Here is a 118,241-nt window from a genome sequence, read left to right as displayed (position 1 = left end):
TTTCTGCGGAGCTACTCCGCTCTCGACCAGATCCGCATTCCAAGGTGGATTGGCTCCGAACCAGCTGTAAGGGTCGAGCATCACGGATTTTGCGATGCGTCCGAAAAGGCGTACGGTGCGGCGATCTACGTACGCATCGAGACTGACCACCTGGTCAAGGTGCAGTTGCTTACCGCGAAAACACGAGTCGCACCCATTAAGACTGTATCGCTCCCCCGGTTAGAGCTGTGCGGCGCCGTGCTGCTGTCCGAAATGGCGACGGCTATCCTGCCAAATATGCCAAGCGCACCTACAACCTGTTACTTCTGGACAGATTCCGCTATAGTCCTGTCCTGGCTGAAAAAGCCTGCTTGCCACTGGACTACCTTCGTGGCCAACCGAGTGACCAGAATTTCGCAAGCCACCGGGGTCGAGAATTGGGGTCACGTTCCGTCCGCACAAAATCCCGCCGACCTCGCCAGCAGGGGCGTATCCTTACAGGAGCTCGTCGAGAACCAACTCTGGTGGCACGGACCAGCGTGGTTGCAAGGGCCCCGGCATCAATGGCCAGCCCAAGGCGGGGACGATCCCGTGATAACCTTCGAGCAACGTGCTCTGAAGGTTCATTTTGCACCGAGCCCATCCGAAGACTTCCTCGATCGGTTCTCCAATCTGGAGAGAGCCCTGCGAGTCCGTGCTTATGTCCTTCGCTTCACAGATCGCTGCCGGGAGCTGGTCACCGGACAAGAGGACCACCTTGCAAGCGAAGACATTACCGAAGCTGAGCGCACTCTTATCCTAGAGACTCAGCGCAGGGAATACTCCCAAGAGCATCACTGCCTAAGCGAGAAGCCAGTGCCAAGGTCAAGTTCTATCCTGAATTTGAACCCGTTCCTAGACAAACATGGGCTCATAAGAGCATGTGGCCGTATCGCAACTTCTACCTTTCTGAAGTACGACGAACGGCATCCCATTATTATGCCGTACCGCTGCCGGCTATCCCGCCTTCTCGCGCAATTCACCCACCGGATAACTCTTCATGGCGGGAACCAACTAATGGTGCGACTTATCCGATCCAAGTTCTGGATTCCCAAGGTTCAGAAACTCATGAAGGGGGTGGTAAACTCCTGCAAGGTATGCGTCATCCACAGACAGAAGTTGCAAGCCCAAATGATGGGTGATCTTCCTACGGAACGAACGTCCTTTTCCAGACCGTTCACGCACACCGGAATTGACTACGCGGGTCCCTTCGAAATACGGAATTACACAGGCAGAGCGTGCCTGATAACCAAGGGGTATGTGTGTGTGTTCGTGTGTTTTTCCACGAAGGCGATCCATTTGGAGCCCACGTCGGATCTCACGACCGAGAAATTTCTTGCAGCCTTCGCTCGTTTCGTCGCACGACGAGGGTGTCCGCAGCGCATTCACTCCGACAATGGCAAAACTTTCGTTGGTGCCGCCAAGATGCTTTCCCGTGACTTCCTAGAAGCATTCAAGGGCTCGATAACTGATGCGTACAGCCATCACCGGGTTTCGTGGCGTTTTATCCCACCAGGAGCTCCACACATGGGAGGTCTATGGGAAGCCGGGGTGAAGAGTTTCAAAACTCTCTTTTACAAAGCCACGTCCACTCGGAAGTACACTTTCGAAGAGCTTTCCACGCTTCTCGCAAAGATCGAAGCATGCCTTAATTCCAGGCCGCTCTCGCCGATGTCCGAAGATCCAACTGAGTTGCTGGCCCTTACTCCCGGGCACTTCCTTACCGGGGGACCCTTGATGTCCACGGCCGAACCCGAAATAAAGGGTGACCTTAAATCAATAATCAATCGATGGCAGCATTTAAAGGCGCTCACCCAACAGTTTTGCCAGCGGTGGAAAGAGGAATACCTCAAAGAGCTCCACAAGCGCACTAAGTGGCAGACGCCGACGCCAAACCTCCAGGTTGGGGATATGGTTGTCGTCAAAGAAGACAACCTGCCCTCCAATGAATGGCGGCTCGGGAGAGTCCAGTCCGTGTATCCCGGCGCTGACGACAGAGTCCGTGTGGTAGATATCCTTACTGCCCGCGGGGTCCTTAAAAGGCCTGTTGTATAGGTCGTTCTCCTCCCAGTAGAACGCCCTAGTTCCGTCCAACAATAACGCGAATGTACCTTCCAAAGCTCCAAGTTTCATTACTAATACTTCTTCGACCACTTTCCTTCCTCCTAGTTCATCGTATCCAGACATGGCCCCACGCTCACGCGCCAACCGCACCGGGGAGAGCCGGCATCCACGGGGTAGAGGCACCTACCGTTGCCGAGTCTGCTCAGGAATACACCCGCTACGGACCTGCCATGTGTTTCTGCGCCTGAGCCCTGAGAAGAGGCTCCGAGCCGTCCTGAGAAACAAATACTGCGCCAACTGCCTGGCGCACCAGCACTCCGGGAAGGACTGCCTCAGTGGCGGGCTGTGCGGGGTGTGTGGCAAGAACCACCACACGCTACTCCACATCTCCGCGCCTCGCTGTCCAGCCCGCTCAGCCTCGCGATTACAGTCGACAGCTACATCGGCCCACGCCGTCCTCGTCGGCCCGTCAGCCGACCGGTCGTAGGAACCGCGACCTCATCGTTTGCGAGTCCAGCGGCTCAAGCTGAGTGCCGTCCCCGTCACCCCGTGAACCGCCCCGTCGTAGGAACCCAGGCGCCCTCCGTAAGCTCCCTTCTACAACATAGGAGCCTCAATATCCTCCCGACGGAGCTGGTGGTCCTGGATACGGGCTCGAAGGATTTTGAAACGGGCGCGCTCATCGACCCATGCACGCCGGTGAGCTGCATTGACGACTCATTGGCCTCCGCCTTCACGATACCCTCTACGCGCGTCGGCAACGAGAAGGTGTGCACCGCGGTCATTCGTACCAAGACGGGCGACTTCCGACTGGAAGCCATCCTGAAGGTCGAGCCCCGTTTGCGCATCCGCACGCCGATCCGACCTTTGAGCGATACGATCCGGGCTCGATTTGACGACCTGAAGCTCGCAGATGCGCAATTCCATCGACCAGCCACCATCTCTCTGGTCTTAGGCGCCGACGTCTACCCGAAAGTGATCCCGGGTTCCTGGCACGCGAGGACGGCCTTCCTGTGGCCCAGAGCACGGTGTTCGGATGGATCGTATCCGGTGCATGCACACAGCCATAGACACCGATTGGGCTTTGCATCCTGCAGGGGGGGGGGGGGGGGGGGGGGAGGATGTTCAGGCCAGCAGCAGACGATTGCCGCGCACTGTGCCAACTTCGTGCGCTCCGGTTTGCAATTGCAATTGGTTTGTTGTTTTTTTTTTCCATGCTCAACGTTCCATCGGTTTTCGGTTTTATAAATAAAGAAAATAAATCTCTGCGTCTCCGTATTTAACTAATTATATTGCCAACAAAAATAAGACACGATCCATACATACGGCACCACATATATATTTATCTTACATATACATACATACGTACGAATTTTAAAATTATACATATTGCATATAAAACGGTCATCCACCGTTTTAACCGTTGTTTTACATCTCGCCAAAAGGTTGGGTCGTCAACCCAAACCACGGTACATAGCACTTACATCCATACGCACACACATACAAGCAGCAGCAGCGGTGCATTCGTTTCGTTTTTCCTTTCGCTTTCGCTTCTCCACCGTTTGCTTGCGCTGTTGTTGGTGGGAGAATATTTTTCGGTGCCGCGCTTGACAGTAACGGAACGCCAAGTGTAGCGCTACCCAGCACTTCGAGGGAATATTGTTTTCAACATTCGTTTGCAACCGACTCTATATAGGGGTACCTTGTGCATCCATATCATTGCTCATCCTTATTAGTCGCTCTTGGTTGGCCCTTTGTTTTTTATTTGATCGTAGTATTTTATATTTTTATATTCCGGCCGCGGTGCCCGACTTCTACTATATAAATACTCGCGATAAATCCCGCCAAGGCCACATAACCACGGTTCGTTGTTTTCAACTTCCACTTCTCCATTTCCGCTCACCTGCTTTGCGACTCTGATACGCGCTATCGCAAATCCATCAGCCAACCATGCCCACTGGTGAGAAGAAATCTCGCAAGAAGTTTAGGCGGGGGAGTTCGCTGAGTTTGACCCATCCACCCAGCTCCAACGGCTCAATCCCTACGCCCACAGCTTCCCTTCCGGCCCCAGCTGAGCGAGGTCCGACCACGTCCAGGGCTCACACACCACATGCCTTTGAGGCCTTGTTGCTCCCCTCGGTCGTCCCTCGCACGGTTCCGAGCACTATGGCCCAATCGGTCGTCAGTTCCGCACGGTCTAAGTTTGCCTTGGCTGCAAGCAGACTGACACTCTTCGACCAGAAGCTCAGCGCTCCAGATGCTAGCACACCTACCCGCTCGCTCTCCCAAGTCCATCGAGATCAACTCCGAAGCCTGTGGGCGAAGGTGGACGCGGAGTTCGAGACCTGTGTGGAGGCTATAACGGAAGTAGTAGGGGGCAGCTGACGTCCAGGGGATGTACGATGACTGCTACGCGGTCTACGCGCAATGCCTTGCCGAACTGAACGATCAGCTCGAACCCGCGACTGTCCCGATCTTGTCCATCACCAAGATGTATCGGCAGATTTGGGTAGATCCGAAGCACACCCCCTTCCAGCGAATTTTGTTTCGAGATACGCGACTATGAGTTGCAAACTGTCACCTTTGGAGTCAATTGTGCTCCCTTTCTCGCCATCCGGGTGTTGCAACAGCTTGCAGACGATGTCCAGTCCCGATTCCCAAGAGCCAGTCACATCATTCGGTCCTGTATGTATGTCGACGACGTCCTAGCGTGAGCAGACTCTCCCACTGAGGCTCAACTAGCTATCCGCGAGTTACAGGCCGCCCTGAGTTCTGCCGGGTTTCCACTGAGAAAATGGACGTCCAACCACAAGGATATCCTGACTACCATTCCGAATGACCATCTCCTTCACACCGACTTCCTTGAACTCGAGGCAGAACGCACAGCCAAGACTCTCGGAATTCGCTGGAAGGCGACAACAGACGATTTCTTCTTCGTTCCGCCAGAACTGGCATCTACGGCATCCAATACCAAGCGAGCGGTGCTTTCCCAGAGGGCAAGGTTGTTCGACCCTGCGGGCTGGTTGGCGCCTTTCATTGTCCGGTCAAAGATCTTCATGCAAGAGATCTGCTTGCAAGAAGTGGGATGGGACGAAGATCTTCCGACCGAGATGCGTCAGCGCTGGCAGAGTTTTCTGCGGAGCTACTCCGCTCTCGACCAGATCCGCATTCCAAGGTGGATTGGCTCCGAACCAGCTGTAAGGGTCGAGCATCACGGATTTTGCGATGCGTCCGAAAAGGCGTACGGTGCGGCGATCTACGTACGCATCGAGACTGACCACCTGGTCAAGGTGCAGTTGCTTACCGCGAAAACACGAGTCGCACCCATTAAGACTGTATCGCTCCCCCGGTTAGAGCTGTGCGGCGCCGTGCTGCTGTCCGAAATGGCGACGGCTATCCTGCCAAATATGCCAAGCGCACCTACAACCTGTTACTTCTGGACAGATTCCGCTATAGTCCTGTCCTGGCTGAAAAAGCCTGCTTGCCACTGGACTACCTTCGTGGCCAACCGAGTGACCAGAATTTCGCAAGCCACCGGGGTCGAGAATTGGGGTCACGTTCCGTCCGCACAAAATCCCGCCGACCTCGCCAGCAGGGGCGTATCCTTACAGGAGCTCGTCGAGAACCAACTCTGGTGGCACGGACCAGCGTGGTTGCAAGGGCCCCGGCATCAATGGCCAGCCCAAGGCGGGGACGATCCCGTGATAACCTTCGAGCAACGTGCTCTGAAGGTTCATTTTGCACCGAGCCCATCCGAAGACTTCCTCGATCGGTTCTCCAATCTGGAGAGAGCCCTGCGAGTCCGTGCTTATGTCCTTCGCTTCACAAATCGCTGCCGGGAGCTGGTCACCGGACAAGAGGACCACCTTGCAAGCGAAGACATTACCGAAGCTGAGCGCACTCTTATCCTAGAGACTCAGCGCAGGGAATACTCCCAAGAGCATCACTGCCTAAGCGAGAAGCGGCCAGTGCCAAGGTCAAGTTCTATCCTGAATTTGAACCCGTTCCTAGACAAACATGGGCTCATAAGAGCATGTGGCCGTATCGCAACTTCTACCTTTCTGAAGTACGACGAACGGCATCCCATTATTATGCCGTACCGCTGCCGGCTATCCCGCCTTCTCGCGCAATTCACCCACCGGATAACTCTTCATGGCGGGAACCAACTAATGGTGCGACTTATCCGATCCAAGTTCTGGATTCCCAAGGTTCAGAAACTCATGAAGGGGGTGGTAAACTCCTGCAAGGTATGCGTCATCCACAGACAGAAGTTGCAAGCCCAAATGATGGGTGATCTTCCTACGGAACGAACGTCCTTTTCCAGACCGTTCACGCACACCGGAATTGACTACGCGGGTCCCTTCGAAATACGGAATTACACAGGCAGAGCGTGCCTGATAACCAAGGGGTATGTGTGTGTGTTCGTGTGTTTTTCCACGAAGGCGATCCATTTGGAGCCCACGTCGGATCTCACGACCGAGAAATTTCTTGCAGCCTTCGCTCGTTTCGTCGCACGACGAGGGTGTCCGCAGCGCATTCACTCCGACAATGGCAAAACTTTCGTTGGTGCCGCCAAGGTGCTTTCCCGTGACTTCCTAGAAGCATTCAAGGGCTCGATAACTGATGCGTACAGCCATCACCGGGTTTCGTGGCGTTTTATCCCACCAGGAGCTCCACACATGGGAGGTCTATGGGAAGCCGGGGTGAAGAGTTTCAAAACTCTCTTTTACAAAGCCACGTCCACTCGGAAGTACACTTTCGAAGAGCTTTCCACGCTTCTCGCAAAGATCGAAGCATGCCTTAATTCCAGGCCGCTCTCGCCGATGTCCGAAGATCCAACTGAGTTGCTGGCCCTTACTCCCGGGCACTTCCTTACCGGGGGACCCTTGATGTCCACGGCCGAACCCGAAATAAAGGGTGACCTTAAATCAATAATCAATCGATGGCATCATTTAAAGGCGCTCACCCAACAGTTTTGCCAGCGGTGGAAAGAGGAATACCTCAAAGAGCTCCACAAGCGCACTAAGTGGCAGACGCCGACGCCAAACCTCCAGGTTGGGGATATGGTTGTCGTCAAAGAAGACAACCGGCCCTCCAATGAATGGCGGCTCGGGAGAGTCCAGTCCGTGTATCCCGGCGCTGACGACAGAGTCCGTGTGGTAGATATCCTTACTGCCCGCGGGGTCCTTAAAAGGCCTGTTGTAAAGGTCGTTCTCCTCCCAGTAGAACGCCCTAGTTCCGTCCAACAATAACGCGAATGTACCTTCCAAAGCTCCAAGTTTCATTACTAATACTTCTTCGACCACTTTCCTTCCTCCTAGTTCATCGTATCCAGACATGGCCCCACGCTCACGCGCCAACCGCACCGGGGAGAGCCGGCATCCACGGGGTAGAGGCACCTACCGTTGCCGAGTCTGCTCAGGAATACACCCGCTACGGACCTGCCATGTGTTTCTGCGCCTGAGCCCTGAGAAGAGGCTCCGAGCCGTCCTGAGAAACAAATACTGCGCCAACTGCCTGGCGCACCAGCACTCCGGGAAGGACTGCCTCAGTGGCGGGCTGTGCGGGGTGTGTGGCAAGAACCACCACACGCTACTCCACATCTCCGCGCCTCGCTGTCCAGCCCGCTCAGCCTCGCGATTACAGTCGACAGCTACATCGGCCCACGCCGTCCTCGTCGGCCCGTCAGCCGACCGGTCGTAGGAACCGCGACCTCATCGTTTGCGAGTCCAGCGGCTCAAGCTGAGTGCCGTCCCCGTCACCCCGTGAACCGCCCCGTCGTAGGACCCCCGGCGCCCTCCGTAAGCTCCCTTCTACAACATAGGAGCCTCAATATCCTCCCGACGGAGCTGGTGGTCCTGGATACGGGCTCGAAGGATTTTGAAACGGGCGCGCTCATCGACCCATGCACGCCGGTGAGCTGCATTGACGACTCATTGGCCTCCGCCTTCACGATACCCTCTACGCGCGTCGGCAACGAGAAGGTGTGCACCGCGGTCATTCGTACCAAGACGGGCGACTTCCGACTGGAAGCCATCCTGAAGGTCGAGCCCCGTTTGCGCATCCGCACGCCGATCCGACCTTTGAGCGATACGATCCGGGCTCGATTTGACGACCTGAAGCTCGCAGATGCGCAATTCCATCGACCAGCCACCATCTCTCTGGTCTTAGGCGCCGACGTCTACCCGAAAGTGATCCAACCCGGGTTCCTGGCACGCGAGGACGGCCTTCCTGTGGCCCAGAGCACGGTGTTCGGATGGATCGTATCCGGTGCATGCACACAGCCATAGACACCGATTGGGCTTTGCATCGTGCAGGGGGGGGGGGGGGGGGGGGGGGGGGGGGAGGATGTTCAGGCCAGCAGCAGACGATTGCCGCGCACTGTGCCAACTTCGTGCGCTCCGGTCTCAACTCGCTCTCGCGCGCTCGGAGCGGCGCTCGGGAGACTTTCCGACCCATGATCCACCCGGCGCTCAAGCCATCATGGAGCATAGATCGTAAGGCCTAGTTTTAGTTACGTTTCCCACCCCGCTACAAGCTGTCGTCGTGCACATACGCGCACCTACAGTCCACATACATATATACCGAAATACAAGGAACATATTTATTGGAACAACTCTGACTTCTTCTTTTGGATATTTTCCCACTCGTCGCTGGAAAGCCGCTCCGGTGATCCGCCCTCCTACAAACGTCCTACGTCGACTCAGTGTCGCTCCACGGTCGGATAGGCGGGAGGATGCGCAAAACGGGGGTTGCTCTTGAGGAATCTGTGGATGGCGCCGTGGTTCCTACGACGGGGCGGCTCGCGGGGATTCCTCAAGAGCAACCCCCGTTTTGCGCATCCTCCCGCCTATCCGACCGTGGAGCGACACTGAGTCGACGTCCTTGTCAAGTCCAGAGCGCCTTTTTTGGGATGAATCGGGTCCGGGGCGTACGCCCAGCCATAGGCCACCCCATTATACTTTGCAATCCTGCAAGGGGGGGGGGGGAGGATGTTCAGGCCAGCCGTAAACAATTTCCGCGCACTGTGCCAACTCCGTGCGCCCCGGTCCCAACTCGCTCTCGCGCGCTCGGAGGGGCGCTCGGATCCACAATCCACGATCCACACAGCGCTCACGGCAGAAAAAGCACCATAAGGCATAGAGTTAAGGAGTTACGATTTCACCCCCGCTTCAGACGGCCGATCTACCGCGCGACTGTCCAACCAAATACACACACATAGTTATATATATACCACTGAACATAACGGTTTTCATTTCTTATGACGGCTACAGCAATACGTCGTTTGTAGTTTTGTATATACATACATATATTGTTATGATCCGCCTCTTTGCCACCCTGGCCTATCGTTCCCAGCTAGCTCACGGGGAAGTCAGGGGTGTTTCCGAGCCGATAAGCCAGGGGACGGATTGAACAAAACAAAAACAAAAAAAAAACATACAAAAAAAACAAATCTAATTTATAGGACAGACTTGTCCTCGTTGGCCCTTTCGTCAGCGGGGATAGTTGGTTTCGTTATCCCTAGGAGGGTCCCACCCTTCCTTGAGCGCCACCTTTTGAATCCGCTCCCTTTTCATATTCAGGGTCCCGCTCTTCTTCTCGCTCTCGTCCCACCCAACTACCGTTTTCTATTCACTCATGACTCTTTTCAAATTTTCCATTTTATATCCATTATATTTTCTTATTTATCTTGAACATTATTAATTAATAATCTAGGTTTATATAAAGGAAACAAATACTAACACAAAAATACTAACAAAAAAAAATAAACCCTATTTCGGCCGAATTGGCAGCCCCCTTTGATAGAGGTTGTTGCTTCCTGATGCTTGCTGATGTTTACGTTTGATCGTGGTGTTTTTTTTATATGATCGTGATATATTGTTTAATTGTGGGTCGGACGGGTGTAGATGTGTGAAATGTGGTGATGTTATGTGATGTGTTATGAATGAGGGTATACCAGTTTTACGGCCTGGCCAGTACCGGGCTGCTGCTGCCGATGTCCTGATGTTGATGCCTGCCGCTGATGTCTTGGTGGGATCGTCGTCTCCACGATCACCAATTTTGTTTCCTTTTTTTTTCAGGGCACGTGCGGCCTCCACTATTCTCCACCGGAAACTCTCCATTTTTTTCTTCCTCGCCCCGTTTCCTTTTCTTCCACGCAACTCTGCCACTGCTTCCCAGGATCCACTATAGATGCCGCTGTCTCTTTCTTCTCCAGCCCTGATACCTATCGGCTCTCTCCAAAACCGCCCATAACACCACACTACCGTTTCCAGGATTACTCCGCCGAAACGGGAGTGCCAAGCAGGCGGGCTTTTTCAATTAAGGGGCCCCAAACGTAGGCCATCGCTCACACCCTGAGATTGAGAGTCTCTGGCTCCATCGACTGAGATAGCCGGGCCACTGCTTCAGATCCTTTGCGTGAAACACCCCAATACGTGAGCCTTGCAACTTCTCCAGCTCGTACTCTGTCCGACGAACTTGAAACTGCTGCTGGAGACCATATCTCAGATTCGGCCAGTCCGGCATTCCTACCGTCCGAACATGCATCCAGTACCAATCCCTTGCGTGGCCACTGACCAATGTGTGAAAGGCTTTCAACACCTCCGCCCACGGTACCTGGTACGACGTCTGTAGCTGCTCCACCCGGAATATGAATTCCGCCACGTGCATCCCCTTTGGATCGCCGTCGAAGCTAAGTCCCCATCTTCGTATCTGCACTTGCTCCTGCCTAGCCTCTCCGAAACTCGGTCGATTCCTGTTAGGGTTTGCTCCTGCGCCCATCCCGTTGAACAGCCACTCCTCCACGGGTCTCTGATCGGCTTGGGTCCTCTGATCGGCCTCCAATGTTCGGTTGTCCACGAACAAGTGCGTTGGATGTGCTTGCTGGTTCCCGGGTGCTTCCTGTTGACCTCCTCCCAGACTGGTTGCATTTGATCCCCGATTCCTTCCATTCGCATCACTCGCCGCTCGTTCGCTCCGCTTTTAACGAACCCACCACAGCGTTGATCTCTCGCATGAACTCTAGCATGTCCGCTTGCATTGACGATCTCAGCGCTTCTATTTGCTGCCCGAGCGACGCTCGGTAGGTCTCCTGTGCTTGGGCTAAGGCTGCGTTCACGGCTGAGCTTAACTCGGACGGTAACACCAGGTCCTTACGGGTTCGCTGTTGACCTCCTACCGCTCCGGCCTCTGGGTCCTCCTGGTACAACCCCGCATGTACGTTTTCCGCCACTTGCGACGGCCATTCCGGCCTACTGCCGGCTTTACCGTCCTGGGACCGAGTCGTCGGCATGTTGTACGGCTGGTACCTGCGCTGTGCCGCTGGGCTACGCCTTGTCTTTCCAGACCCTTTAAAAATCTCCGGGTCACTCATCAACCAATTTTCCTAACGTACTCCTTTCCTTCGTCTATTCCCTATTTACTTAACTATCTTGGTGATAAATAAATTGGATTGTTTATTATCTGACTACCCTACTCCACTAAACACCTAGTTCCTGGCTAATTAATCCTCAATACCTTCAATCGTAAGGAGAAAACAAATAAATAAATAGTGTAATAAATAAATAAGCGAATAATTAATTCAATGTCCATAACCAAATAAATAAATTTAAATACATAAATCGGTTAATTTGAATCAATAAATTGATAAATCTAAATATCCAAACTGATTCAATCAAATAAATAAACACCTACATCTACAATTAATCGCCTAATTAAATGCCACACTAAATAACTAAATACTTCCTCTCCCAAACAAAAACTCTTTTTCCGATGACTTGCCTAATGCCTACTTCTAAAATTGCTTCCAAACAATGCTAGCGAAAATCGTCAGTCCTCAACAAAAAAGATGATTTCCCTTTGGGTTTTCTTGCTTCGGCTTTCCAATAGTCTGCTAAATCACTAACAAAAAAAACATATAATTCCCAAACTGCTTCAGACAAAAAATTCACCTTTAATTTGTTTGGTGGGACGAGAGACAACTGCATTAATTGTTTTGCAGGTGAGCGGACCCCCTTTTTTTCCCCTTGCTATTTACCTTCGCTTACTTTTTCTAAGTGCCAACTCCCTTTGCTGTTTCCTCCCTCAGATCACCGTGGATCCCCCAGAATCGGACAACGACGTTAATGCCTCTGGACATAACCCGGACCACGACTCGACAGATCCTCCGGCACCTCTTCCTCTTTTCAGATCCAGACAGCGAGCTCCACGAGTCGGACAACGAGGCTACTACCACCTGGTAATACCTGGACCACAACTCGGGACACACACTTCCTTCCCTTCTACTTCCGATACATAACTACCATGTCCATTTTCCTCTCTTCTACTCCTCTCAGCGGCTACGACGGCTAGGATTTATTCCCGGCTCGCGGACCGGCTGAGTTTCGTTCTACCAGGGTTCCATTTTACACCGGGGCTTTAAGACTCGCGTTTAAAATCGATCCCTTCTATTACCATTGGGCGCCATTTGTTATGATCCGCCTCTTTGCCACCCTGGCCTATCGTTCCCAGCTAGCTCACGGGGAAGTCAGGGGTGTTTCCGACCCGATAAGCCAGGGGACGGATTGAACAAAACAAAAACAAAAAAAAAACATACAAAAAAAACAAATCTAATTTATAGGACAGACTTGTCCTCGTTGGCACTTTCGTCAGCGGGGATAGTTGGTTTCGTTATCCCTAGGAGGGTCCCACCCTTCCTTGAGCGCCACCTTTTGAATCCGCTCCCTTTTCATATTCAGGGTCCCGCTCTTCTTCTCGCTCTCGTCCCACCCAACTACCGTTTTCTATTCACTCATGACTCTTTTCAAATTTTCCATTTTATATCCATTATATTTTCTTATTTATCTTGAACATTATTAATTAATAATCTAGGTTTATATAAAGGAAACAAATACTAACACAAAAATACTAACAAAAAAAAATAAACCCTATTTCGGCCGAATTGGCAGCCCCCTTTGATAGAGGTTGTTGCTTCCTGATGCTTGCTGATGTTTACGTTTGATCGTGGTGTTTTTTTTATATGATCGTGATATATTGTTTAATTGTGGGTCGGACGGGTGTAGATGTGTGAAATGTGGTGATGTTATGTGATGTGTTATGAATGAGGGTACACCAGTTTTACGGCCTGGCCAGTACCGGGCTGCTGCTGCCGATGTCCTGATGTTGATGCCTGCCGCTGATGTCTTGGTGGGATCGTCGTCTCCACGATCACCAATTTTGTTTCCTTTTTTTTTCAGGGCACGTGCGGCCTCCACTATTCTCCACCGGAAACTCTCCATTTTTTTCTTCCTCGCCCCGTTTCCTTTTCTTCCAAGCAACTCTGCCACTGCTTCCCAGGATCCACTATAGATGCCGCTGTCTCTTTCTTCTCCAGCCCTGATACCTATCGGCTCTCTCCAAAACCGCCCATAACACCACACTACCGTTTCCAGGATTACTCCGCCGAAACGGGAGTGCCAAGCAGGCGGGCTTTTTCAATTAAGGGGCCCCAAACGTAGGCCATCGCCCACACCCTGAGATTGAGAGTCTCTGGCTCCATCGACTGAGATAGCCGGGCCACTGCTTCAGATCCTTTGCGTGAAACACCCCAATACGTGAGCCTTGCAACTTCTCCAGCTCGTACTCTGTCCGACGAACTTGAAACTGCTGCTGGAGACCATATCTCAGATTCGGCCAGTCCGGCATTCCTACCGTCCGAACATGCATCCAGTACCAATCCCTTGCGTGGCCACTGACCAATGTGTGAAAGGCTTTCAACACCTCCGCCCACGGTACCTGGTACGACGTCTGTAGCTGCTCCACCCGGAATATGAATTCCGCCACGTGCATCCCCTTTGGATCGCCGTCGAAGCTAAGTCCCCATCTTCGTATCTGCACTTGCTCCTGCCTAGCCTCTCCGAAACTCGGTCGATTCCTGTTAGGGTTTGCTCCTGCGCCCATCCCGTTGAACAGCCACTCCTCCACGGGTCTCTGATCGGCTTTTTTTTATATGATCGTGATATATTGTTTAATTGTGGGTCGGGTGGATGACGGTGGGTGTGTGTGAATCGTGTGTGTGTATTGCTGCTTTGAAGTCCAGATTCTTTCCCCGCGGGGGGGGGGGGGGGGGGGGGGGTGGCTGGTGTGTGGGGACAGAAACGTGTCTCCAGTCGGTGCTCCGCTGACGGTCCCTTGGTGCCGGTGCTCCGCTGACGGTTCTCGCACCAGTTTTCCGGCCTGGCCAGTACCGGGCTGCTGCTGCCGATGTCCGCCGCTTCCGCTGATGTTGATGCCTGCCGCTGATGTCTTGGTGGGATCGTCGTCTCCACGATCACCAATTTTGTTTCCTTTTTTTTCAGGGCACGTGCGGCCTCCACTATTCTCCACCGGAAACTCTCCTTTTATTTTCTTCCTCGCCCCGTTTCCTTTTCTCCCACGCAACTCTGCCACTGCTTCCCAGGATCCACTATAGATGCCGCTGTCTCTTTCTTCTCCAGCCCTGATACCTATCGGCTCTCTCCAAAACCGCCCATAACAATATATCGATCCTGATACCTATTCTTGGTCTCTGCAAGAAGACAATAAGCTTTAAAATATCGTTGAAATATTGAAAATAATATTAAATAATATTGGTTAATATAAAAATATATTGAAAATAAATTGTTTTTGCCTGGGATGACAAACATATTCACAATTCTATAACATCCATTTCCCCCAGGGTATGTGTGCATGGAATGGGACTCATTGTTCTGAACCGGTTGTGACGACTAATTCTTGGTTAATCTTTCTTCCGTCGAATATTCCCAGCTATATAGATCTCTTATTTTTGCCCAGATAATTTTATATGATTGCTGAAACAATTTTGATCAAGATTAACTATTTTTAAGTACTTGCATGTTTTTTTTTTGACAAAAACACGATTTCAACAAAAATGTTCAATAGTCGCAGGTTGTGACGTCAATGTTGCTGGTATTTGCAGACTCATTTGTTGTCACCCAGGGTATGTGCGTTTGTATACCCTATTTCGTGAATATTATATAAAGATACTGTTTTCCAAGCTGCTTTCAAATGTAATTAATAAAGGCCTGTTTTTAGATTGCATTTTTTTGGTCTATTCATGCATTTGATTAGATATTTGTATATAAAACCTGATCCCTGTAGCGATTCTTTGTCTCTGTAAGAAGACCACTAATTGCAAAATATCGTTTAAAATAGATACTGACTAGTTTCTGCATTAATTAGAGCATGGGATGAAACACATTTCCGCAATTCTATATCATCCATTTCCCCAGGGTATGTGTGCATGGAATTAGCAACATGTTTGTGTATGGAATGGGACTCATTTGTTGTGAACCGGTTATTGCAAAATCGAATATTTCAAGCTATATAGATGCCCACTTAGCTTTATCCCATAGATAAATGCATTTTCTACAAGATTGCTTCTTTAATTACCTCTATGTATTTTATTTTGACCAAAAAACGGTTTTCAAGTAAATGTTGCCGCAACAGTGTGTATGGAATGCGCAACATTGTGTATGGAATGGGACTGATTGTTGCATAAGCGAACTGCGGCTAATTCAAATTCGATTCAAAAAACGACCATGTCCTCATATTCTTTGTTCCGTTGAATAATACTATCTATATAGAATATTTAGCCATGCCCACTCAATTTTGTACGATTGATGAATCAATTCTATACATAATTGGCCTATTCGAAATACTTGCTTTTATTGGATTTCTATATAACATTGAAAATTAAATTAATAGATTGATGAAATTGACAAAAATACCATGGGAGCGCGGCGAAAACCAGTATTTCTACAGTATGACCCTCAGAACAGCACCGAAACATACCGTTGGATTTAAAAAATATACCGTAAATATGCTGTCGAATTCAAGTTCCATTATGCATATTCCTCGATTTTTATATTCCGTCGAATATTATTAGCTAGATGGATCTCTCAGCCATGCCCACATAATTTTATCCGATTAATGAATCAATTTTCTACTTGACTGTCTTATTTTAAATACTAGCTTTTATTGGATTTAAATTTTCAAAGCTGTATATACTCTCAATAATAATCGAGTTGATATCGATGCATCGGTACTTTTGGGCGATAAGTGAAACATATCGGCGTTTTATTTTAAAAATAATATTATAGACGAATGTGAATGAATTTCAAATGTCTGTCTTGTCATCGAGTTATGCATAATCATTACATTTTGCATTCCATACCTTATTTTCCAATATAAAATTCGGTAATATTTCTGATGCCCTGAATGCCACTGTGATATGGTATGTTTATAGACATCTGCAGTAAAGTCTAACCCTCAGATTGATTTTTTCTGATAGATTTGGGACATTAAATTGTACCTGTTAATTATACCTCGAGCGCTGGTAACTACCTGTGCTATATACGCGGAGAATGTGGTCTGGTTTTTGTGTTTTTGCGAAATTACGAACCATGGAAGTACGTCCAGCCAGACAGAGACCAAAGTAATAATGCCGTGCACATAGTGTCTGGCTCTAAGAATTGCTGGATTAAACTAAAGTTTTGGAAGGAACAACGGAAGAATAAAAGAAATGGTGGGCCCCACAATGATAACGATAAGGGCAATTAAAAAAACCGCAAGAGGATGATGCTCCTCTAGAATTTGTTTCTTGCCGCAGGTGTAACAAGAATGTTCGATTACTTTTGTTTGCAAACGCACACTTGAATTACAATACACAAATACAAAACAAACACTACACATTAATTCCGCACTATAACGTTCCAGTTTCCGTTTTTTCCATTTATTTTTGGGGTTTTTGTAAAAGTTAAAGTAGAATCAGCGATCTCACTGTGGGGAACGTTGGCAGCTTACTTCTTCTTGGACACACCCACAGTGCGACCGCGACGACCAGTTGTCTTGGTGTGCTGACCACGGACACGCAGGCCCCAGTAGTGACGCAGACCGCGATGGGAGCGGATCTTCTTCAAACGCTCCAAATCATCACGCAGCTTGGAGTCCAAATTGGAAGAAGTCAGCTGCCAGTACTTTCCATCGATAATGTCCTTCTGTCTGTTGAGGAACCAGTTGGGCACTTTGTACTGCAGAGGGTTGGTGATGATGGTGACAACCTTGTCGACCTAAAAGCGAAATTAAGAAAATTCTATTAGTTGGCGATCGAAAAGTCTACGGTGTTTGCTTACCTCCTCCTCAGTGCATTCACCGGCACGCTTGGTGAGATCCACATCGGCCTTCTTCAGCACAATGTTGGAGTAGCGACGACCCACACCCTTGATGGCGGTCATGGCAATACCAACTTTGCGCTTGCCATCAATGTTCGTATTCATGATACGAAGGATGTGCTGGAACTTCTCTGGGATAACGAGCGACTGCAAAAAACAAACGCAAAAGTTGCATTACACGAAACACAAACAAAGGAAACAGAAATTGGCAATGTCATTTTCGCAGCAAAATTTTTGCCCTTGTTAGGCTGTTTTAATGCAGCATAAACTTGTCATTGCATACTTCATGCTATGCACTGAACAATTTCACTTCAGCCTAATGGGTTTGTTCTTTGATGCACCGAGATATTGCAAATTTTTTCGACGACGCACCATTTTTGCCGTTTGCATGAGACAAATTCTCGAATTGAAAAGAAAGAGAAAGAAAACGGATGTCGTGTTGACGTTGGTTGCAGTGTGACCGCGGTATTCCGACAAAAATATAGGGTCTGACCATCAGAAATATACCAAAATATACCGTCTCATTATAAAAATATACTGTAAATATACTGACGAACTTAGCCCACTTCAGCCCCCTCAGGTAAATGGCTTTCCTCTAAACTTGAAAAAACACCACGATATCTTTCACCTGAACTGCGCTAAAATGAGTCAATTTTCATTATATTCGGTGGAATATACCCCTTTGGCTTATAATAGCTTAATCGATTTCCGTCAAGAATTGGAAACAACATTCCTCGATATTTGTTAATGTGTGTGTGTGTGTGTGTAGGAAGCTGGGTTGCATACGGTACATAATCCGTCTACAGTTTGGTCGTCGCAACTAGAACTTGAACCAGTTGGACTGCGGAGTGGGTATCCTACGGTGCGCAAGTGAGGATCTGAAGACACGGCGACAGCCTCTGATGATTGCGATGGAAGATGAGTGACAGGCAGCTATGGTACTGTTTCTGATACTGATTTTAATTGAACAAATGCATCTCCTTATATAGCTAGCAGTGGTACTCTTATTCTATGGGAAGGAACGCACAGGCTCCTTGTGAGTGTATTTTTAGATTGGGTACACTTACTCTGTGCGGGGGTTATATTTCAGTGCATTTACTTAGGTACTTGGCGGCAATAAAGTAGATAGTTTATTGCTTGATCCCTTTTGGGGGGTTCGAGTTTACAAGTTCTATTGTCTATTCTTAGTTGCTAATGTATTTTTCGTGTCGTCATATTCAGTTACATGAAATGACATGGACAATTTTATTTATGAGTATTTGTGTATTAGATTGAACTGTATATTCATTAAATACATGTCTGTGGCTGAACAATATTGATATTCCTTCGAATATTACTAGATGTATAGAACTTTCAACCATGCTTATAGTTTTAGTCAATTAATGAATCAATTTTCTACTTAACTGGGTTATTGTAACAACTTGCTTTTATTGGATTTCTATATACCTTTGAAAATGAAATTTAATAACTTGATGAAATTGACTAAATATACCATTGTATATCGATATAGCCCGACAAGCCCAGCCCTGGTTTTCGGTAAAGTGCCGTTATAATGTAAAGATGATAGCGCGACTAGCCCAGCCCTGGTTTTCTGTGAAGTGCCGTTATAAAGATGCCTGGAATGAATGGTAAATTAATATGATAATAAGTGCACTTATACAGTATGAAATATTTTAGCTCTCAACTGCGTTGGACAAAACGATTTGCTGTCCTTGCGCATCATTTGCACTATGGCGCGCAACCGAGAGTACAATGTGGAGGAACTGGACAAGTACGGGAACACGGCCTTGCTGAAGGCTTGCTATTTGGGGCGCTTCGAATGCGCTCGCACGCTTTTGGAGTTTGGAGCTAATATTTACGCGGTTAATTACTTTGGACAAAATGCATTAACCTTGGCCACCTACTCTGGAAATTATCCTTTAGTTCGTGAGCTACTGCAACGCCGTTCCTACAAGGATTAAAATCCTTTCTTTTTAATAGGTCTTGGCGTATACGATTTGCACGAAATGGTGGAAAAGGCTAAGAAGATAGATCAACAAATGCAGTCCTCTCAGCCCACCTTTATCCACCATCGCTTCCGCTAACTGCCTTTGAAAAACTTTAAGACCATAACAACAATACAATTATTATTATTCATGTCATTATTCATTATTTTTGGATATGCTTACTGCCTTATTTAATTTCTTCGATGGAGCCATTAGAGCTCGATTCATTGCCTCGGTTTGCAGGGCCATGCGGCGCCCTGCAAAAAAATATCAGGCAAATAGTACGATATTGTTAGTTTAAGAACTTGGGCAGATGTCGTGTCTTTCCACTCAACTTGTTGATGGGACACTGAAAGTCTCTTGGGCGCTTGCAGCAGTCGGCCTCATCGTGGATATTATCACATTTGTTGCAGGTGGTACCTTGTCGCTGCCCTCGGCTGACTGTCAGCAGAACTGATCCTCCGGGCAGTCAGAAGGCGGATATACAGTCGTTGCTCATGTCACTACTCCCGACACTTAAAATTATCTGGCCTGATACACGCCGTAGTTCTGCTTGTCGTTGCTCATGTCACTACTCCGGCCACTTCAAATTATCTGCCCGGATACACGCCGTAGTTCTGCTTGTCCTCCAGTAGCATCAGATGCTTGGGGCACGAGCAGACGTCGTAAGTACTGCGTGTCACACCCCTCTGGATATGCAGTTTTGGAAACAATTTGGGCGACTTTGAAGACACGTGTGACAGACGATGCAGCTCCGCGGAACAACACATATCGACAAGACCTTATCGATACTATCTGCGGCATTGTACATCCCTATCCCGCTCATTTTTGCCCGCCTGATCGATGTAATTTTTTGCAACACGTTCGTCATTCGATTTTAAGTCACTACTTCAGCCACATTATCCATATTGTGTTTTAAAATTGCACAGCAATTCCATCAGCAGCCAGTTCCCAATGAAGCCCATAGCACACACTACCCTATAGCACATTCGCATAAATTGCATTTCGTATTATTAAACTAGAGACATCATGTTCGAGGCACGTTTGGGACAAGCTACAATTCTGAAGAAGATTCTCGAGGCCACCTTCGACTGCAGCGATTCGGGGATTCAGGTAGTACATTGACACAAATAAACAATTTTCGGAGCAGCTGAACTAATTTTTCAACTCCCCCCCCACCCCAGCTGCACGCCATGGACAACTCTCATGTGTCTTTGGTGTCGCTGACGCTGCGATCCGATGGATTTGACAAGTTCCGCTGTGATCGCAATCTTTCAATGGGCATGAATCTGGGAAGCATGGCCAAAATTCTGAAGTGTGCCAACAACGAGGACAACGTGACGATGAAAGCGCAGGATAATGCGGACACAGTTACCATCATGTTCGAGTCGGCTAATCAGGAGAAGGTCTCCGACTATGAGATGAAACTAATGAATCTCGATCAGGAGCATTTGGGCATACCGGAAACGGACTTTTCTTGTGTAGTCCGTATGCCGGCCATGGAGTTTGCTCGCATTTGCCGTGACTTGTCCCAGTTCAGCGAATCGGTAGTCATTTGCTGTACCAAAGAAGGTGTCAAATTCTCGGCCAGCGGTGATGTGGGTACTGCCAACATTAAGCTGGCCCAAACTGGCAACGTGGATAAGGAGGAGGAGTCCGTCATCATTGAAATGCAGGAGCCAGTGACGCTTACATTCGCTTGTCGTTACCTGAATGCCTTCACAAAAGCCACTCCATTGTCCACCCAAGTGCAGCTGTCGATGTGCGCAGATGTGCCCCTGGTGGTGGAGTATGCAATCAAGGATCTGGGCCACATACGCTACTACCTGGCGCCCAAGATCGAAGACAACGAGACATAAGGCAGGAGTATACTGTCTCCTCTCATATTTATATCACTTAATGAATCATCCTCCCACGTACAAGCTCATACCTAACTTTTAAGAATCAGCGAAACCGCTTCTTTTGCTTAATAAAAACAAACCTGTAATAATTTCGAACAAAGTGTCTTGCACTCCTGCCTCTGGTTCTCAATTTGAGCCTAAAATTGCTAATATTTAATGGCAATAACCGTTTATTCGCATACATATATAACGCTGCACTGGGGTATTTTTTAGACAGAGATTACAAACGTATTTAAAGTCAAAGATAGATTTGTAAGGTTTCCCGGGGATAGGAAAAGAAAACCAAGCATATCTCCAGCATTTTTGAAATATATTTAAGTATAACGTGCTATCCATAGAGTAGAGTAGTGTATGCATGCACAAACTATTCGGGGATGTGAATGCATTGCTTATACATTTATATGCATCGTATCAGGCACATATTCGGTACGCTTTACATTAAATGACTCTTAGCGAGTTTGTGCCTGGAACATATTTTCTACATTGTACATACATATATGTAATAAATATTGCATGTTTACATGCTTCCAATACTTGAATAATTGGCTTGCTTATCCTAAAAGCCTTAACCTACGTATCTATATTCGTATATGTATAAAAAATAATACAAATCTGTGTCAAACCGTATAAAAAGTGTATAAAAAACGCTTGAGATTGCAGAAATAAAACATAAAGCAAGTAAAGTGCGTATAGCAAAGAATATCTTGTACTTTCCTCTAACAGATGTAATTGGTTGGAAATATCCACTGGTGGAGATCGACCGAATAACCTTTACGTGCGAATATCCACATCACTGGATCAAGTGGATTTATATTCAACTTATGAATCTATAGAAATTGCTCTATGGCTGGAGTGGTGGAATCCTCACTGTCAGCTGTTCTGTTCTTGTCACAATATCTGGGTTTTTATGTTACCTTGAGTAGTGCCTGCAATAATTTGATGCAGTGCTTGGACCCATCCATAGCCTCATTTGATAGCTAAGAAAGGAACACCATTAGTTTGTACATTTGGCAGATTGCAGTAGCTAGAAGGTGATAAATACCATAGTAAAATTTAGAAATCCATGCGGGAGACCCTTCAGTATTTCCAAGTTTACTTGGCATCCCAGCCGTTTAAGTTTTTTAGCAAACATGACGCAGTCATCAAGGCAGGGATCCATGTTCGGGGTCTGCACATAAAACCATAACATGCGAATTAATCATATACCATTATTTCGTGGTGTTAATTCTTTTGTAAACGTACGAGAATCTTCGTCTCTGGCAGTTGGGATAGCCAGTCGTCGGTATCCCAATAGGGCGATAAAAACGGATCCTTAGGCACGTCGAAGGCAAACTCTTCGCTGGGACTGCCGGCTATCAATGCGTCCATATTGCGAACATCCTGCGGGCTAAGAGCACTGCTGCCATGAATTTCGTAAGATTTTGCAGCGCGACAGGGTGTTCGTTAAATTGTTGACGGCCTCTTGCCACCGACCCTGCAGCGTATCTATCGCAATGAGGTCACGTCCTGTCTCTGCCAGTATGTTTTCGTCAGAAATAATCTTGCCTAGGCCGTTGGACTTCACTTGTGGTGCTGGAAGAGTTGTCTCCTCGGTCGCCTCCATGGTGGCCGTGTCAATGAGATATTTATCCAAAAACTGATCAATATAAGCTGCGGATTCGAGATCCTTGGGAGGGTCTGCTGAAATCTCAACAGGGTAATGGACAATGGGCTGCGAATCGTCTTCGAAAGACACGCACGAGCTGTTGTCACCCTCGCTGTTCGGCAAATCGGTTCGTTCCACTGCCTGGCTGTGGTACGAGACCGAGGCACTGGCAAAAGTATCACTGCTCTCGTCATCTTCATCGGTGTTTGCTTCCAGAGATGTTAGTGTACTCCTGGCCAATGAAGTACGCCGACTGGAAGTTGCACTTCCCAAGGATGATTTTGGAGCTTTGCGTATTTGGGCCTCCTCCTCCACATGCTTAGCATTCAGCTGCAAAGTTTCTTTGGCGGGGGCGGCATAGGCACGCAGACACCGCATCATGAAGCCAAAAGGTAGCAAGGGATCCATGAGGCACAGCAAACGTGCTGGACTCGGCACAAAACTAACGAGAGTCGGACAGTAGGCCAGAAACAATCCATCTGGGATACGCACACCCTGCTCAATGCATTTGAGAGCCACTCCGATGGAGAGATTCGCACCAGCGGAGTCACCAGCACACACAATTCGCTCAGCTGTCGTTCCCAGGTGCTCGGCATTCTTCAAGAGCCAACAGTACGCATAAAAGACTTCCTGAAGGGCACGCGGAAAGGGAGCCTCCGGTGCTAGACTGTAGTCCACCGAAAGTATGGGGCAGTCCAGAGCTACAGCCCAATCGCGAAGATAGAGCTCGTGAGATTTTGATGATTGGGCCACGAAGCCACCACCATGGCAGTGAAACAATATTGAACGACTGGGTGGAGTGGGCTTGTGCCAACCGCGATAGCGGCCTTCGCCTAGCATTCCAGAGCGTCGCTTGGCGCTGAGCAGCCGTACTGAAATGGGCAGACCCGGTCCCAGATGAGCACTGGGAACTGGTATGTCCACAAATTGTATGGCATTCTCATCGTTGCCTTGGTTTTGGTTTACATCGCTGCTGTTTTGCTGCTGCTGCTCACTCGCCTTAAAGTTCTTTCGTCGCGGTAACTGAAACGGCTCCGCCGGCAGCTCGATTAGCTGATTCACCTTAATGGAGGTGACCACGATGCTGGGCAATTTGTGCATTAGCTCCGACTCGGCCAGAAACCAGAAGGACTTGCAAAAGTCAATTTTTGCATTCTGCGAGATGTTGACAATACGCCGGGCTCGTAGCTCTGGGTTCATCAGGTACTTGCCACTGGTCCAAAGACTGTGCGTGGTTTTCACAATAGTCCCATCATCCGCCCGTGAGTAATAGGACTCGGAGTAGCTGGCCATGCTGATGCCCAGGAAGCGTAGAATACCACGTATGGAGTCGGAATCCCAAGCAACGTCCATAGAAACAATACTGATTGATGGTGTCGCCCAACTCGAAGAGCTGCTCCGCAGTGTGGCTGCCGCAAGCAAACAGATCTCCTGTATTGGCCGACCATTGCCATGGCCAAGTACATATCGAGGAAAGCAGCTGCGAGCAGGCCTCTACTTCCTTCATGTAGACCTTTTTCCGGAAAAACATAGTGTTGCGTGTGGCCAGCAGTTGCTTGCATATGTTGATGCCATGTGAGATGCATGCATTGGTTACGTACACGAAGCTGCGATACCCGTTCCCTGTTGTCTGCTCATCAAAGTCGTACTCATGGGCAAAGACCTCGATTTGCAGGACGAGTCGATTGGCAAGCACTATAAAATCCTGCCAGGCAATGTGGGCGGCATGCAAGCGTTGGCCAAATTCAGTGTGATCTTCGGTATATTGTCATATTGTATTACTCTTATAGTATTTATTGCGTGCTTTCGAAGCGTTTTCTCCCAGAACACCTACTGGCAGTACTGATGCTTCTATTATTTGGAAACCGTGAATTAAAACTTTATGAACTGTTGCCGACATCGGAAACCATGAGTACAAGGACATATATAGTGTAACTAGTTCTTGACAATATTTTTTAAATAGTTTTGCATCAATTGACAGCTGGCAGGAAATCGCAATTAAAATATTTTGAAAATATGTGATGAGAGACTCATCAAGACCTAAGATTTGAGCGAATAGCTTAGGTTTTGAAAAGGCTTTTCTTGCTGTGTTACCGTCGTTGGTGTTTCCACTTCCATTTTGTTTAGGCTTGTCGACATGTAGATCCATATTCCTCCACATCTTCTCCTGTATGAGCTTTTTCTTTTTCGCCATTTATTTTTTTCTATTTTCATCTCTAACTTGCCATTTTTCGAGTCCAGTTCTATAAGCAATTTTAAGAACAAACTCAAAAAATCGAATCAATGCGTGAAGTGGACTCATGCCATATTGTAATGTTCCACGTCTAGGCTTAAATTTCGGTGAATCCATATTTCCACTTTCCATGAAATCTTTTGGACTTGCTCCACAGATGGGACATAATTGGCAAGATTTAGTTTCAGTCAAAATGTTCAAAACTTTCCCGTCTAAAAGTGTCATATGCAGATTATATTTTACTGTTATGTTTCTTCCATTTATAAATGTGCAGACATATGAAGATAAATCTTTAATTTGATCGTCCAAATTTTTTTTTTCTTCGATAATATGGTCTTTAGTCTCTTTAACAAATTCAAGTTTGATTGGCCTACAAAATCTAATAGACTGAGGAGTACGATATAGCCACAATATATTTCCAATATCATCCATTAATTTGAGAGGAACCATTGTTGTCGCGAAAAGGGATTGGTCAAAAACCATTGGATCGCTGACAAAAAAGTTTTTTCTCCGTGCTTATTTTGTATGCCTTCAGTTCTTCGAAAATCCAACTCGAAAGTGCTGCGGCGTTTCGATTATTCTCAATGTAAATACTGAGCAGCTTTTCATAAGTGAACTCCACCTCACCTACAAATAAATTAAAATGCGCACACCGGCGCAAAATGGCGCAAAAACAAGTTTTAGGATTATTTTATACACAGCTTGCACTACAATATTACATAATTACTTTCTCGCACAATTGCGCACAAAATTAGTTATTGACCATAAGAGACGGGCACATTGGTTAAGTATTCTCTACCTTTGGACGACACAAATTAATACACACAAAAACATATTCAAAAACATGAGCACAAATTTGTTTAATATAATAACTCTACATACCCTGGCCTTTCTTTTCCATTACTTTGATTTCAGTTTTTGAACTTAGTTTCAATTTGGTAAGCTCGCAAAGTAAACAAACAGTTTCCCGCGTTTTTTACTATCGATTGCAGCTTATCAAACAGCTGACTTTAAAAAGTTGCAAAAAGGCCAAGGATGCATTAAAACAAAAAAGATTTTTAATTTTTTTTAAATTAATGTATATACTAATTAAATGTTAAATTAAAATTAAGTTTCATTGACATGCATTTTTTCGAATTAACGTCGAAAAATGGGGTCGCTGGCCCACAGTGCATTGTAAGGCAGCAAAACTGGGTGTTTTGCGTTGTATGGAAGTAGAGCTTCTTCAAGTCTACCACCAACTCGGATGAGCTCATCGTCTCCTAGGAAGGGAGATAACGATATGATCGAGCTCTTTCTATCCACAGTCTTATAGCGTTGGAACTGTTTTAACTCTGCTGTAAACTCGACTTGTTGTATGGTTCGCAGGATTATAGTGCGGGCGTGAGTCAGTTCTTCTGCGCAGAGCGTCGTGGTGTTCGCTCTGTTGGTTTTGTAGCAGAAGCGTAACATATATGCCACAATGCGTTGCAGCTTGTGAAACGAGTTGCTATGTCTGCAAGTATATAATTCATCCCCAAGTGCGCTAGGTGTGCTGGGTTCTATGTTGGGTGCCTTCGTCCAGTTGTCTCGAGATCCGTGCAGGAATAATGGTCCATATAACCACAGATTGTGATCTGCCAGTCTGCTTGCTGCGATTCCTCTCGACAGGACATCGGCTGCGTTGTTGGCCGATGACACGTGACGCCATTGTGACTGGTTTGTTAATGCCTGGATTTTGGCTATTCGATTTGCCACAAAGATATGGTATGTTGATGACGATGCGTTTATCCAGGATAACACAACGGTGGAATCACTCCAAAACCATCCTGAAACCGTGTTAATGTCCATGTGCAGATCCTGTCGGACTCGGTTTGTGGGCTCGGCACCGAGGACTGCAGCACAAAGTTCTAACCGTGGTAGCGATTGTTTGGCTGTCGGCGCCACACGTGATTTCGAACAGAGCAGTCTTACTGACACTTGGTTGTTTTTGTATGTAGCGCGTACATATACTGCTGCGCCATATGCTCGTTCTGATGCATCTACAAACGTATGGAGTTCTTGGGTAACTGGAATTTTACCATCGTAAATATGCCGGGGAATTTGCATTTTGTTCAATGTTTGTAAGTCGTCCCGGTATTCTTTCCATTGAATTTGGTGTTTCGTCATCCCAATCCAGTTTGAGCTCCCAAAGTTGTTGCAGTAAGATTTTTTCCTTTACTACCACCGGTGCAAAGAGTCCTAGTGGGTCAAAGATTTGGGCCAGTTCGGAACATACCACCCGTTTGGTGATGCGTGTAGCCTGACTTTTCTGTGTTCGTCCACACAATGTATCCTTCTTCGGCATCCAGATGAGACCCAGAGTTTTCACGCTGTAGTGCTCTAGTGTCTCTCCTAATTTTACATCGGTTACAATATCCTCTTTGGGGATTCCTTGGAGAAGTTGCTCATTGTTGGAGCACCACTTGCGCAATTTGAATCCGGACGGTAGCAATATCTTATTTAGTTCTTGTCGAACATGAATTGCCTCTGGAATCGTGTTTGCTCCAGTTAGACAGTCGTCAACATAGAAATCTGTTTTTAATGTTGTTGATCCTACTGGTAGTCTGTCTTTGTATTGTATTGCCAAATGATCCAGACATTTCGTTGCTAGGAACGGAGCAGCTGTTGTCCCATATGTTACTGTTTTTAGGCGATAGTACCTGATCTCTTCGGATGGATTGTTTCTCCAGACTATCATCTGATGGAATTGATCCTCCGGATTCATCCACACTTGCCGGTACATCTTTTCTATGTCCGCTGTGAATACGTACTTATGAATTCGAAATCGTCTCAGACTGGACATAAGTTCGCTCTGAACGGTGGGTCCAGCCTGCAGAATGTCGTTCAAAGATTTCCCGCTTGTTGATTTGCATGAGGCATCGAATACTACCCGAAGCTTTGTGGTGGTGCTCTCAGGTTTGAGTATACAATGATGTGGAATGGAGTAGTGCCTTTTGGGAACTTTTGATGCTGGCACAATCTTCATATGTCCTAGTCCTTCATACTCTTCCATGAAGGCAACATAACTCTTCGAAGTTTCTGTTGAGCTTCGCCGCTCCAACGCTAGGAATCTTTTTGTTGCGGTTTGCAACGACTCCCCCAGGGCTGAAGGGTGTTCGGAAAATGGGAGCTTTACAATAAAACTGTCCTTAGCTGCTGTTGATCTGGTAGCAGCAGCGAGTAGTAATGCTCGGCTCCGATTAGCATGTCGATTTTGCCTGGCTTATGGAAGTTTGTATCTGCCAGTGAGATCTTGCTTGGTATGTTTAAGCTATCTGAATCGAGTGCCTGAGCTGGTTGATCAGCTATTATCTGTGGTAATACGAAAGCTTCAATTCTTTGCGTAAAACCATTGTGAAGGGATTTCATGAGCACATTTACTCGTGCTCTGCTGGTCTTTGATTGACCTCCAATTCCTTCGATCCGTAATGTTGTGTCTTTTAGTTTGAGTGACAACATTGATGCCATTCGTTCAGAGATCAAGTTTATCTGTGATCCTGAATCTAGCAGTGCTCTGAAATTAGCAACCTGCCCGTTGTTGGCTTCTACTGCCACCTTTGCTGTGGCCAGAAGATTGTAACTATTGTTACTTGCTGCACCAACCGTCGGGCCTCTTGATTCTGTAGCTGCGCCTGATGCTGTTTCCAAATGTAGCATCGTGTTGTGCTTCTTGTCACACTTGAAGCAGTTTCGACCAGGGCATGCGTTTGTTTTGTGATTTGTTCTAAAACAATTAACGCACATTTTTTGTTTTTGTACCCAATTTAGTCGTTCTGATGGAGATTTGGAGCGAAATTCTTTGCATCCGTAGAGCCAATGGCTTGCCTTTTTGCAGAATGTGCATAAGGGTGCTCGCGTTCTCCCTGTGTTTGCTGATGCACATGCTGTGCCTTTTGGCTCTCTCCTTGATGCTGGTGGCTTCTTACTGGTTCCTAGAACCCGAATTCTTTGCTCCAAGAACTGAAGCATCGTATCCAGCGCCTGAATGTTCTTTGAGCTTCCCAATGATTGCTCATACAAGGCCTTATTTGTTACATCCAGTTTGTTTCTGATAATGGCAATCAATATCGGATCCCATGTAGATATATTGATGCCCAATCCCTTTAGTGATGCAAGGGATTCTATGGTTGTTATATACAACTCTTTTAATGACTTGGGATCGTCATTAATTGTTTGGTGATTGAGGAAGCGGTTCAGTACCGTGTTCGAAACATCTCTGGGATTGTTGTATGCGTCAACTAGTATTTCCCAAGCGGCTTCATAATTTTCTTCCTTTAGATCGATATGTCGAATCAATCTTTCTGCCTCGCCGGTAACGGTGGTTTTAAGATACCACATCTTTATCACCGTAGGCATGTTGGTCTCATGCACCATGCATGAGAACAGATCGAAGAACTGGGTCCATTTTAATAGATCCCCATCAAACTTTGGGATGCTGATGCGTGGAAGATGCACGTTATCCGTGTTTGGTGTGGCTGATTTTGTCAATGCTCTTTGGACCTTACTTTCCAGTGTTAGGTAGGATTCCATGTCATATCCTCCTTCCACTGGGTCCTCGTATTCCTCATGAATTGTGAAGTGGACTTCCTGCGCTTGAGTCCATAGTGATTTTATCAATCACTTGATGAGCGTCCTTCCGGCTCTGAAAGTTGTTCCAGATTGCGTTTAACGGACTCTACTATGGCCTTTTGTCGGCGACATAGTGAAAACAGTTTGCTGTAATCCTTCGAGGGCTGCTGGATCAGACCGCTTTCTTTGGGATCTACTGGAGGATTCTCATGCTTTTCTTTAAAGATGATTTGACGTTCCCCACGAGCACTAGACGTCTGTGATAGCTTATCCATGCATTCGGTAAAGATCGTAATGTGTTGCTTACATGTTGTACGTAAGTCTTCACGGAATTTTACGTATTCATCCGTTTTGTCTGTATTGTCGTTGCTCATGTCACTACTCCGGCCACTTCAAATTATCTGCCCGGGTACACGCCGTAGTTCTGCTTGTCCTCCAGTAGCATCAGATGCTTGGGGCACGAGCAGACGTCGTAAGTACTGCGTGTCACACCCCTCTGGATATGCAGTTTTGGGAACAATTTGGGCGACTTTGAAGACACGTGTGATTGCGCAGCACTTTCGCATCCGGTGTCCACACGGCCCGGATGTCGGTGAACTGCGACAGACGATGCAGCTCCACGGAACAACACCGTTGACAGTGATCCGTTCCACTCCGGTCTTGTCCTCCAGCCAGTACATAAATCTCCCCAAGGTGGCAATGGGGTGATGTTTTTCCGAGTCCCCGGTATCGTTGACGCCTACGGATTCACCCAGGATGCTAAAAGAGGCAACGTTTTAGGAATACAATTGTGCGAATGGTCACGGTAATGATGTTGGAGTAGGAGCAGGTCCAGAAGAGCAGCCGCCCAATGTTGTCGATTGGGCTATATGGGCTGGGCACCAGGGCTACTGAAATACAAGTAGGTTGGCAGCTCGATCATTAATGATCCTACATATCGACAAGACCTTATCGATACTATCTGCGGCATTGTACATCCCTATCCCGCTCATTTTTGCCCGCCTGATCGATGTAATTTTTTCAACACGTTCGTCATTCGATTTTAAGTCACTACTTCAGCCACATTATCCATATTGTGTTGTAAAATTGCACAGCAATTCCATCAGCAACCAGTTCCATATGAAGCCCATAGCACACACTACACTATAGCACATTCGCATAAATTGCATTTCGTATTATTAAACTAGAGACATCATGTTCGAGGCACGTTTGGGACAAGCTACAATTCTGAAGAAGATTCTCGAGGCCACCTTCGACTGCAGCGATTCGGGGATTCAGGAACATTGACACAAAAAAACAATTTTCGGAGCAGCTGAACTAATTTTTCAACTCCCACCCCACCCCAGCTGCAAGCCATGGACAACTCTCATGTGTCTTTGGTGTCGCTGACGCTGCGATCCGATGGATTTGACAAGTTCCGCTGTGATCGCAATCTTTCAATGGGCATGAATCTGGGAAGCATGGCCAAAATTCTGAAGTGTGCCAACAACGAGGACAACGTGACGATGAAAGCGCAGGATAATGCGGACACAGTTACCATCATGTTCGAGTCGGCTAATCAGGAGAAGGTCTCCGACTATGAGATGAAACTAATGAATCTCGATCAGGAGCATTTGGGCATACCGGAAACGGACTTTTCTTGTGTAGTCCGTATGCCGGCCATGGAGTTTGCTCGCATTTGCCGTGACTTGTCCCAGTTCAGCGAATCGGTAGTCATTTGCTGTACCAAAGATAGTAACAAATTCTCGGCCAGCGGTGATGTGGGTACTGCCAACATTAAGCTGGCCCAAACTGGCAACGTGGATAAGGAGGAGGAGTCCGTCACCATTGAAATGCAGGAGCCAGTGACGCTTACATTCGCTTGTCGTTACCTGAATGCCTTCACAAAAGCCACTCCATTGTCCACCCAAGTGCAGCTGTCGATGTGCGCAGATGTGCCCCTGGTGGTGGAGTATGCAATCAAGGATCTGGGCCACATACGCTACTACCTGGCGCCCAAGATCGAAGACAACGAGACATAAGGCAGGAGTATACTGTCTCCTCTCATATTTATATCACTTAATGAATCATCCTCCCACGTACAAGCTCATACCTAACTTTTAAGAATCAGCGAAACCGCTTCTTTTGCTTAATAAAAACAAACCTGTAATAATTTCGAACAAAGTGTTTTGTACTCCTGCCTCTGGTTCTCAATTTGAGCCTAAAATTGCTAATATTTAATGGCAATAACCGTTTATTCGCATACATATATAACGCTGCACTGGGGTATTGTTTAGACAGAGATTACAAACGTATTTAAAGTCAAAGATAGATTTGTAAGGTTTCCCGGGGGATAGGAAAAGAAAACCAAGCATATCTCCAGCATTTTTGAAATATATGTAAGTATAACGTGCTATCCATAGAGTAGAGTAGTGTATATAGTGTATGCATGCACAAACTATTCGGGGATGTGAATGCATTGCTTATACATTTATACGCATCGCATAAGGCACATATTCGGTACGCTTTACATTAAATGACTCTTAGCGAGTTTGTGCCTGGAACATATTTTGTACATTGTACATACATATATGTAATAAATATTGCATGTTTACATGCTTCCAATACTTGAATAATTGGCTTGCTTATCCTAAAAGCCTTAACCTACGTATCTATATTCGTATATGTATAAAAAATAATACAAATCTGTGTCAAACCGTATGAAAAGTGTATAAAAAACGCTTGAGATTGCAGAAATAAAACATAAAGCAAGTAAAGTGCGTATAGCAAAGAATATCTTGTACTTTCCTCTAACAGATGTAATTGGTTGGAAATATCCACTGGTGGAGATCGACCGAATAACCTTTACGTGCGAATATCCACATCACTGGATCAAGTGGATTTATATTCAACTTATGAATCTATAGAAATTGCTCTATGGCTGGAGTGGTGGAATCCTCACTGTCAGCTGTTCTGTTCTTGTCACAATATCTGGGTTTTTATGTTACCTTGAGTAGTGCCTGCAATAATTTGATGCAGTGCTTGGACCCATCCATAGCCTCATTTGATAGCTAAGAAAGGAACACCATTAGTTTGTACATTTGGCAGGTTGCAGTAGCTAGAAGGTGATAAATACCATAGTAAAATTTAGAAATCCATGCGGGAGACCCTTCAGTATTTCCAAGTTTACTTGGCGTCCCAGCCGTTTAAGTTTTTTAGCAAACATGACGCAGTCATCAAGGCAGGGATCCATGTTCGGGGTCTGCACATAAAATCATAACATGTGAATTAATCATATACCATTATTTCGTGGTGTTAATTCTTTTGTAAACGTACGAGAATCTTCGTCTCTGGCAGTTGGGATAGCCAGTCGTCGGTAGCCCAATAGGGCGATAAAAACGGATCCTTAGGCACGTCGAAGGCAAACTCTTCGCTGGGACTGCCGGCTATCAATGCGTCCATATTGCGAACATCCTGCGGGCTAAGAGCACTGCTGCCATGAATTTCGTAAGATTTTGTGCAGCGCGACAGGGTGTTCGTTAAATTGTTGACGGCTTCTTGCCACCGACCCTGCAGCGTATCTATCGCAATGAGGTCACGTCCTGTCTCTACCAGTATGTTTTCGTCAGAAATAATCTTGCCAAGGCCGTTGGACTTCACTTGTGGTGCTGGAAGAGTTGTCTCCTCGGTCGCCTCCATGGTGGCCGTGTCAATGAGATATTTATCCAAAAACTGATCAATATAAGCTGCGGATTCGAGATCCTTGGGAGGGTCTGCTGAAATCTCAACAGGGTAATGGACAATGGGCTGCGAATCGTCTTCGAAAGACACGCACGAGCTGTTGTCACCCTCGCTGTTCGGCAAATCGGTTCGTTCCACGGCCTGGCTGTGGTACGAGACCGAGGCACTGGCAAAAGTATCACTGCTCTCGTCATCTTTATCGGGGTTTGCTTCCAGAGATGTTAGTGTACTCCTGGCCAATGAAGTACGCCGACTGGAAGTTGCACTTCCCAAGGATGATTTTGGAGCTTTGCGTATTTGGGCCTCCTCCTCCACATGCTTAGCATTCAGCTGCAAAGTTTCTTTGGCGGGGGCGGCATAGGCACGCAGACACCGCATCATGAAGCCAAAAGGTAGCAAGGGATCCATGAGGCACAGCAAACGTGCTGGACTCGGCACAAAACTAACGAGAGTCGGACAGTAGGCCAGAAACAATCCATCTGAGATACGCACACCCTGCTCAATGCATTTGAGAGCCACTCCGATGGAGTCACCAGCTCACACAATTCGCTCAGCTGTCGTTCCCAGGTGCTGGGAACTTCAAGAGCTCTTCAAGAGCCAACAGTACGCATAAAAGACTTCCTGAAGGGCACGCGGAAAGGGAGCCTCCGGTGCTAGACTGTAGTCCACCGAAAGTATGGGGCAGTCCAGAGCTACAGCCCAATCGCGAAGATAGAGCTCGTGAGATTTTGATGATTGGGCCACGAAGCCACCACCATGGCAGTGAAACCATATTGAACGACTGGGTGGAATGGGCTTGTGCCAACCGCGATAGCGGCCTTCGCCTAGCATTCCAGAGCGTCGCTTGGCGCTGAGCAGCCGTACTGAAATGGGCAGACCCGGTCCCAGATGAGCACTGGGAACTGGTATGTCCACAAATTGTATGGCATTCTCATCGTTGCCTTGGTTTTGGTTTACATCGCTGCTGTTTTGCTGCTGCTGCTCACTCGCCTTAAAGTTCTTTCGTCGCGGTAACTGAAACGGCTCCGCCGGCAGCTCGATTAGCCGATTCACCTTAAATGAGGTGCCCACGATGCTGGGCAATTTGTGCATTAGCTCCGACTCGGCCAGAAACCAGAAGGACTTGCAAAAGTCAATTTTTGCATTCTGCGAGATGTTGACAATACGCCGGGCTCGTAGCTCTGGGTTCATCAGGTACTTGCCACTGGTCCAAAGACTGTGCGTGGTTTTCACAATAGTCCCATCATCCGCCCGTGAGTAATAGGACTCGGAGTAGCTGGCCATGCTGATGCCCAGGAAGCGTAGAATACCACGTATGGAGTCGGAATCCCAAGCAACGTCCATAGAAACAATACTGATTGATGGTGTCGCCCAACTCGAAGAGCTGCTCCGCAGTGTGGCTGCCGCAAGCAAACAGATCTCCTGTATTGGCCGACCATTGCCGCAGTATGAGGAGATACTGCAGGCAAGTACATATCGAGGAAAGCAGCTGCGAGCAGGCCTCTACTTCCTTCATGTAGACCTTTTTCCGGAAAAACATAGTGTTGCATGTGGCCAGCAGTTGCTTGCATATGTTGATGCCATGTGAGATGCATGCATTGGTTACGTACACGAAGCTGCGATACCCGTTCCCTGGTGTCTGCTCATCAAAGTCGTACTCATGGGCAAAGACCTAGATTTGCAGGACGAGTCGATTGGCAAGCACTATAAAATCCTGCCAGGCAATGTGGGCGGCATGCAAGCGTTGGCCAAATTCAGTGTGATCTTCGGTATATTGTCATATTGTATTACTCTTATAGTATTTATTCCGTGCTTCCGAAGCGTTTTCCCCAAGAACACCTACTGGCAGTACTGATGCTTCTATTATTTGGAAACCGTGAATTAAAACTTTATGAACTGTTGCCGACATCGGAAACCATGAGTACAAGGACATATATAGTGTAACTATTTCTAGACAATATTTTTTAAAGAGTTTTGCATCAATTGACAGCTGGCAGGAAATCGCAATTAAAATATTTTGAAAATATGTGATGAGAGACTCATCAAGACCTAAGATTTGAGCGAATAGCTTAGGTTTTGAAAAGGCTTTTCTTGCTGTGTTACCGTCGTTTGTGTTTTCCCTTCCATTTTGTTTAGGCTTGTCGACATGTAGAGCCATATTCCTCCACATCTTATCCTGTATGAGCTTTTTCTTTTTCGCCATTTCTTTTTTTCCATTTTCATCTCTAACTTGCCATTTTTCGAGTCCAGTTCTATAAGCAATTTTAAGAACAAACTCAAAAAATCGAATCAATGCGTGAAGTGGACTAATGCCATATTGTAATGTTCCACGTCTAGGCTTAAATTTCGGTGAATCCATATTTCCACTTTCCATGAAATCTTTTGGACTTGCTCCACAGATGGGACATAATTGGCAAGATTTAGTTTCAGTCAAAATGTTCAAAACTTTCCCGTCTAAAAGTGTCATATGCAGATTATATTTTACTGTTATGTTTCTTCCATTTATAAATGTGCAGACATATGAAGATAAATCTTTAATTTGATCGTCCAAATTTTTTTTTTCTTCGATAATATGGTCTTTAGTCTCTTTAACAAATTCAAGTTTGATTGGCCTACAAAATCTAATAGACTGAGGAGTACGATATAGCCACAATATATTTCCAATATCATCCATTAATTTGAGAGGAACCATTGTTGTCGCGAAAAGGGATTGGTCAAAAACCATTGGATCGCTGACAAAAAAGTTTTTTCTCCGTGCTTATTTTGTATGCCTTCAGTTCTTCGAAAATCCAACTCGAAAGTGCTGCGGCGTTTCGATTATTCTCAATGTAAATACTGAGCAGCTTTTCATAAGTGAACTCCACCTCACCTACAAATAAATTAAAATGCGCACACCGGCGCAAAATGGCGCAAAAACAAGTTTTAGGATTATTTTATACACAGCTTGCACTACAATATTACATAATTACTTTCTCGCACAATTGCGCACAAAATTAGTTATTGACCATAAGAGACGGGCACATTGGTTAAGTATTCTCTACCTTTGGACGACACAAATTAATACACACAAAAACATATTCAAAAACATGAGCACAAATTTGTTTAATATAATAACTCTACATACCCTGGCCTTTCTTTTCCATTACTTTGATTTCAGTTTTTGAACTTAGTTTCAATTTGGTAAGCTCGCAAAGTAAACAAACAGTTTCCCGCGTTTTTTACTATCGATTGCAGCTTATCAAACAGCTGACTTTAAAAAGTTGCAAAAAGGCCAAGGATGCATTAAAACAAAAAAGATTTTTAATTTTTTTTAAATTAATGTATATACTAATTAAATGTTAAATTAAAATTAAGTTTCATTGACATGCATTTTTTCGAATTAACGTCGAAAAATGGGGTCGCTGGCCCACAGTGCATTGTAAGGCAGCAAAACTGGGTGTTTTGCGTTGTATGGAAGTAGAGCTTCTTCAAGTCTACCACCAACTCGGATGAGCTCATCGTCTCCTAGGAAGGGAGATAACGATATGATCGAGCTCTTTCTATCCACAGTCTTATAGCGTTGGAACTGTTTTAACTCTGCTGTAAACTCGACTTGTTGTATGGTTCGCAGGATTATAGTGCGGGCGTGAGTCAGTTCTTCTGCGCAGAGCGTCGTGGTGTTCGCTCTGTTGGTTTTGTAGCAGAAGCGTAACATATATGCCACAATGCGTTGCAGTTTGTGAAACGAGTTGCTATGTCTGCAAGTATATAAGATCCGTGCAGGAATAATGGTCCATATAACCACAGATTGTGATCTGCCAGTCTGCTTGCTGCGATTCCTCTCGACAGGACATCGGCTGCGTTGTTGGCCGATGACACGTGACGCCATTGTGACTGGTTTGTTAATGCCTGGATTTTGGCTATTCGATTTGCCACAAAGGTATGGTATGTTGATGACGATGCGTTTATCCAGGATAACACAACGGTGGAATCACTCCAAAACCATCCTGAAACCGTGTTAATGTCCATGTGCAGATCCTGTCGGACTCGGTTTGTGAGCTCGGCACCGAGGACTGCAGCACAAAGTTCTAACCGTGGTAGCGATTGTTTGGCTGTCGGCGCCACACGTGATTTCGAACAGAGCAGTCTTACTGACACTTGGTTGTTTTTGTATGTAGCGCGTACATATACTGCTGCGCCATATGCTCGTTCTGATGCATCTACAAACGTATGGAGTTCTTGGGTAACTGGAATTTTACCATCGTAGATATGCCGGGGAATTTGCATTTTGTTCAATGTTTGTAAGTCGTCCCGGTATTCTTTCCATTCAATTTGGTGTTTCGTCATCCCAATCCAGTTTGAGCTCCCAAAGTTGTTGCATGAAGATTTTTGCCTTTACTACCACCGGTGCAAAGAGTCCTAGTGGGTCAAAGATTTGGGCCAGTTCGGAACATACCACCCGTTTGGTGATGCGTGTAGCCTGACTTTTCTGTGTTCGTCCACACAATGTATCCTTCTTCGGCATCCAGATGAGACCCAGAGTTTTCACGCTGTAGTGCTCTAGTGTCTCTCCTAATTTTACATCGGTTACAATATCCTCTTTGGGGATTCCTTGGAGAAGTTGCTCATTGTTGGAGCACCACTTGCGCAATTTGAATCCGGACGGTAGCAATATCTTATTTAGTTCTTGTCGAACATGAATTGCCTCTGGAATCGTGTTTGCTCCAGTTAGACAGTCGTCAACATAGAAATCTGTTTTTAATGTTGTTGATCCTACTGGTAGTCTGTCTTTGTATTGTATTGCCAAATGATCCAGACATTTCGTTGCTAGGAACGGAGCAGCTGTTGTCCCATATGTTACTGTTTTTAGGCGATAGTACCTGATCTCTTCGGATGGATTGTTTCTCCAGACTATCATCTGATGGAATTGATCCTCCGGATTCATCCACACTTGCCGGTACATCTTTTCTATGTCCGCTGTGAATACGTACTTATGAATTCGAAATCGTAGCAGAATGGACATAAGTTCGCTCTGAACGGTGGGTCCAGCCTGCAGAATGTCGTTCAAAGATTTCCCGCTTGTTGATTTGCATGAGGCATCGAATACTACCCGAAGCTTTGTGGTGGTGCTCTCAGGTTTGAGTATACAATGATGTGGAATGGAGTAGTGCCTTTTGGGAACTTTTGATGCTGGCACAATCTTCATATGTCCTAGTCCTTCATACTCTTCCATGAAGGCCACATAACTCTTCCAAGTTTCTGTTGAGCTTCGCCGCTCCAACGCTAGGAATCTTTTTGTTGCGGTTTGCAACGACTCCCCCAGGGCTGAAGGGTGTTCGGAAAATGGGAGCTTTACAATAAAACTGTCCTTAGCTGCTGTTGATCTGGTAGCAGCAGCGAGTAGTAATGCTCGGCTCCGATTAGCATGTCGATTTTGCCTGGCTTATGGAAGTTTGTATCTGCCAGTGAGATCTTGCTTGGTATGTTTAAGCTATCTGAATCGAGTGCCTGAGCTGGTTGATCAGCTATTATCTGTGGTAATACGAAAGCTTCAATTCTTTGCGTAAAACCATTGTGAAGGGATTTCATGAGCACATTTACTCGTGCTCTGCTGGTCTTTGATTGACTTCCAATTCCTTCGATCCGTAATGTTGTGTCTTTTAGTTTGAGTGACAACATTGATGCCATTCGTTCAGAGATCAAGTTTATCTGTGATCCTGAATCTAGCAGTGCTCTGAAATTAGCAACCTGCCCGTTGTTGGCTTCTACTGCCACCTTTGCTGTGGCCAGAAGATTGTAACTATTGTTACTTGCTGCACCAACCGTCGGGCCTCTTGATTCTGTAGCTGCGCCTGATGCTGTTTCCAAATGTAGCATCGTGTTGTGCTTCTTGTCACACTTGAAGCAGTTTCGACCAGGGCATGCGTTTGTTTTGTGATTTATTCTAAAACAATTAACGCACATTTTTTGTTTTTGTACCCAATTTAGTCGTTCTGATGGAGATTTGGTGCGAAATTCTTCGCATCCGTAGAGCCAATGGCTTGCCTTTTTGCAGAATGTGCATAAGGGTGCTCGCGTTCTCCCTGTGTTTGCTGATGCACATGTCGTGCCTTTTGGCTCTATCCTTGATGCTGGTGGCTTCTTACTGGTTCCTAGAACCCGAGTTCTTTGCTCCAAGAACTGAAGCATCGTATCCAGCGCCTGAATGTTCTTTGAGCTTCCCAATGATTGCTCATACAAGGCCTTATTTGTTACATCCAGTTTGTTTCTGATAATGGCAATCAATATCGGATCCCATGTAGATATATTGATGCCCAATCCCTTTAGTGATGCAAGGGATTCTATGGTTGTTATATACAACTCTTTTAATGACTTGGGATCGTCATTAATTGTTTGGTGATTGAGGAAGCGGTTCAGTACCGTGTTCGAAACATCTCTGGGATTGTTGTATGCGTCAACTAGTATTTCCCAAGCGGCTTCATAATTTTCTTCCTTTAGATCGATATGTCGAATCAATCTTTCTGCCTCGCCGGTAACGGTGGTTTTAAGATACCACATCTTTATCACCGTAGGCATGTTGGTCTCATGCACCATGCATGAGAACAGATCGAAGAACTGGGTCCATTTTAATAGATCCCCATCAAACTTTGGGATGCTGATGCGTGGAAGATGCACGTTATCCGTGTTTGGTGTGGCTGATTTTGTCAATGCTCTTTGGACCTTACTTTCCAGTGTTAAGTAGGATTCCATGTCATATCCTCCTTCCACTGGGTCCTCGTATTCCTCATGAATTGTGAAGTGGACTTCCTGCGCTTGAGTCCATAGTGATTTTATCAATCACTTGATGTGCGTCCTTCCAGCTCTGAAGTTGTTCCAGATTGCGTTTAACGGACTCTACTATGGCCTTTTATCGGCGACATAGTGAAAACAGTTTGCTGTAATCCTTCGAGGGCTGCTGGATCAGACCGCTTTCTTTGGGATCTACTGGAGGATTCTCATGCTTTTCTTTAAAGATGATTTGACGTTCCCCACGAGCACTAGACGTCTGTGATAGCTTATCCATGCATTCGGTAAAGATCGTAATGTGTTGCTTACATGTTGTACGTAAGTCTTCACGGAATTTTACGTATTCATCCGTTTTGTCTGTATCGCGAAGTTTGGAGTCGTTTTTGTTGAAGCGATTCCACGCATATCCAAGTGCTGATATTTTGGCTTGAAAATAAGAGGCCGTTTGCTTTCGTTCTTGGGAATCTTTTTTAAAGTTCCGAATGCACCTCGATATTTCCTCACTAATCTCTTGCTGCACATCCATTGCCATTGTAGCGGCAGCTTCTGCCTCCATATGTGTATCCATTCTATCTGTTTGTACTTATTACTTTTGACCCGTTGGGAGTGTTTTATTTGTTTTGCAGCTGGAATCGCAACCGTTGTTGGTCAGAAAGGTAATAGTACAGGTGATGTGTTGGATGGAGGGATTTGTGCTGTTTCCAATTTATGGAACGCACGGAACAACAAAAATTGATTACCTTGGTGGTAATCGAATTCTATAGCTGTTTTTCTGTTGGCTGATAACCTGAATATGTCAGATTTGCCAAAGTGATACTTATTGGTAGGAGATGCTACCGTAAGTGTATGGCCTGATGCCAAATTTTTATTGAAGATGTCCTGTTGACTGCTTCAATCTGATGTCCAGATCGAATCCTTTCACTGTAGCTTGTTAGACAGTTTGAAAGGATGACCAAGGTCGGGGTCACCAAATGTTAATGTGTGTGTGTGTGTGTAGGAAGCTGGGTTGCATACGGTACATAAACCGTCTACAGTTTGGTCGTCGCAACTAGAAATTGAACCAGTTGGACTGCGGAGTGGGTATCCTACGGTGCGCAAGTGAGGATCTGAAGACACGGCGACAGCCTCTGATGATTGCGATGGAAGATGAGTGACAGGCAGCTATGGTACTTTTTCTGATACTGATTTTTATTGAACAAATGCATCTCCTTATATAGCTAGCAGTGGTACTCTTATTCTATGGGAAGGAACGCACAGGCTCCTTGTGAGTGTATTTTTAGATTGGGTACACTTACTCTGTGCGGGGGTTATATTTCAGTGCATTTACTTAGGTACTTGGCGGCAATAAAGTAGATAGTTTATTGCTTGATCCCTTTTGGTGGGTTCGAGTTTACAAGTGCTATTGTCTATTCTTAGTTGCTAATGTATTTTTCGTGTCGTCATATTCAGTTACATGAAATGACATGGACAATTTTATTTATGAGTATTTGTGTATTAGAGAACTGTATATTCCTAATATTCATTAAATACATGTCTGTGGCTGAACAATATTGATATTCCTTCGAATATTACTAGCTGTATAGAACTTTCAACCATGCTTATAGTTTTAGTCAATTAATGAATCAATTTTCTACTTAACTGGCTTATTGTAACCACTTGCTTTTATTGGATTTCTATATACCTTTGAAAATGAAATTTAATAGCTTGATGAAATTGACTAAATATACCATTGTATATCGATATAGCCCGACAAGCCCAGCCCTGGTTTTCGGTAAAGTGCCGTTATAATGTAAAGATGATAGCGCGACTAGCCCAGCCCTGGTTTTCTGTGAAGTGCCGTTATAAAGATGCCTAGAATGAATGGTAAATTAATATGATAATAAGTGCACTTATACAGTATGAAATATTTTAGCTCTCAACTGCGTTGGACAAAACGATTTGGTGTCCTTGCGCATCATTTGCACTATGGCGCGCAACCGAGAGTACAATGTGGAAGAACTGGACAAGTACGGGAACACGGCCTTGCTGAAGGCTTGCTATTTGGGGCGCTTCGAATGCGCTCGCACGCTTTTGGAGTTTGGAGCTAATATTTACGCGGTTAATTACTTTGGACAAAATGCATTAACCTTGGCCACCTACTCTGGAAATTATCCTTTAGTTCGTGAGCTACTGCAACGCCGTTCCTACAAGGATTTTAATCTGTCTTCGCTTATTCCCGCCTCTTGTGTAGCTGCAATGCAAAGCCATGTCGATATTGAATACTTTATGAAAGTGGATTCAAGTGGTGCGCACGATCAGACGGTGCACGATAAGTTCATAGCATATACATTTGTATATATTCGCTCATATGCTTTCTTTTTAATAGGTCTTGGCGTATACGATTTGCACGAAATGGTGGAAAAGGCTAAGAAGATAGATCAACAAATGCAGTCCTCTCAGCCCACCTTTATCCACCATCGCTTCCGCTAACTGCCTTTAAAAAACTTTAAGACCATAACAACAATACAATTATTATTATTCATGTCATTATTCATTATTTTTGGATATGCTTACTGCCTTATTTAATTTCTTCGATGGAGCCATTAGAGCTCGATTCATTGCCTCGGTTTGCAGGGCCATGCGCCGCCCTGCAAAAAAATATCAGGCAAATAGTACGATATTGTTAGTTTAAGAACTTGGGCAGATGTCGTGTCTTTCCACTCAACTTGTTGATGGGACACTGAAAGTCTCTTGGGCGCTTGCAGCAGTCGGCCTCATACTGGATATTATCACATTTGTTGCAGGTGGTACCTTGTCGCTGCCCTCGGCTGACTGTCAGCAGAACTGATCCTCCGGGCAGTCAGAAGGCGGATATACAGTCGTTGCTCATGTCACTACTCCCGACACTTAAAATTATCTGGCCTGATACACGCCGTAGTTCTGCTTGTCGTTGCTCATGTCACTACTCCGGCCACTTCAAATTATCTGCCCGGATACACGCCGTAGTTCTGCTTGTCCTCCAGTAGCATCAGATGCTTGGGGCACGAGCAGACGTCGTAAGTACTGCATGTCACACCCCTCTGGATATGCAGTTTTGGAAACAATTTGGGCGACTTTGAAGACACGTGTGATTGCGCAGCACTTTCGCATCCGGTGTCCACACGGCCCGGATGTCGGTGAACTGCGACAGACGATGCAGCTACACGGAACAACACCGTTGACAGTGATCCGTTCCACTCCGGTCTTGTCCTCCAGCCAGTACATAAATCTCCCCAAGGTGGCAATGGGGTGATGTTTTTCCGAGTCCCCGGTATCGTTGACGCCTACGGATTCACCCAGGATGCTAAAAGAGGCAACGTTTTAGGAATACAATTGTGCGAATGGTCACGGTAATGATGTTGGAGTAGGAGCAGGTCCAGAAGAGCAGCCGCCCAATGATGTCGATTGGGCTATATGGGCTGGGCACCAGGGCTACTGAAATACAAGTAGGTTGGCAGCTCGATCATTAATGATCCTACATATCGACAAGACCTTATCGATACTATCTGCGGCATTGTACATCCCTATCCCGCTCATTTTTGCCCGCCTGATCGATGTAATTTTTTGCAAAACGTTCGTCATTCGATTTTAAGTCACTGCTTCAGCCACATTATCCATATTGTGTTGTAAAATTGCACAGCAATTCCATCAGCAAACCAGTTCCATATAAAGCCCATAGCACACACTACACTATAGCACATTCGCATAAATTGCAAGTCGTATTATTAAACTAGAGACATCATGTTCGAGGCACGTTTGGGACAAGCTACAATTCTGAAGAAGATTCTCGACGCCATCAAGGATTTGCTTAACGAGGCCACCTTCGACTGCAGCGATTCGGGGATTCAGGTACATTGACACAAAAAAACAATTTTCGGAGCAGCTGAACTAATTTTTCAACTCCCACCCCACCCCAGCTGCAAGCCATGGACAACTCTCATGTGTCTTTGGTGTCGCTGACGCTGCGATCCGATGGATTTGACAAGTTCCGCTGTGATCGCAATCTTTCAATGGGCATGAATCTGGGAAGCATGGCCAAAATTCTGAAGTGTGCCAACAACGAGGACAACGTGACGATGAAAGCGCAGGATAATGCGGACACAGTTACCATCATGTTCGAGTCGGCTAATCAGGAGAAGGTCTCCGACTATGAGATGAAACTAATGAATCTCGATCAGGAGCATTTGGGCATACCGGAAACGGGCTTTTCTTGTGTAGTCCGTATGCCGGCCATGGAGTTTGCTCGCATTTGCCGTGACTTGTCCCAGCTCAGCGAATCGGTAGTCATTTGCTGTACCAAAGAAGGTGTCAAATTCTCGGCCAGCGGTGATGTGGGTACTGCCAACATTAAGCTGTCCCAAATTGGCAACGTGGATAAGGAGGAGGAGTCCGTCACCATTGAAATGCAGGAGCCAGTGACGCTTACATTCGCTTGTCGTTACCTGAATGCCTTCACAAAAGCCACTCCATTGTCCACCCAAGTGCAGCTGTCGATGTGCCCCTGGTGGTGGAGTATGCAATCAAGGATCTGGGCCACATACGCTACTACCTGGCGCCCAAGATCGAAGACAACGAGACAGAAGGCAGGAGTATACTGTCTCCTCTCATATTTATATCACTTAATGAATCATCCTCCCACGTACAAGCTCATACCTAACTTTTAAGAATCAGCGAAACCGCTTCTTTTGCTTAATAAAAACAAACCTGTAATAATTTCGAACAAAGTGTTTTGTACTCCTGCCTCTGGTTCTCAATTTGAGCCTAAAATTGCTAATATTTAATGGCAATAACCGTTTATTCGCATACATATATAACGCTGCACTGGGGTATTGTTTAGACAGAGATTACAAACGTATTTAAAGTCAAAGATAGATTTGTAAGGTTTCCCGGGGATAGGAAAAGAAAACCAAGCATATCTCCAGCATTTTTGAAATATATGTAAGTATAACATGCTATCCATAGAGTAGAGTAGTGTATATAGTGTATGCATGCACAAACTATTCGGGGATGTGAATGCATTGCTTATACATTTATATGCATCGTATCAGGCACATATTCGGTACGCTTTACATTAAATGACTCTTAGGCGAGTTTGTGCCTGGAACATATTTTCTACATTGTACATACATATATGTAATAAATATTGCATGTTTACATGCTTCCAATACTTGAATAATTGGCTTGCTTATCCTAAAAGCCTTAACCTACGTATCTATATTCGTATATGTATAAAAAATAATACAAATCTGTGTCAAACCGTATAAAAAGTGTATAAAAAACGCTTGAGATTGCAGAAATAAAACATAAAGCAAGTAAAGTGCGTATAGCAAAGAATATCTTGTACTTTCCTCTAACAGATGTAATTGGTTGGAAATATCCACTGGTGGAGATCGACCGAATAACCTTTACGTGCGAATATCCACATCACGGGATCAAGTGGATTTATATTCAACTTATGAATCTATAGAAATTGCTCTATGGCTGGAGTGGTGGAATCCTCACTGTCAGCTGTTCTGTTCTTGTCACAATATCTGGGTTTTTATGTTACCTTGAGTAGTGCCTGCAATAATTTGATGCAGTGCTTGGACCCATCCATAGCCTCATTTGATAGCTAAGAAAGGAACACCATTAGTTTGTACATTTGGCAGGTTGCAGTAGCTAGAAGGTGATAAATACCATAGTAAAATTTAGAAATCCATGCGGGAGACCCTTCAGTATTTCCAAGTTTACTTGGCGTCCCAGCCGTTTAAGTTTTTTAGCAAACATGACGCAGTCATCAAGGCAGGGATCCATGTTCGGGGTCTGCACATAAAATCATAACATGTGAATTAATCATATACCATTATTTCGTGGTGTTAATTCTTTTGTAAACGTACGAGAATCTTCGTCTCTGGCAGTTGGGATAGCCAGTCGTCGGTAGCCCAATAGGGCGATAAAAACGGATCCTTAGGCACGTCGAAGGCAAACTCTTCGCTGGGACTGCCGGCTATCAATGCGTCCATATTGCGAACATCCTGCGGGATAAGAGCACTGCTGCCATGAATTTCGTAAGATTTTGTGCAGCGCGACAGGGTGTTCGTTAAATTGTTGACGGCTTCTTGCCACCGACCCTGCAGCGTATCTATCGCAATGAGGTCACGTCCTGTCTCTACCAGTATGTTTTCGTCAGAAATAATCTTGCCAAGGCCGTTGGACTTCACTTGTGGTGCTGGAAGAGTTGTCTCCTCGGTCGCCTCCATGGTGGCCGTGTCAATGAGATATTTATCCAAAAACTGATCAATATAAGCGGCGGATTCGAGATCCTTGGGAGGGTCTGCTGAAATCTCAACAGGGTAATGGACAATGGGCTGCGAATCGTCTTCGAAAGACACGCACGAGCTGCTGTCACCCTCGCTGTTCGGCAAATCGGTTCGTTCCACGGCCTGGCTGTGGTACGAGGCCGAGGCACTGGCAAAAGTATCACTGCTCTCGTCATCTTCATCGGGGTTTGCTTCCAGAGATGTTAGTGTACTCCTGGCCAATGAAGTACGCCGACTGGAAGTTGCACTTCCCAAGGATGATGTTGGAGCTTTGCGTATTTGGGCCTCCTCCTCCACATGCTTAGCATTCAGCTGCAAAGTTTCTTTGGCGGGGCGGCATAGGCACGCAGACACCGCATCATGAAGCCAAAAGGTAGCAAGGGATCCATGAGGCACAGCAAACGTGCTGGACTCGGCACAAAACTAACGAGAGTCGGACAGTAGGCCAGAAACAATCCATCTGGGATACGCACACCCTGCTCAATGCATTTGAGAGCCACTCCGATGGAGAGATTCGCACCAGCGGAGTCACCAGCTCACACAATTCTCTCAGCTGTCGTTCATAGGTGCTCGGCATTCTTCAAGAGCCAACAGTACGCATAAAAGACTTCCTGAAGGGCACGCGGAAAGGGAGCCTCCGGTGCTAGACTGTAGTCCACCGAAAGTATGGGGCAGTCCAGAGCTCCACCCCAATCGCGAAGATAGAGCTCGTGAGATTTTGATGATTGGGCTCGTAGCTCTGGGTTCATCAGGTACTTGCCACTGGTCCAAAGACTGTGCGTGGTTTCCACAATAGTCCCATCATCCGCCCGTGAGTAATAGGACTCGGAGTAGCTGGCCATGCTGATGCCCAGGAAGCGTAGAATACCACGTATGGAGTCGGAATCCCAAGCAACGTCCATAGAAACAATACTGATTGATGGTGTCGCCCAACTGGAAGAGCTGCTCCGCAGTGTGGCTGCCGCAAGCAAACAGATCTCCTGTATTGGCCGACCATTGCCGCAGTATGAGGAGATACTGCAGGCAAGTACATATCGAGGAAAGCAGCTGCGAGCAGGCCTCTACTTCCTTCATGTAGACCTTTTTCCGGAAAAACATAGTGTTGCGTGTGGCCAGCAGTTGCTTGCGTATGTTGATGCCATGTGAGATGCATGCATTGGTTACGTACACGAAGCTGCGATACCCGTTCCCTGGTGTCTGCTCATCAAAGTCGTACTCATGGGCAAAGACCTCGATTTGCAGGACGAGTCGATTGGCAAGCACTATAAAATCCTGCCAGGCAATGTGGGCGGCATGCAAGCGTTGGCCAAATTCAGTGTGATCTTCGGTATATTGTCATATTGTATTACTCTTATAGTATTTATTGCGTGCTTCCGAAGCGTTTTCTCCAAGAACACCTACTGGCAGTACTGATGCTTCTATTATTTGGAAACCGTGAATTAAAACTTTATGAACTGTTGCCGACATCGGAAACCATGAGTACAAGGACATATAAAGTGTAACTATTTCTTGACAATATTTTTTAAATAGTTTTGCATCAATTGACAACAAAATATTTTGAAAATATGTGATGAGAGACTCATCAAGACCTAAGATTTGAGCGAATAGCTTAGGTTTTGAAAAGGCTTTTCTTGCTGTGTTACCGTCGTTGGTGTTTCCACTTCCATTTTGTTTAGGCTTGTCGACATGTAGAGCCATATTCCTCCACATCTTCTCCTGTATGAGCTTTTTCTTTTTCGCCATTTCTTTTTTTCCATTTTCATCTCTAACTTGCCATTTTTCGAGTCCAGTTCTATAAGCAATTTTAAGAACAAACTCAAAAAATCGAATCAATGCGTGAAGTGGACTAATGCCATATTGTAATGTTCCACGTCTAGGCTTAAATTTCGGTGAATCCATATTTCCACTTTCCATGAAATCTTTTGGACTTGCTCCACAGATGGGACATAATTGGCAAGATTTAGTTTCAGTCAAAATGTTCAAAACTTTCCCGTCTAAAAGTGTCATATGCAGATTATATTTTACTGTTATGTTTCTTCCATTTATAAATGTGCAGACATATGAAGATAAATCTTTAATTTGATCGTCCAAATTTTTTTTTTCTTCGATAATATGGTCTTTAGTCTCTTTAACAAATTCAAGTTTGATTGGCCTACAAAATCTAATAGACTGAGGAGTACGATATAGCCACAATATATTTCCAATATCATCCATTAATTTGAGAGGAACCATTGTTGTCGCGAAAAGGGATTGGTCAAAAACCATTGGATCGCTGACAAAAAAGTTTTTTCTCCGTGCTTATTTTGTATGCCTTCAGTTCTTCGAAAATCCAACTCGAAAGTGCTGCGGCGTTTCGATTATTCTCAATGTAAATACTGAGCAGCTTTTCATAAGTGAACTCCACCTCACCTACAAATAAATTAAAATGCGCACACCGGCGCAAAATGGCGCAAAAACAAGTTTTAGGATTATTTTATACACAGCTTGCACTACAATATTACATAATTACTTTCTCGCACAATTGCGCACAAAATTAGTTATTGACCATAAGAGACGGGCACATTGGTTAAGTATTCTCTACCTTTGGACGACACAAATTAATACACACAAAAACATATTCAAAAACATGAGCACAAATTTGTTTAATATAATAACTCTACATACCCTGGCCTTTCTTTTCCATTACTTTGATTTCAGTTTTTGAACTTAGTTTCAATTTGGTAAGCTCTCAAAGTAAACAAACAGTTTCCCGCGTTTTTTACTATCGATTGCAGCTTATCAAACAGCTGACTTTAAAAAGTTGCAAAAAGGCCAAGGATGCATTAAAACAAAAAAGATTTTTAATTTTTTTTAAATTAATGTATATACTAATTAAATGTTAAATTAAAATTAAGTTTCATTGTAAGGCAGCAAAACTGGGTGTTTTGCGTTGTATGGAAGTAGAGCTTCTTCAAGTCTACCACCAACTCGGATGAGCTCATCGTCTGCTAGGAAGGGAGATAACGATATGATCGAGCTCTTTCTATCCACAGTCTTATAGCGTTGGAACTGTTTTAACTCTGCTGTAAACTCGACTTGTTGTATGGTTCGCAGGATTATAGTGCGGGCGTGAGTCAGTTCTTCTGCGCAGAGCGTCGTGGTGTTCGCTCTGTTGGTTTTGTAGCAGAAGCGTAACATATATGCCACAATGCGTTGCAGTTTGTGAAACGAGTTGCTATGTCTGCAAGTATATAATTCATCCCCAAGTGCGCTAGGTGTGCTGGGTTTTATGTTGGGTGCCTTCGTCCAGTTGTCTCGAGATCCGTGCAGGAATAATGGTCCATATAACCACAGATTGTGATCTGCCAGTCTGCTTGCTGCGATTCCTCTCGACAGGACATCGGCTGCGTTGTTGGCCGATGACACGTGACGCCATTGTGACTGGTTTGTTAATGCCTGGATTTTGGCTATTCGATTTGCCACAAAGGTATGGTATGTTGATGACGATGCGTTTATCCAGGATAACACAACGGTGGAATCACTCCAAAACCATCCTGAAACCGTGTTAATGTCCATGTGCAGATCCTGTCGGACTCGGTTTGTGAGCTCGGCACCGAGGACTGCAGCACAAAGTTCTAACCGTGGTAGCGATTGTTTGGCTGTCGGCGCCACACGTGATTTCGAACAGAGCAGTCTTACTGACACTTGGTTGTTTTTGTATGTAGCGTGTACATATACTGCTGCGCCATATGCTCGTTCTGATGCATCTACAAACGTATGGAATTCTTGGGTAACTGGAATTTTACCATCGTAGATATGCCGGGGAATTTGCATTTTGTTCAATGTTTGTAAGTCGTCCCGGTATTCTTTCCATTCAATTTGGTGTTTCGTCATCCCAATCCAGTTTGAGCTCCCAAAGTTGTTGCATTAAGATTTTTTCCTTTACTACCACCGGTGCAAAGAGTCCTAGTGGGTCAAAGATTTGGGCCAGTTCGGAACATACCACCCGTTTGGTGATGCGTGTAGCCTGACTTTTCTGTGTTCGTCCACACAATGTATCCTTCTTCGGCATCCAGATGAGACCCAGAGTTTTCACGCTGTAGTGCTCTAGTGTCTCTCCTAATTTTACATCGGTTACAATATCCTCTTTGGGGATTCCTTGGAGAAGTTGCTCATTGTTGGAGCACCACTTGCGCAATTTGAATCCGGAAGGTAGCAATATCTTATTTAGTTCTTGTCGAACATGAATTGCCTCTGGAATCGTGTTTGCTCCAGTTAGACAGTCGTCAACATAGAAATCTGTTTTTAATGTTGTTGATCCTACTGGTAGTCTGTCTTTGTATTGTATTGCCAAATGATCCAGACATTTCGTTGCTAGGAACGGAGCAGCTGTTGTCCCATATGTTACTGTTTTCAGGCGATAGTACCTGATCTATTCGGATGGATTGTTTCTCCAGACTATCATCTGATGGAATTGATCCTCCGGATTCATCCACACTTGCCGGTACATCTTTTCTATGTCCGCTGTGAATACGTACTTATGAATTCCAAATCGTAGCAGAATGGACATAAGTTCGCTCTGAACGGTGGGTCCAGCCTGCAGAATGTCGTTCAAAGATTTCCCGCTTGTTGATTTGCATGAGGCATCGAATACTACCCGAAGCTTTGTGGTGGTGCTCTCAGGTTTGAGTACACAATGATGTGGAATGAATTAGTGCCTTTTGGGAACTTTTGATGCTGGCACAATCTTCATATGTCCTAGTCCTTCATACTCTTCCATGAAGGCCACATAGCTCTTCCAAGTTTCTGTTGAGCTTCGCCGCTCCAACGCTAGGAATCTTTTTGTTGCGGTTTCCAACGACTCCCCCAGGGCTGAAGGGTGTTCGGAAAATGGGAGCTTTACAATAAAACTGTCCTTAGCTGCTGTTGATCTGGTAGCAGCAGCGAGTAGTAATGCTCGGCTCCGATTAGCATGTCGATTTTGCCTGGCTTATGGAAGTTTGTATCTGCCAGTGAGATCTTGCTTGGTATGTTTAAGCTATCTGAATCGAGTGCCTGAGCTGGTTGATCAGCTATTATCTGTGGTAATACGAAAGCTTCAATTCTTTGCGTAAAACCATTGTGAAGGGATTTCATGAGCACATTTACTCGTGCTCTGCTGGTCTTTGATTGACCTCCAATTCCTTCGATCCGTAATGTTGTGTCTTTTAGTTTGAGTGACAACATTGATGCCATTCGTTCAGAGATCAAGTTTATCTGTGATCCTGAATCTAGCAGTGCTCTGAAATTAGCAACCTGCCCGTTGTTGGCTTCTACTGCCACCTTTGCTGTGGCCAGAAGATTGTAACTATTGTTACTTGCTGCACCAACCGTCGGGCCTCTTGATTCTGTAGCTGCGCCTGATGCTGTTTCCAAATGTAGCATCGTGTTGTGCTTCTTGTCACACTTGAAGCAGTTTCGACCAGGGCATGCGTTTGTTTTGTGATTTGTTCTAAAACAATTAACGCACATTTTTTGTTTTTGTACCCAATTTAGTCGTTCTGATGGAGATTTGGAGCGAAATTCTTTGCATCCGTAGAGCCAATGGCTTGCCTTTTTGCAGAATGTGCATAAGGGTGCTCGCGTTCTCCCTGTGTTTGCTGATGCACATGCTGTGCCTTTTGGCTCTCTCCTTGATGCTGGTGGCTTCTTACTGGTTCCTAGAACCCGAATTCTTTGCTCCAAGAACTGAAGCATCGTATCCAGCGCCTGAATGTTCTTTGAGCTTCCCAATGATTGCTCATACAAGGCCTTATTTGTTACATCCAGTTTGTTTCTGATAATGGCAATCAATATCGGATCCCATGTAGATATATTGATGCCCAATCCCTTTAGTGATGCAAGGGATTCTATGGTTGTTATATACAACTCTTTTAATGACTTGGGATCGTCATTAATTGTTTGGTGATTGAGGAAGCGGTTCAGTACCGTGTTCGAAACATCTCTGGGATTGTTGTATGCGTCAACTAGTATTTCCCAAGCGGCTTCATAATTTTCTTCCTTTAGATCGATATGTCGAATCAATCTTTCTGCCTCGCCGGTAACGGTGGTTTTAAGATACCACATCTTTATCACCGTAGGCATGTTGGTCTCATGCACCATGCATGAGAACAGATCGAAGAACTGGGTCCATTTTAATAGATCCCCATCAAACTTTGGGATGCTGATGCGTGGAAGATGCACGTTATCCGTGTTTGGTGTGGCTGATTTTGTCAATGCTCTTTGGACCTTACTTTCCAGTGTTAGGTAGGATTCCATGTCATATCCTCCTTCCACTGGGTCCTCGTATTCCTCATGAATTGTGAAGTGGACTTCCTGCGCTTGAGTCCATAGTGATTTTATCAATCACTTGATGAGCGTCCTTCCGGCTCTGAAAGTTGTTCCAGATTGCGTTTAACGGACTCTACTATGGCCTTTTGTCGGCGACATAGTGAAAACAGTTTGCTGTAATCCTTCGAGGGCTGCTGGATCAGACCGCTTTCTTTGGGATCTACTGGAGGATTCTCATGCTTTTCTTTAAAGATGATTTGACGTTCCCCACGAGCACTAGACGTCTGTGATAGCTTATCCATGCATTCGGTAAAGATCGTAATGTGTTGCTTACATGTTGTACGTAAGTCTTCACGGAATTTTACGTATTCATCCGTTTTGTCTGTATTGTCGTTGCTCATGTCACTACTCCGGCCACTTCAAATTATCTGCCCGGGTACACGCCGTAGTTCTGCTTGTCCTCCAGTAGCATCAGATGCTTGGGGCACGAGCAGACGTCGTAAGTACTGCGTGTCACACCCCTCTGGATATGCAGTTTTGGGAACAATTTGGGCGACTTTGAAGACACGTGTGATTGCGCAGCACTTTCGCATCCGGTGTCCACACGGCCCGGATGTCGGTGAACTGCGACAGACGATGCAGCTCCACGGAACAACACCGTTGACAGTGATCCGTTCCACTCCGGTCTTGTCCTCCAGCCAGTACATAAATCTCCCCAAGGTGGCAATGGGGTGATGTTTTTCCGAGTCCCCGGTATCGTTGACGCCTACGGATTCACCCAGGATGCTAAAAGAGGCAACGTTTTAGGAATACAATTGTGCGAATGGTCACGGTAATGATGTTGGAGTAGGAGCAGGTCCAGAAGAGCAGCCGCCCAATGTTGTCGATTGGGCTATATGGGCTGGGCACCAGGGCTACTGAAATACAAGTAGGTTGGCAGCTCGATCATTAATGATCCTACATATCGACAAGACCTTATCGATACTATCTGCGGCATTGTACATCCCTATCCCGCTCATTTTTGCCCGCCTGATCGATGTAATTTTTTGCAACACGTTCGTCATTCGATTTTAAGTCACTGCTTCAGCCACATTATCCATATTGTGTTGTAAAATTGCACAGCAATTCCATCAGCAACCAGTTCCATATGAAGCCCATAGCACACACTACACTATAGCACATTCGCATAAATTGCATTTCGTATTATTAAACTAGAGACATCATGTTCGAGGCACGTTTGGGACAAGCTACAATTCCGAAGAAGATTCTCGACGCCATCAAGGATTTGCTTAACGAGGCCACCTTCGACTGCAGCGATTCGGGGATTCAGGTACATTGACACAAAAAAACAATTTTCGGAGCAGCTGAACTAATTTTTCAACTCCCACCCCACCCCAGCTGCAAGCCATGGACAACTCTCATGTGTCTTTGGTGTCGCTGACGCTGCGATCCGATGGATTTGACAAGTTCCGCTGTGATCGCAATCTTTCAATGGGCATGAATCTGGGAAGCATGGCCAAAATTCTGAAGTGTGCCAACAACGAGGATAACGTGACGATGAAAGCGCAGGATAATGCGGACACAGTTACCATCATGTTCGAGTCGGCTAATCAGGAGAAGGTCTCCGACTATGAGATGAAACTAATGAATCTCGATCAGGAGCATTTGGGCATACCGGAAACGGACTTTTCTTGTGTAGTCCGTATGCCGGCCATGGAGTTTGCTCGCATTTGCCGTGACTTGGCCCAGTTCAGCGAATCGGTAGTCATTTGCTGTACCAAAGAAGGTGTCAAATTCTCGGCCAGCGGTGATGTGGGTACTGCCAACATTAAGCTGGCCCAAACTGGCAACGTGGATAAGGAGGAGGACTCCGTCACCATTGAAATGCAGGAGCCAGTGACGCTTACATTCGCTTGTCGTTACCTGAATGCCTTCACAAAAGCCACTCCATTGTCCACCCAAGTGCAGCTGTCGATGTGCGCAGATGTGCCCCTGGTGGTGGAGTATGCAATCAAGGATCTGGGCCACATACGCTACTACCTGGCGCCCAAGATCGAAGACAACGAGACATAAGGCAGGAGTATACTGTCTCCTCTCATATTTATATCACTTAATGAATCATCCTCCCACGTACAAGCTCATACCTAACTTTTAAGAATCAGCGAAACCGCTTCTTTTGCTTAATAAAAACAAACCTGTAATAATTTCGAACAAAGTGTTTTGTACTCCTGCCTCTGGTTCTCAATTTGAGCCTAAAATTGCTAATATTTAATGGCAATAACCGTTTATTCGCATACATATATAACGCTGCACTGGGGTATTGTTTAGACAGAGATTACAAACGTATTTAAAGTCAAAGATAGATTTGTAAGGTTTCCCGGGGGATAGGAAAAGAAAACCAAGCATATCTCCAGCATTTTTGAAATATATGTAAGTATAACGTGCTATCCATAGAGTATAGCTGTTTATATAGTGTATGCATGCACAAACTATTCGGGGATGTGAATGCATTGCTTATACATTTATATGCATCGTATCAGGCACATATTCGGTACGCTTTACATTAAATGACTCTTAGCGAGTTTGTGCCTGGAACATATTTTGTACATTGTACATACATATATGTAATAAATATTGCATGTTTACATGCTTCCAATACTTGAATAATTGGCTTGCTTATCCTAAAAGCCTTAACCTACGTATCTATATTCGTATATGTATAAAAAATAATACAAATCTGTGTCAAACCGTATGAAAAGTGTATAAAAAACGCTTGAGATTGCAGAAATAAAACATAAAGCAAGTAAAGTGCGTATAGCAAAGAATATCTTGTACTTTCCTCTAACAGATGTAATTGGTTGGAAATATCCACTGGTGGAGATCGACCGAATAACCTTTACGTGCGAATATCCACATCACTGGATCAAGTGGATTTATATTCAACTTATGAATCTATAGAAATTGCTCTATGGCTGGAGTGGTGGAATCCTCACTGTCAGCTGTTCTGTTCTTGTCACAATATCTGGGTTTTTATGTTACCTTGAGTAGTGCCTGCAATAATTTGATGCAGTGCTTGGACCCATCCATAGCCTCATTTGATAGCTAAGAAAGGAACACCATTAGTTTGTACATTTGGCAGGTTGCAGTAGCCAGAAGCAAATAAATACCATAGTAAAATTTAGAAATCCATGCGGGAGACCCTTCAGTATTTCCAAGTTTACTTGGCGTCCCAGCCGTTTAAGTTTTTTAGCAAACATGACGCAGTCATCAAGGCAGGGATCCATGTTCGGGGTCTGCACATAAAATCATAACATGTGAATTAATCATATACCATTATTTCGTGGTGTTAATTCTTTTGTAAACGTACGAGAATCTTCGTCTCTGGCAGTTGGGATAGCCAGTCGTCGGTAGCCCAATAGGGCGATAAAAACGGATCCTTAGGCACGTCGAAGGCAAACTCTTCGCTGGGACTGCCGGCTATCAATGCGTCCATATTGCGAACATCCTGCGGGCTAAGAGCACTGCGGCCATGAATTTCGTAAGATTTTGTGCAGCGCGACAGGGTGTTCGTTAAATTGTTGACGGCTTCTTGCCACCGACCCTGCAGCGTATCTATCGCAATGAGGTCACGTCCTGTCTCTACCAGTATGTTTTCGTCAGAAATAATCTTGCCAAGGCCGTTGGACTTCACTTGTGGTGCTGGAAGAGTTGTCTCCTCGGTCGCCTCCATGGTGGCCGTGTCAATGAGATATTTATCCAAAAACTGATCAATATAAGCTGCGGATTCGAGATCCTTGGGAGGGTCTGCTGAAATCTCAACAGGGTAATGGACAATGGGCTGCGAATCGTCTTAGAAAGACACGCACGAGCTGTTGTCACCCTCGCTGTTCGGCAAATCGGTTCGTTCCACGGCCTGGCTGTGGTACGAGGCCGAGGCACTGGCAAAAGTATCACTGCTCTCGTCATCTTCATCGGGGTTTGCTTCCAGAGATGTTAGTGTACTCCTGGCCAATGAAGTACGCCGACTGGAAGTTGCACTTCCCAAGGATGATGTTGGAGCTTTGCGTATGTGGGCCTCCTCCTCCACATGCTTAGCTGAATGCCAAAGTTTCTTTGGCGGGGGCGGCATAGGCACGCAGACACCGCATCATGAAGCCAAAAGGTAGCAAGGGATCCATGAGGCACAGCAAACGTGCTGGACTCGGCACAAAACTAACGAGAGTCGGACAGTAGGCCAGAAACAATCCATCTGGGATACGCACACCCTGCTCAATGCATTTGAGAGCCACTCCGATGGAGTCACCAGCTCACACAATTCGCTCAGCTGTCGTTCCCAGGTGCTCGGCATTCTTCAAGAGCCAACAGTACGCATAAAAGACTTCCTGAAGGGCACGCGGAAAGGGAGCCTCCGGTGCTAGACTGTAGTCCACCGAAAGTATGGGGCAGTCCAGAGCTACAGCCCAATCGCGAAGATAGAGCTCGTGAGAATTTGATGATTGGGCCACGAAGCCACCACCATGGCAGTGAAACAATATTGAACGACTGGGTGGAGTGGGCTTGTGCCAACCGCGATAGCGGCCTTCGCCTAGCATTCCAGAGCGTCGCTTGGCGCTGAGCAGCCGTACTGAAATGGGCAGACCCGGTCCCAGATGAGCACTGGGAACTGGTAGGTCCACAAATTGTATGGCATTCTCATCGTTGCCTTGGTTTTGGTTTACATCGCTGCTCTTTTGCTGCTGCTGCTCACTCGCCTTAAAGTTCTTTCGTCGCGGTAACTGAAACGGCTCCGCCGGCAGCTCGATTAGCCGATTCACCTTAATGGAGGTGACCACGATGCTGGGCAATTTGTGCATTAGCTCCGACTCGGCCAGAAACCAGAAGGACTTGCAAAAGTCAATTTTTGCATTCTGCGAGATGTTGACAATACGCCGGGCTCGTAGCTCTGGGTTCATCAGGTACTTGCCACTGGTCCAAAGACTGTGCGTGGTTTTCACAATAGTCCCATCATCCGCCCGTGAGTAATAGGACTCGGAGTAGCTGGCCATGCTGATGCCCAGGAAGCGTAGAATACCACGTATGGAGTCGGAATCCCAAGCAACGTCCATAGAAACAATACTGATTGATGGTGTCGCCCAACTCGAAGAGCTGCTCCGCAGTGTGGCTGCCGCAAGCAAACAGATCTCCTGTATTGGCCGACCATTGCCGCAGTATGAGGAGATACTGCAGGCAAGTACATATCGAGGAAAGCAGCTGCGAGCAGGCCTATACTTCCTTCATGTAGACCTTTTTCCGGAAAATCATAGTGTTGCGTGTGGCCAGCAGTTGCTTGCATATGTTGATGCCATGTGAGATGCATGCATTGGTTACGTACACGAAGCTGCGATACCCGTTCCCTGTTGTCTGCTCATCAAAGTCGTACTCATGGGCAAAGACCTCGATTTGCAGGACGAGTCGATTGGCAAGCACTATAAAATCCTGCCAGGCAATGTGGGCGGCATGCAAGCGTTGGCCAAATTCAGTGTGATCTTCGGTACGAAGTCTGCAGTTCGGCGGGTACGTCTGATAGAGGTTGTGTCGGTTTTGGCGCCTCTTTCCCATTGACATGGTTTATTTTATCCACTTCGTGCGCCAGTTTCAGATTGTCGTCAAATTGTGCATTCAATTTGTGGCTGGCCAGCTCGGCAGACGCCGCGTCAATCATTGTGCACTGTCGAAGGAAAATAAGCTTTATTAGCTACATTTAATCATATAGATAATCGATACTGCTTCGATTACTATCATTTACTACCGGACAAAGGCTTAGAGGAAGCAACAGAATATGATTGAACTGTATCGGTTTGGCCGAAGGTCGTTGGCCAGTATCCACTGACGTTAATTAGGAATGGGCTACATATGAAGTCACCATTGCGTCTGGCGGATTATAGTACTTTGACCCGATATAAGGATTAGAAAGGCATCTTGTTCTCAGCAAGAGCATTGAAAACTTTCACTTGGTAACTACGCACTTCACAAACCCACACTTTAATTGTTGCCCTTTGTCTGTATTTGATGTTTCATGGACCAATACACTTACAGATTATGTGCTCTCGTTGTTTCCAGCCTATTTCATTTTTAATTTGTGTACCTAATCGGTTTATAACTATTGTTAATCTGATTTTGTTACAAGACTACCCAGCACCAAATTAACCGACTTGCAGTCCAGCAGTCCCCCCAGAAATATACCAAAATATACCGTCTTGTCTTAAAATATACCTACATTTCCAGTTCTATTATATGTACATCTTACTCATTTTTGATATTCCGTCGAATTATACTAGCTAGATAGATCTCTCAGCCCTGTCCACATCATTTTATCCAATTAATGAATCTATTTTCTACTTGACTGGTTTATTTTAAATACTTGCTTTTACTGTATTTTGACTCAAACAAGGTTTACAAAAAAAGTTCAACAAACAAACAATGTAGTTCATAAGTAGCAAGTCTGTAGTTGGCGTGTAGTTACCATGTAAAAAAAATGAATGTATGAAATGGTTTTTGCTATTTTGTAAGCAATGCAATAAAGATTGTTCCAGTCCCACCTGAACGATAGGTGGCCAGGGCTGAGGGCGACGCGCCATCTAGCGGAAGTCCAGGGAGGCTCGATGGTGTATGGGGACATCGGGGGGAGCTGGAGCCGTACTGGGGATATAAGAAAGAGAATAGGATTAGTTATATGTATTAGTAAGGGGTAAAAGGGATAAATAGGAGTGAAAATATTAGAAAACGTGGATTGGATTATGGAAATCGTGGAGCGTGGACGGAAGAGTAACGTCGAAATTTGAAATTTTGTGCTTAAAACAGAAAGTTTGAAGTGAGTACAGAAAAAGCGGGCGAGAAAATAGGTTGTAATGCAGAAAATTTTACTCACAGCCGGCAAGGAATATAGCCACCAGAACCGGGCCGGAAGGCTTCCTGGAGAGGAACACTGGAGTTCGAGAAAGTCGACTGCAGAGAAGAACACTGTCCAACGTGAACCTGAGTTAGTTCGTTCCAGTTGCGCGTGTGTGAGCCAAGTAGCGTGTGACGTGTGAAGGGGGAGGGTGAAAGAGGACGATTTAGCTGCCAGGGCGATTCTAGCCACACCGCACGATCGTTGCATCGCCTTCCAGTGCGTGCCACACGTTTGGTCTCATTCACCACGTAAAAGCCCGAAACCCTATTCACACACACACACGCGCACACGTATACACGCAGTGTGTAAGCGAGGGAAAGGGCCGAGGTGTACGAGCTATCTCGCAGGGAGACCCACAATCCTCCCACCGGAGTCGAGAGAGAATCACCCAGGCACGAGACCGTCAGGAGGTGGCAGATGAAGTGGGATTCCTCGACTAAAGGACGCTGGACCCACCAGCTGATTCCGGATATCAAGCTGTGGTTGGAGAGGAAGCACGGACAGGTGGACTTCCACCTCACTCAGATGCTGAGCGGCCACGGATGCTTCAGATCGTACCTGAAGCGGTTTGGACACGAAACGGAGGACTGGTGCCCATCATGTGGTCGAGGTATCGTGGAGGACGCTCACCACGTCTTCTTTGAATGCCACAGCTTCGAGTACGAGAGGCGCCAGCTAGAGGATGAGCTAGCCACCAGCATTAGCGTCGGAGGGATCGTGCCGCTCATGGTAGCGAATCCCAAGGCGTGGGATGCCACCACTAGGTTCGCCGCCACTATAATGCGGGAACTACGGAGAGCGGAGAGGGAAAGGAAGGTGTCGGAGGAGTAAGGAGGAACGGCTGTGCGAAGCAATGCTTTGCGGCCGTACCGCATAGCTACGCCCCATTACCCCACCAACAAACCACAGTCCCAGACCCCCACAACTAGTTGCTAACCCTATATAAGAACTAGTATTAAAGCATAATAAAAGTAAAGAATACAAAAAAAACGAGGGGGAACGTTGTGAGTTGCTGCGGACACCGCAACTCTACGGTTATACCCGATACTAAGTCAGTATGGCTCTCCTCCGGCAGACGCCGCTAATATTAAACGACACGACAAAGAGTGCGTGCGAGAGAGACAGAAAATCAGTCTGATCGTGACGTCGGGCGCTGATTTGTTCCTATTGGCTATAAAAATGATCTGATCTGATCCAGATTCAGCAATCTGATAGATATGGTCATTATCTATGATTCTGCGTTTTTATACCCGATACTCAAAATGAGTATTGGGGAATATTAGATGTGTGGTAAAAGTGGATGTGTGTAACGTCCAGAAGGAATCGTTTCCGACCCCATAAAGTATATATATTCTTGATCAGCATCAATAGCCGAGTCGATTGAGCCCTGTCTGTCTGTCCGTCCGTCTGTCCGTCTGTCCGTCCCCTTCAGCGCCTAGTGCTCAAAGACTATAAGAGCTAGAGCAACGATGTTTTGGATCCAGACTTCTGTGATATGTCACTGCTACAAAAATATTTCAAAACTTCGCCCCGCCCACTTCCGCTTCCACAAAGGACGAAAATCTTTGGCATCCACAATTTTAAAGATATGAGAAATGAACGTTGTGTTTGGTCACAGGTAGGGCGGGCGCGCGAAGTGATAACACCCAAGCTTCACCCACTTGATAGCCGTCTGTTTATGATTTTCTTTGTCTGTAGGTTGTTGTTAGTTTTGATGTTCCGAGAAGTAGTATGTCTCCTTTTTGTCTACATTTGGCGGGTAAGGGGAACTACCCAGCCCTGGGGTCGACAGCTAGCCGGCATTGCCCCCTGGGAAACAAGCCAAGTGTAACAAGATGAGTACTTAAAGTTAACCAGGCTTACAGGAAATTGATTTTATAATCGGAATGAGTTCAGAGTTGAGGGTCTTAGCTAGCCAGTAATATTCAGCCGAATATGAAAAACAAGGAATATGATGCAACTTCAATACAAATAATTCGTCAGTATATTTACGGTATATTTTTTAAATGAGACGGTATATTTTGGTATAATTCTGAGGGTCGACAGTACAAATTTCGCAAAAATCTTTTTGTTTATAATAAATGCGAATGGAAAGGAATGCTTGAAGTTGGATCAGATAAAAACGGATCATGAGTGTCAGCATTGTGAAATACTTTGGAAGCCAGCTCGGAAAATGTGGATACTGCACAGGCATTAACTGCAGCAAATCCAATGGTAAGAACAGAAGACCGGACCAGGTGCAATGACTCAATTTGTTGTTGCTTTTAAAGGTATGCATGCATATCGCTTGGACTGCCAAGACTACCAAAATCTCATTGATCGGGGCTGGCGCAGATGCGGGAACTACTGCTATAAGCTAAAGAACAAGGAGTCCTGTTGCCCCTGTTTTACCATCAAATGTGATGCATTGGCCTTCAAGCTGACGAAGTCCAACAAGCGAATACTTAGACGTATGAATCGATTTTTGCGTGATGGCAAACGTGACCCGGTCGAGCAGGCGGCACGCGCAGGAAATGAGGATGACGTAACTGCTAGTGTGGATGCACTTGCCAGCGAGCCGCAGCCTCAAATGCCAGATAAGAGACCAGCTGCTATCAATGTGGAACAGGCTGTGTCACTCGCAAATGCTCAAAAATCAAAAGCAAAGCCGGCCAGAGCTGCACAGGTGCCATTAAACCAATCGCCATCGCAGGGATCCAACAAATGTGGGTATCCTTTCACTGATCTGCATAAATCGAGTTTCTAATATCCTCTTCAATAGCTGCGGCGGTGATATCAAATAAGCCGTGCAAGAAAGCCAAGCAGATGCGCTTGGAACGCTGGCAGGCTAAGTTGGGTGATACCGCACAGCAATCATCACAGAAAGCATTCACGCAGGAGAAGAGTTTAACTGACTTTTTATCGGCAACCAGCGAAACAAACAAGCATCATCTGAAGGTGAGTACATTCATAAAATATTTATTTGCAGAACTTAGCCTGGTTAGCGTGAATTTTCTATTTTTGTGCTATGTATTGTTTGTTTAGTTCGTGTCTGACCCTGAGTATTAGTCTCCCTATATGTAGACACACTGTGTTTGTGCTGTTTGTGTTCTTGCAGATCGTTTTGGTCGATTCCTCAGACACACAGCGTACGTGTGCCGATGAGGTACTAGCACTGTACCGAAAATATCAAGTAATCATACACAATGATAATCCTGCACGGCTCACCCTAGCTAGTATGCAGCGGTTTTTGATCAAATCTCCCCTTAAGGTAATTATATATATATGAAAAATCTATCCGCAGTTGAGTTTGGTACACGTCTATAGCGAGGAATTTAAACGGACTCTACCCGAGAGCTATGCGCTGTACAGAAAGTATCAAATAGGGATACACAATGATCCGCCCAAGGATCGGAGTGCCTACCAGGATCATCTGCAGGTGTCGCCCATGAAGGTTGCTATACAATAAATGATTTTAAATAACCCTCATATATTTATTAATATATTAAACTTTAGTTTACTTTGATTTACTTCATTGTAGAACGAAAAGCCAGATGATGGGCCCGAAATGGGCTATGGATCGTTCCATCAGCAGTATTGGCTCGATGAAAAGCTGATTGCCGTGGGCGTTATTGATATCTTGCCTGGGTCGGTTAGCTCCGTGTACTTCTTCTACGATCCAGACTACAGTTTTCTCTCTCTGGGAACATATGGCTCGCTGAGGTAGATATTCCCGAAAATTATTTAAAACGATGAAGTACTAATTCACTTCGTGTGGTTGTTTTTGTAGGGAAATCGATTTCGTACAGACGATTGCTGCCACTACGCCTGCTCTCAAATATTACTATATGGGCTTTTACATACACTCCTGTCCGAAGATGCGCTACAAAGGAAAGCTGTCTGCCTCATATTTGCTCTGCCCAGAGACTTACGTGTGGATACTCCTCACCGACGGTAGGTCTCATGCTACCATCCCATCCCTCTCGGCACTGATAACTAACGACAATTGCATTCAGTCATTCGTTCTAAGCTAGATAAAAACAAGTATCAACGCCTAAATGAAGATGCAGCTGCTAGAGATGTAAACGAGTTCTTACTTGAGCATTTAGATGAAGTACTGCTTCTGCTCGATGCCACAACCTGCATGCAGTATAAGAATTATGTTCAGGTACTGCTCTTCTCATTGTAAATCCTCTACAAGCCAGCTCTTGTTATCGAATGATTTGCTGTCATCTTTTTCACAGATTACTGGCACTGATAGCGATCGCGTCGAGATTATTGAATACAGCGAGCTAGTGGGAAAAGTATGTGCGCATCGCATGCTTTATGTTAACATGGCCTGAGAGCCACTTTTATTTGTTAATCTGTTATCTATCCATTTATAAATCAAAATTTATCAGTCAAAATGCCTCTTACTATTATTTCTGCTTAAAAACTAAAGGAAATTGTTAATTAATATGTTCTAAGACATGCCAAGATATATGATATGTATTCAAAGTGAATCTTCATGTGAAAATCGATCTAATAAACATGGAATTCATTAGGAAATTTTATATCTTTGCGTTGCTTCAACTAAAATATTCCTGACAACTTTGGTAAGCGTCGGAAAATTAACAGATCTTATCAGAACTCATCTTTTTCGCTTATCTGAAACCAGCAGCTAAATGCATCAATTGAGTTTTATGGGCTGGCAACATCCAAAACCCTCGGATGGTACAAGACAAGTGGATAGCCCGAGGAGATAATATTTATTTTATGGCACACACACATCCACACCATGAGATAGGCGGCCAGGAAGCTAAAGATCGCAATAAAGCTTCATCTTTGGGAAAAGTTAATTATTTGGCAGACACTACACTTCATTCAGAACGAATCGGGTTCATTGTCGACTGGAACAGTTCCTCTGCAGCCTAGAAATAAAGTTATCAATAAAAAATAAATTCGTGCTAATAAAGTGACTTCTTTGCGCTTCTCTGGCTTTTTGCTGGCATTTGTCAAGTGCGCTAATTAAACAAAATATTTAAAAAATGAACGGTTTGCTGAATTTTCACAACAAAGCAAAGGCACGTGTGTTATAAAAGTATTTTTAAAAACTTCATTCGGGCTTAGAGCGATTTGGTCGACCAATTTTTTGCTACAATCAACTGCTAAATTTTTAAAGTAAATAAATCATTCTAGCGTCTACTCCTGAATTTTGACAACGTATAGGTGGAGTGAAACTTTAGGAAACAACTGTTAGTCATCGTTTATTGATTCACAATTTAGCACGATTTTGTGATTTTTTGTTAACAATTTTCCCATATTTCAGCGTTTGCATAAATCGCATGCGACTTTTGGCACGCTATCAGCGAGCGGAGCGTACAGAAACAGCAACAAGTCACCCACCGTCAACAACAATTTAAAACATTTTTAACCTTTTTTTTTTTTGTACGCTGCTCTGCTACTGCTACTGCCAGTGGCGCTGCTGAGACTGAGACTGCGACTGCGAGTGTGACAGCGGGCTGGGCTGCTGGTTGAGGTTTTTGCTCAAAAACGTCGTCCAAGTATATATGCCATTGGCTGTTGGCAATTCAGTTTCATTAGCTCCGCGGTGCTCTCAGCTGACGGCGTTACAGCAGCTTGAATCAGTTGGAAGTCCAGTCGTCCCAAGGAAGTCCGTACAATGTGAGTTCGATGCAGGATATTAATGGACTTCAACAAGAAAATCCAGTTTAGCTACCACAGTGGCAACACCCCAATCTGTGGACACTTTTCTGTCTCTGGAGGGGGCCGTCATGGAAAAATTTCATGCGAAATTTTATGTTGAATTTGTGCCACGAAGAAATACAAAACAAAAACTTCATCAAAACTATATAGAGTGTCGGTGTGTGATGATCATCGCGTGTCGTGTTGTGCGCAATGTGTGTGCTTTACTACAGATTTTTAAGAAAGAAATTTAAAGACAAAAATAAACCGTCAAAGTCGGTTACAAACAGTACAAACAATTCAGTTGTGCACAGAGCACGGGCTCTTTGAGGAGGACACACCTCCACGGACACTCTGCCGTTGCAAACCTGAATCTGTCTCTGGAGACGTGCTCTCTTCGGTCTATTTTTGGCTGTCTTGGATTGTGCGTTTGTGCCGAGCCCAACTGTCCAGCGGAGCCTGAGACTATTTTTGGCTTGTCTATTTTCTATTTTTATTTAATTTACTAAAATTTGCATTTTAAATAATAACTGGTTTCGTTATTGGGGTGCGAATCATTGAACCGCGACCACCAATCCTGTCGAAACAAATTCAAATTGCTTTCGGACAAGTGCTCTTTTTTGTGCCTTGGCAACAAGCCGCAACGTTTTTGAGATAATCCATAATTAAAGGAGGATATCAAACGCGATGGCGATGGCCCGATCGGCAGAACTATCTAGGTGATTGTGCAAGTCAGAGTCGTTCTTTAAACGTAAAAAATATTCAAATTTACTGTAGTTCATTATTCGAGACCGTTGGACGTTTGTTTGTCATATTAGCTCCCAATATTTCTTCATTGTTTAGTGTTCTTTACTGGCATGCGCATGCAAGTTATCGAGAAAGTGACGTTGATTTAGCTTTATTGTCAAACGAGAAATATTTGCAGTCCTTACACAATATATTTCACGTTTTTTCAGTGAGCTACGTAATTAAAGAGTGTACTTTTTTTCATATATAATTACCACGTGCAAAAATGCAAAAATTCAATGCGAATTAGAGCTTTTGGCTATGAGAACCAAAATTCCACAACAACAATGATCTAATCTACAACAATAACTGCTATTTTACTGGGTTCATTACATACTATATATATATTTCGATTTGTTTGCCAGTTACGGTTCAATGCCGTCGTTGAATTCGCTTGCAGAATTCTATGCAAACAAAAGCAGAACAGAAACCCAAAAACATATCCGTCCCATAGGAGTAGAGGAGCGAAAGAAATAGAGAGGAGGGGAGGGACACTCGTGCTCGTAAACTACCAAACCATGTCAAGTGGATGACCAGCCACCAGGTCTTATGTAAATATCACGCGTGCTGCGCATACTCATGCGAACTTTGGTTTACTTCACCTATATTTCGATTCATTAGTATATACCTGATCATAAAGCATTATGGGTGTTCGATTGCGTGTATTGTACTGTAAATCAATCAAATCAAAATTTATCATCCCCAACGATGTTGCCGGAGTCCAGTAAGAATAGAGTCCACTCTGATTACGGCTAATTGACGATTAACCAGACTCTAATGATCGCGTTTACAAGCGGATGGGCTCTGTTATCGCATGGCCACATCCACAACCACATCCATCCACACACTTCCATCCTTTTATAATTCACTCGTTATGGCCCATAAATTGTCGTGCTGCTTTCATAAAGTCATTCATTGGCGGGAAGGGCAGTGCATGATGATGATGATAAGACGACGCGATCCAGATTAGACAGAAGGGGCTGACAAAACACCTACATACTCGTACTGGCAATCGTAAGAGTATCTGACAGAATTTTTATGGAGATATTGTGCTGTGCTGATGATTTGTTTCGGCTTTTAGCACTTTTACAAACCAGAACGACTTTATTGAGCACACTAATTATAACTTGAGTAAATTACTTTCTTATGCAAGCAAAACATTCGGCTAAAGGCAATATCGAAGGTCGTTAGCAGGCTGCGTTCCTTGATCTGCTTGGAGTATAATCGAAGTGTCGTAGCTTTCAGTGCACGTATCGCCAGTCCAGTCTATACGGGTACGAGTATCACTGAGCTTGTGGTCACTGTTTTGCCATATTAGTTTTCCGAAAATTATCCATTTACATCCATGTCACGCAAGCACATGCAAATAGTTTGCCATTCAGGCGTTACCCAGCAGCTATGCAGTAGGGCCTATTATATAGGATTTTCCAATCAATAAAAAAAAGCTGGCCCTTTCAGAACCAGCTGCTGTTTAAGCACCGATGTGATGGTGCTAATGATTGCGATAAGATGGCGCTTCTTTCCTTGAATTCCCTGAGTTCTTTTGAGAATAGAGAACTGATTGGCGCCCCGTTTAGATTGCTTATCGCGACAAGCATAAAGCTCTTATTGGCATTGCTCAGATCGATTAAACTTGTATTGGCCTTTGTTGATTTAAAGGAAAAGTTGGATAATTATTGGAAAAACACAGACTCGAAATGGCAGATGAGGATTTCTGTGGTGTAGTACGGGGTGGGGTGGGGTGGTGTGTGTGCTAACCAGTTGGAAAACACCCTAATTTTGGCCCAAATGAGTTGTGTCAAAATATCTGTGTCATATCAGCAGGCGATAATTACGTTTTCTCCGCAACTCAAGTCAACAACTGTGCGAGACTTTAATTGAAACTCTTTTATAATGCAAGGCCCTATATGCATACAGATATAGTATGTACATATGTACGTGTAAGTGCACATGTTATGTACAGTATTGTAGTGCTTTCGCGCAAACATTTCCTTTGTGCGAAGTGAAGTGAAGGGCAGCTGTTTAAATGCTTCCCATTACCGGTAAAAACCTTTGCTTTGCTGTGACAAGGGGCGGTATTATTAAGTCTAAAACTATTTCGATAGCATCTGCCAAAATGTTCAATTTTGTTAGAACAGAACGATCCGAATGAGAGTTGCATGTTGCGATGCAATTACACTATGAATTGGTCGATTCCGATTCCGATTCTGATTCCGACAACAAAGCCCGATTTCGACAATGCCATTGATACCCATCAAAAGCCTTCTCGAAAAATAAGCGCACGATCCGTTCTCGCATTTGATGTATGCACTTTTTTTTAGTTCATAGCTCAATTTAACCGAAATGCAGCTCTCACGTGCCAGCGGCTGGAGGCAGCCGAGACGTGTTTATGAAATTTGACAAGTGTTCGATAAGCCCCACCACTGCACTCTTTACTGATACGGAGAGGGAATATGTCAGGGTTTTTGAAGTGGAGGCAACACATGTAACTGAGATTATCAATTTTTCAAGAGCTATTGGCCAATTCGCATTAAAAACTGAAGCAAAACTAAAAAAACAACCTGGCATGGATTGGGCAATTTAAGACTTCTCAATGCTGTACCACTTTTTTGTAAGTCCAGGGAGTCCCCCATTATATTAGCCCACAAAAAAAGTTGAACAAGCTTTTATCATAAAACTCTTCCTAACTGTTTTGCGCTGTTCTCTTTTCAGCTCTGACACCTGAAACAAGGCACAAAAAAGGCCATAAGTAAACAAGCCGAAATGGCCGCCATACCGTGCTGTAAGTATCCCAAGCCAATAACCGAACGCAAAAAATATTGCCCCACGTTTTGATTCCGCGGAAGCACACGATTCATATGCGCATATGTCTCATCAATAACACTTCACTTCACGTGATGTGGATCCAGCGAAGTGAAGTCAAAATACCCCGAAAATCCCAATCGCAAATATTGAAAGTTGCGCATGCGCAGCTCATTAGATTGCTTCGTCAGGTGAAACAGACACAAACACACATAGTAGATATCTTATATGATCCGCTAATTGCTTTAATGCAATGCTAGGGGCCTGTGCCGAAATTGAAAATTAAATAATGATCTGTCAATAAACAATATTTGGTGTCGTTTTGCAGTCTATGTGCCCAAGCGGGTCAATGTGGCGATTATGCTCTTCATGGCATGCCTCCTCAGCTACATGACGCGGGTTAATCTCTCCATAAATATAATAGCCATGGTGGAGGATACGAGCAGTAACGAGAACGGCACTGTGGAGGTCCTGCCCGACGTGAGTATAGGTTTAATCATTATCCCATTTCTTTTACATCATCGAGTCCTTCTGTTCAGTATGGTCCACGCTACAACTGGACGCAGTCGGATCAGGCTCTGCTTCTGGGTGCATATTTCTATGGCTATATGATTACCTCGTTGCCAGCAGGCACTTTGGCCGAAATGCTGGGAGCACGAAACGTGGCGGGCTATAGCTGCCTGGTGGCAGGAGTCCTGACAGCCCTGACTCCGGCTGCAGCTGCTTGGGATAAATACGCAGTGTTTGCTGTGCGATTTCTCATTGGGTTCCTCAATGGCGTTGTCTATCCCTGCTGCCACAGTCTGGTCTCCAAGTGGTCTCCGCCGGACGAGAAGGGAAAGTTTGTGGCCTCATTAATGGGGGGTACATTTGGTACAGTCATCACGTGGCCGATCAGTGGCGTTATCATAGAGAACCTCGGCTGGGACTGGGCCTTTTACATTGTTGGCATTTTCGTGCTGATTGTGGTTGCAGTGTGGTTCTATTTGGTGGCAGACACCCCGGCGCAGCATAGCTCTATAAGTCTCAAGGAGCGGGAGTACATTGAAAACAGTCTGAGCAACACTCTGAGCAATAAGAAGGTAACTGGGAAATCAATGTACAATATCAAAGGTACTCATACTCCTCGTGTTATAGAAATGGCCACCATACAAGGAGCTGATCCTGTCCATGCCGTTCTGGTCTTTGATGCTGCTCCATTACGGCAGCATGTGGGGACTGTTCTTCCTGATCACGGCCACACCCAAGTTCTTGAGCGAAGTGCTGGGCTTCAATCTGTCCTCCGCCGGTGTCCTGTCCAGCCTGCCTCATGTGGCTCGTCTGATCTGTGCCTTTGGATTCGGCGGCGTGGCAGATTGGAGACGCCGCAGGGACTGGTGGACGGTTACAAAAATGCGAAAAACATTCTGCTTGCCTTGTAAGTCCATTGCCTGAATGGGAATGGAAATCGTAAAATAATTTATCTGTTTTCTGACAGCTCACATCTTGCCGGGCATTATGCTCATCATCCTGGCCTACTTTGGCCGCGATCCCTATGTTTGTGTGGCCATCATGACGATATCGCTGGGCTTCAATGGCGCTGCGACAGCCTCAAATTTGGCCAACTCCCAGGACTTGGCTCCCAATTATGCGGGCACGCTGTACGGCATCATCAATTGCGTCGGAACCACGCCAGGAATCTTTTCGCCGCTGATCGTCGCTGCCTTTACCAAAAACGAGGTGAGTACATATAACATAATACTATGCATAGTACATTCTATAAAACCCAATAACACTTCTCATTCATTATCTTAGAACACGATCGATCAGTGGCACTGGATATTCATCATTGGTGCAGCAGCGTATATATTGCCCGCGCTGTTCTTCTGGGCCTTCGGATCGGGAAAGATACAAAAGTGGAATGAGGTGGAGACGACGGAGTCGCACGAGGATATCGTTAACACAAAGTTATAGTTTGTGCCTCAGCGGTTGCCTGTTTGTATTCTTAGTATTAATGCCATAATTACGATGTATGCTTGTTAGCGAAGAGTCCTATTAAAGCTTTAGCTGTGTATTTATTATTACCAAATTTACAAAATCAAATCTTTCTCGATTTGAATCATAGCTCAAAATATACCAGAACTCGTTTGTCTCAGTTTGGCGCAACGACCTTAAATTTGGCCCATTGCAGAAGTTAATTTAATTTTGCAGTCGATTAAAAAAAAACCGAATTTGACGCACATAGTTAGTCAAAAGCTAATCAAATTCGAAGTCTGATTAATGATAATTAACGTCAGGGCTCTACAATGTTAGTCTGTCAAAATACAATCTCGATAATAAATTTCAAATTTCCTTCCAAGATAAGCTGAAGATTTGTACATAACATAAAATATTAAAAATAGATCCATCTGATAAAATAATAATATTCTGATGATGAATTATTTTTCCAAGTCTGGGCAGTATATCGTGATTAGAAAAATGTCTGCAAAGTTCATATTATCTTCTCGCTGAGCTATTTCTAAGTTCTTTTTATATCTAATATTAACGGCTTTAATCTGATTATTTCAACCATTCCATTAATAGGTTATATGGAGATATGAAACTCGAAGAGGGTGTATGCTACGAAACTCCTAAAGGATCTCTGGTATTACAGCTACAAAAGCTGGAAAATATGAAGCTTAAAGCTGGTTGCTAAGATATTTAGTGGCTGTTTGCGTGAAGGCAGAACGCTATGCAACTCTTAAATTCTGACTGGGAGGAAATAATAGCAATAAGCTGGCGGCTAAGAAACTAAGAAACTCTGTCCCTATATGGTATTTTTTATGCACGACAGAAAAGTACTACGGTACTCGAACCCGTTATTTGCTATATGGCCTATTATTTAACTTTTGATTAAATTTTAGCCCAGTACGCTAAGCAGGGTACGCTGAGGGTTCTATCTAGATATTCGACGGAATATTAAAAACGAGGAATATATATGATGGAACTTAAATTCGTCAGTATTTTTTGAAAATGAGACAGTATATATGGGTATTTATTTGAATCGGGTATGAATCGGTAATAACCGATACTTTTAAATTAAGTACTTAAACATGTACTTAACATGGAACTTGATTTTTGCTTTCGGCCAATGAAAATCCTCAAAAAAGCATTGTAAAACATGTTGTTGCAGCTTTATATTTTGCTTAACATTTTTGACAATTTTCATTGGCCGAAAGCATAAATGGCTTTCTCAATTTTCCACCGAAAATAATGAAAATTTAATAATGTTAGCGCAGTTCAGGTGAAAAATATAGTTTTTTTTAAGTTCAGAGGAAAGATGGCATGAATCCACAAGAAGAATTTACAATCGTTAATATTTTCCGCCATTTACCTCAAGTAGTTTAACTATTTAAATAGGGAGGCTTTAGTGGGCTAAGGTCGGTTTTTCATCATACGAGACGGTATTGTTGTTGAGGAACCAACATTGGGCAAAAAAGAAAACCAAAGTCAAGTATTTAAAATAAGCCTGTCGAGTAAAAAATAGATTCATTAATTGGATAAAATTATGTGGGCAGGGCTGAGAGATCTAGATAGCTAGTAATATTGGAGGGAATATCAAAAGCGAGGAATGTAGATGTTCCAGTCCCACCTGAACGATAGGTGGCCAGGGCTGAGGGCGACGCGCCATCTAGCGGAAGTCCAGGGAGGCTCGATGGTGTATGGGGACATCGGGGGGAGCTGGAGCCGTTACTGGGGATATAAGGAAGAGAATAGTATTAGATATATGTATTAGTAAAGGAAAAAAGGATAAATAGGAGTGAAAATATTAGAAAACGTGGATTGGATTATAGAAATCGTGGAGCGTGGTCGGAGTAACGTCGAAATTGGAATTTTGTGCTTAAAACAGAAAGTTTGAAGTGAGTACAGAAAAGGAGGGCGATAAAATAGGTTGTAATGCAGAAAATTTTACAAACAGCCGACAAGGAATATAGCCACCAGAACCGGGCCAGAAGGTTTCCTGGAGAGGGACACTGGAGTTCGAGAAAGTCGACTGCAGAGAAGAAGACTGCCCAACGGAACCTGAGTGAGTTCGTTCCAGTTGCGCGTGTGTGAGCCAAGTAGCGCGGGACGTGTGAAGGGGGAGGGTGAAAGAGAACGATTTAGCTGCCAGGGCGATTCTAGCCACACCGCACGATCGTTGCATCGCCTTCCAGTGCGTGCCACACGTTTGGTCTCAGTCACCAGGTAACAACCCCGAAACCCTATTCACACACACACACACACACGCGCACACGTATACTCGGACCTATATAAATTTAGGGCTGACCGGCCACGGCCAGCGATCGCCCACGTCGTTTGAATTTAAAGAAAAAAAACATAATCCGCACTCCAAACACCGTTCCACATTAAATGTTATTTTGTTCCGTGTGTTGTCCTTTATTTAGTAATTAGTATTAGCTTAAACCGATTATTGTACAATAAAAAAAAATATGTAAAAACACCAACACCTTTCACGAACCTAAATCTGCGATCAGCTGTTCAGTGCCAGAAGATTAACCCTTAGTGGGTGACGCGGGGGTCCCATCAGTCCACCGTATTTGGTCGAGCGATTTGTGGAAAAATATTGTTTATTGTTTATGTCCCGGGGACCCTTAACAAGAGCTCTTGGTAGGTTAAGTCTCCGTAGGGGCCCGAGTTAAATTAACTCCCGTAAAACTGGATCCACTCATCTACACATATTCCATTACGTATGGGTGAGGGTATCCCTGTTGGTTGAACGAAATTTCAGCAGTTATTCCCTTGTTTGCCTGTGTGTCGAACGTTTTGGTGTTTCTTAGTGGTTAGTGATAATTTTGAGTATAGCTATTTATTAATGAGAAAGATGAAATTGTCAATTTACGATTATTAAAGCTTGGATATATATTGAAGCATGATGCATTAAATTTAAAATAGAGGGAGGACGCGTGGCGTAAGCCATGGATTAGGCCAGCCGTTACCGTTCCAGCAGAGGGTGGCCAAAATGAACGTTGTGTTTGGTCACAGGTAGGGCGGGCGCGCGAAGTGATAACACCCAAGCTTCACCCACTTGATAGCCGTCTGTTTATGATTTTCTTTGTTGTTGTTAGGTTGTTGTTAGTTTTGATGTCCCGAGAAGTAGTATGTCTCCTTTTTTGTCTACATTTGGCGGGCAAGGGGAACTACCCAGCCCTGGGGTCGACAGCTAGCCGGCATTGCCCTCTGGGAAACAAGCCAAGTGTAACATAGAGCTTAAATTAGTCGGTATATTCTTCAAATGAGATGGTATATTTCGGTATGTTTCTGAGGGCAGGACGATATATTTCAACGATAAATCGGCGGTCACTCTGACCGCGTCCCGTGGACTATATTTAATTTGTTTAACTAATTTTAGCCCAGTACGCAGAGTAACGCGGCGCCTGATAATTTTTAGCACAATAAAAACAGAACTCACACAAAATGCCCGATGTTGAAGCAGTGCAAATTATTGCGGAGTCGCTGAAGCAACAGGTAAGAGTCCGAGACTGCCCCCGCACGCAAGTCTGTGATGGGATGCATTTTCTGCAGCAAATGTGCAATCTCCATGCGGTCATATCTAAGATATTAACCTATAGACGCTGATTAAAATAACTGCGGGTCGTCGGTCCAGTGGAAATGGCAGCAGCAAGAACAACGGAGTCTTATCTAGCACCTGTTTGTTGTGCAAAGTTAAAAAAACACTAAGTAGTTGTTGTTCCTGCTACCTGATTATTCTTGTTAATAAAAGTCGAACGGATTTCTGATAAAGACAATGTTCCAAAGGTTTACGAACACGACCCAAACATACTGGTGGTGCACATACATATGTACCTTCGATAATCTCGTTGGGGGCTCGGATTAAAATCAATAAAACTTTAACCGGATTCCAAACATTTCAATGGAAAACGTGTTTGCATTTTTGGTTGATGTAGGGAAATAAATTTGAACATGAATTGGCCTATACTAAACTATTTTATTTATTTATAATCTGAACAAATAAGGGAGCGATGAATGATTGTCCAAACTGTGTACATATTTGGATTTGCAATTGAAAGCTTAAGAGGAAAGGAAATCTTATCGCATTCAATCCTCGAACTTTGAACTCATCCCATGATCTATCACTGCTTTTTGTTAACAGGGTGTGGACTATGTGTTTGGTATCATTGGCATACCCGTTATCGAGCTGTCTATGGCCTTCCAGGCCGCTGGACTCAAGTATATCGGTATGCGGAACGAGCAGGCCGCCTGCTATGCAGCTCAAGCCATTGGCTACCTAACGGGAAAGCCGGGCGTTTGTTTGGTGGTCTCTGGACCCGGACTCCTGCATGTGACAGGTATGGAAAACAGAGGAATTCGGCATGGAATTTGCTAATCCCACTAATCCCTATGTACACAATGCATTGATTACAGGTGGTATGGCCAATGCCCAGGTCAATTGCTGGCCTCTGATCGTCATTGGCGGAGCCACTAATCAGGATCATGAAGGAATCGGTGGCTTCCAGGAGTGCCCACAGGTGGTGCTTTCCCGCCCGTACTGCAAGTATGCAGCACGTCCTCCCACCGCTGCCCTTATTCCTCTCCATGTGGAGAAGGCAGTGCGATATGCCACCTATGGACGGCCCGGAGTAGCCTATTTGGATTTCCCCGGAAATATTTTGCAATCGAAGGCCCCCGAGTCCCGCATCTACAAGGCATTGGCCCATCCAGCTCCCCCCGTGGCCTATCCACCCCACGATGATGTGATTGCCGCGTCCCGCCTTCTGCGACAGGCCAAGCGACCGCTCGTTATTGTGGGCAAGGGTTGTGCTTATGCTCACGCTGAGAATACGCTAAGGCATTTCATTGAGAACACAAATCTGCCTTTCCTGCCCACACCCATGGGCAAGGGCGTGGTCTCTGATACGGCTCCACAGTGCGTCTCTTCCGCCCGAACACTGGCCTTGCAGAAGGCCGATGTGGTGTTGCTGCTTGGCGCGCGCCTCAACTGGATTCTGCACTTTGGACGCTCGCCTCGCTACGACAAGGATGTGAAGTTCATTCAAGTAGACATTTGCCCCGAGGAGCTGCACAACTCTGTTATCTCGTCGGTGGCCATTCAATCGGACATTCGTCCCTTCGCCGAGCAGCTGTTCGAGCAGATGAATGCCGTGAACTTCCGATTCGGCTACGAGCAGGACTGGTGGAAGCAGCTGGCCGTCAAGTGCAAGCAGAACAAGGACACAGTGCAGCAGATGTCGCTAAATACCTCGACGCCGCTCAACTACTACGCCGTTTTCCATCATTTGCGAGAGCTGTTGCCCAAGGACACGATTATCGTCAGCGAGGGTGCCAATACAATGGATATTGGACGTTCCATGCTCCTAAACGAGCAGCCACGTCATCGGCTGGATGCTGGCACCTTCGGCACCATGGGTGTGGGTCCAGGATTTGCAGTGGCAGCTGCCCTGTTCTGCCGTGACTTTGCTCCCGGCAAGCGGGTTCTCTGCGTTGAGGGCGACAGCGCCTTTGGCTTCTCGGGCATGGAGATTGAGACGATGGTGAGGTACAAGCTGCCAGTGACCATTGTGATTGTCAACAACAATGGCGTCTACGGAGGCTTCGACAAGGACACCTTCAAAGCCATTCGCAGCGAGGGCGATCTGACCCAAATGTGAGTGACAAGATCTTATCGTACTATATCTGGGCTGTACTCAATCCTAATCTTATCTCCTTCAGCACACCACCTTCGGCGCTGGGGGTTCAAGTGCGATACGAGGAAGTGATGAAAATGTTCGGCATGCAGGGCTACTTCTGCACGGAAATCGAGCAGCTGCAGACGGCCATCAAGGCTGCCAACCAGCTTACTGACAGGCCAACCATCATCAATGTGGCGATCAGTCCATCCTCGGATCGCAAACCACAGTCTTTTAACTGGCTCACAGAGTCCAAACTGTAGGATACAATTGTCTAGATCTTAAGCACAAATTTCACCATTCCGAAAATTTTATTGCCACGAATATTTCTGTATCTACATGCAATTTTGATAACACCGACGATGGATCCTCATTGATTTGCGCGCTTCAGCTCCTCCTCCAGGCCCAAGAAGTCCAGGAACCAGTTTAAGTCCACCAGCCGGCCCTTGTGTAGGAACGGCAGCTTGGGGCACAGCTCAAAGGCAATGTTAAGTGGCGCTATGTCGGGTACCTGGTCGCATCGCATATTGAAGAATTCCAGAATATCGCGCACCTCGATCTCGCCCTGTCCATTGCGCTGCAGCACCTGCAATATGTCCTCCATCAGCTCTAAGCTGAACGGCAGACGACAGCCCTCAGAGTCGATCTGACCTGGGCCTCACTGATATACTGCTTGGATGTCGGATTAATGTGGCTCAGATGTCCCGACAACTCCTCCACATTGTTCCACAGGGCTCGCTTCAGCTCTAGCTGGGCAGCGGCCCGTACCTGGTTCCTGTCGCAGCTGGGAGGCATTGTCAGCCGAGAAATAGCGACACACGGTTACTATTTCGTGACTCAACAGGCTCTCCTTCGACAGATACGACAGCAGAGTGGATCGCATGGTTTCAAAGTCTACGGTGGCAAAGTCCCCAAGATTGCCATCGGGCTTGCAGCGCAGCACAAACTGCTTGTACTCTGGACGCACTGCAGTGCGAATCTTTTGCATGATAGCACGGATGTCGGCAACCGGAAACTAAAACAGGAATCAAGCGAAGATCAAGTGAACACCTTGAGCCTTAGCTCGCTGTCGTGCACTCACCTCGGTGGGATGCTGTTCCATGTAGAGCAGTGTGAATTCATCCGCTGAATTGATGCGAAATATGTGATCTTTTAGGGGGAGAGTGCGCCCAATGTAAAAGTCATTGGCCCGATAGTACTCTGGCCGGGCGGCGCTGAACTTCTCCTTCATAGATCTGGATAGTGTCGTCGGCCAGGAAGTAGCTAATAATAAAGACGCGTTCGCAGTTGTCGCGTATGGCGGACACCAGCTTGGCCCCAAAGCGCAAGATGCAGCCGTCGTACTTGATCAGCTTCTTGAAGTCGGCCTGCGGTGGCTTTGGCTCAACGGTGATGCAGTTACCCTCGGAGTCCTCGTAGCTGCCCCATCCGTTGTAGGGCGGCAGACGACGCACTGTTCCGGCACCATGGGTGCGGGGAAGCACATCACTTCGTTCTGGAACGGGCTGAGGTGTGAAATCTTCAATGCCGTACTGAAAATGAGATGAAGTTTGAATCGTTTTGGCTTGACCTCTGGTCTCTCCACCCACCTTCTCTTTGTAGTAGCTTTGCGTGAACTGGTCGCATCCGGCTAGTACTACTGCGCGTCCAAAGACATTTAATACGGCGCCAATCTGCAGATCCTGGTCGGTGTAGTATTGTACCTGTTTCTGGCCCGTGTTCAAGGGATCGGCCACGTAGCGCACATCCCGCATGTTGGAGCCCAACACATTGAGCAGCGTCACCGATGTCTGTTGACCCGGCTGCGTCGGCCCGGAGAACTCTTTAGGTAGCTTGCCTCGTTTCAGGAAAGTACTGGGTCCCTCGCGGTCGGAGTTTCGGGGAAATTTCTCCTTTATATCTATGGTATCGTCGGCCAGATAGTAGCAAATCTCCAACTTCCGCACGTCACCAAACTCGCTCCGATCGTTCCAGTAGCCATGGAATTTGAGCACGCGTCTGTCGAACTCCAGGAACTGGGCAAAGGAATGGCGCTTGGGCACGGCACTGCTGCAACTGAATGTTTGCTTTAGCCCAGAGCGTTTGCGTATCTCCGTGGTGGGATCACTAGGCTCCTGTTGCGTCTCGGGCACATGAATCCCGGCTCGATTGAGGAACTGTCTGGTGAAAATGTCACAGCCGCTGATTCGATAGACGCGATCAAAGATCTGCACATCAGTGTCCACGTTGAGGTCAAAGATAGAGATGAACTCCCGGTCCCTGGTTGGCGCCTTGGGTATGCGCTGACGGTGCACCAGACAGCCCTGCGGGATGCCCGAGTTCTCCACTTTCGGTTCGGTGACCTGCATAGTGCCATCTTCCAGATAGAAGTAGATCCTGACCTTGCGCACCTGGTACGGGGCATGGTAAATCTCGGTGAGGTTCTCATTGAAGCAGAGCACCTGCTTGTCATAGGTCAGCCACGGTGGCAGCTTCGTAGTCACCTTCGGTGCCCACCGTGTGTTGATCTCTGCGGGCATTGGCGGGCACTTGGGATCCGGCTCCCGGTGATCGGAGAGCATCTGTATGCCCTGATAGTGCATAAGCGTTTGCTGTCGGGGATGGCGACGCTTCCCGTACTACGAGGAGGAGAAAAGAGAGGAGGAGTCATGCATCTCATCCCTGCATCTGACCTAGGACCTACTCACATCATAGAACTGTGCGCCCGGCAGCAGTGGCATCCCTGGCAGTCGCAGGATAATTTTGATCGCTTTGGGATAAAATACACTTGTAATTTAGAGAATTTTGACTAGCGAAATCTTTTGCCGAAGCATTTTGGTTACATTTGTGTCGAAAAGAAAATCAAATCTATGGCAGGTAATGCTACGCAGCTGAGATTGCAATGTGCTTTCGTTCGACATTTCTCCACCGTACCGCTATTCGATAAATGGAACAAACACTGCTATGGCAATGGCGGGGTCTCGTCATGGCAGCGCCGCACTATCCAGTCAATCATTTGCAACTGGTAGCGCTGTATCTATGGAGATGCATATGTAGATCCCATCCCACCACAACATCGATTCTTAGGGGGCCCAAGTATTCTTTATTTAATTAGCATCTGAGGTCACCCAATTAGGGGACAAGCAATAAACATTGATAGCTTGATATAAACATCAATATAAATTTTCGTTGATTAATATTTGGTTTGGTTATTTGGTTTTGATTTCCACTAAACATTAAAATTGAATTTTCCAGTTTTTATACCCGATACTCAAAATGAGTATTGGGGTATATTAGATTTGTGGTAAAAGTGGATGTGTGTAACGTCCAGAAGGAATCGTTTCCGACCCCATAAAGTATATATATTCTTGATCAGCATCAATAGCCGAGTCGATTGAGCCCTGTCTGTCTGTCCGTCTGTCCGTCCGTCCGTCCGTCCGTCCGTATGTCCGTCTGTCCGTCTGCTCGTCCCTTTCAGCGCCTAGTGCTCAAAGACTATAAGAGCTAGAGCAACGATGTTTTGGATCCAGACTTCTGTGATATGTCACTGCTACAAAAATATTTCAAAACTTCGCCCCGCCCACTTCCGCCCCCACAAAGGACGAAAATCTGTGGCATCCACAATTTTAAAGATATGAGAAAACCAAAAACGTAGAATTGTAGAGAATGTCCATATCTTTAAGACTGCGGAATCTGAATTGGATCCTATTATTATTATAGCCAGCATCAAGAAAACAATTTCATTTTTTCTCGCCCTGTCTCTCTCTAACACACACGTAGCATAGGCGGCTTTGCTTAGAGTAAAACATTAGCGCCTAGATCTCAGAGACTACAAAAGCTAGAGCAACCAAATTTGGTATCCACACTCCTAATATATCGGACCGAGACGAGTTTGTTTCAAAATTTCGCCACACCCCCTTCCGCCCCCGCAAAGGACGAAAATCTGGGGATATTAAAAAATCTCAGAGACTATTAAAGCTAGAGTAACCAAATTTGGTATCCGCACTCCTGTTAGATTTTACTATAAAACGTGTATCTTAAAATTTCGCCCCACCCCCTTCCGCCCACACAAAAGACGAAAATCTGTTGCATCCACAATATTGCACATTCGAGAAAACTAAAAACGCAGAATCATAGATAATGACCATATCTATCAGATTGCTGAATCTGGATCAGATCAGATCATTTTTATAGCCAATAGGAACAAATCAATTTGCAGTGGCTACGCAGCGCCCGACGTCACGCTCAGACTGATTTTCTGTCTCTCTCGCACGCACTCTTTGTCGTGTCGTTTAATATTAGCGGCGTCTGCCGGAGGAGAGCCATACTGACTTAGTATCGGGTATAACCGTAGAGTTGCGGTGTCCGCAGCAACTCACAACGTTCCCCCTCGTTGTTTTTCGATCGGACATAAACACACATCACAATTAGTTACACAGAGATCTAAACGAGATTGGTTTCAGTTTTCGGTGGATATATACTTATGAGAGTTGCTGTTCTTCTGCTGTTCGTTGGCTGCCAGAACCACCTGCCTTTGATTTACTCAGCCAGATTGGTAACAAGTTCTGGCTCTAATTACTTTCGGCGCAGACGTCGCGTTGTTCGCTAATTAGTCGGACATGCAAAAGCAGGAAACCCACCGACAGCACGTGCTTTTTCTCACCTTCCATCTTTCATCTTTGATCTTCTCTTTTATGTAAAATTCTGTCGTAAAATCGAAGAGTATGGTATACGCTGTCCAGAGCCCAAGCGGACAGCACGAAAAGCGGCAGAATGAATCTCATGTGAGTGATTTGACCTACAAGTTACGGATTTGCCTACACATACATAGGATATACAATTAAAGTAGCAGCGTCACCGATGTCTGTTGACCCGGCTGCGTCGGCCCGGAGAACTCTTTGGGTAGCTTGCCTCGTTTCAGGAAAGTACTGGGTCCCTCGCGTCCGGAGTTTCGGGGAAATTTCTCCTTTATATCTATGGTATCGTCGGCCAGATAGTAGCAAATCTCCAACTTCCGCACGTCACCAAACTCGCTCCGATCGTTCCAGTAGCCATGGAATTTGAGCACGCGTCTGTCGAACTCCAGGAACTGGGCAAAGGAATGGCGCTTGGGCACGGCACTGCTGCAACTGAATGTTTGCTTTAGCCCAGAGCGTTTGCGTATCTCCGTGGTGGGATCACTAGGCTCCTGTTGCGTCTCGGGCACATGAATCCCGGCTCGATTGAGGAACTGTCTGGTGAAAATGTCACAGCCGCTGATTCGATAGACGCGATCAAAGATCTGCACATCAGTGTCCACGTTGAGGTCAAAGATAGAGATGAACTCCCGGTCCCTGGTTGGCGCCTTGGGTATGCGCTGACGGTGCACCAGACAGCCCTGCGGAATGCCCGGTCACCACGGTGACCTGCATAGTGCCATCTTCCAGATAGAAGTAGATCCTGACCTTGCGCACCTGGTACGGGGCATAGTAAATCTCGGTGAGGTTCTCATTGAAGCAGAGCACCTGCTTGTCATAGGTCAGCCACGGTGGCAGCTTCGTAGTCACCTTCGGTGCCCACAGGGTGTTGATCTCTGCGGGCATTGGCGGGCACTTGGGATCCGGCTCCCGGTGATCGGAGAGCATCTGTATGCCCTGATAGTGCATAAGCGTTTGCTGTCGGGGATGGCGACGCTTCCCGTACTACGAGGAGGAGAAAAGAGAGGAGGAGTCATGCATCTCATCCCTGCATCTGACCTACTCACATCATAGAACTGTGCGCCCGGCAGCAGTGGCATCCCTGGCAGTCGCAGCATAATTTTGATCGCTTTGGGATAAAATACACTTGTAATTTAGAGAATTTTGACTAGCGAAATCTTTTGCCGAAGCATTTTGGTTACATTTGTGTCGAAAAGAAAATCAAATCTATGGCAGGTAATGCTACGCAGCTGAGATTGCAATGTGCTTTCGTTCGACATTTCTCCACCGTACCGCTATTCGATAAATGGAACAAACACTGCTATGGCAATGGCGGGGTCTCGTCATGGCAGCGCCGCACTATCCAGTCAATCATTTGCAACTGGTAGCGCTGTATCTATGGAGATGCATATGTAGATCCCATCCCACCACAACATCGATTCTTAGGGGGCCCAAGTATTCTTTATTTAATTAGCATCTGAGGTCACCCAATTAGGGGACAAGCAATAAACATTGATAGCTTGATATAAACATCAATATAAATTTTCGTTGATTAATATTTGGTTTGGTTAAGTTTTGATTTCCACTAAACATTAAAATTGAATTTTCCAGTTTTTATACCCGATACTCAAAATGAGTATTGGGGTATATTAGATTTGTGGTAAAAGTGGATGTGTGTAACGTCCAGAAGGAATCGTTTCCGACCCCATAAAGTATATATATTCTTGATCAGCATCAATAGCCGAGTCGATTGAGCCCTGTCTGTCTGTCCGTCTGTCCGTCCGTCCGTCCGTATGTCCGTCTGTCCGTCTGCTCGTCCCTTTCAGCGCCTAGTGCTCAAAGACTATAAGAGCTAGAGCAACGATGTTTTGGATCCAGACTTCTGTGATATGTCACTGCTACAAAAATATTTCAAAACTTCGCCCCGCCCACTTCCGCCCCCACAAAGGACGAAAATCTGTGGCATCCACAATTTTAAAGATATGAGAAAACCAAAAACGTAAAATTGTAGAGAATGTCCATATCTTTAAGACTGCGGAATCTGAATTGGATCCTATTATTATTATAGCCAGCATCAAGAAAACAATTTCATTTTTTCTCGCCCTGTCTCTCTCTAACACACACGTAGCATAGGCGGCTTTGCTTAGAGTAAAACATTAGCGCCTAGATCTCAGAGACTACAAAAGCTAGAGCAACCAAATTTGGTATCCACACTCCTAATATATCGGACCGAGACGAGTTTGTTTCAAAATTTCGCCACACCCCCTTCCGCCCCCGCAAAGGACGAAAATCTGGGGATATTAAAAAATCTCAGAGACTATTAAAGCTAGAGTAACCAAATTTGGTATCCGCACTCCTGTTAGATTTTACTATAAAACGTGTATCTTAAAATTTCGCCCCACCCCCTTCCGCCCACACAAAAGACGAAAATCTGTTGCATCCACAATATTGCACATTCGAGAAAACTAAAAACGCAGAATCATAGATAATGACCATATCTATCAGATTGCTGAATCTGGATCAGATCAGATCATTTTTATAGCCAATAGGAACAAATCAATTTGCAGTGGCTACGCAGCGCCCGACGTCACGCTCAGACTGATTTTCTGTCTCTCTCGCACGCACTCTTTGTCGTGTCGTTTAATATTAGCGGCGTCTGCCGGAGGAGAGCCATACTGACTTAGTATCGGGTATAACCGTAGAGTTGCGGTGTCCGCAGCAACTCACAACGTTCCCCCTCGTTGTTTTTCGATCGGACATAAACACACATCACAATTAGTTACACAGAGATCTAAACGAGATTGGTTTCAGTTTTCGGTGGATATATACTTATGAGAGTTGCTGTTCTTCTGCTGTTCGTTGGCTGCCAGAACCACCTGCCTTTGATTTACTCAGCCAGATTGGTAACAAGTTCTGGCTCTAATTACTTTCGGCGCAGACGTCGCGTTGTTCGCTAATTAGTCGGACATGCAAAAGCAGGAAACCCACCGACAGCACGTGCTTTTTCTCACCTTCCATCTTTCATCTTTGATCTTCTCTTTTATGTAAAATTCTGTCGTAAAATCGAAGAGTATGGTATACGCTGTCCAGAGCCAAAGCGGACAGCACGAAAAGCGGCAGAATGAATCTCATGTGAGTGATTTGACCTACAAGTTACGGATTTGCCTACACATACATAGGATATACAATTAAAGTAGCAGCGTCACCGATGTCTGTTGACCCGGCTGCGTCGGCCCGGAGAACTCTTTGGGTAGCTTGCCTCGTTTCAGGAAAGTACTGGGTCCCTCGCGTCCGGAGTTCCGGGGAAATTTCTCCTTTATATCTATGGTATCGTCGGCCAGATAGTAGCAAATCTCCAACTTCCGCACGTCACCAAACTCGCTCCGATCGTTCCACTAGCCATGGAATTTGAGCACGCGTCTGTCGAACTCCAGGAACTGGGCAAAGGAATGGCGCTTGGGCACGGCACTGCTGCAACTGAATGTTTGCTTTAGCCCAGAGCGTTTGCGTATCTCCGTGGTGGGATCACTAGGCTCCTGTTGCGTCTCGGGCACATGAATCCCGGCTCGATTGAGGAACTGTCTGGTGAAAATGTCACAGCCGCTGATTCGATAGACGCGATCAAAGATCTGCACATCAGTGTCCACGTTGAGGTCAAAGATAGAGATGAACTCCCGGTCCCTGGTTGGCGCCTTGGGTATGCGCTGACGGTGCACCAGACAGCCCTGCGGAATGCCCGAGTTCTCCACTTTCGGTTCGGTGACCTGCATATTGCCATCTTCCAGATAGAAGTAGATCCTGACCTTGCGCACCTGGTACGGGCCATGGTAAATCTCGGTGAGGTTCTCCTTGAAGTAGGCGTTGAAGCAGAGCACCTGCTTGTCATAGGCCAGCCACGGTGGCACCTTCGTAGTCACCTTCGGTGCCCACAGGGTGCTGATCTCTGCGGGCATTGGCGGGCACTTGGGATCCGCCACAATGCCATTGGGCTCCACCAGCTCCGGCTCCCGGTGATCGGAGAGCATCTGTATGCCCTGATAGTGCATAAGCGTCTGCTGTCGGGGATGGCGACGCTTCCCGTACTACGAGGAGGAGAAAAGAGAGGAGGAGTCATGCATCTCATCCCTGCATCTGACCTAGGACCTACTCACATCATAGAACTGTGCGCCCGGCAGCAGTGGCATCCCTGGCAGTCGCAGCATAATTTTGATCGCTTTGGGATAAAATACACTTGAAATTTAGAGAATTTTGACTAGCGAAATCTTTTGCCGAAGCGTTTTGGTTACATTTGTGACGAAAAGAAAATCAAATCTATGGCAGGTAATGCTACGCAGCTGAGATTGCAATGTGCTTTCGTTCGACATTTCTCCACCGTACCGCTATTCGATAAATGGAACAAACACTGCTATGGCAATGGCGGGGTCTCGTCATGGCAGCGCCGCACTATCCAGTCAATCATTTGCAACTGGTAGCGCTGTATCTATGGAGATGCATATATAGATCCCATCCCACCACAACATCGATTCTTAGGGGGCCCAAGTATTCTTTATTTAATTAGCATCTGAGGTCACCCAATTAGGGGACAAGCAATAAACATTGATAGTGTAGGCCGTCTAACCCGGGAATTGTAGTGACCAATATCGGTGCGTGAGTGAACGGTATAGGTATAAAAACACAAACCCGGTGATTTAATGTAACTCTTTTTTATTAGCTGCGCGTCCGTCTCTCACAATCGCCATTTACAAAGTGCCCTCACTCTCTTCTCGATGTTTCTTATCCGATATCTCACTATTGGTATTTCCCACCGAGTGTATCGATGGTGCGGTAAATACCAATGCGCGCTGTATGCTATTTTAAATACTAGTTGAATGCCTCACTAATTATTACCTTGCTACAATTCGGCCATCCTGACCGGAGTGCTCCTGAACTCCTTACATTTAATTTAGTTTCTAGATAGGTTGATTTATTACAGTTGGGTGTGGTTTACTCTTAATATTCTAAGTTTACGTGTTACAATCATTTTCTTCATTTTGATTCCCTGTGACATTTGCATTATTACCATTTTCAATCCACGGCTTCATATTTGCCACCGCCCAAACTCCTTTATACGGGATCCTTGATTGTTGAAACCCCTCTACATCTTCTAGCAAATACCTATCATTTTTTAACACCTTTGATATCTTATAAGGTCCTTTGAACTTCGGGATAAGCTTTTTAGACACCCCTGTATGAGTGTCGAAATTTCTCACCATAACTAGATCATTATCTACGTACACGTGTGGCTCCCTTCGCTTTGAATTTGTTGCTTGTTTGTTATAAGACTGTATTTTTTCCTGATGAGTGCCTGCTACTGCTCTAATCTTTTCTATATCCCTTGTTGCCCGCTGTTCGGTTAGTTCGTCTAGATGATCTTTTAGTAAATCTGAAACCTTTCCTTTTTGTACGACCCCAAACAACATTCTGCTCGGGTGTTCATTAATTGTTCTTTGAATTGTGTTGTTCATCGCGTGTTCTACTGTTTCCACTACCATATCCCAATGTAATCCTTTTTCCGGGTCAACAAGCTTTGCAATCATGGGTCCCAAACTTCTGTTCACCCTTTCTACCTGCCCGTTGGCCTGTGGCGACCCTGTTGCTATCTTTACGTGTTTAACATTGCTCTGTTCTAAGAATTCTTCAAACTCTTTTGACGTGAAACAGCTTCCTCTGTCTGACACAATGCATCTGGGTCTACTGTAAGCTCGGAAATAATCTTTCATTGCAATTACTGCTTCCTTTGTGCTAGTGGTTTTGGTCGTATAAAGTCTTACGAATTTGGTGAACGCGTCTATTACTACTAAAACATGTTTGTTGGCCCTGCCTTTGTCGACTGGCCCGAAATGGTCGATATGTACTACCTCGAATGGTCCTGACCCTTTTGGTATGTTGTGTAAAAACCCTTCCTCTTTTCCGTGTTTTGCTGAGTACGCTATGCATTTTAGACAGTTTTCAATGTGTCGCTTGGCTTTATACCTTACGTTTGAGATCCAGTAGCTTTTCGATATAGCGTCGGTCATCTTGTCTATACCGACGTGCCCTAGTTCATCGTGGTACTTATAGAGTACGTGGCCTTCCATTTCCTCGGGTACGCAGAATAGGATAGTATTGTTATCTTTTTTCCTGTATATTATTCCGTTTCTCATCTCATAATGTTTGTGTTCTGATTTCTGTAACGTTTCTCTCAGCTCCATCAGTTTTTTATCCCTGTTTTGGCATATAATTAAATTTTCTTCAAAGGTGTTTGTGTCTACCGTGAGTATCTGAACGGCTCTGCTTAGCGCATCTACGTGTTGCATTCTACTTCCTGACCTGTGTTCTAACTTGTAGTCATAATTTTGTAACTCTAACGCCCAGCGGGCAATGCGTGGATTGAGTTCTTTTTTGTTTAGAGTCATAGTTAGCGCGTTGCAGTCTGTCACTATTTTGAAGGGTATGCCTTGCACGTATACTCTAAACCGTTGTAGTGCATAAATTATCGCTAGTGTCTCCAGTTCAAAGCTGTGGTATTTTGCTTCGGTAATTGTTGTCCGCTTGGAGAAATAAAACACCGGGTGCATTCTGCCATCACCCTTCTTCTGCATTAGAATTGACCCGAAACCTAACGAACTTGCATCTCAATGTAATTCTGTCGGATCTCTGGGATTGTAAAGTGCCAAGATCGGTGCTTCCAACAAATTACTTTTGAGTTGTTCGAAACATTCTAGTTCTACGATACCGAATTCAAACTTCCTGTCTTTTTTGACCAAATCATAAAGGGGCTTAGCTTTCGTAGAAAAATCTTTTACGAACCGTCTAAAGTAAGAACATAACCCTAAGAAACTCTGCACTTCGTTCGTTTTCGTGGGGACTGGGAACCCTTTTACTGCCTGTAATCCCTTCGTATCTGGTTTAATTCCGTTACCCGATATGGAATAGCCCAGGTACTTAACTTCTGACTGTAAGAATTCGCATTTATCAATCCTTAATTCAAGTTTATTCTCTACCAATCGTCTCATCACTTCTTGTAAAATTTCCATGTGACTATCACTATCTTTAGTTGCTACCATAATATCGTCCATGTATATTATAACTTTGTCTTCCTTTACCATATCTGCAAAAATGTTGTTTGTGAATCTTTGAAACACCGCCGATGCATTTCGTAACCCGAACGGCATCCTCAACCATTCGTATTGTCCCATGGGGGTCGTGAACGATGTGTATTTAACTGAATCTTTATGCATAAATACGTGGAAGTATCCATTCTTCAGGTCTAACTTGGTGAAAAGTCTTTTCCCTGACAGTTTATCTAGTAGGTCGTCTATCAGAGGTGTTGGGTAATTGTCCTTTATCATACCTTTATTAAGTGTGCGATAATCGACGCACAGTCTCAACTCTCCCGAATTCTTTTTTACCAGTACTATAGGCGAAACGTATTCTGACTCACTGGTTCTGATGTAACCTTTTTCTGTGTATTCGTCTATCATTTTCTGTACTTGGGCTTTTTCGCTATACGACAGTCTTCTAGGTGGGCAATGAAACGGTTTTTCGTGTTCGAAATTCAACTTCATTTCCCACTTGGTTTGTGGTAAGTTTGGTCTTTCTGCGTTTACATACGCTGTCCTAAACATGTATTTAAGTCGTCCTGCGAGTTCTTGGCTACAATCTGTCCCTACTTTCAACTCCCAGTCGTTTTCTTTGTCTGGATACTGGCTTGGTAGTTCGTTGAAATTGGTTTTTACGCTCTCGCAGGTATCGCTGTCTTCCAGACACTCAACCATTGCAGAACACTCATTTTCTACCTTGCCTCCACTTTCTACTTCATGCTTATTCTCTTTAACACCCTCATCTTTAACTTCACATTCATATTCTCCTAAACACTCATTCTCTATTTTCCACTCATTTTTTTCTAAACACTCATTTTCTCCTAAACACTCATTTTCTTCTAAACACTCATTTTCTCCTAAACACTCATTTTCTTCTAAACACTCATTTTCTCCTAAACACTCATTTTCTTCTAAACACTCATTTTTTTCTAAACACTCATTTTTTATTTCACACTCGTTTTTTGTCTCACTCTCCTTCTCCTTGCAAATGTCACTTACAATTTTAAATTTGCATAAATTCATAAAATCCCTACCTAACACAGCCTCATAGCCCATCGACTCGTCTGCCACTACTAGTAATTCAAAGTTGATTCGATTTTTGTTAATAATTACAAAACTGGGTATTTTACCAAAGATGTTAAGTTTGCTATTATTTAGTCCAACATAAGCGTAATCCGCATTTTTATTCAAAATAAATTCAATTTCTCTGTTTTTCTTGTCTTTGTTAAACTTATATAAACTTAAATCATCTTCTTTGATTTCGTTCGAACTTAATCGTGAGCGCTCTTCCACTTTATTTAGGTTATTTTCCGACTGGTGCTCTAGACACGATAACTTCATAAAACTTATTGGGCTCCCTGAGTCGATGAGGCAATTTAAGGACAAGCATTTGTTATTGTAATTGCTAATGTATATATTAAATTTGTATATATAATCGTTATGTACCTTGTACTTCTTTTCGTCACAGTGTGACACCTGGTGACTCATGCTGCCGCATCCGTAGCACGCTCCTCTTTCGCGCTTGGGCTTGCGGCACTCCCCTGCCACGTGGCCCAAAGAGTTGCAGTTGTAGCAGCGAATGGGTGTTGGCGAGGCTCCAGTGTTTGCCCCTTCAGTTGAACCGTACTTCTTTGGCAGCATGATCTTCTCGAACGCCTTGAGTAGTTGATATGGAGCGCCAAAGCACTGCATGTGGGCTTGCCTACGCAGGCCTACATCTGGGATACCTTCGATGACTCCGTCAATAAACTCCTCGTCGTCAATGACTATGCGGGATGCCAGCGACACTTTGGCGTTGAAGTACATCGAGAACTCCTCGCCACGTGCCCATGAACGGGACTCGAACTTGCGACGGAGCAACAGTTTGCTTTCCTTGGGATGGAAAGTGTCTTCCATGACGTTCAACAATTGATCGATTGGCAGCGACATGTGCTCCGGACTCGAATGCAGCCACACCAATGCTTTGTCCTTAAGCTTCGACATTAGCAGCATTAGTAGCTTCTCATCCTTCAGTTTGTTCACTTTTGCGACGGCCTTAAACTGCGCGATCCAAGTTGTGACGTCATCGTTGTTTCCAGAAATGTTGCCATGATATGTTGGCAACATGTCTTTGGCGGCATTTAGCAACATGACGCCAGCGTCATTGCTGGCGGCTGGTGTTGTGTTCTCTCCTCTCCCTTCCTTCTCCCTCTCGCTCTGCAGCTTCAGCAGCTCGATTTGCAGTTTTAACATTTCAACCTCTGCTCGATATTCGCCATGGTTGTTGTTGTGCCCAGGCGCTTGCGGTGCTTTTTCGTTCTTCTCTTTGCGTTCGCTCTTCGTCGAGTCTTGATCTGCGGCCGCCTCATCTTCCCTCTCGTTCTCGCATGTTTCGGCTGCCGGTGGTCCCTGTCCCCGCAGCTCTACTGGTATTTCGTTAAGTCTCGCTGCCATGGCAGCTTTGCTTCCACCTTTTGGTAGATTGAGGTACTCCAGCCATTCGCGCAGCTGGGCGGCCGAGAACTCCTCCGTGCCGACCAAGTCCGACATGTTTTTTTTCAGCGATGGCGTCTTCGACGGACGAGATAATAAAAATTTTCGCTATTTTTCACTGGCGGCGATTGATCGTATCCCACTTCTGAAATTGTAGGCCGTCTAACCCGGGAATTGTAGTGACCAATATCGGTGCGTGAGTGAACGGTATAGGTATAAAAACACAAACCCGGTGATTTAATGTAACTCTTTTTTATTAGCTGCGCGTCCGTCTCTCACAATCGCCATTTACAAAGTGCCCTCACTCTCTTCTCGATGTTTCTTATCCGATATCTCACTATTGGTATTTCCCACCGAGTGTATCGATGGTGCGGTAAATACCAATGCGCGCTGTATGCTATTTTAAATACTAGTTGAATGCCTCACTAATTATTACCTTGCTACAATAGCTTGATATAAACATCCATATAAATTTTCGTTGATTAATATTTGGTTTGGTTAAGTTTTGATTTCCACTAAACAAAAAAATTGAATTTTCCAGTTTTTGTTTTTCGATCGGACGTAAACACACATCACAATTAGTTACACAGAGATCTAAACGAGATTGGTTTCAGTTTTCGGTGGATATATACTTATGAGAGTTGCTGTTCTTCTGCTGTTCGTTGGCTGCCAGAACCATCTGCCTTTGATTTACTCAGCCAGATTGGTAACAAGTTCTGGCTCTAATTACTTTCGGCGCAGACGTCGCGTTGTTCGCTAATTAGTCGGACATGCAAAAGCAGGAAACCCACCGACAGCACGTGCTTTTTCTCACCTTCCATCTTTCATCTTTGATCTTCTCTTTTATGTAAAATTCTGTCATAAAATCGAAGAGTATGGTATACGCTGTCCAGAGCCCAAGCGGACAGCACGAAAAGCGGCAGAATGAATCTCATGTGAGTGATTTGACCTACAAGTTACGGATTTGCCTACACATACATAGGATATACAATTAAAGTATTCAACTTTTTTATAGAATGATTCTTTCGATGCTTTTGCTGGCTGTGGAAGGTGGGCGGGCCCTGAGCCCCAGTCTCACGTCCTGGCATCATCACCGGAGGCAGAAACGCTTCCTGATCTACCAAAATGGAGGAGTTGTCAAGGTGAACTATCGTAGGAATATTTTTGAAGAGTGTAACATCAATAAGTAAGACATATTCTCTGCACAGCTGGTCACTGGATGCGCCTTTCCGGTTCCGTTTCAAGAGAAGAAGGCCTGGCGCTGGCTGGTCTGGCTGATGAATTTCCATTATCAATTCAATGAGCCGCAGACACCAATTTATTGGTGGAATCTTTGGAGCAGTGCTCGTGACCTAAAAGGTGCTAATCCTCCTGCCGTTCCGCCTATCGTGGATGAGCCGCAGCTTCTGCTGTTCAAGTTTGCCGAGAACTATATGTCGCAGATTGGGCAGAATGGAACGGCTTGTCTGGATCGTCTGATCTGCGAGAATGGACAAGTACACGAGCATAGTGGCCTCTATGCCCAGTTGTTGCACAGACTGCTGAGGTAAGAGAATTTCCAGGTCCAAATTGAAGCTAATCTCTAATCTATTATTCTCCATCTGCTAGACCCCATCGAACGCTGGACGAACGATATCTGGATGCCTATAGAATGGGCCGAGCATATCCGCAGGCGTCGCACTGTGTCCTTGACGACTATATCCACCTGCATGAGCGGGGTCCAACGCAGAGTTTTGTTTAAGCTTAGAGTAAGAGTTTGTAGGCGCTGGTTGCCAGTAGAACACACAACATTTACACAACTAATTAAAGGTACAATAGTATCTAAACAATTCTACATGTACGTATATGAGTGCATTTTTACAACATTTAGGCGGACGTTCCATCCAAATTTACTTCCTAGGACCGTTGTCGACGTCTTCGTCGTCATCATCAGAGACTCTGCAGGGGAGTTGAAAGTATCTTCTGCTGTTGGCTGCAAGCCAGAAATTGGCGCAAGATTGAGAACAGAAGTTACAGGTGAAAAGTTGCTTTGAAGAGCTCCCAAATCTGTAAAGAGGCAATGTGTACACAAACATGGCCCCAATCCCCAATCTACTGTAGTATAGTTCTTATTGCTATGAAAGGTTCGGTTGGCTAATCTAGAAAGCGTTCGGGACCGGTTTGGGTGTCAGATCAAAACATTGACGCAGGCAGGCCCTCCATCAACACTCACCTCTTGACAACCATGAAGTAGTAGGTAGTGTACAAACACCTCGAGCATTGGGTAGTCGTGCAGCGGGCGATGGCGCCATTGTTAATCTGCGAGCTCATATAAGGCTCGGGGAGGAGGCGGTGCAGAGCACTGTTCTCGTAGACAGGCACCTGACGGTTCAGCGTTTGGATGGCATGCAAACAGTCGTCGTAGAGTGTGATCCGGTTCTCCTTGGAGGGCACTTCGAAGACTCTTCGCGTGCCCACCGGAAGCAGCAGGCGTTTGTATGTAGCAAGCTCCCGCACCCAGAACAGACCCTTGTGGCTAATGGTACTGCATTTGAAGCGAAGGGTAGGTAGAGTTGCAATCATGTAGAGGTGGATCTATAACATACATGAGTGTGAACTTCTGGCGATTGTCGTAGAAGTTCTGATAGAACTTCTCGTAGATCATGGGCAAGTAATTGATCGACGTGTTGTGAAATATGCGCACATGGTTCATAAACTTGGAGAGAGCAGCCGGCAAGTAGATGAGAGCGCAGCCTGCAAGAGAACCGTACCCAATACTCATCTCGATCTTTGGCTTGGTATTGTATTCGAAGTACTCACGATCAGCTGCGAGGGATTGTAGCATCGGTAGGTTGGCGATGCGCCCGGGTATGTGCAGCAGGTTCTCATTGTCGCTCAGGTTCAGCTCGTTGAGGCGGACGCATTCGCTCAGCTGTATGGGGAGGCGTCGGAACCGATTCTTGGATATGTTCAAATGTTCCAAATTGCGCAAGTTGCTCATGTCTGAAAGGGTTGACAGTAGGGTGGGCAATGCAGTGGATACCGGAGTCGCTAGTGGGGCGTTCTAGTACTCTTACCCTTTGGTAGTTCTGTCAGCGTATTGCCGGAGACGTTCAGCTGCTGCAGACGGAGCAGCAGACCCAGTGTGGGCGGCAGCTCTTTCAGCTCGTTGTTGGAGACATCGAGGAACTCAAGGTTCTCCAGCATATAGATGTCATGGGGCAATTCGGTCAGGTTGTTCCCCGCTAGATGGATAAACTTGAGGGTCGTGATACTCAGCAGCCATTGGGGTATCGCCGAAATGAAGTTCTCCTTGAGGTATACCTCCTCTAGATCCTCATACAGGAACAGGTCCATCGGCACATCTCTGAAGTTCAGATAGCTCCAGTGCAATATCGTTCTGTTCATCTCGCTGCCGTTATACAATTTTCGTTTGGGATTTTTATTTGAATATCGTGTGAAGCGAACTTGTTTGCTTTGATTTTGTTTCTGTTTCTCGATTTTAATTATATTTATACGTATTTTTACGCGGTCATGATCAACACTTGGCACCGTCACCCACCAAACACAAACTGCCACCAGCAGCAAGCACCCTGGTGCACCAGCCACCAAGAGATACAACAACACCAGCAGCAACAGTTTGCTCTGGCGACCAAAAATTTTCTTTCGTTCGGCTAAATTTGCCTCATTTCTCTGTCGCAATTTTCTCGCTCGCGATAAGCACTCAATAGCCCCCGAATCCACTTTTTTGTTTGTTCCAAATGGTTCTTAAATATTTAGTTATTTCTCTAATAAATCGCTGCTTGCACTGGCCATCGATGTATGCGTAATGTGTTGCCCGCCTCAGAGTATGCAACGGATACAGAAGAGCGGAGCGGCCAAATGACAAATTGCACGAAAAGCTTATGCCCCTGACATTGAATTTTCCCCGGTCCCCGGAATTGATTTGCAGCTAACTGCTCCTACATGTTGTTGTAGCTGTTTCTGTTGCTGTTGCGCTTGTTGCAGCCTTCAAGGTCGTTGCTGCAACGTATGTACATATTTACACATATGGAAGGGGATGCTTTTTGAGAAGAAGCTTTGAGAGCTTTGTACTAAACTATTGCGTTCTGCAAAGTCAAATTAAGGAACCAGCCAGAGCTAAGCTTTATATAGAGCTTTAGCCTACATAGAATCGAGTCCATAAAATGATCCAAGCGGATCGTTTTTAACGCACAATAGAATATAAAATGGATATATGACGGAAATGTCACAATATTTATCGTTTGTTAATATAATATTAATATATTACATCACTTATCAAGATTTTGTGACAGCTTCAAGGGCATAAAGCCTAGCAATAGTCTTATTTTACAAATACATAAATCTATCCATGGGGCATACGCATCGATTGAGGTATCATCCATAGTAGTTATTTCTGTGTCCATAGCCATAGCCTGGCGAATGATGGTGGTGATGGTGATAGTACGGTGGTGGCGGTGGCGGCAGTCCAATTGGCAGTCCCAGTGGCAGTGGAACGACTACTACATGAGGAGCGGGCAGTGCTCCGACTAGGCTCAAAAGGAGCACAATAAAAGCGATCACAGATTTCATGTTTCTGGCAAGACTTCTCAACGAACTGATGAGAATCTGTAGCTGTACTTTGGCTTTTAAACAAATCTGCCTATGGAATGGGGGATTTTGCCGCAGCGGTGGACAAACAAAGAGAAGAGAAAACAAACCAAATTTCACCCAGCAAATGGTGTGAAACGATCGAAGATGGGATTTACCCCTGATGAGTACTCGCATTTTTGCCTTATTTGCATTATTTAGCATAGCAAACTTTGGTCAGTCAAGTAAAGCTTTGCACCTGGGGAGGAATGAAGATGGCGAGCCACCAACACCCTGCGTTAATATAACTGTGAGTTGCTTTTTGCCCAAGATCTGGGAGATCGTGCAATCGTCAGTTTCGTCTCAGTGAAGACTTTTTCCGTTATGGCTTATGGAGGAATAAGGCGTTAATTAAGAGAGGTAGAGAGAGATCGTCAGAGCTATGAGCACTTACCAGGGTGTCCCAGCTGAACCATTGGAGGCACATCAGAATCAGCAGGCTGTCGAGGCGGTTGGGGAACGGGTGCTGGATCCAAAAGCTCGGAAACAGCCTCTGTAGTCCCGTAGACAGCCTGGGTGTTCTTCTGGGGCTCATCGCGAAATGGTGATGTTAATTTCCTGAGAATGGAAAGAAGATTGAGAGATGGCTTTCGTATTTCGGTTTAATAGTTTCGTAGCAGCCAGTAAACTAAGCACTACATTTTCCAAAAAAAGGCGTAGCGGGGACAAGAACCTCAGCACTTAGCAGATACAACTGCCTAATAAGGGCATGAAATGGTGTTGGAAAACAAGAAAATATATTTGAAAGACATGAATATTTGACCTTTAGCTGGCGTCTGCTGCGAGGGGGGTTGTGGCGAGTTTCCTTGCGTTTTAGCCTACTTAAAGCGTCTGCTTATGGGAGAGTGTGTGTAGGAGGGGGCATGTTTTTTTTTTGTATTCTATTACTTTTATTATGCTTTAATACTAGTTCTTATATAAGGTTAGCAACTAGTTGTGGGGGTCTGGGACTGTGGTTTGTTGGTGGGGTAATGGGGCGTAGCTATGCGGTACGGCCGCAAAGCATTGCTTCGCACAGCCGTTCCTCCTTACTCCTCCAACACTTTCCTTTCCCTCTCCGCTCTCCGTAGTTCCCGCATTATAGTGGCGGCGAACCTAGTGGTGGCATCCCACGCCTTGGGATTCGCTACCATGAGCGGCACGATCCCTCCGACGCTAATGCTGGTGGCTAGCTCATCCTCTAGCTGGCGCCTCTCGTACTCGAAACGGTGGCATTCAAAGAAGACGTGGTGAGCGTGCTCCAGGGTACCTCGACCACATGATGGGCACCAGTCCTCCGTTTCGTGTCCAAACCGCTTCAGGTACGATCTGAAGCATCCGTGGGCGCTCAGCATCTGAGTGAGGTGGAAGTCCACCTGTCCGTGCTTCCTCTCCAACCACAGCTTGATATCCGGAATCAGCTGGTGGGTCCAGCGTCCTTTAGTCGAGGAATCCCACTTCATCTGCCACCTCCTGACGGTCTCGTGCCTGGGTGATTCTCTCTCGACTCCGGTGGGAGGATTGAGGGTGTCCCTGCGAGATAGCTCGTACACCTCGGCCCTTTCCCTCGCTTGCTCTGCTATTGGGACTAGTCCCGCGATGACCAGTGCTGCGTCGTCAGATATGGTTCTAAACGCGCAGGCGATCCTGATGGCACATAAGCGGTGCGTTGCTTCGACTCCTCGCATATAGCTCGGCACCTTCGTCGCTTTGGACCACACTGCGGCAGCATACAGGAGCTGAAAGACGACGCTGGTGATCAGCTTCCTCCTTGCTTGCTTTGGCCCCCTGGTGTTGAGCAGGATTCGCGAGAGTGCTCGGCAAGTCTGTGTGGCCTTTGTGTTGGCGTACTCCAAGAGCTCTCTAAATGAAAGCCTAGTGTCCAGCATTACTCCTAGGTATTTAAGAGCCCTTTGCGAAGTAATTTCGTGTCCGCCGACCGACACTCGGGCCGTCTCCACCTTCTTCCTGCTGCTAATCAGAACAGCCTCGGTCTTGTGGGCCGCCAGCTGTAATCCCGCTATGGCGAGCCACGTCTCCACGGCACGGATTTCCCCGTTTGCAGCTGCTTCAACTGCTGCAAGGTCCTTGGCTACCACTACGATGGCGACGTCATCGGAAAACCCGACGACCGTCGTGCCCTCGGGAAGGTTCAGTCGCAGAACTCCATCATACATCATATTCCACAGGAGCGGCCCCAGCACCGACCCCTGCGGGACTCCAGCAGTCACTCTATATGATCTTATCCCTTCGCTCGTCTCGTACAGCAGCACCCTCTCACTGAGGTAGCTGTCCACTATTCTCAGGAGGTATTCCGGGATCCGTAGCCTCCGTAGGGCTTCCATCGTTTTACCCCAGTCCGCAGAGTTGAAAGCGTTTTTTATATCCAGGGTAACCAGCAGGCAGTACTGCTTTTGGCCCGCTCTCCAGCGGGTCCCACTTATTGCATTCTCCGCTATGTTGGTGACTATGCCAATGGCATCCAGGGTTGATCTGCCTTTCCGGAAGCCATACTGGTTGGGCGACAAGCCGCCGGCATCTTCAATGGCACGGCTGAGCCTACGTGCAATGAGCTTTTCGCACACCTTTTCGCGTTGTCCAGGAGACAAATTGGTCTGTACGAGGAAGGCTCGCCTGGTGGTTTCCCTGGCTTGTTGAGCAGCAGTAGCTTTTGAATCTTCCACCTATCGGGAAAGGTACCTTCTAGCAGACACTTATTGAAGACCTCGGCGAAGGCGGATGGCTGTAGTGCCAATGCCAGTTTTAAAGCCCTATTTGGGTTTGCATCCGGGCCTGGGGCTTTTTTGCTGGGCAGGCTCCTACCGGCTTCCAGAATCTCCGCGTCCGTGATCATTTCGATGCCCGTGATCGGTGCGTCGCTTTCTAAGGGGCCTGGACGCCTCTGTTGCTCGCTGGGGAACAGGGTGTGCACTATGTCCTCGAGGGTTCTGGGGTCCGTTGGCGCCTTGCTCCCGGCACTTAGCCGCTTCATAACGATGTTGTAAGCCCTGCCCCAGGGGTCTTGTTCCGCTGTGTCGCAGAGCTGGATAAAGCATTCCCGCTTGCTGCACCGAATTGCATGCTTCAGTGCCTTCCTGGCGGTCCTATACTCCTCATGCGATGTGACGAACCGAGTCGTGCGTCGCGCTCTCTGCATAGCTCGTCTGGCCCTTAGACACGTTGTCCGGAGCCTGTCGATGTCGGCGTTCCACCACACGATTGGCTCGTGGTGCCGCATGAATGGCTTCCGCTGTCTCATGCTCCTGTCACAGGCCTCCTCCATTCGCAAGGCGAGCTGGTTGGCCGATTCGTTGGCACTTGTGTCCCCGAGGGCCTCCCACGTCTCAAGGCTTCTAGCCAGAGCGCTGGTGTTGAGCGTGTCCACGATGTAGGCTTTGCTCCTCGCGCTTGATCTGCTGGGTCTGGGGCGTTCGCCAATGGTGCATACTATGGCTTCGTGGTCGCTTCCGGTGTACACGTCTCCTATTCGCCACCTTGCATTGCGCAGCTGCGAAGGGCTCGCGAACGTTAGGTCAATGATTGACCCAGCGCTACCCCTGCAGAAGGTTTGCTGGGAGCCCTCGTTCAGCAGCGCTAGGTCTAGCAATGCTAAAGTTTCTAGCAGGATTCGGCCTCTTGCGTTGGTGACTTGACAGCCCCACTCGTGTGCCTACGCGTTGAAGTCCCCGGCGATTAGGACTGCCCCGCGGTTTCTTGCGTCTTCAGCTAGTTCCTCAATGATTCGGGCGAAGGACTCGAGGGGTAGACTGGGCGCTAGGTAGCAGCTGTATACCCATAGGTTGCCAGCTCTCGCGCGCACAAATCCGTCTCCTGCCAGCACATTGCTGAGTTTGCAGGGATCGCCTCCACATGCCCACAGGGATGCCTTCCCTGTTCTGTCGGTCGCCCAGGATTCGTTGTCACCTGATTTGTACGGCTCGCTGAGTATGGCCAGGTCCGATTTGACTTCTCTCACCGTCTGCAGGAGCAGGTCCTGTGCGGCCCTACAGTGATTCAGATTGAGCTGGATCACTTCCATCCTCTTGTTCCGGCTACCTCTCCTAGCTTCGAGAAGGGACACTGCCGGCTTCCCGATTGATGGCCTCTGTCCTCTCGGCCTCTCCCGGCGCAGACGAAGCAGGTTGCCTTGTTTGGACAGTCTGCTATCTTGTGCCCATTGACGCCGCAGCGAATGCAGCACCCAGTTCGGTCCACCGCACTATGGCAGTTTGGCGCAATGTGCCCAATCTCCAAGCACTTGTAGCACCTAGGCTGCGAGTCCTTCTCCTTGATCTTACATACCGTCCATCCCACCTTGACCTTGCCCTTGCCGAGGACCACTTGAGCATCCTTGCTCGGCAATCCAATTTCGGCAGTCTGGGTGTCCCGGATGATGGGCGTAGGCTTCTCACATTCACCGAGTCGGCTTTGATGGCAAATTGTTCCGCTAAGGCCTTGACAAGGTCCTCCGCGGTTACTAGCGTCCGGGCGGTGAGGTTTCCTAGCCGGCTTCTTGGCTGCCCTCGTCTTCTTGGCCACCTCCCTCCATCCGCTGACCGGAATCTCGGGGCTCTTAGTCTGGCTCATAACGCTGGGCGTCGCCACGTCATCTTGTGGCGGCAACGGGGCTTTCTTCTGCGGCCTCCTGGTTGCGTTGGCGCCTTTTCGCTGCCTTGGGCGCGTGGGGTGAGGGGGGGGGGGGGGGGGACCCGGATCCACCAGTGGCTGGCTTAGCCTACGCCACGGCTCCGTTTGCGCCGCGGCATCCTTCTTCCAGGCTGTCGTTGTCGGCTGCTCTTTGTCCATGCTCATGCTCTTGGTGCTCTATGAGCATTTTGAGCACAGGACTGCGGCGTCGAGGCCTTCCTGCCTGGCGCTTCTGCCCGCTGCTGATGCTTGGCTTGCTTCATTGATGCTCGTGTGAAGCTCCTTCATTCGCACGAACATGTTTCTCGTCGCCATGTTGATGTGGCGCGTATTCTTATCCATCATTCTGCTATGGACTTCATCCAAGATATTTCCCAGCTCTTGGAGGTTTTCGAGGCAGGTTGCCTCCTGGCAGGCCTTACTTCTCTTAGGCGGCGTTTTTCTTTGCAAACTCTCTGGGCTGGCTGGGTCCCGTACCCTCTTAGGGGTCTCCCGGGCGTCCGGGTCCATGCTCTGTAACTCTGCTCCTGGAGCTGACGCAGCTGCTGGCGATCGGGCGAGCTTGCTGCCCTTCATGAAAGCCAGGTTTTCGTCCTCTTCCATTCCTTTGATCGATGTTCCAGTTAATTCTGGGTCGATTTTAATTTGAAATTTCAAATTTCGTTTGGCGCGGATCTCTGCTCCGGCACTCCGGCAGCCCTGTTCCGTACGAGGCTGTCCGGCAACACCGTCCGAGCTGCCACCCTGCGCGATCACCTGACTGGCAGCTCAGTGATCAGCTGCTGAGTGGGAGGCTCCCGGCGAGAACCGTAAACAGAAAAAGAAAGAAAAATTTGAGTGAGAAAATTGTTTTGCTACAACTCCACCAACAATGTGTATAGCGGAAGGCGCCAAACAAGAGTTCACCCCTCTCCCCCTCCTGCACGGAGCGCACTGGATATGCCCCTGCAACAGAACGAGTGGTCGGCGAGGGCCGATTTCATACGCAGTACGTACCGGTGCTTCAGTGACCTGCTCTTAACAGCTTTCCTTTCAGTTGCCAGACGTGGCGCGGATTTTTTTTGCCGGAAAACTTGGAGCTCGTGATAAACACAACCGCACTTGGAAAACACTCAAACGAGTCCCTCCCGTGTGTATGCGTGTGTTTTTTTATACCCGATACTCAAAATGAGTATTGGGGTATATTAGATTTGTGGTAAAAGTGGATGTGTGTAACGTCCAGAAGGAATCGTTTCCGACCCCATAAAGTATATATATTCTTGATCAGCATCAATAGCCGAGTCGATTGAGCCCTGTCTGTCTGTCCGTCTGTCCGTCCGTCCGTCTGTCCGTCTGTTCGTCCCCTTCAGCGCCTAGTGCTCAAAGACTATAAGAGCTAGAGCAACGATGTTTTGGATCCAAACTTCTGTTATATGTCACTGCTACAAAAATATTTCAAAACTTCGCCCCGCCCACTTCCGCCCCCACAAAGGACGAAAATCTGTTGCATCCACAATTTTAAAGATATGAGAAAACCAAAAACGTTGAGTTGTAGAGAATGACCATATCTTTAAGACTGCAGAATTTGAATAAGATCGTATTATTATTATAGCCAGCATCAAGAAAACAATTTCATTTTTTCTCGCCCTGTCTCTCTCTAACACACACGTAGCATAGCCGGCTTTGCTTAGAGTAAAACATTAGCGCCTAGATCTCAGAGACTATAAAAGCTAGAGCAACCAAATTTGGTATCCACACTCCTAATATATCGGACCGAGACGAGTTTGTTTCAAAATTTCGCCACACCCCCTTCCGCCCCCGCAAAGGACGAAAATCTGGGGATATTCAAAAATCTCAGAGACTATTAAGGCTAGAGTAACCAAATTTGGTATCCGCACTCCTGTTAGATCTAACTATAAAACGTGTATCTCAAAATTTCGCCCCACCCCTTTCCGCCCACACAAAGGACGAAAATCTGTTGCATCCACAATATTGAGAATACGAGAAAACTAAAAACGCAGAATCATAGATAATGATCATATCTATCAGATTGCTGAATCTGGATCAGATCAGATCATTTTTATAGCCAATAGGAACAAATCAATTTGCAGTGGCTACGCAGCGCCCGACGTCACGCTCAGACTGATTTTCTGTCTCTCTCGCACGCACTCTTTGTCGTGTCGTTTAATATTAGCGGCGTCTGCCGGAGGAGAGCCATACTGACTTAGTATCGGGTATAACCGTAGAGTTGCGGTGTCCGCAGCAACTCACAACGTTCCCCCTCGTTTTTTTTTTTTTTCCATGGATACGCCACGGTGGGTGAGAATCTCTAAGAGACGCGACCGGCCCGTACCAGTCAACGAACTGGACTACCCCTTCGGGGCTTCCCAGCTAAACTCACCACCACGCACAGCTGGTCCAGTCCATTTGTGGCCGGGTCCCATCTTGCCTGCCATTTTTCTATCGACGCCCGCCTTTCCGACGCACGGATGGTCTCTAGCGATGCATTAGTTCGCATCCCTGCGCGCGCTTCATATACAAGCGTCATCTCGAGCGCTAGTATATCCACCGGTATCATGGCCGCGAGGACCAGGGCTGCGTTATCCGACACCGTCCTATATCCAGACACTACTCGAAGAGCGCAGAGCCGATATGGCACTGACATCTTTCTTCTTAGACTCATGTTGCCGGATAGGGTTGAAGACCACACCGGCGCAGCGTACAGTAGGATCGAGGCCACTACTCTCGCCAGGAGTAAGCGACGACCTGCCTTGGGTCCACCAATATTGGGGAGCATCCTTGCGAGTGCTGCCTGCATCCGGGAGGCTTTTTGACTCACGTACTCGATGTGGGCCCGGTAGTTCAATCGGTTATCCAGCATCACGCCTAGGTACCGGATTGACTCCTGCGACTTAATAGTCGTATTACCCACGCGAAACGTCGCGTACTCCACCTTCTTCCGACTCGTGATGAGTACAGCCTCCGTTTTGTGGCCAGCCAGGTCCAATCCCGCGTTTTCCATCCAGTTGGATACGATCCGGATTGCCTCGTTGGCCGTCGCCTCGACATCTCGGAGCTCTTTGGCTACCACGACCAGGGCGAGATCGTCAGCGAAACCGACAAGCGTGCATCCCTGCGGGAGCTGGAGTCTCAGGACTGTACGGTGAGGCTTGTAGCTGCTGTGAGGAGGCCTAGGGTTTTTGGGGTCCGCCGAAAATTAGGCACCATCTAACGAGAGGCAAGAGAAATTCTTCGGAAAAAGTGTTCGGCAGTTAGTGGCTGATCGAAGTTGAAATTGTCACAAAGATCTAGCCTGGTCCAAAAGAAACAAAAAATAGCAAGAATAAGAAAAAAAAATAACGTAACACAGTCATATGCTCTAAGCATTTTTACCCGGGTTATTTCATTGTCCCTCTTCATTTAGGCTTCTTGATCTCTCTATCCCTTCCCTTTTTCTCCACCTAACTTTGCCGCTGAGGGCGAGCCCCCACATACCGGTGCTCGATAAGCGCCGGTGATCCGCAAAGAGGAATGCGAAACTGAGCGAAACGTGTTATGCGTGTGTGTGTGTGTGTTGGCTAAACTTTAAATTGTCCAAATGCTACGTGCCCCGAATGCGGAGTTCATAAATCCAAGCGCTAAATGTAAACATCAACAGTTGCGCGTCCATGGGAGGGACTTTTGTATGGCAGCAACAAAAATAAAAGCAACACCAACAATTACAGCAACAACAACAACAACAATCGCAGCAACAGCAACAACTACAACACCAACAATGATGATGGGGAAAACTTGCAAAGTTCAAACACAAACTAATGCAGCAGCAGCCCAGCCGAAGAGTGGGAGGAGGAACAAAAGCCAAAGCGTGAAGGAGTGTGAAAGAGGGGATGGGAACCGGGCCAGAGTATCCTCTACAACCTACACTACCCTTTACTATAGACCACTTTTAGCTAGACTCTCCTTTCCGCCACCGACACTCTACTTGGGGCCACTTCCACCGTCGTCGTCCGCTTTCCTTTGGGGGGTATTACCGTTTTCACGTAATTGTTTGGACTGTAAATAAGGATGCATTTCCGATCCCATAATCTGCTCTGTCCGTCTGTTTATATGAGAACTTATCTCCTGGCTACCTTATAGGAACGATCAATATTTAAGGGTATTCAAAGCTTCGCTCACCAACGGATATCCCTTCTTTCTGTTTGTTCGGGTTATTGTTGTTGGTGCGCTTAATGCGCACAAATGTGTGTGTTCGTGTGTGTGTGTGTGTTGTGTCTAGGTGTTGGATCCATCGGCTTCCTTCTATTGTCCCTCTCCGAACCTTGCCCCTATACCATCTCCTGCTACTATCCTTCAGTCCTTCCGTCCGATCCAAGAAAATGAAATAAAATAAACTCGAGTTTTGTTTTCGTTTGCCGTATACGCAATGGCTTAAAGCTTACGCCTTCGTCCTTCGTCCTGAGACTATACGCATGTGGCCAGTGGTAATGACCTCCGCAGGTCCAAACTCCCCCCTCTCCTTAGCACACACACACAAAAGCGATGTTGCTGTTGCACAACTTTGTTAGTTGTTGGCCAGCAGAGGGTTAAGTTCTGATAGTTATGGATGAAAAAGTGGAGCAAAAACGAAACGAAACGAAATGAAATGAAACTGGAAGTGGACTGGGAGTGTAAAAATGTAAAATAATCCACAGAGCAGCACTTAAAGTTACTTACCTTCTTGCCAGCACCGCTTTTAGCCCCGTTTGAACCCATTTCCTTGTGGTTATTTAATTGTGTTGCACTGCGAAAATAACAGACTCACATATAATTTAAGATAACTGAGATATATGGAGGTTGAGAGTGAGATATTATTATTCGATAAGCTTCTAGTCAGAGCGGGGCTAAACGGATTCAATCTTTTAGATAATAGTATTCTCTAGAAGAGAATGGAAGTTAAGAGTGATTGGAATCGTCTCGCTCTCTCAATCTTCTCAGAAATCAAAATGGAACAACTAATATTTCCATTTAAATCACTCTACTACGGATCTACTCGTAGAGATAGACAGTCTGTTGGAATTAAATCTATGAGGGCTATAAATCAAGTTGAAGAACTACATATATTGATTAATGAAAATATTGAATATGCCGAATATTCGTGTGGTGTAAATGGAAACTTTACGACAATAAAAGTAAAAGTGTATTCGATTGGGTGGAATAACTGCATAGATTGAAGTTCTTTGTTTTATATGAGCTCCTCTCCTCTATAGTTCCGTTTATACAATTATTTATACTAAGGTGCCGCTTTCATAAGAAAACAGGTAAAGTATCCATCCGAAAGGCACTAGAATGCACTAGAATTCTAACAAAAATGTGTTCAATAGTGGGCCAGCAGTCAGCAGTCAGCAGTGGGCCGTTTAGTCGTCTATCAGTGCAGATTGGCCTTCGAATGCCCAGTCGCTTATCATTTTGCACGGAAGCGGACAAGCGGACAGGTGGACAGGTGGATGGGTGGATAGGCGGATAGCCGGACACAAAGGGGCACTTGAATGGACAGACACTCGGAGAGCTAGAGGAAAAGGAAGGGTGCTGGGCGAAGAAATACCTGTTGTTGCATTTGCATTCATTTCAAGTGCACCCGCAATTTCACAGAAACATGGCCGAATGTTTCCCAGCAACATGCTGGTTCGGGGCTGGCATTTTGTGGGCGTTCGGCTTGTGATTTGTTCGTTGCATTTGGCGCTTGTCGTTTGGTCGTTTGGTCGTAGTGGTAGTGTCTTGGCGCTATGCTGCTGCCGCATAGTACGTTTATGTTACTCGACCGGTGAACAACGCGGCGCGCTTGCGTCTCTGCCTCTGTCCATTGCACTGCATCGCACGGCTGTCCGGTGTTTCGTCTCTCGTGCAGCGAAGCGATCTTCCAATCTTCCAAGTAATAAATAAATTAAGACCAAAGGCATATCAAAAGACAAAAAAAAACCTTTAAAACTTATAAATAAATGAGAGGAGAAAACCTGATTTCGCACAGGGCGACGATCTGGCGTACGACCCCACGATTCCACGATCCCATGACGATGCCAGGGAGAGGCTCGTCCGACTGCATTCTTGCATCACGTGCTGCAGAAACTGCATCACCGACCATTCGCCACCCCACTTTCAAGGCGAAATTTTGCGCGGCGATCTGCAGGCAGAGAAAAAGCCTAATTACAGTTGTTCTTTGTCTCTTCTCTTCGTTCGTTGCTTCTTCGAGCGCTAAGTGATTTGTTTTCGTTTCTCAATTGAACGGCTTCCAACCACTACAAGGCGAAGGGAACAGCTGGGATCAACATAATGATCGGAAAAAGAGAGAGAGAGAGAGAGAGAGAGAGAGTGGTGCAGGAGAATCAAGAGAGAGGGGACCTGGACGAAGGCGGACAGTGGGACAGAGAGCTAGACGCAGTTGCAGCAGTAGAAATGCATGAAAATCATGCGATCGATCAGTGGCGGCAAACTTTCAATCGAAACATTGGACAAGTGTGTTTTTAATGGTTGTTTTAGTTGTTTTTGTCATTGAACTTGTTGTTATTCTATTGTTCTTGCTTGAGTGGTGGCTGCTGTTTGTGCTGTTGCACCTGAAATTGATTAATTATATGTGCAAAACAATGCACAATGATGTAAATGCCTGTTTGCTTGCACAAAGTCAATTTGATTGAATTTTTCACTACCTACGTACTAGGGCGTTTCGTTGCATTATATTTTTCCGTATATTTATGCAGATTTGTTCTTCTTATAAATGCATAGGGTGTGGTAAAGGTATGCTGGAGCTGAGCAGAAGCTTACCACAAAGATACAACATAGGAATCATGATCGATTCTATAGATTCAATCGCTGTTCTATTCTCGTTTGCACAGATCAAAAACAAGTTTTGTCATTGTACAAATAGAACCTAAAAATGCATTGGAAATCTCAGCCCAATTTTCTTGAGTTAGGATATCCCACAGGTTCCATTAAAGCCATTGGCAGTTTTTAAACATAAACCAATCAAAAGTTTAGTAAATTAACCTTATTGATTTACTTTCCATAAACTCCGCTAGCAAAAAAGAGCTATAGTAATTGCCTGCAGGAAATCTCGCTAAAGAAGAGCATCTAAGCCCTCGACTTTCATAGCTGGCATTTCACATATTTTTCTAAAACCCCGACCTTTGCCACAGTATGTGCTCCCATCAATCGGGCATGCATAAAATTCCTCTCAACGAGGCATTTCAAAAGTGTTTTGTGTTTGCTTGTGTATTTATGAACATTAAATGCATCTGTCACAGCTTTCATCGTTCTCATATTTATTTGCATTTACATATTGCAAATAATAACTTAAATGCCACATTGAAAAAACCGTTTAGCACATTACCAACATTTAAATCAACACTTTCGCTGGTTGCTGATTCGCTGTTAATTTTTTTGCCTCCTCTTAATGGGCACTGAATAGGGCTTGATTTAAGGGGAGTTCATGAGAGGGTTGTGCAGTGGTGGCAGAAGAATGGGTACGCGTAGGGGCGTATCAATTATGTGAGTGCATTTGCAATGCCTGAATTTAAAGGTTTCCATGTGACTTTCGTGAACCAATTTTTTTATTTTTCGTGATTGATTTATGTATGGGATATACTATTTTTCTTAAGAAGTACCATCCGATCAACATGAAATGTTGGATCTGCCCCAACAGAAACTACATTCCGCCCTGTGCACGGAACATTTGCAGCAATAATTGGCGACAAGAAAGGTTAAAAATACCCGTGTAAATACTCTCCGCAGCTAGAAAGAAAGAATGTTAGAAGGCACTCCCAGACCTCGTGACGAACCACTCCGATCGAAAGCAAAACAACCTCTGACGCTGTGCTTTCGCTTTTCGAGAATATTTTTAGATCAATTTTTTTCTTCTTTCAGGTTTTATTTTTTATACCCGATACTCAAAATGAGTATTGGGGTATATTAGATTTGTGGTAAAAGTGGATGTGTGTAACGTCCAGAAGGAATCGTTTCCGACCCCATAAAGTATATATATTCTTGATCAGCATCAATAGCCGAGTCGATTGAGCCATGTCTGTCTGTCCGTCTGTCCGTCCGTCCGTCTGTCCGTCCCTTCAGCGCCTAGTGCTCAAAGACTATAAGAGCTAGAGCAACGATGTTTTGGATCCAGACTTCTGTGATATGTCACTGCTACAAGAATATTTCAAAACTTTGCCCGGCCCACTTCCGCCCCCACAAAGGGCGAAAATCTGTGGCATCCACATTTTTAAAGATACGATACAATCCTGTGATATCGGACCTTGACCGTTTTGTGTCAAAATTTCGCCACACCCCCTTCCGCACACGCAAAGGACGAAAATCTGAGGCATCCACAAATCTCAGAGACTATTAACGCTAGAGTAACCAAATTTGGTATCCGCACTTTTGTTAGATCTCACTATAAAACTTATATCTCAAAATTTCGCCCCACCCCCTTCCGCCCCCACAAAGGACGAAAAACTGTTGCATCCACAATATTGAGTATACGAGAAAACTAATTACGCAGAATCATAGATAATGATCATATCTATCAGATTGCTGAATCTGGATCAGATCAGATCATTTTTATAGCCAAAAGGAACAAATCAATTTGCAGTGGCTACGCAGCGCCCGACGTCACGCTCAGACTGATTTTCTGTCTCTCTCGCACGCACTCTTTGTCGTGTCGTTTAATATTAGCGCCGTCTGCCGGAGGAGAGCCATACTGACTAAGTATCGGGTATAAATGTAGAGTTGAGACGACGCAAAGCTGTAATTTGTCATAAATATTTGCATATTAAAAAGCTCTTTTCCCCTTGATTTATTTCTATAACCAAATCCAGTTGTGGTGACTTCAAAAGTGTATCAGCAATTGCATTTGGAACTTGAAGAACAAATCGTCGCGAAAATGCATTGCAGTTGGAATTGTAACTGGAGCTGGACTCAGGTCTGGATGTCGGGTGAGTGAACGGGAACCTATGTACTACATATGTATAAAGTATAGATAGAACTTATGGAATGCTATATATGCATGGAGCTACAATGTATGAAAAATCATCCGATGAAAAATCTTACCGTCAAAACCTGACCCGATCTGTCAGTTCTGCGTCGAATAGATTGCATCTCACGGAATGCCGGAATAAAAAGTTGGCGAAAAATTTATGAAATGCCAATTTCACTTACGCCTTACTTTATTACCCCTGACGCACATTTGCAACTTTGTTGCAACTGACTGTTTGTGTGTGCCACACAGCTACCCGTGCTCCTGGTCCTGCTCCTGCTCCTGCTACTGCCACCCACTGGCCGGCCAAGAGTCTCAGATTGCCTTTTAGCTTTCAACTTGAGCACTATTTCAATGTTTCTGTTTGTTTATTTGTCTCCCACTCCAACACTCTCTGGCATTTGCGCTCTTTCCCTCTGGTCTTGCCTCTGGTTTTTCCACTGCTCAAATTTCCAGTCCTGATGCTGGCGCTGGTCGTGGAGGTACGGTCCGAGGAGTGCGGCCAGGAGGAGTTCACCAAGTGCGCCGAACCCCTCGAAATGCTGCACTTAACGTCAGAGTTATCGATTGGCCCCGCCAAGAAGGAGGAACTGGACAAACTTTGCCAGTAAGTGTGCTCCCGGAGAAAGTTCCGATCCGATCCGATTCAGAGATAATCTCCGATTGTTTTGCAGCGAGCTACGCAAAGGAGTGCGGTGCATCCAGAGTTACACGCGACGCTGCATGGATCTGCAGCAGAGGAACCAGTTCAACAAGCTGTACCACGGCACCAACCAGTTTATCCGCGATCTGTGCAACAAGGGAGAGTTCCAGGAGGGTAAGATGCGACCAGAAACCTACTCCACAGATCTGTTTAAGCTTGATATACCCCCTTGATAACACCCAATGTAGAGTACCTAAAGCATGTGCCCTGCTCGGAGATGGCCAAGAAGGAGTTCGAGGTGTGCGCCACTCGCTATAAGGAATCAATGGTCTTTCTGAAGCCCAACAAGAATCAGGAGAATCCAGAAAACGGCACTCTCAACGAGAACATCAAAACCATTTGCTGGTGGGTAGAGATCTCTTCCTGATATTTCTTTCCTATAGCTAAATCCCCCCTTCGCAGCTCCATCAATGAGCTCGTGGACTGCTCGGAGATGGCGGCCCGAAGAATCTGTGGCAATGAGGCGGCCAAGTTTACGCGGGAGCTGGTCGATAAATATGCCAACAGTTTGACTAAGGTGAGTGTGATTACCGCTCTACGTGAGACAAACTTGATCTTTTCTCACTTTCGCAGACCTATTGCGAGGACTTTACCCATAATCCGGGCATCTGTCGCGACGAAGCGCGCAATGGTGCCCCTGGGGTCCTACAGCAGACCAGTCTGGTCCTTCTAATGACAATGACGTTGGTGCCCCTGCTGGTCAGCAGCAGCCGAAGCAACAGATAAATACTTGGCCACAACTACAGTTAAGTTCAAAATTCTAGAACCAGTTTACACACACAGGAAAAACAGCAAAAGGAGTGCTAAATAGTTAAGGTTTCCCCCCAAGCACACGCACACGCACCCACTACCACTACCGCAATCACTACTTTCCCACACTTTGTCAATCGTGCAATATATAGAGTTGAGTTTCGTTGAGTTTGTTTAAGTCTTTAAGTGTTGGAAATAATTGAGGTTCTAAGTTAGTAAGTTCCTAAAAAATTCCCCACTCTTCCATACACACTCCCCTGCAAACGCAAAGAATGTAGTTATTCTCCCCCCACGGAATCCAGCAAAAAAATGTGCATTTCTTAGAATGAAAATTCTACTATTTTGTAGATTCTTGATAGACCTCACTAGTGGTTAGCGATTATTCATTTCACACACTGTAAACACCTTCAGGCGTACTCAAAATTGATAAAGTTATTGATAAAAGCATATGGAAATACCTACAATATAAATAAATAAATATTAGTTTCACTTAAACACATATGTACATACACACTTAAGCACTCAAACGCCCACACCCACAAGCTGTGAATATATACATATATTATGATTAAAGAGTAACATTTATTTTAAGTAAAACACACACACACACGAATTCATAAGGAAAAAACACAATAAAAACAGTAAAAATAAATTAACAAAAATATATGTATATGTAAAAGAGACAGAGACAGAGGGTGAACAGAGAGTGAGAAAGAGAGCAAGTGAAATAAAAGAGAAAACGAGAGCGTGCCAAAAATGCTTTTTACTGCAGGATAAAACCAAGCGCCGCCAAAAAGTATGCAACGCGCCGCATCCCGCCACCCAAAAGTATGCTGCGCAAAAATGCAATTGGGCTTTGACGCTGTGGGATGGGATGGGGACGGGGACGGGCTGAAGGACTGTAGGGAAGGCCAGGCGAAGAACCCTCCACTGAGGCTGGCCATAATTTATGTTTATGTGGTGCGTTCGTTCATTAGATCAGCGGCGAGGACCTGGACCCAGGATCCAGGACCTAGCAGACATAGGAGAAGCTCAGGACGCCGTTGCTGGTTGACTTCCCGCCTGGCAGCTAATTTATAAGGTCGCCACATGACTCAAGGAGATCAGAAGAGCGGGGGCCGGACGGCGCTCCATTGAATGTAATAATTATAGTTATCATGGTGGGCCAGTGGCATCTCCATTTGCATTTGGCATTTGCAACCTTGTTGAGGCATCGACTTCGATCCGGATTAAAGCGGAATTTGAATGGTTCAAAGCAGAGGCCATTGAACGGTTCAATGGAGTGGCTTAAACCAGTACAAACTGAAGGCTAAAACTGTCCTCTAACTAGTTGAAAGGCTTCCACAGGCTTTCACTTCAAGGAGAAATGAAGGAATTGAAATTTAAGCTTAATGGCTTTTATGACGACTTTTAATTGGTTAAGAGTATCTTCAAATTACGATTGCTTTCAATCAGTCTTTTGAAGAAGAAAGCCAATAGAAAAAGGATTAGGTTAATGACCTATGGCCAAAATGGACAATATGGTTAAGGACTATGAGATTAAGACGTTAGGAATTTGGGAACTATTTTCAATGCCTAATAACTTTAGATTTACTTTTTTTGACAACTAATTTCACTAAAATGTTCGCCATGCTTCGGGAGTCTCTTTTAGCAAGGCTTTCACTCCCATCACCGATTCTGTGTCTCTTTCTACACTCCTCTCCTGCTCTCACTGTTCATCTTTCTCTCAACTGCTTGGCCAATAAATGTCTTTTTCCTGGCCATTCAGTTGTGCCTTTACCATCTTTTACCATCAGGTCTCCCCAATTGCATTTCAATAAAGACGTTTTCGAGCATTTTTGGTCAGGACGAAATGCTTAACAAATCAATAGTTGAGTGCACCGACGGTTGTAGGGTTTTGGGGCTCTGGGGGTTGGGCACAGGTCGGACACAGGTATCTCGATTGCAGCTCAAATATTTACGTTTCCATTTAGAGCTGGCAGAGGAGATGCCACGAAATGTGGGGAGAATGCAGGTACTTCCCAGAGAACTCCTTCTCCGGAGTCATTTTCAACTTCATTTGTTGTGCAAATAGGCGAAACGTATTGCCATTGAGTGTCGTAACCCCTCGATATCATTTTCCCCTGACCAGCGGAAGAGGCCTCAGCCCTCTCTCTTTTTCCTTTTTAATTTGAAGCCATATTTTGTTGATTCGAACAGACGATCCAAAAGTGTTTTTGCGGCTGATGAAAGCATCCTTCTGACCTGCCAATTTCGGTTCTTTTGAACTGTTCAATATATCTATCTGAAGATATTCCAACCAAATAACATTAACTGCCCTTAAATATGGTTTTGCATGAGAAATTTAATCGAAATCGGATGCAAATACCTACATATGTATGTGTCATATGGTAGGGTATCCAAAGCTGTCGAAGGTATCGTTTCATTTTCGATTAGTTTGTAATTAATTGAAAATATCCTTTTTGTATGTGTGTACTCTTGCTTTTACGTGTGTGCCTATGAGAAGGGGGAAGAGCAACAGAATCAGAGCAGGAGCAGCAGCAGCGGCAGAATTGGAGAGTGGCAGAAAGGGGCAAACAAATTGACAGCCAGTTGTCGTTGCAGTTGCAGGATTCGTATTCATACGGCAATTTTAGAGTGGCACTCATGCTGTTTCCACTCTTTCATTCATAGTCTCTCCCCCTACCCCTCCCTCTACCCCTACCCCACACTCTATCTCTGGACTCTGCTGAGAAATCCCTGACGCACTTTCACTCATGTTTAATCCTCTTTAACAGAACGGCAACAGAACGATTACAATTTTATGTTTTGTTCCCTTTTCTTCTCTTGCGATTTTGCTTATTTTTTTCTATTTGCACATTTCCGCTGCGACTAATCTGCAATTATGTTTTACATAAAAATCCTATCACATACAACAACAGAGCGTGTGTCAGGGAGAGGGAGGGAGCGACCGAAGAAGAGCGAGTGTGAAGGGAAAAACTTTTCACAAACTTTGTCCAGGCGCTGATTGTTTTCCCTGCTCTGATAGCCATAGCCGGGGAAATACAAATATTTAACAACAACAAAAACACAGAGAGAACAGAACAGTAGATTCGAATGCAGAAGCATTTAATACCCTAAAGGATATATTGTTATTTATAAACATTTGTAAACGCCATTTGATGCTGGTCAAGAATACTTGGAGTATAGGCTTGGAAATACTTCCTTCACAGCATTGCAAACATTCGATTAAAATCAGAACACCCTTTGCCAGGACACAACAATGACGACTGTGAAAACTATCAGAGACAAAGCAGCGTATTAACGGACAGACGGCAGCAGCAGCAGCAACAGCAGGAGGTGCATTGGCAGTAGCAGTTTCATTTCTGCCAAGCGTTTCGTATACGCATTAAATTTGTAATCTCAATTTGAATTCGAGAGAAGGCGAAACCCGAACACAAGTTGGTCTTAGAGCAGAATATGAACCGCATCCAGTAGTGGCATAGACTATGGCCATAATAACAACTAATTAGAGGGATTCGCATATCGAGAGAGCCAGATAGAGAGAGAGAGTGGGGGAGTCGATGGACTGAACGATTTAGAGCAACAGGTGAAACCGAAGGTCTGATCAAATTACGTAATGAAATTAAGTATTGAGAAAATAAAGTATATGTGAGTGTTCAAGTTTACTGAAAACCATAAAAAGCTCCAGAAAAACCTTCTGCCAACAATACATTTCACAGCGGATAATTCTTGCGGAACCCATTAAAGGTTGACCTCTGAAAGAAAAGGCAGCAGCGGTAAGCGGTAAGCGGTAAGCGTTCCTTGATTAATGGGATCTATTTGAATAGTGATGCCACTCGCAAGCAGCTCCACTTGAAATTGAAGCACACAGACAACTAATTGGCATATGAATCCCAGCCACAACAATAATTTCAGGATGTTGCAAGTCTCCAGAAGCTCTGCGTATTTAATAACTTAGAGCAGGAAATGGGAACTGGGAAATGGGAAATGGGAAATGGGAAACGGGAAACACTCTTCCTTTGACCAAATCCAGCTAAAGCTATTCGATGCATTTAGAAGCATTTACGTGTCGTCCTGGGTACCCATCATACATCGTACATCCCACATCCCACATTCTACACTCCACATGATATTCACTTTGAGATATTTTCGTTTCAATTTCAATTTGTGAAGCATCAGCAGCAGCAGCAGCAGCCATGTCAGCTGTTGGCCAGCAGCTGGATTCGGTTCTCGAATGCATTTCGTAAATGATAATGACGTTGGTTCTTGTTGGACTTTGTTGCTGTTCTTGTTGCATGCGTTGCATTTGCAAGCGAGGGGCGGGGGCCCGGATAGGCCGTGAGCCTGTCTCGATGCCTCCTGCTGTGGCTTGTCGTGGTTTATGGCAACATCTTGTCCAATTTATTACCACTTTCATTTGGTAGCATAATAGGCCATGCACACACACACATACACACACAAAAGCACTTGAGGCTGGCAACTCCTCACAAGCAGAGTCGCATGAATATATCTATAGCACGTAGCACTCAAAAATACTCAAACATTGAAAATTGGAGTTCTCGTTCTCGTTCTCTCTGTCTGTCGTCTCGTTTCTGCTTCATCAGTTACATGCTCTGAATAATTCAAGCGTATTCAGATTCCCCCAAAGTAGGCCTTTGTCAAAAAAAGGAAATGTTTTTTTTTCTAACCAGTCATCGCTTATACCCCTCGCTGGAATGGATAAAGGCGCTTATATGTACTCGAATTTGTCTCTCCAAAGTAATTAAAGTATTTTTTGTAAATTTATACATTTTTGTTTGCAATAAATGTGTGTTTTTATGAGAGCAGCGATTGCAGGGTATGTTGGATCCACGGAATTAATTGTCTTTGGAAAGCAGAAGGAAGAGTTTCCAAATAAACATCATATATACATTCCCGATGTACCCATTAGGGTTAGGTTGACCCGGACGGCCCTCAGAGGGGGCCCCACATAGGCCAGTATGGCACTTAGTTGTCCGGATAGGGGGGGTATGAACCGTCGCGGCAGTGTTTAGTGGGTTTTGAAGTCCTTTGTCGCATGCGCCGCAGCCAGGCAGTGTCCCGTTAATATTCCCACTAATAATCTGCAGTCCTTCCGTGGTAGGTGCAGCAGGTAGTGGCTGAGTTTGTCATTGCGTTCCTTGCACATGATTTTCGAGGTTCTGCAGGCGGTGGTACTCCTCCACCTACATTCGGTTTCTGATCCGGCCTGCTTTTCTAGATCGCTTTGCAGCGTTCTGAGGGAGACAGGCACGTTCTCGGTTCTCGTATTCGCCAGCCCGACGCCTTCCTTAGCTAGTACGTCCGCCGTCTCGTTCCCTTCGATGCCCTGGTGGCTGGGAATCCAGTAGATCCGCACTGACTTTGTCGTGCTTAGGGTATCTAGTGCCTCCCTGCTCGCCAAGACATTTCTGGAACTGACTGCGGACGACTGCATGGATCTTATCGCCGCTTGGCTGTCGACGAATAGGTTGACCGCATCGTGTGCTCTTTCAGTGAGAAGAGCGACTTCTGCTGCTTTCCTGATGGCAAAAACCTCTGCCTGGAATATGCTACAATGATACGGTATCTTATATGACAGCCTTATCTCAGGGTCTGTACAGTATAGGCCCGCTCCTACTCCTCCGTCTATCTTGGAGCCGTCCGTATATATATTGATGTGCTCCGTTTGGTCTCTTCCGATTTTCCAGTCTTCAGGTCCCAAGGATGCAGTTGTTTTTACGTCGAGGCATGTTTGGGGGGTCATGTAATCAGTTGATCTGTTCATTTCCCTTCCAATTGAACTATGCCCGTATTCTTGTGGCGACATATTTCCTGAAGCGATAAGGCGTTGTGCTGCCTTTTCTGCAGTCAGACGGGCGTGGATGTCTAGGGGTTCGATTCCAAGTAGGGTTTCGAGTGCTTTTGTTGGGGTTGACCTCAGTGCCCCTGTAATACAGAGCAAAGCCTGTCGCTGAGTCCTTTCCATAAGCTTATGATACGTTTTCTTTCCAGTAGCTTGCCACCACACTAAGACTCCATACAGCAGAGTTGGTCGCACCACCGAGATGTAAATCCAATGCATCAGAGCCGGAGATAGGCCCCATGTGCTGCTGAGCATCTTCTTGGATGCATAAAGCGCAATGGTGGCCTTCTTCACCCTTTCCAATACATTGGGTTTCCATGCCAGTTTACTATCCAGTACTGTGCCCAGGTATTTGACTTGTGTTTTTGGGGTTAGCCTAGTTTGATTGATCATCGGGGGGGTCCATATCGGTACCTTGTACCTCTTGGTAAAGAGGATGAGGTCCGTCTTGTCCGCGTTGATACTGAGTCCTACTTCTTCCGCCCACTCGCGTATCTCCCTGAGTGTTCGTTGCATTAGTGAGCTGAGGGTCGATGGGCAAACACCCGTAATAAGTATGCTTATGTCGTCCGCATAAGCTGTTATTATTGGGGCCTTCCTTTCGTATCTCTTGATGAGGTCGTCGACCACCAGATTCCACAGGAGGGGCGACAGGACTCCACCCTGGGGTGTGCCTCTGTGTGCCTCTTTCACCATGGAAGCGGTGCCCCACTCTGATTGCACCCGTCTGCAACCTAGGAGGTTCCTTATCCACAGGTTGATTGCTGGGTGTGTATTAGTTGCTACCAGGCAATTTGTTATTGCTTCCGTAGCCACGTTGTTGAATGCTCCGGAGATGTCCACGAATACTCCCAGTGCATACTTTTTATTGTGAAGGGCTTTCTCAATGGTAGCTACTACCGAATGTAGTGCGGTCTCCACCGATTTCCCTTTAGTATAGGCATGCTGGTTGGTTGACATCAGTCCCCCTACCTCATTCCTGATGTGTAAGTCCAGCAGCTTTTCTAGCGTTTTTAATATAAAGGAGGTAAGGCTTATCGGTCTATAGTCCTTGGGACTCGCATGGCTGCACTTTCCTGCCTTTGGGAGGAAGACAACTCTCGAGGTTCTCCATTGGATAGGGATATAGCCAGTACTTATACAAGCTGTGAATATTGCGGAGAGCCATGGGGTAATCGCCTCTTTGGTCACCTGCATCATGGCTGGGAATATCCCGTCAAGTCCTGGTGCTTTTGTGCCCGCAAAGGAGTCTATTGCCCAGTGGATTCGCTTGGTGGTTAACAAATCTGTTGGGGGGTGTTGTTCCTCGGTTGCTAGGTCCTGGTGCTCTTTGGCATCAGCGACCTCGGTGCAACCAGGGAAATGTTCCTCCATTAGTGCTGTTAGGGCTTCGTCACTGCCCTCTGTCCACTGTCCGTCATCTAGCTTTAATTGGCTTTGTATGGTAGGCTGCTTAGAGAGCAGCTTCCGTAGCCGTGCGGTTTCTGGTACTTTCTCGATGTTGGAGCAGAAGGTCCTCCACGAGTTCCGTTGTGCTTTACGTATTTCCTTCTTGTAGCTCCTGAGTAGGAGTCTGTATTCCTCATAGACGATCCCTTCGTTCGCTTGTTTGGCGATCTTAAAGAATTCCTTGAGGTTGTCCCTTTGAAGAGAGAGATCCCGGCTCCACCAGAGTGGCTTGGACCTCTTCTTCGTCCTCGAGGGTTTGCACGATGTGTGGTAGGCGTCCAGCAACGCGTTGGATAGGGTCTCTAGAGACTTCTCTATGTCCTCCGCGGATTTCACTGTGCCCGGACTCGCGAGCTTCGAAGTAACTGTCTTTTTAAACTTTTCCCAGTTTGTATTCCGGGGGTTTCT

At 45.8% G+C, this 118,241-nt stretch overlaps 13 protein-coding genes, 5 long non-coding RNA genes and 7 pseudogenes across 23 annotated transcripts; 12 read left to right on the top strand and 13 right to left on the bottom strand.

Annotated features, from left to right (window-relative positions):
* Nucleotides 1-16,237: 16,237 nt before the first annotated feature.
* LOC108160688 lies at nt 16,238-17,027 on the top strand. Its single transcript, XR_001775430.2, has 2 exons — nt 16,238-16,357; nt 16,415-17,027. It is a non-coding gene; the product is annotated as an uncharacterized LOC108160688 (long non-coding RNA).
* LOC108160687 (40S ribosomal protein S18) lies at nt 16,834-17,772 on the bottom strand. The gene is made up of 3 exons (XM_017294840.2): nt 17,667-17,772; nt 17,256-17,441; nt 16,834-17,192 (listed from the first exon to the last, which is right to left on the bottom strand). The coding sequence occupies exons 1-3, from the start codon at nt 17,682-17,684 to the stop codon at nt 16,923-16,925; spliced, it is 474 nt and encodes a 157-aa protein (XP_017150329.2). The 5' UTR covers nt 17,685-17,772; the 3' UTR covers nt 16,834-16,922.
* A 738-nt stretch (nt 17,773-18,510) lies between these two features.
* On the bottom strand, nt 18,511-20,236 carry LOC117193691. Of its 2 annotated transcripts, XR_004474656.1 has the most exons (4): nt 19,615-20,235; nt 19,463-19,536; nt 19,199-19,392; nt 18,699-18,910 (listed from the first exon to the last, which is right to left on the bottom strand). It is a non-coding gene; the product is annotated as an uncharacterized LOC117193691 (long non-coding RNA). The 2 variants fall into 2 exon arrangements; XR_004474655.1 differs by lacking the exon at nt 19,199-19,392 and having other exon boundaries at nt 18,511-18,910; nt 19,615-20,236.
* LOC117193690 lies at nt 18,830-19,438 on the top strand (annotated as a pseudogene).
* Nucleotides 20,237-20,241: 5 nt separating the features above from the next.
* LOC117193689 (proliferating cell nuclear antigen-like) lies at nt 20,242-21,272 on the top strand. Its single transcript, XM_033398419.1, has 2 exons — nt 20,242-20,392; nt 20,464-21,272. The coding sequence occupies exons 1-2, from the start codon at nt 20,309-20,311 to the stop codon at nt 21,136-21,138; spliced, it is 759 nt and encodes a 252-aa protein (XP_033254310.1). The 5' UTR covers nt 20,242-20,308; the 3' UTR covers nt 21,139-21,272.
* Nucleotides 21,273-21,714: 442 nt separating this feature from the next.
* Nucleotides 21,715-35,149, bottom strand: LOC117193685 (annotated as a pseudogene).
* LOC117193688 (proliferating cell nuclear antigen-like) lies at nt 30,736-31,803 on the top strand. Its single transcript, XM_033398418.1, has 2 exons — nt 30,736-30,926; nt 30,995-31,803. Exons 1-2 carry the CDS (start codon nt 30,843-30,845, stop codon nt 31,667-31,669), a joined length of 759 nt encoding a protein of 252 aa, XP_033254309.1. The 5' UTR covers nt 30,736-30,842; the 3' UTR covers nt 31,670-31,803.
* A 6,428-nt stretch (nt 35,150-41,577) lies between the features above and the next one.
* Nucleotides 41,578-43,795, bottom strand: LOC117193692. The gene is made up of 3 exons (XR_004474657.1): nt 42,839-43,795; nt 42,687-42,760; nt 41,578-41,984 (listed from the first exon to the last, which is right to left on the bottom strand). It is a non-coding gene; the product is annotated as an uncharacterized LOC117193692 (long non-coding RNA).
* LOC108160607 (DNA replication inhibitor plutonium-like) lies at nt 41,975-42,602 on the top strand. The gene is made up of 3 exons (XM_017294716.2): nt 41,975-41,996; nt 42,046-42,441; nt 42,499-42,602. Exons 1-3 carry the CDS (start codon nt 41,981-41,983, stop codon nt 42,600-42,602), a joined length of 516 nt encoding a protein of 171 aa, XP_017150205.2. The 5' UTR covers nt 41,975-41,980.
* A 56-nt stretch (nt 43,796-43,851) lies between the features above and the next one.
* Nucleotides 43,852-44,867, top strand: LOC117193687 (annotated as a pseudogene).
* Nucleotides 44,868-45,319: 452 nt separating this feature from the next.
* Nucleotides 45,320-47,782, bottom strand: LOC117193686 (annotated as a pseudogene).
* A 6,060-nt stretch (nt 47,783-53,842) lies between these two features.
* LOC108160012 (proliferating cell nuclear antigen) lies at nt 53,843-54,945 on the top strand. Its single transcript, XM_017293744.2, has 2 exons — nt 53,843-54,068; nt 54,137-54,945. Exons 1-2 carry the CDS (start codon nt 53,961-53,963, stop codon nt 54,809-54,811), a joined length of 783 nt encoding a protein of 260 aa, XP_017149233.2. The 5' UTR covers nt 53,843-53,960; the 3' UTR covers nt 54,812-54,945.
* Nucleotides 54,946-55,397: 452 nt separating this feature from the next.
* Nucleotides 55,398-58,950, bottom strand: LOC108160011 (annotated as a pseudogene).
* A 2,748-nt stretch (nt 58,951-61,698) lies between these two features.
* On the top strand, nt 61,699-64,054 carry LOC117193154 (arginyl-tRNA--protein transferase 1-like). 3 transcript variants are annotated; one of them, XM_033397884.1, is made up of 9 exons: nt 61,700-61,883; nt 61,940-62,374; nt 62,431-62,606; nt 62,767-62,841; nt 62,953-63,102; nt 63,190-63,371; nt 63,439-63,602; nt 63,665-63,816; nt 63,893-64,054. In XM_033397884.1, the coding sequence occupies exons 1-9, from the start codon at nt 61,799-61,801 to the stop codon at nt 63,989-63,991; spliced, it is 1,518 nt and encodes a 505-aa protein (XP_033253775.1). In that variant the 5' UTR covers nt 61,700-61,798; the 3' UTR covers nt 63,992-64,054. The 3 variants fall into 3 exon arrangements, with proteins under 3 accessions (XP_033253776.1, XP_033253775.1, XP_033253777.1); XM_033397885.1 differs by lacking the exon at nt 62,953-63,102 and having other exon boundaries at nt 61,699-61,883; nt 62,767-62,919; XM_033397886.1 differs by lacking the exon at nt 62,767-62,841 and having other exon boundaries at nt 61,701-61,883.
* Nucleotides 64,055-65,203: 1,149 nt separating this feature from the next.
* Nucleotides 65,204-70,989, top strand: LOC117185699 (sialin-like). Its single transcript, XM_033397887.1, has 7 exons — nt 65,204-65,312; nt 68,832-68,901; nt 69,250-69,401; nt 69,461-70,003; nt 70,059-70,338; nt 70,399-70,640; nt 70,716-70,989. The coding sequence occupies exons 2-7, from the start codon at nt 68,883-68,885 to the stop codon at nt 70,872-70,874; spliced, it is 1,395 nt and encodes a 464-aa protein (XP_033253778.1). The 5' UTR covers nt 65,204-65,312; nt 68,832-68,882; the 3' UTR covers nt 70,875-70,989.
* Nucleotides 70,990-71,730: 741 nt separating this feature from the next.
* On the bottom strand, nt 71,731-72,573 carry LOC117193155. The gene is made up of 2 exons (XR_004474520.1): nt 72,532-72,573; nt 71,731-72,408 (listed from the first exon to the last, which is right to left on the bottom strand). It is a non-coding gene; the product is annotated as an uncharacterized LOC117193155 (long non-coding RNA).
* Nucleotides 72,574-74,225: 1,652 nt separating this feature from the next.
* LOC117192789 (2-hydroxyacyl-CoA lyase 1-like) lies at nt 74,226-76,933 on the top strand. Its single transcript, XM_033397547.1, has 4 exons — nt 74,226-74,408; nt 75,055-75,250; nt 75,327-76,566; nt 76,632-76,933. The coding sequence occupies exons 1-4, from the start codon at nt 74,358-74,360 to the stop codon at nt 76,849-76,851; spliced, it is 1,707 nt and encodes a 568-aa protein (XP_033253438.1). The 5' UTR covers nt 74,226-74,357; the 3' UTR covers nt 76,852-76,933.
* Nucleotides 76,932-79,359, bottom strand: LOC117192937 (annotated as a pseudogene).
* Nucleotides 79,360-81,024: 1,665 nt separating this feature from the next.
* Nucleotides 81,025-81,518, bottom strand: LOC117192792. The gene is made up of 2 exons (XR_004474445.1): nt 81,426-81,518; nt 81,025-81,365 (listed from the first exon to the last, which is right to left on the bottom strand). It is a non-coding gene; the product is annotated as an uncharacterized LOC117192792 (long non-coding RNA).
* Nucleotides 81,519-81,772: 254 nt separating this feature from the next.
* LOC117192791 (EF-hand domain-containing family member C2-like) lies at nt 81,773-82,728 on the bottom strand. Of its 2 annotated transcripts, XM_033397549.1 has the most exons (3): nt 82,311-82,728; nt 82,114-82,248; nt 81,773-82,020 (listed from the first exon to the last, which is right to left on the bottom strand). In XM_033397549.1, exons 1-3 carry the CDS (start codon nt 82,359-82,361, stop codon nt 81,874-81,876), a joined length of 333 nt encoding a protein of 110 aa, XP_033253440.1. In that variant the 5' UTR covers nt 82,362-82,728; the 3' UTR covers nt 81,773-81,873. The 2 variants fall into 2 exon arrangements, with proteins under 2 accessions (XP_033253440.1, XP_033253439.1); XM_033397548.1 differs by having other exon boundaries at nt 81,773-82,248; nt 82,311-82,727.
* Nucleotides 82,729-84,048: 1,320 nt separating this feature from the next.
* On the bottom strand, nt 84,049-85,559 carry LOC117192790 (annotated as a pseudogene).
* Nucleotides 85,560-89,614: 4,055 nt separating this feature from the next.
* On the bottom strand, nt 89,615-91,104 carry LOC117193623. The gene is made up of 2 exons (XM_033398360.1): nt 89,811-91,104; nt 89,615-89,740 (listed from the first exon to the last, which is right to left on the bottom strand). The coding sequence occupies exons 1-2, from the start codon at nt 90,891-90,893 to the stop codon at nt 89,711-89,713; spliced, it is 1,113 nt and encodes a 370-aa protein (XP_033254251.1). The 5' UTR covers nt 90,894-91,104; the 3' UTR covers nt 89,615-89,710.
* Nucleotides 91,105-91,444: 340 nt separating this feature from the next.
* Nucleotides 91,445-94,665, bottom strand: LOC108160102 (plant intracellular Ras-group-related LRR protein 7). 2 transcript variants are annotated; one of them, XM_017293893.2, is made up of 5 exons: nt 93,893-94,665; nt 93,636-93,818; nt 93,422-93,569; nt 93,049-93,360; nt 91,445-92,808 (listed from the first exon to the last, which is right to left on the bottom strand). In XM_017293893.2, exons 1-5 carry the CDS (start codon nt 94,221-94,223, stop codon nt 92,766-92,768), a joined length of 1,017 nt encoding a protein of 338 aa, XP_017149382.2. In that variant the 5' UTR covers nt 94,224-94,665; the 3' UTR covers nt 91,445-92,765. The 2 variants fall into 2 exon arrangements, with proteins under 2 accessions (XP_017149382.2, XP_017149381.2); XM_017293892.2 differs by having other exon boundaries at nt 91,445-92,882; nt 93,893-94,663.
* On the top strand, nt 91,704-92,602 carry LOC117193770. The gene is made up of 4 exons (XM_033398497.1): nt 91,704-91,771; nt 91,852-91,978; nt 92,045-92,382; nt 92,445-92,602. Exons 1-4 carry the CDS (start codon nt 91,761-91,763, stop codon nt 92,575-92,577), a joined length of 609 nt encoding a protein of 202 aa, XP_033254388.1. The 5' UTR covers nt 91,704-91,760; the 3' UTR covers nt 92,578-92,602.
* An 11,207-nt stretch (nt 94,666-105,872) lies between the features above and the next one.
* LOC117193325 lies at nt 105,873-111,084 on the top strand. Its single transcript, XM_033398053.1, has 7 exons — nt 105,873-105,978; nt 108,908-109,024; nt 109,522-109,672; nt 109,740-109,882; nt 109,957-110,113; nt 110,171-110,285; nt 110,342-111,084. Exons 2-7 carry the CDS (start codon nt 108,973-108,975, stop codon nt 110,492-110,494), a joined length of 771 nt encoding a protein of 256 aa, XP_033253944.1. The 5' UTR covers nt 105,873-105,978; nt 108,908-108,972; the 3' UTR covers nt 110,495-111,084.
* The last annotated feature ends 7,157 nt before the right edge of the window (nt 111,085-118,241 follow it).

The sequence above is a fragment of the Drosophila miranda genome, assembly GCF_003369915.1.
Source record: "Drosophila miranda strain MSH22 chromosome Y unlocalized genomic scaffold, D.miranda_PacBio2.1 Contig_Y2_pilon, whole genome shotgun sequence".
In the NCBI taxonomy this organism is placed as follows: Eukaryota; Metazoa; Arthropoda; class Insecta; order Diptera; family Drosophilidae; genus Drosophila; species Drosophila miranda.
Note: the sequence above shows the minus strand (reverse complement) of the source record. Positions and strands in the feature narration are given on the sequence as shown.

What these genes read in the sequence shown, in the direction of transcription:
- LOC108160687 (XM_017294840.2), bottom strand. An exon ending in GTGAATGCACTGAGGAGGAG is followed by an intron (nt 17,193 to 17,255) that starts GTAAGCAAACAC and finishes TTTCGCTTTTAG; the next exon opens with GTCGACAAGGTTGTCACCAT.
- LOC117193154 (XM_033397884.1), top strand. Translation starts at nt 61,799, where the DNA reads ATGAGTGTCAGCATTGTGAAATACTTTGGAAGCCAGCTCGGAAAATGT. An exon ending in ATCGCAGGGATCCAACAAAT is followed by an intron (nt 62,375 to 62,430) that starts GTGGGTATCCTT and finishes CCTCTTCAATAG; the next exon opens with CTGCGGCGGTGATATCAAAT. An exon ending in AGTATAAGAATTATGTTCAG is followed by an intron (nt 63,817 to 63,892) that starts GTACTGCTCTTC and finishes TCTTTTTCACAG; the next exon opens with ATTACTGGCACTGATAGCGA.
- LOC108160607 (XM_017294716.2), top strand. An exon ending in GCACGATCAGACGGTGCACG is followed by an intron (nt 42,442 to 42,498) that starts ATAAGTTCATAG and finishes TCTTTTTAATAG; the next exon opens with GTCTTGGCGTATACGATTTG.
- LOC108160012 (XM_017293744.2), top strand. Translation starts at nt 53,961, where the DNA reads ATGTTCGAGGCACGTTTGGGACAAGCTACAATTCCGAAGAAGATTCTC. An exon ending in GCAGCGATTCGGGGATTCAG is followed by an intron (nt 54,069 to 54,136) that starts GTACATTGACAC and finishes ACCCCACCCCAG; the next exon opens with CTGCAAGCCATGGACAACTC.
- LOC117193689 (XM_033398419.1), top strand. Translation starts at nt 20,309, where the DNA reads ATGTTCGAGGCACGTTTGGGACAAGCTACAATTCTGAAGAAGATTCTC. An exon ending in GCAGCGATTCGGGGATTCAG is followed by an intron (nt 20,393 to 20,463) that starts GTAGTACATTGA and finishes CCCCCACCCCAG; the next exon opens with CTGCACGCCATGGACAACTC.
- LOC117185699 (XM_033397887.1), top strand. An exon ending in CTGTGGAGGTCCTGCCCGAC is followed by an intron (nt 69,402 to 69,460) that starts GTGAGTATAGGT and finishes CCTTCTGTTCAG; the next exon opens with TATGGTCCACGCTACAACTG. An exon ending in AAAAACATTCTGCTTGCCTT is followed by an intron (nt 70,339 to 70,398) that starts GTAAGTCCATTG and finishes GTTTTCTGACAG; the next exon opens with CTCACATCTTGCCGGGCATT.
- LOC108160102 (XM_017293892.2), bottom strand. Translation starts at nt 94,223, where the DNA reads ATGAACAGAACGATATTGCACTGGAGCTATCTGAACTTCAGAGATGTG. An exon ending in GCTGACAGAACTACCAAAGG is followed by an intron (nt 93,819 to 93,892) that starts GTAAGAGTACTA and finishes CAACCCTTTCAG; the next exon opens with ACATGAGCAACTTGCGCAAT. An exon ending in CGCCAGAAGTTCACACTCAT is followed by an intron (nt 93,361 to 93,421) that starts GTATGTTATAGA and finishes CTTCAAATGCAG; the next exon opens with TACCATTAGCCACAAGGGTC.
- LOC117192791 (XM_033397548.1), bottom strand. Translation starts at nt 82,361, where the DNA reads ATGCTGCGACTGCCAGGGATGCCACTGCTGCCGGGCGCACAGTTCTAT. An exon ending in CGGGCGCACAGTTCTATGAT is followed by an intron (nt 82,249 to 82,310) that starts GTGAGTAGGTCA and finishes TCCTCCTCGTAG; the next exon opens with TACGGGAAGCGTCGCCATCC.
- LOC117193688 (XM_033398418.1), top strand. Translation starts at nt 30,843, where the DNA reads ATGTTCGAGGCACGTTTGGGACAAGCTACAATTCTGAAGAAGATTCTC. An exon ending in GCAGCGATTCGGGGATTCAG is followed by an intron (nt 30,927 to 30,994) that starts GAACATTGACAC and finishes ACCCCACCCCAG; the next exon opens with CTGCAAGCCATGGACAACTC.
- LOC117193325 (XM_033398053.1), top strand. Translation starts at nt 108,973, where the DNA reads ATGCATTGCAGTTGGAATTGTAACTGGAGCTGGACTCAGGTCTGGATG. An exon ending in CAAGGGAGAGTTCCAGGAGG is followed by an intron (nt 109,883 to 109,956) that starts GTAAGATGCGAC and finishes CACCCAATGTAG; the next exon opens with AGTACCTAAAGCATGTGCCC. An exon ending in ATGCCAACAGTTTGACTAAG is followed by an intron (nt 110,286 to 110,341) that starts GTGAGTGTGATT and finishes TCACTTTCGCAG; the next exon opens with ACCTATTGCGAGGACTTTAC.
- LOC117193623 (XM_033398360.1), bottom strand. Translation starts at nt 90,893, where the DNA reads ATGTCGGACTTGGTCGGCACGGAGGAGTTCTCGGCCGCCCAGCTGCGC. An exon ending in GTGACGAAAAGAAGTACAAG is followed by an intron (nt 89,741 to 89,810) that starts GTACATAACGAT and finishes GCTTGTCCTTAA; the next exon opens with ATTGCCTCATCGACTCAGGG.
- LOC117192789 (XM_033397547.1), top strand. Translation starts at nt 74,358, where the DNA reads ATGCCCGATGTTGAAGCAGTGCAAATTATTGCGGAGTCGCTGAAGCAA. An exon ending in CGGACTCCTGCATGTGACAG is followed by an intron (nt 75,251 to 75,326) that starts GTATGGAAAACA and finishes CATTGATTACAG; the next exon opens with GTGGTATGGCCAATGCCCAG. An exon ending in GAGGGCGATCTGACCCAAAT is followed by an intron (nt 76,567 to 76,631) that starts GTGAGTGACAAG and finishes TATCTCCTTCAG; the next exon opens with CACACCACCTTCGGCGCTGG.
- LOC117193770 (XM_033398497.1), top strand. An exon ending in AAAATGGAGGAGTTGTCAAG is followed by an intron (nt 91,979 to 92,044) that starts GTGAACTATCGT and finishes TTCTCTGCACAG; the next exon opens with CTGGTCACTGGATGCGCCTT. An exon ending in TTGTTGCACAGACTGCTGAG is followed by an intron (nt 92,383 to 92,444) that starts GTAAGAGAATTT and finishes TCCATCTGCTAG; the next exon opens with ACCCCATCGAACGCTGGACG.